The sequence below is a fragment of the Carcharodon carcharias genome, chromosome 9, assembly GCF_017639515.1.
Source record: "Carcharodon carcharias isolate sCarCar2 chromosome 9, sCarCar2.pri, whole genome shotgun sequence".
Taxonomy (NCBI): domain Eukaryota; kingdom Metazoa; phylum Chordata; class Chondrichthyes; order Lamniformes; family Lamnidae; genus Carcharodon; species Carcharodon carcharias.
Genome location: NC_054475.1, coordinates 71,012,900 through 71,157,078, shown reverse-complemented (window position 1 = coordinate 71,157,078; position 144,179 = coordinate 71,012,900). Strand labels below are relative to the sequence as shown.

At 47.1% G+C, this 144,179-nt stretch overlaps 1 protein-coding gene across 1 annotated transcript; it reads left to right on the top strand.

The window, feature by feature from the left end:
* Window positions 1-45,044: 45,044 nt before the first annotated feature.
* On the top strand, window positions 45,045-133,451 carry LOC121281886 (nitric oxide synthase, brain-like). The gene is made up of 12 exons (XM_041195009.1): window positions 45,045-45,149; window positions 79,134-79,308; window positions 86,205-86,343; window positions 107,662-107,740; window positions 118,284-118,477; window positions 119,429-119,598; window positions 120,427-120,637; window positions 125,181-125,268; window positions 125,440-125,561; window positions 126,414-126,562; window positions 129,755-129,949; window positions 131,874-133,451. Exons 2-12 carry the CDS (start codon window positions 79,240-79,242, stop codon window positions 131,997-131,999), a joined length of 1,542 nt encoding a protein of 513 aa, XP_041050943.1. The 5' UTR covers window positions 45,045-45,149; window positions 79,134-79,239; the 3' UTR covers window positions 132,000-133,451.
* Window positions 133,452-144,179: the final 10,728 nt, after the last annotated feature.

Genomic DNA, 144,179 nt, shown 5'->3' with positions numbered 1-144,179 from the left:
CTGTGTGCGTGTGATGGCTTTGTGCATGAGAAAGCTGTGTGTGTGTGAGAGAGCTGTGTGTGTGTGAGAGAGCTGTGTGTGTGTGAGAGAGCTTTGTGTGCGTGAGAGAGCTGTGTGTGTGTGAGAGAGCTGTGTGTGTGAGAGAGAGATAGCTGTGTGCATGAGATAGCTGTGTGTGTGAGATAGCTGTGTGTGTGTTTGAGAGACTGGGTGTGTGAGAGAGAGATAGCTGTGTGTGTGAGATAGCTGTGTGTGTGTGAAAGAGATAGCTGTGTGTGTGATATAGCTGTGCGTGTGTGTGATAGCTGTGCATGTGTGAGATAGCTGTGTGCGTGAGATAGCTGTGTGTGTGTGAGAGAGCTGTGAGTGTAACATAGCTGTGTGTGTGCGTGAGATAGCTTGTGTGTGAGATAGCCGTGGGCATGAGATAGCTGTGTGTGTGTGAGACAGTTGTGTGTGTGTGTGTGAGATAGCTGTGTATGTGAGAGATAGCTATGTGTGTGTGAGATAGCTTTGTGCGTGAGATAGCTGTGTGTACGTTTGAGATAGCTGTGTGCGAGAGAGTGAGATAGCTGTGTGCGTGAGATAGCAGTGTGTGTGAGATAGCTGTGTGCATGTGTGAGAGATAGCTGTGTGTGAGAGAGATTGCTGTGTGTGTGAGATAGCTGTGTGCGTGGGTGAGAAATAGCTGTGTGTGAGAGAGATAGCTGTGTGTGTGAGATAACTGTGTGTGTGAGAAAGAGCTGTGTGTGTAAGGTTGCTGTGTGGGTGTGTGAGATAACTGTGTGTGAGTTAGATAGCTGTGTGTGTGAGATAGCTGTGTGCTTGAGATAGCTGTGTGCGTGAGATAGGTGTGTGTGTGACAAAGGGTGGAGTGTGTAAGGTTGCTGTGTGTGTGAGATAACTGTGTGTGTGTGAGATAGCTGTGTGTGTGAGAGATAGCTGTGTGTGTGTGTGAGATAGCTGTGTGTGTGTGAGATAGCTATGTGTGTGTGAGATAGCTGTGTGCGTGAGATAGCTGTGTGTACGTTTGAGATATCTGTGTGTGAGAGAGCTGTGTGTGTATGTGAGAGAGCTGTGTTTGTGAGAGAGCTGTGTGTGTGTGTGAGATAGCTGTGTGTGTGTGTGAGAAGGCTGTGTGTGTGAGATAGCTGTGTGCGGGTGATTGCTTTGTGCATGAGAAAGCTGTGTTTGCGAGAGAGAGCTGTGTGTGCGTGAGAGAGCTGTGTGTGCATGAGAGAGCTGTGTGTGTGAGAGAGATAGATAGCTGTGAGAGAGAGATAGCTGTGTGCGTGAGATAGCTGTATGTGTGTGATAGCTGTGTGTTTGTGAGATAGCTGTGTGTGTGTGTGTTTGTGTGTGTGTGTGAGTTTGTGTGTGTGTGTGAGATAGCTGTGTGTGTGTGTGTGTGTGTGGGTGAGAGAGAGATATAGCTGTGTGAGTGAGATAGCTGTGTGTGTGTGTGTGTGTGTGTGTAAGAGAGATAGCTGTGTGTGTGAGATAGCTATGAGTGTGTGAGATAGCTATGTGTGTGTGTTTGTGAGATCGCTGTGTGTGAGAGAGTTGTGTATGTGTGAGATAGCTGTGTGTGTGAGAGATAGCTGTGTGTGTATGTGAGATAGCTGTGTGTGTGTGAGATAGCTATGTGTGTGTGAGATAGCTGTGTGCGTGAGATAGCTGTGTGTACGTTTGAGATAGCTGTGTGTGAGAGAGCTGTGTATGTGTGAGATAGCTGTGTGTGTATGTGAGAGAGCTGTGTGTGTGAGAGCTGTGTATGTGTGAGATAGCTGTGTGTGTGAGAGACAGCTGTGTGTGCGTGAGAGATATGTCTGTGTGAGATAGCTTTGTGTGTGTGTGAGAGACTGTGTGTGTAAGAGAGAGATAGCTGTGTGTGTGAGATAGCTGTGTGTATGAGATAGCTGTGTGTGTGTGAAAGAGATAGCTGTGTGTGTGATATAGCTGTGCATGTGTGTGATAGCTGTGCGTGTGTGAGATAGCTGTGTGCGTGAGATAGCTCTTTGTGTGTGAGAGAGCTGTGAGTGTAACATAGCTGCATGTGTGTGCGTGAGATAGCTGTGTGTGTGTGAGATAGCTGTGTGTGTGTGAGATAGTTATGTGTGTGTGAGATAGCTGTGTGCATGAGATAGCTGTGTGTGTGTGAGACAGCTGTGTGTGTTTGAGATAGCTGTGTGTGTGTGTGAGATAGCTGTGTGTGTGTGAGATAGCTATGTGTGTGTGAGATAGCTGTGTGCATGAGATAGCTGTGTGTACGTTTGAGATATCTGTGTGTGAGAGAGCTGTGTATGTGTGAGATAGCTGTGTGTGTATGTGAGATAGCTATGTGTGTGAGAGAGCTGTGTGTGTGTGTGAGAGAGAGATAGCTGTGTGTGTGTGAGATAGCTATGAGTGTGTGAGATAGCTGTGTGTGAGTGTTTGTGAGATCGCTGTGTGTGAGAGAGCTGTGTATGTGTGAGATAGCTGTGTGCGTGTGATGGCTTTGTGCATGAGAAAGCTGTGTGCGTGTGAGAGAGCTTTGTGTGTGTGAGAAAGCTGTGTGTGTGTGAGAGAGCTGTGTGTGTGAGAGAGCTGTGTGTGCGTGAGAGAGCTGTGTGTGCGTGAGATAGCTGTGTGTGCGTGAGAGAGCTGTGTGTGTGAGAGATAGATAGCTGTGTGCGTGTGATGGCTTTGTGCATGAGAAAGTTGTGTGCGTGTGAGAGAGCTGTGTGTGTGAGAGAGCTGTGTGTGCATGAGAGAGCTGTGTGTGCGTGAGAGAGCTGTGTGTGTGAGAGATAGATAGCTGTGTGCGTGAGATAGCTGTGTGAGTGAGATAGCTGTGTGTGTGAGTGAGAGAATGGGTGTGTGAGAGAGAGATAGCTGTGTGTGTGAGATAGCTGTGTGTGTGAGATAGCTGTGTGTGTGTATGATAGCTGTGCGTGTGTGAGATAGCTGTGTGCATGAGATAGCTGTGTGTGTGTGTGAGAGAGCTGTGTGTGTGTGTTTGTGTGTGTGTGTTACATAGCTGTGTGTGTGTGTGTGTGTGTGTGAGAGAGAGATAGCTGTGTGTGTGTGAGATAGCTATGAGTGCATGAGATAGCTGTGCGTGTGTGAAGTCTGTGTGTGTGAGATAGCTGTGTGCCGGCGATGGCTTTGTGCATGAGAAAGCTGTGTTTGTGAGAGAGAGCTGTGTGTGCGTGAGAGAGCTGTGTGTGTGAGAGATAGCTGTGTGTGTGTCTGAGATAGCTGTGTGCGTGAGATAGCTGTGTGTACATTTGAGATAGCTGTGTGTGTGTGTGAGATAGCTGTGTGTGTGTGTGAGAAGGCTGAGTGTGTGAGATAGCTGTGTGCGGGTGATGGCTTTGTGCATGAGAAAGCTGTGTGCGTGTGAGAGAGCTGTGTGTGTGTGAGAGAGCTGTGTGTGTGTGAGAGAGCTGTGTGTGTGAGAGAGCTGTGTGTCCGTGAGAGAGCTGTGTGTGCGTGAGAGAGCTGTGTGTGTGAGAGATAGTTAGCTGTGTGCGTGAGATAGCTGTGTGTGTGAGATAGCTGTGTGTGTGAGTGATAGACTGGGTGTGTGAGAGAGAGATAGCTGTGTGTGTGAGATAGCTGTGTGTGTGAGATAGCTGTGTGTGTGTGAAAGAGATAGCTATGTGTGTGATGTAGCTGTGTGTGTGTATGATAGCTGTGCGTGTGTGAGATAGCTGTGTGCATGAGATAGCTGTGTGTGTGTGTGAGAGAGCTGTGTGTGTGTGTTTGTGTGTGTGTGTTACATAGCTGTGTGTGTGTGAGAGAGAGAGATAGCTGTGTGTGTGTGAGATAGCTATGAGTGCATGAGATAGCTATGCGTGTGTGAAGTCTGTGTGTGTGAGATAGCTGTGTGCCGGTGATGTCTTTGTGCATGAGAAAGCTGTGTTTGTGAGAGAGAGCTGTGTGCGTGAGAGAGCTGTGTGTGTGAGAGAGAGATAGCTGTGTGTGTAAGGTAGCTGTGTGCATGAGATAGTTGTGTGTGTGTGTGTTTGTGTGTGTGTGAGATAGCTGTGTGTGTGTGAGAGAGATAGCTGTGTGTGTGTGAGATAGCTATGAGTGCGTGAGATAGCTATGTTTGTGAGATCGCTTTGTGTGAGAGAGCTGTGTATGTGTGAGATAGCTGTGTGCGTGTGATGGCTTTGTGCATGAGAAAGCTGTGTGTGTGTGAGAGCTCTGTGTGTGTGTGAGAGAGCTGTGTGTCTGTGAGAGAGCTGTGTGTGTGAGAGAGCTGTTTGTGCGTGAGAGAGCTGTGTGTGCGTGAGAGAGCTGTGTGTGTGAGAGAGAGATAGCTGTGTGCGTGATATAGCTGTGTGTGTGTGTGTGTGTGAGAGAGAGAGATAGCTGTGTGGGTGAGATAGCTGTGCGTGGGTGAGATAGCTGTGTGTGTGTGTTTTTGTGTGTGCGTGTGTGTGTGTGTGTGTTTGTGTGTGTGTGTGAGATAGCTGTGTGTGTGTGTGAGAGAGATAGCTGTGAGTGCATGTGATAGCTGTGTGTGAGTGTTTTTGAGATCGCTGTGTGTGAGAGAGCTGTGTATGTGTGAGATAGCTGTGTGTGTGTGTGAGAGAGATAGCTGTGAGTGCATGTGATAGCTGTGTGTGAGTGTTTTTGAGATCGCTGTGTGTGAGAGAGCTGTGTATGTGTGAGATAGCTGTGTGCGTGTGATGGCTTTGTGCATGAGAAAGCTGTGTGTGTGTGTGAGAGAGCTGTGTGTGTGTGAGAGAGCTGTGTGTGTGAGAGAGAGCTGTGTGTGCGTGAGAGAGCTATGTGTGTGAGAGAGAGATAGCTGTGTGTGTGAGATAGCTGTGTGTGTGTGTGAGAGACTGGGTGTGTGAGAGAGAGATAGCTGTGTGTGTGAGATAACTGTGTGTGTGCTAAAGAGATAGCTGTGTGTGTGATATAGCTGTGCGTGTGTGTGATAGCTGTGCGTGTGTGAGCTAGCTGTGTTAGTGTGTGTATGAGATAGCTATGTGTGTGAGATAGCTGTGCGCATGAGATAGCTGTGTGTGTGTGAGACAGCTGTGTGTGTGTGTGTGTGTGTGTGTTTGTGTGTGTGTGAGATAGCTGTGTGTGTGTGTGTGTGTGTGTGAGAGAGAGATAGCTGTGTGTGTGTGAGATAGCTATGAGTGCATGAGATAGCTGTGTGTGAGTGTTTGTGAGATCGCTGTGTGTGAGAGAGCTGTTTATGTGTGAGATAGCTGTGTGCGTGTGATGGCTTTGGGCATGAGATAGCTCTGTGCATGTGTGAGAGATAGCTGTGTGTGAGAGAGATAGCTGTGTGTGAGATAGCTGTGTGCGTTAGATAGCTGTGTGTGTGAGAAAGAGCTGTGTGTGTAAGGTTGCTGTGTGTGTGTGAGATAACTGTGTGTGTGTGAGATAGCTGTGTGTGTGAGAGATAGCTGTGTGTGTGTGTCTAAGATAGCGGTGTTTGTGTGAGATAGCTATGTGTGTGTGAGATAGCTGTGTGCATGAGATAGCTGTGTGTGCATTTGAGATAGCTGTGTGTGAGAGAGCTGTGTATGTGTGAGATAGCTGTGTGTGTATGTGAGATAGCTGTGTGTGTGAGAGAGCTGTGTGTGTGTTTGAGATAGCGGTGTTTGTGTGAGATAGCTATGTGTGTGTGAGATAGCTGTGTGTGTGAGATAGCTGTGTGTACATTTGAGATAGCTGTGTGTGAGAGAGCTGTGTATGTGTGAGATAGCTGTGTGTGTGAGAGAGCTGTGTGTGTGTGTGAGGTAGCTGTGTGTATGTGTGAGAAGTCTTTGTGCATGAGAAAGCTGTGTGTGCGAGAGAGAGCTGTGTGTGCGTGAGAGAGCTGTGTGTGCATGAGAGAGTTGTGTGTGTGAGAGAGAGATAGCTGTGTGCGTGAGATAGCTGTGTGGGTGAGATATCTGTGTCTGTGTGAGATAGCTGTGTGTGTGTGTGTTTCTGTGTGTGTGTGTGTGTTTGTGTGTGTGTGTGAGATAGCTGTGTGAGTGTGTGTGTGTGAGAGAGATAGCTGTGTGTGTGTGAGATAGCTATGAGTGCATGAGATAGCTGTGTGTGAGTGTTTTTGAGATCGCTGTGTGTGAGAGAGCTGTGTATGTGTGAGAGAGCAGTGTGCGTGTGATGGCTTTGTGCATGAGAAAGCTGTGTGTGTGTGAGAGAGCTGTTTGTGTGTGAGAGAGCTGTGTGTGTGTGAGAGAGCTGTGTGTGTGTGAGAGAGCTGTGTGTGCGTGAGAGAGCTGTGTGTGTGAGAGAGAGATAGCTGTGTGTGTGAGATAGCTGTGTGTGTGAGATAGCTGTGTTAGTGTGTGTATGAGATAGCTATGTGTGTGAGATAGCTGTGTGTGTGTGAGACAGCTGTGTGTGTGTGTGTGTTTGTGTGTGTGTGTGAGATAGCTGTGTGTGTGTGTGTGTGTGATAGAGAGATAGCTGTGTATGTGTGAGATAGCTATGAGTGCATGAGATAGCTGTGTGTGAGTGTTTGTGAGATCGCTGTGTGTGAGAGAGCTGTGTATGTGTGAGATAGCTGTGTGCGTGTGATGTCTTTGTGCATGAGAAAGCTGTGTGGGTGTGAGAGAGCTGTGTGTGTGAGAGAGCTGTGTGTGTGTGAGAGAGCTGTGTGTGCGTGAGAGAGCTGTGTGTTTGAGAGAGAGATAGCTGTGTGCGTGAGATAGCTGTGTGTGTGAGATAGCTGTGTGTGTGTGTGAGAGACTGGGTGTGTGAGACAGAGATAGCTGTGTGTGTGATAGCTGTGTGTGTGTGAAAGAGATAGCTGTGTGTGTGATATAGTTGTGCGTGTGTGTGATAGCTGTGCGTGTGTGATATAGCTGTGTGCGTGAGATAGCTGTGTGTGTGTGAGAGAGCTGTGAGTGTAACATAGCTGTGTGTGTGAGTTAGCTGTGTTAGTGTGTGTATGAGATAGCTGTGTGCATGACATAGCTGTGTGTGTGTGAGAGAGCTGTGTGTGTGTGAGATATCTATGTGTGTGTGAGATAGCTTTGTGCGTGAGATAGCTGTGTGTACGTTTGAGATAGCTGTGTGTGAGAGAGAGAGAGAGCTGTGTGCGTGAGATAGCTGTGTGTGTGAGATAGCTGTGTGTGTGTGTGGGAGACTGGGTGTGTGAGAGAGAGATAGCTGTGTATGTGAGATATCTGTGTGTGTGTGTGAGATAGCTATGTGTGTGTGAGATAGCTTTGTGCGTGAGATAGCTGTGTGTGTGTGAGAGAGAGATAGCTGTGTGTGTGAGATAGCTGTGTGTGTGTGTGAGAGACTGGGTGTGTGTGTGAGAGACTGGGTGTGTGAGAGAGAGATAGCTGTGTGTGTGTGAAAGAGATAGCTGTGTGTGTGATAGCTGTGCGTGTGTGAGATAGCTGTGTTAGTGTGTGTATGAGATAGCTATGTGTGTGAGATAGCTGTGTGCATGAGATAGCTGTGTGTGTGTGAGACAGCTGTGTGTGTGTGTGTGTGTGTGTGTTTGTGTGTTTGTGTGTGTGTGTGAGATAGCTGTGTGTGTGTGTGCGTGTGTGTGTGTGTGAGAGAGATAGCTGTGTGTGTGTGAGATAGCTATTAGTGCATGAGATAGCTGTGTGTGAGTGTTTGTGAGATCGCTGTGTGTGAGAGAGCTGTGTATGTGTGAGATAGCTGTGTGCGTGTGATGGCTTTGGGCATGAGATAGCTCTGTGCGTGTGTGAGAGATAGCTGTGTCTGAGAGAGATAGCTGTGTGTGTGAGATAGCTGTGTGCGTGAGATAGCTGTGTGTGTGTGAGAAAGAGCTGTGTGTGTAAGGTTGCTGTGTGTGTGTGAGATAACTGTGTGTGTGTGAGAGAGCTGTGTGTGTGAGAGATAGCTGTGTGTGTGTCTGAGATAGCGGTGTTTGTGTGAGATAGCTATGTGTGTGTGAGATAGCTGTGTGTGTGAGATAGCTGTGTGTGCATTTGAGATAGCTGTGTGTGAGAGAGCTGTGTATGTGTGAGATAGCTGTGTGTGTATGTGAGGTAGCTGTGTGTGTGAGAGAGCTGTGTGTGTGTCTGAGATAGCGGTGTTTGTGTGAGATAGCTATGTGTGTGTGAGATAGCTGTGTGCGTCAGATAGCTGTGTGTACATTTGAGATAGCTGTGTGTGAGAGAGCTGTGTATGTGTGAGATAGCTGTGTGTGTGAGATAGCTGTGTGTGTGTGAGATAGCTGTGTGTGTGTGTGAGAAGGCTGAGTGGGTGAGATAGCTGTGTGCGGGTGATGGCTTTGTGCATGAGAAAGCTGTGTGTGCAAGAGAGAGCTGTGTGTGCGTGAGAGAGCTGTGCGTGCACGAGAGAGTTGTGTGTGTGAGGGAGAGATAGCTGTGTGCGTGAGATAGCTGTGTGGGTGAGATATCTGTGTCTGTGTGAGATAGCTGTGTGTGTGTGTGTTTGCGTGTGTGTGTGTGTGTGTGTGTTTGTGTGTGTGTGAGATAGCTGTGTGTGTGTGTGTGCGTGTGTGAGAGAGATAGCTGTGTGTGTGTGTGAGATAGCTATGAGTGCATGAGATAGCTGTGTGTGAGTGTTTTTGAGATCGCTGTGTGTGAGAGAGCTGTGTATGTGTGAGAGAGCTGTGTGCGTGTGATGGCTTTGTGCATGAGAAAGCTGTGTGTGTGAGAGAGCTGTTTGTGTGTGAGAGAGCTGTGTGTGTGTGAGAGAGCTGTGTGTGTGTGAGAGAGCTGTGTGTGCGTGAGAGCTGTGTGTGTGAGAGAGAGATAGCTGTGTGTGTGAGATAACTGTGTGTGTGAGATAGCTGTGTTAGTGTGTGTATGAGATAGCTATGTGTGTGAGATAGCTGTGTGTGTGAGACAGCTGTGTGTGTGTGTTTGTGTGTTTGTGTGAGATAGCTGTGTGTGTGTGTGTGTGTGAGAGAGAGATAGCTGTGTGTGTGTGAGATAGCTATGAGTGCATGAGATAGCTGTGTGTGAGTGTTTGTGAGATCGCTGTGTGTGAGAGAGCTGTGTATGTGTGAGATAGCTGTGTGCGTGTGATGGCTTTGTGCATGAGAAAGCTGTGTGTGTGTGAGAGAGCTGTGTGTGTGAGAGAGCTGTGTGTGTGTGAGAGAGCTGTGTGTGCGTGAGAGAGCTGTGTGTTTGAGAGAGAGATAGCTGTGTGCGTGAGATAGCTGTGTGTGTGAGATAGCTGTGTGTGTGTGTGAGAGACTGGGTGTGTGAGACAGAGATAGCTGTGTGTTTGAGATAGCTGTGTGTGTGTGAAAGAGATAGCTGTGTGTGTGATATAGTTGTGCGTGTGTGTGATAGTTGTGCGTGTGTGATATAGCTGTGTGCGTGAGATAGCTGTGTGTGTGTGAGAGAGCTGTGAGTGTAACATAGCTGTGTGTGTGAGATAGCTGTGTTAGTGTGTGTATGAGATAGCTGTGTGCATGACATAGCTGTGTGTGTGTGAGACAGCTGTGTGTGTGTGAGATATCTATGTGTGTGTGAGATAGCTTTGTGCGTGAGATAGCTGTGTGTACGTTTGAGATAGCTGTGTGTGAGAGAGAGAGATAGTTGTGTTTGTGAGATAGCTGTGTGTGTGTGTGGGAGACTGGGTGTGTGAGAGAGAGATAGCTGTGTGTGTGAGAGAGCGGTGTGTGTTTGTGAGAGACTGGGTGTGTGTGTGAGAGACTGGGTGTGTGAGAGAGAGATAGCTGTGTGTGTGTGAAAGAGATAGCTGTGTGTGTGATAGCTATGCGTGTGTGAGATAGCTGTGTTAGTGTGTGTATGAGATAGCTATGTGTGTGAGATAGCTGTGTGCATGAGATAGCTGTGTGTGTCTGAGACAGCTGTGTGTGTGTGTGTGTGTGTGTGTTTGTGTGTGTGTGTGAGATAGCTGTGTGTGTGTGTGTGTGTGTGAGAGAGAGAGATAGCTGTGTGTGTGTGAGATAGCTATGAATGCATGAGATAGCTGTGTGTGAGTGTTTGTGAGCTCGCTGTGTGTGAGAGAGCCGTGTATGTGTGAGATAGCTGTGTGCGTGTGATGGCTTTGTGCATGAGAAAGCTGTGTGTGTGTGAGAGAGCTGTGTGTGTGTGAGAGAGCTGTGTGTGTGTGAGAGAGCTGTGTGTGCGTGAGAGAGCTGTGTGTGTGAGAGAGAGATAGCTGTGTGCGTGAGATAGCTGTGTGTGTGAGATAGCTGTGTGTGTGTGTGAGTGACTGGGTGTGTGAGAGAGAGATAGCTGTGTGTGTGAGATAGCTGTGTGTGTGTGAAAGAGATAGCTTTGTGCGTGAGATAGCTGTGTGTGTGTGAGAGAGCTGTGAGTGTAACATAGCTGTGTGTGTGCGTGAGATAGCTGTGTGTGTGAGATAGCTGTGTTAGTGTGTGTATGAGATAGCTATGTGTGTGAGATAGCCGTGGGCATGAGATAGCTGTGTGTGTGTGTGAGATAGCTGTGTATGTGAGAGATAGCTATGTGTGTGTGAGATAGCTTTGTGCGTGAGATAGCTGTGTGTATGTTTGAGATAGCTGTGTGCGAGAGAGAGAGATAGCTGTGTGCGTGAGATAGCAGTGTGTGTGAGATAGCTGTGTGCATGTGTGAGAGATAGCTGGTGTGAGAGAGATTGCTGTGTGTGTGAGATAGCTGTGTGCTTGAGATAGCTGTGTGCGTGAGATAGGTGTGTGTGTGACAAAGGGTGGAGTGTGTAAGGTTGCTGTGTGTGTGAGATAACTGTGTGTGTGTGAGATAGCTGTGTGTGTGAGAGATAGCTGTGTGTGTGTGTGAGATAGCTGTGTGTGTGTGAGATAGCTATGTGTGTGTGAGATAGCTGTGTGCGTGAGATAGCTGTGTGTACGTTTGAGATAGCTGTGTGTGAGAGAGCTGTGTATGTGTGAGATAGCTGTGTGTGTATGTGAGAGAGCTGTGTGTGTGAGAGAGCTGTGTGTGTGTGTGAGATAGCTGTGTGCGTGTGTGAGAAGGCTGAGTGTGTGAGATAGCTGTGTGCGGGTGATGGCTTTGTGCATGAGAAAGCTGTGTTTGCGAGAGAGAGCTGTGTGTGCGTGAGAGAGCTGTGTGTGCATGAGAGAGCTGTGTGTGTGAGAGAGATAGATAGCTGTGACAGAGAGATAGCTGTGTGCGTGAGATAGCTGTGTGTGTGATAGCTGTGTGTTTGTGAGATAGCTGTGTGTGTGTGTGTGTTTGTGTGTGTGTGTGAGTTTGTGTGTGTGTGTGAGATAGCTGTGTGTGTGTGTGTGTGTGGGTGAGAGAGAGAGATAGCTGTGTGGGTGAGATAGCTGTGTGTGTGTGTGTGTGTGTGTGTGTGTGTGTTTGTGTGTGTGTATGAGATTGCTGTGTGTGTGTGTGAGAGAGATAGCTGTGTGTGTGAGATAGCTATGAGTGTGTTAGATAGCTATGTGTGTGTGTTTGTGAGATCTCTGTTTGTGAGAGAGCTGTGTATGTGTGAGATAGCTGTGTGTGTGAGAGATAGCTGTGTGTGTGTGAGATAGCTATGTGTGTGTGAGATAGCTGTGTGCGTGAGATAGCTGTGTGTACGTTTGAGATAGCTGTGTGTGAGAGAGCTGTGTAGGTGTGAGATAGCTGTGTGTGTATGTGAGAGAGCTGTGTGTGTGAGAGCTGTGTATGTGTGAGATAGCTGTGTGTGTGAGAGATAGCTGTGTGTGTGTGTGAGATAGCTGTGTGTGTGTGAGAGAGCTGTGTGTGCGTGAGAGAGCTGTGTGTGTGTGAGAGAGCTGTGTGTGCGTGAGAGAGCTGTGTGTGTGAGATAGCTTTGTGTGTGTGTGTGAGAGACTGTGTGTGTAAGAGAGAGATAGCTGTGTGTATGAGATAGCTGTGTGTGTGTGAAAGAGATATCTGTGTGTGTGATATAGCTGTGCATGTGTGTGATAGCTGTGCGTGTGTGAGATAGCTGTGTGCGTGAGATAGCTCTTTGTGTTTGAGAGAGCTGTGAGTGTAACATAGCTGTGTGTGTGTGCGTGAGATAGCTGTGTGTGTTTGTGAGATAGCTGTGTGTGTGTGAGATAGCTATGTGTGTGTGAGATAGCTGTGTGCATGAGATAGCTGTGTGTGTGTGAGACAGCTGTGTGTGTTTGAGATAGCTGTGTGTGTGTGTGAGATAGCTGTGTGTGTGTGAGATAGCTATGTGTGTGTGAGATAGCTGTGTGCGTGAGATAGCTGTGTGTACGTTTGAGATAGCTGTGTGTGAGAGAGCTGTGTATGTGTGAGATAGCTGTGTGTGTGAGAGATAGCTGTGTGTGTGTGTGAGATAGCTGTGTGTGTGTGAGATAGCTATGTGTGTGTGAGATAGCTGTGTGCGTGAGATAGCTGTGTGTACGTTTGAGATAGCTGTGTGTGAGAGAGCTGTGTATGTGTGAGATAGCTGTGTGTGTATGTGAGAGAGCTGTGTGTGTGAGAGCTGTGTATGTGTGAGATAGCTGTGTGTGTGAGAGATAGCTGTGTGTGTGTGTGAGATAGCTGTGTGTGTGTGAGATAGCTATGTGTGTGTGAGATAGCTGTGTGCGTGAGATAGCTGTGTGTACGTTTGAGATAGCTGTGTGTGAGAGAGCTGTGTATGTGTGAGATAGCTGTGTGTGTGAGAGATAGCTTTGTGTGTGTGTGAGATAGCTGTGTGTGTGTGAGATAGCTATGTGTGTGTGAGATAGCTGTGTGTGTGAGATAGCTGTGTGTACGTTTGAGATAGCTGTGTGTGAGAGAGCTGTGTGTGTGAGAGATAGAAGCTGTGTGCGTGAGATAGCTGTGTGTGTGACATAGCTGTGTGTGTGAGTGAGAGACTGGGTGTGTGAGAGAGATAGCTGTGTGTGTGATATATAGCTGTGTGTGTGTATGATAGCTGTGCGTGTGTGAGATAGCTGTGTGCATGAGAGAGCTGTGTGTGTGTGTGAGAGAGCTGTGTGTGTGTGTTTGTGTGTGTGTGTTACATAGCTGTGTGTGTGTGTGTGAGAGAGATAGCTGTGTGTGTGTGAGACAGCTGTGTGTGTGTGTGTTTGTGTGTGTGTGTACATGTGTTTGTGTGTGTGTGAGAGATAGCTGTGTGTGTGTGTGTGAGAGAGATATAAAGCTGTGTGGGTGAGATAGCTGTGTGTGGGTGAGATAGCTGTGTGTGTGTGTGTTTTTGTGTGTGTGTGTCATAGCTGTGTGTGTGTGTGTGTGTGTGTGTGTGAGAGAGTTAGCTGTGTGTGTGTGAGATAGCTATGAGTGCGTTAGATAGCTGTGTGTGTGTGTGAGAAGTCTGTGTGTGTGAGATAGCTGTGTGCCGGTGATGGCTTTGTGCATGAAAAAGCTGTGTGTGTGAGAGAGAGCTGTGTGTGCGTGAGAGAGCTATGTGTGTGAGAGAGAGATAGCTGTGTGCGTGAGATAGCTGTGTGCGTGAGATAGCTGTGTGTGTGTGAGATAGCTGTGTGTGTCTGTGTTTGTGTGTGTGTGTGTGAGATAGCTGTGTGTGTGTGTGTGTGTATGAGAGAGAGAGATAGCTGTGTGGGTGAGATAGCTGTGTGTGGGTGAGACAGCTGTGTGTGTGTGTTTGTTTGTGTGTGTGAGATAGCTGTGTGTGTGGGAGAGACATAGCTGTGTGTGTGTGAGATAGCTACGAGTGCGTGAGATAGCTGTGTGTGAGTGTTTGTGAGATCGCTGTGTGTGAGAGAGCTGTGTATGTGTGAGATAGCTGTGTGCGTGTGATGGCTTTGTGCATGAGAAAGCTGTGTGTGTGCAGGAGAGCTGTGTGTTTGTGAGTGAGCTGTGTGTGTGTGAGAGAGCTGTGTGTGCGAGAGAGCTGTGTGTGTGAGAGATAGATAGCTGTGTGCGTGAGATAGCTGTGTGTGTGAGAAAGCTGTGTGTGTGAGTGAGAGACTGGGTGTGTGAGAGAGAGATAGCTGTGTGTGTGAGATAGCTGTGTGTGTGAGATAGCTGTGTGTGTGTGATAGCTGTGTGCGTGTGTGAGAGATAGCGGTGTGTGAGAGAAATAGCTGTGTGTGTGAGATAGCTGTGTGCGTGCATGAGAGATAGCTGTGTGTGAGAGAGATAGCTGTGTGTGTGAGATAGCTGTGTGCGTGAGATAGCTGTGTGTGTGAGAAAGAGCTGTGTGTGTAACGTTGCTGTGTGGGTGTGTGAGATAACTGTGTGTGAGTTAGATAGCTGTGTGTGTGAGATAGATGTGTGCTTGAGATAGCTGTGTGCGTGAGATAGGTGTGTGTGTGACAAAGGGCGGTTTGTGTAAGGTTGCTGTGTGTGTGAGATAACTGTGTGTGTGTGAGATAGCTGTGTGTGTGAGAGATAGCTGTGTGTGTGTGTAAGATAGCTGTATGTGTGTGAGATAGCTATGTGTGTGTGAGATAGCTGTGTGCGTGAGGTAGCTGTGTGTACGTTTGAGATAGCTGTGTGTGAGAGAGCTGTGTAAGTGTGAGATAGCTGTGTGTGTATGTGAGATAGCTGTGTGCGTGTGTGAGAAGGCTGTGTGTGTGAGATAGCTGTGTGCGGGTGATGGCTTTGTGCATGAGAAAGCTGTGTGTGCGAGAGAGAGCTGTGTGTGCATGAGAGAGCTGTGTGTGCATGAGAGAGCTGTGTGTGTGAGAGAGAGATAGCTGTGAGAGAGAGATAGCTGTGTGCGTGAGATAGCTGTGTGGGTGTGATAGCTGTGTGTTTGTGGGATAGCTGTGTGTGTGTGTGTTTGTGTGTGTGTGTGAGTTTGTGTGTGTGTGTGAGATAGCTGTGTGCATGAGATAACTGTGTGTGTGTGAGACAGCTGTGTGTGTGTGAGATAGCTGCGTGTGTGTGATATAGCTGTGCGTGTGTGTGATAGCTGTGCGTGTGTGAGATAGCTGTGTTAGTGTGTGTATGAGATAGCTATGTGTGTGAGATAGCTGTGTGGGTGAGATAGCTGTGTGTGTGTGAGACAGCTGTGTGTGTGTGTGTTTGTGTGTGTGTGTGAGATAGCTGTGTGTGTGTGTGTGTGAGTGTGTGTGAGAGAGATAGCTGTGTGTGTGTGAGATAGCTATGAGTGCATGAGATAGCTGTGTGTGAGTGTTTGTGAGATCGCTGTGTGTGAGAGAGCTGTGTATGTGTGAGATAGCTGTGTGCGTGAGATAGCTGTGTGTGTGAGAAAGAGCTGTGTGTGTAAGGTTGCTGTGTGTGTGTGAGATAACTGTGTGTGTGTGAGATAGCTGTGTGTGGGAGAGATAGCTGTGTGTGTGTGTGAGATAGCTGTGTGTGTCTGAGATAGCGGTGTTTGTGTGAGATAGCTATGTGTGTGTGAGATAGCTGTGTGCGTGAGATAGCTGTGTGTACATTTGAGATAGCTGTGTGTGAGAGAGCTGTGTATGTGTGAGATAGCTGTGTGTGTATGTGAGATAGCTGTGTGTGTGAGAGAGCTGTGTGTGTGTCTGAGATAGCGGTGTTTGTATGAGATAGCTATGTGTGTGTGAGATAGCTGTGTGTGTGTGTGTGTGAGAGAGATAGCTGTGTGTGTGTGAGATAGCTATGAGTGCATGAGATAGCTGTGTGTGAGTGTTTTTGAGATCGCTGTGTGTGAGAGAGCTGTGTGCGTGTGATGGCTTTGTGCATGAGAAAGCTGTGTGTGCGAGAGAGAGCTGTGTGTGCGTGAGAGAGCTGTGTGTGCACGAGAGAGTTGTGTGTGTGAGAGAGAGATAGCTGTGTGCGTGAGATAGCTGTGTGGGTGAGATATCTGTGTCTGTGTGAGATAGCTGTGTGTGTGTGTGTGTTTGCGTGTGTGTGCTTGTGTGTGTTTGTGTGTGTGAGATACCTGTGTGTGTGTGTGTGTGAGAGAGATAGCTGTGTGTGTGTGAGATAGCTATGAGTGCATGAGATAGCTGTGTGTGAGTGTTTTTGAGATCGCTGTGTGTGAGAGAGCTGTGTATGTGTGAGAGAGCTGTGTGCGTGTGATGGCTTTGTGCATGAGAAAGCTGTGTGTGTGAGAGAGCTGTGTGTGTGTGAGAGAGCTGTGTGTGTGTGAGAGAGCTGTGTGTGTGTGAGAGAGCTGTGTGTGCATGAGAGAGCTGTGTGTGTGAGAGAGAGATAGCTGTGTGTGTCAGATAGCTGTGTGTGTGAGATAGCTGTGTTAGTGTGTGTATGAGATAGCTATGTGTGTGAGATAGCTGTGTGTGTGTGAGACAGCTGTGTGTGTGTGTGTGTTTGTGTGTGTGTGAGATAGCTGTGTGTGTGTGTGTGTGTGTGTGTGAGAGAGAGATAGCTGTGTGTGTGTGAGGTAGCTATGAGTGCATGAGATAGCTGTGTGTGAGTGTTTGTGAGATCGCTGTGTGTGAGAGAGCTGTGCATGTGTAAGATAGCTGTGTGCGTGTGATGGCTTTGTGCATGAGAAAGCTGTGTGTGTGTGAGAGAGCTGTGTGAGTGTGAGAGAGCTGTGTGTGTGTGAGAGAGCTGTGTGTGCGTGAGAGAGCTGTGTGTTTGAGAGAGAGATACCTGTGTGCGTGAGATAGCTGTGTGTGTGAGATAGCTGTGTGTGTGTGTGAGAGACTGGGTGTGTGAGAGAGAGATAGCTGTGTGTGTGAGATAGCTGTGTGTGTGTGAAAGAGATAGCTGTGTGTGTGATATAGTTGTGCGTGTGTCTGATAGCTGTACGTGTTTGAGATAGCTGTGTGCGTGAGATAGCTGTGTGTGTGTGAGAGAGCTGTGAGTGTAACATAGCTGTGTGTGTGAGATAGCTGTGTTAGTGTGTGTATGAGATAGCTGTGTGCATGACATAGCTGTGTGTGTGTGAGACAGCTGTGTGTGTGTGAGATATCTATGTGTGTGTGAGATAGCTTTGTGCGTGAGATAGCTGTGTGTACGTTTGAGATAGCTGTGTGTGAGAGAGAGAGATAGCTGTGTGCGTGAGATAGCTGTGTGTGTGTGTGGGAGACTGGGTGTGTGAGAGAGCTGTGTGTGTGTGAGAGAGCTGTGTGTGCGTGAGAGAGCTGTGTGTTTGAGAGAGAGATAGCTGTGTGCGTGAGATAGCTGTGTGTGTGAGATAGCTGTGTGTGTGTGTGAGAGACTGGGTGTGTGAGAGAGAGATAGCTGTGTGTGTGAGATAGCTGTGTGTGTGTGAAAGAGATAGCTGTGTGTGTGATATAGTTGTGCGTGTGTGTGATAGCTGTACGTGTTTCAGATAGCTGTGTGCGTGAGATAGCTGTGTGTGTGTGAGAGAGCTGTGAGTGTAACATAGCTGTGTGTGTGAGATAGCTGTGTTAGTGTGTGTATGAGATAGCTGTGTGCATGACATAGCTGTGTGTGTGTGAGACAGCTGTGTGTGTGTGAGATATCTATGTGTGTGTGAGAGAGCTTTGTGCGTGAGATAGCTGTGTGTACGTTTGAGATAGCTGTGTGTGAGAGAGAGAGATAACTGTGTGCGTGAGATAGCTGTGTGTGTGAGATAGCTGTGTGTGTGTGTGGGAGACTGGGTGTGTGAGAGAGAGATAGCTGTGTGTGTGAGATAGCTGTGTGTGTGTGTGAGATAGCTATGTGTGTGTGAGATAGCTTTGTGCGTGAGATAGCTGTGTGTGTGTGAGAGAGAGATAGCTGTGTGTGTGAGATAGCTGTGTGTGTGAGATAGCTGTGTGTGTGTGTGAGAGACTGGGTGTGTGTGTGAGAGACTGGGTGTGTGAGAGAGAGATAGCTGTGTGTATGTGAAAGAGATAGCTGTGTGTGTGATAGCTGTGCGTGTGTGAGATAGCTGTGTTAGTGTGTGTATGAGATAGCTATGTGTGTGAGATAGCTGTGTGCATGAGATAGCTGTGTGTGTGTGAGACAGCTGTGTGTGTGTGTGTGTGTTTGTGTGTGTGTGTGAGATAGCTGTGTGTGTGTGTGTGTGTGTGTGTGTGTGTGTGTGTGTGAGAGAGATAGCTGTGTGTGTGTGAGATAGCTATGAATGCATGAGATAGCTGTGTGTGAGTGTTTGTGAGATCGCTGTGTGTGAGAGAGCCATGTATGTGTGAGATAGCTGTGTGCGTGTGATGGCTTTGTGCATGAGATAGCTGTGTGTGTGAGATAGCTGTGTGTGTGTTTGAGAGACTGGGTGTGTGAGAGAGAGATAGCTGTGTGTGTGAGATAGCTGTGTGTGTGTGAAAGAGATAGCTGTCTGTGTGATATAGCTGTGCGTGTGTGTGATAGCTGTGCATGTGTGAGATAGCTGTGTGCGTGAGATAGCTGTGTGTGTGTGAGAGAGCTGTGAGTGTAACATAGCTGTGTGTGTGCGTGAGATAGCTTGTGTGTGAGATAGCCGTGGGCATGAGATAGCTGTGTGTGTGTGAGACAGTTGTGTGTGTGTGTGTGAGATAGCTGTGTGTGTGTGTGAGATAGCTGTGTATGTGAGAGATAGCTATGTGTGTGTGAGATAGCTTTGTGCGTGAGATAGCTGTGTGTACGTTTGAGATAGCTGTGTGCGAGAGAGTGAGATAGCTGTGTGCGTGAGATAGCAGTGTGTGTGAGATAGCTGTGTGCATGTGTGAGAGATAGCTGTGTGTGAGAGAGATTGCTGTGTGTGTGAGATAGCTGTGTGCGTGGGTGAGAAATAGCTGTGTGTGAGAGAGATAGCTGTGTGTGTGAGATAACTGTGTGTGTGAGAAAGAGCTGTGTGTGTAAGGTTGCTGTGTGGGTGTGTGAGATAACTGTGTGTGAGTTAGATAGCTGTGTGTGTGAGATAGCTGTGTGCTTGAGATAGCTGTGTGCGTGAGATAGGTGTGTGTGTGACAAAGGGTGGAGTGTGTAAGGTTGCTGTGTGTGTGAGATAACTGTGTGTGTGTGAGATAGCTGTGTGTGTGAGAGATAGCTGTGTGTGTGTGTGAGATAGCTGTGTGTGTGTGAGATAGCTATGTGTGTGTGAGATAGCTGTGTGCGTGAGATAGCTGTGTGTACGTTTGAGATAGCTGTGTGTGAGAGAGCTGTGTATGTGTGAGAGAGCTGTGTGTGTATGTGAGAGAGCTGTGTTTGTGAGAGAGCTGTGTGTGTGTGTGAGATAGCTGTGTGCGTGTGTGAGAAGGCTGTGTGTGTGAGATAGCTGTGTGCGGGTGATTGCTTTGTGCATGAGAAAGCTGTGTTTGCGAGAGAGAGCTGTGTGTGCGTGAGAGAGCTGTGTGTGCATGAGAGAGCTGTGTGTGTGAGAGAGATAGATAGCTGTGAGAGAGAGATAGCTGTGTGCGTGAGATAGCTGTGTGTGTGTGATAGCTGTGTGTTTGTGAGATAGCTGTGTGTGTGTGTGTTTGTGTGTGTGTGTGAGTTTGTGTGTGTGTGTGAGATAGCTGTGTGTGTGTGTGTGTGTGTGTGTGTGTGTGTGAGAGAGAGATATAGCTGTGTGAGTGAGATAGCTGTGTGTGTGTGTGTGTGTGTGTGTGTGTGTGTGTGTGTGTGTTTGTGTGTGTGTGTGAGATTGCTGTGTGTGTGTGTGTGTGTGTAAGAGAGATAGCTGTGTGTGTGAGATAGCTATGAGTGTGTGAGATAGCTATGTGTGTGTGTTTGTGAGATCGCTGTGTGTGAGAGAGTTGTGTATGTGTGAGATAGCTGTGTGTGTGAGAGATAGCTGTGTGTGTATGTGAGATAGCTGTGTGTGTGTGAGATAGCTATGTGTGTGTGAGATAGCTGTGTGCGTGAGATAGCTGTGTGTACGTTTGAGATAGCTGTGTGTGAGAGAGCTGTGTATGTGTGAGATAGCTGTGTGTGTATGTGAGAGAGCTGTGTGTGTGAGAGCTGTGTATGTGTGAGATAGCTGTGTGTGTGAGAGACAGCTGTGTGTGCGTGAGAGATCTGTCTGTGTGAGATAGCTTTGTGTGTGTGTGAGAGACTGTGTGTGTAAGAGAGAGATAGCTGTGTGTGTGAGATAGCTGTGTGTATAAGATAGCTGTGTGTGTGTGAAAGAGATAGCTGTGTGTGTGATATAGCTGTGCATGTGTGTGATAGCTGTGCGTGTGTGAGATAGCTGTGTGCGTGAGATAGCTCTTTGTGTGTGAGAGAGCTGTGAGTGTAACATAGCTGCATGTGTGTGCGTGAGATAGCTGTGTGTGTGTGAGATAGCTGTGTGTGTGTGAGATAGCTATGTGTGTGTGAGATAGCTGTGTGCATGAGATAGCTGTGTGTGTGTGAGACAGCTGTGTGTGTTTGAGATAGCTGTGTGTGTGTGTGAGATAGCTGTGTGTGTGTGAGATAGCTATGTGTGTGTGAGATAGCTGTGTGCATGAGATAGCTGTGTGTACGTTTGAGATATCTGTGTGTGAGAGAGCTGTGTATGTGTGAGATAGCTGTGTGTGTATGTGAGATAGCTATGTGTGTGAGAGAGCTGTGTGTGTGTGTGAGATAGCTGTGCGTATGTGTGTGAATTCTGTGTGTGAGATAGCTCATTGTGTGTGAGAGAGCTGTGAGTGTAACATAGCTGTGTGTGTGCGTGAGATAGCTCTGTGTGGGTGAGTTAGCTGTGTGTGTGTGTTTGTGTGTGTGTGTGAGAGAGATAGCTGTGTGTGTGTGAGATAGCTGTGTGTGAGTGTTTGTGAGATCGCTGTGTGTGAGAGAGCTGTGTATGTGTGAGATAGCTGTGTGCGTGTGATGGCTTTGTGCATGAGAAAGCTGTGTGCGTGTGAGAGAGCTTTGTGTGTGTGAGAGAGCTGTGTGTGTGTGAGAGAGCTGTGTGTGTGAGAGAGCTGTGTGTGCGTGAGAGAGCTGTGTGTGCGTGAGAGAGCTGTGTGTGTGAGAGATAGATAGCTGTGTGCGTGTGATGGCTTTGTGCATGAGAAAGTTGTGTGCGTGTGAGAGAGCTGTGTGTGTGAGAGAGCTGTGTGTGCATGAGAGAGCTGTGTGTGCGTGAGAGAGCTGTGTGTGTGAGAGATAGATAGCTGTGTGCGTGAGATAGCTGTGTGAGTGAGATAGCTGTGTGTGTGAGTGAGAGAATGGGTGTGTGAGAGAGAGATAGCTGTGTGTGTGAGATAGCTGTGTGTGTGAGATAGCTGTGTGTGTGTATGATAGCTGTGCGTGTGTGAGATAGCTGTGTGCATGAGATAGCTGTGTGTGTGTGAGAGAGAGCTGTGTGTGTGTGTTTGTGTGTGTGTGTTACATAGCTGTGTGTGTGTGTGTGTGTGAGAGAGAGAGATAGCTGTGTGTGTGTGAGATAGCTATGAGTGCATGAGATAGCTGTGTGTGTGTGAAGTCTGTGTGTGTGAGATAGCTGTATGCCGGTGATGGCTTTGTGCATGAGAAAGCTGTGTTTGTGAGAGAGAGCTGTGTGTGCGTGAGAGAGCTGTGTGTGTGAGAGAGAGATAGCTGTGTGTGTAAGGTAGCTGTGTGCATGAGATAGCTGTGTGTGTGTGTGTTTGTGTGTGTGTGAGATAGCTGTGTGCGTGTGAGAGAGATAGCTGTGTGTGTGTGAGATAGCTATGAGTGCGTGAGATAGCTATGTGTGTGTGTTTGTGAGATCGCTTTGTGTGAGAGAGCTGTGTATGTGTGAGATAGCTGTGTGCGTGTGATGGCTTTGTGCATGAGAAAGCTGTGTGTGTGTGAGAGCTCTGTGTGTGCGTGAGAGAGCTGTGTGTGCGTGAGAGAGCTGTGTGTGTGAGAGAGAGATAGCTGTGTGCGTGAGATAGCTGTGTGTGTGTGTGTGTGAGAGAGAGAGAGATAGCTGTGTGGGTGAGATAGCTGTGCGTGGGTGAGATAGCTGTGTGTGTGTGTTTTTGTGTGTTTGTGTGTGTGTGTGTGTGTTTGTGTGTGTGTCTGAGATAGCTTTGTGTGTGTGTGTGTGTGTGAGAGAGATAGCTGTGAGTGCATGAGATAGCTGTGTGTGAGTGTTTTTGAGATCGCTGTGTGTGAGAGAGCTGTGTATGTGTGAGATAGCTGTGTGCGTGTGATGGCTTTGTGCATGAGAAAGCTGTGTGTGTGTGAGAGAGCTGTGTGTGTGTGAGAGAGCTGTGTGTGTGTGAGAGAGCTTTGTGTGCGTGAGAGAGCTATGTGTGAGAGAGAGATAGCTGTGTGTGTGAGATAGCTGTGTGTGTGTTTGAGAGACTGGGTGTGTGAGAGAGAGATAGCTGTGTGTGTGAGATAACTGTGTGTGTGTGAAAGAGATAGCTGTGTGTGTGAGATAGCTGTGTGTGTGTGAGACAGCTGTGTGTGTGTGTGTGTGTGTTTGTGTGTGTGTGTGAGATAGCTGTGTGTGTGTGTGTGTGTGTGTGTGAGAGAGATAGCTGTGTGTGTGTGTGAGATAGCTGTGAGTGCATGAGATAGCTGTGTGTGAGTGTTTGTGAGATCGCTGTGTGTGAGAGAGCTGTGTATGTGTGAGATAGCTGTGTGCGTGTGATGGCTTTGGGCATGAGATAGCTCTGTGCGTGTGTGAGAGATAGCTGTGTGTGAGAGATAGCTGTGTGCGTGAGATAGCTGTGTGCGTGAGATAGTTGTGTGTGTGAGAAAGAGCTGTGTGTGTAAGGTTGCTGTGTGTGTGTGAGATAGCTGTGTGTGTGAGAGATAGCTGTGTGTGTGTCTGAGATAGCGGTGTTTGTGTGAGATAGCTATGTGTGTGTGAGATAGCTGTGTGCGTGAGATAGCTGTGTGTACATTTGAGATAGCTGTGTGTGAGAGAGCTGTGTATGTGTGAGATAGCTGTGTGTGTATGTGAGATAGCTGTGTGTGTGAGAGAGCTGTGTGTGTGTGTGAGATAGCTGTGTGTGTGTGTGAGAAGGCTGAGTGTGTGAGATAGCTGTGTGCGGGTGATGGCTTTGTGCATGAGAAAGCTGTGTGCGTGTGAGAGAGCTGTGTGTGTGTGAGAGAGCTGTGTGTGTGTGAGAGAGCTGTGTGTGTGAGAGAGCTGTGTGTCCATGAGAGAGCTGTGTGTGCGTGAGAGAGCTGTGTGTGTGAGAGATAGTTAGCTGTGTGCGTGAGATAGCTGTGTGTGTGAGATAGCTGTGTGTGTGAGTGATAGACTGGGTGTGTGAGAGAGAGATAGCTGTGTGTGTGAGATAGCTGTGTGTGTGAGATAGCTGTGTGTGTGTGAAAGAGATAGCTATGTGTGTGATATAGCTGTGTGTGTGTATGATAGCTGTGCGTGTGTGAGATAGCTGTGTGCATGAGATAGCTGTGTGTGTGTGTAAGAGAGCTTTGTGTGTGTGTTTGTGTGTGTGTGTTACATATCTGTGTGTGTGTGAGAGAGAGAGATAGCTGTGTGTGTGTGAGATAGCTATGAGTGCATGAGATAGCTGTGCGTGTGTGAAGTCTGTGTGTGTGAGATAGCTGTGTGCCGGTGATGGCTTTGTGCATGAGAAAGCTGTGTTTGTGAGAGAGAACTGTGTGCGTGAGAGAGCTGTGTGTGTGAGAGAGAGATAGCTGTGTGTGTAAGGTAGCTGTGTGCATGAGCTAGCTGTGTGTGTGTGTGTTTGTGTGTGTGTGAGATAGCTGTGTGTGTGTGAGAGAGATAGCTGTGTGTGTGTGAGATAGCTATGAGTGCGTGAGATAGCTGTGTGTGTGTGTGTGTGTGTGTGTGTGAGAGAGAGATAGCTGTGTGTGTGTGAGGTAGCTATGAATGCATGAGATAGCTATGTGTGTGTGTTTGTGAGATCGCTTTGTGTGAGAGAGCTGTGTATGTGTGAGATAGCTGTGTGCGTGTGATGGCTTTGTGCATGAGAAAGCTGTGTGTGTGTGAGAGCTCTGTGTGTGTGTGAGAGAGCTGTGTGTGTGTGAGAGAGCTGTGTGTGTGAGAGAGCTGTTTGTGCGTGAGAGAGCTGTGTGTGCGTGAGAGAGCTGTGTGTGTGAGAGAGAGATAGCTGTGTGCGTGATATAGCTGTGTGTGTGTGTGTGTGAGAGAGAGAGATAGCTGTGTGGGTGAGATAGCTGTGCGTGGGTGAGATAGCTGTGTGTGTGTGTTTTTGTGTGTGCGTGTGTGTGTGTGTTTGTGTGTGTGTGTGAGATAGCTGTGTGTGTGTGTGAGAGAGATAGCTGTGAGTGCATGTGATAGCTGTGTGTGAGTGTTTTTGAGATCGCTGTGTGTGAGAGAGCTGTGTATGTGTGAGATAGCTGTGTGTGTGTGTGAGAGAGATAGCTGTGAGTGCATGTGATAGCTGTGTGTGAGTGTTTTTGAGATCGCTGTGTGTGAGAGAGCTGTGTATGTGTGAGATAGCTGTGTGCGTGTGATGGCTTTGTGCATGAGAAAGCTGTGTGTGTGTGAGAGAGCTGTGTGTGTGTGAGAGAGCTGTGTGTGTGAGAGAGAGCTGTGTGTGCGTGAGAGAGCTATGTGTGTGAGAGAGAGATAGCTGTGTGTGTGAGATAGCTGTGTGTGTGTGTGAGAGACTGGGTGTGTGAGAGAGAGATAGCTGTGTGTGTGAGATAACTGTGTGTGTGTGAAAGAGATAGCTGTGTGTGTGATATAGCTGCGCGTGTGTGTGATAGCTGTGCGTGTGTGAGCTAGCTGTGTTAGTGTGTGTATGAGATAGCTATGTGTGTGAGATAGCTGTGCGCATGAGATAGCTGTGTGTGTGTGAGACAGCTGTGTGTGTGTGTGTGTGTGTGTGTTTGTGTGTGTGTGTGAGATAGCTGTGTGTGTGTGTGTGTTTGTGTGTGTGTGAGAGAGAGATAGCTGTGTGTGTGTGAGATAGCTATGAGTGCATGAGATAGCTGTGTGTGAGTGTTTGTGAGATCGCTGTGTGTGAGAGAGCTGTTTATGTGTGAGATAGCTGTGTGCGTGTGATGGCTTTGGGCATCAGATAGCTCTGTGTGTGTGTGAGAGATAGCTGTGTGTGAGAGAGATAGCTGTGTGTGAGATAGCTGTGTGCGTTAGATAGCTGTGTGTGTGAGAAAGAGCTGTGTGTGTAAGGTTGCTGTGTGTGTGTGAGATAACTGTGTGTGTGTGAGATAGCTGTGTGTGTGAGAGATAGCTGTGTGTGTGTGTCTGAGATAGTGGTGTTTGTGTGAGATAGCTATGTGTGTGTGAGATAGCTGTGTGCATGAGATAGCTGTGTGTGCATTTGAGATTGCTGTGTGTGAGAGAGCTGTGTATGTGTGAGATAGCTGTGTGTGTATGTGAGATAGCTGTGTGTGTGAGAGCTGTGTGTGTGTCTGAGATAGCGGTGTTTGTGTGAGATAGCTATGTGTGTGTGAGATAGCTGTGTGTGTGAGATAGCTGTGTGTACATTTGAGATAGCTGTGTGTGAGAGAGCTGTGTATGTGTGAGATAGCTGTGTGTGTGAGAGAGCTGTGTGTGTGTGTGAGATAGCTGTGTGTGTGTGTGAGAAGTCTTTGTGCATGAGAAAGCTGTGTGTGCGAGAGAGAGCTGTGTGTGCGTGAGATAGCTGTGTGTGCATGAGAGAGTTGTGTGTGTGAGAGAGAGATAGCTGTGTGCGTGAGATAGCTGTGTGGGTGAGATATCTGTGTCTGTGTGAGATAGCTGTGTGTGTGTGTGTTTCTGTGTGTGTGTGTGTGTTTGTGTGTGTGTGTGAGATAGCTGTGTGAGTGTGTGTGTGTGAGAGAGATAGCTGTGTGTGTGTGAGATAGCTATGAGTGCATGAGATAGCTGTGTGTGAGTGTTTTTCAGATCGCTGTGTGTGAGAGAGCTGTGTATGTGTGAGAGAGCTGTGTGCGTGTGAGAGAGCTGTGTGTGTGTGAGAGAGCTGTGTGTGCGTGAGAGAGCTGTGTGTGTGAGAGAGAGATAGCTGTGTGTGTGAGATAGCTGTGTGTGTGAGATAGCTGTGTTAGTGTGTGTATGAGATAGCTATGTGTGTGAGATAGCTGTGTGTGTGTGAGACAGCTGTGTGTGTGTGTGTGTTTGTGTGTGTGTGTGAGATAGCTGTGTGTGTGTGTGTGATAGAGAGATAGCTGTGTATGTGTGAGATAGCTATGAGTGCATGAGATAGCTGTGTGTGAGTGTTTGTGAGATCGCTGTGTGTGAGAGAGCTGTGTATGTGTGAGATAGCTGTGTGCGTGTGATGTCTTTGTGCATGAGAAAGCTGTGTGGGTGTGAGAGAGCTGTGTGTGTGAGAGAGCTGTGTGTGCGTGAGAGAGCTGTGTGTGCGTGAGAGAGCTGTGTGTTTGAGAGAGAGATAGCTGTGTGCGTGAGATAGCTGTGTGTGTGAGATAGCTGTGTGTGTGTGTGAGAGACTGGGTGTGTGAGACAGAGATAGCTGTGTGTGTGAGATAGCTGTGTGCGTGTGAAAGAGATAGCTGTGTGTGTGATATAGTTGTGCGTGTGTGTGATAGCTGTGCGTGTGTGATATAGCTGTGTGCGTGAGATAGCTGTGTGTGTGTGAGAGAGCTGTGAGTGTAACATAGCTGTGTGTGTGAGTTAGCTGTGTTAGTGTGTGTATGAGATAGCTGTGTGCATGACATAGCTGTGTGTGTGTGAGAGAGCTGTGTGTGTGTGAGATATCTATGTGTGTGTGAGATAGCTTTGTGCGTGAGATAGCTGTGTGTACGTTTGAGATAGCTGTGTGTGAGAGAGAGAGAGAGCTGTGTGCGTGAGATAGCTGTGTGTGTGAGATAGCTGTGTGTGTGTGTGGGAGACTGGGTGTGTGAGAGAGAGATAGCTGTGTATGTGAGATATCTGTGTGTGTGTGTGAGATAGCTATGTGTGTGTGAGATAGCTTTGTGCGTGAGATAGCTGTGTGTGTGTGAGAGAGAGATAGCTGTGTGTGTGAGATAGCTGTGTGTGTATGTGAGAGACTGGGTGTGTGTGTGAGAGACTGGGTGTGTGAGAGAGAGATAGCTGTGTGTGTGTGAAAGAGATAGCTGTGTGTGTGATAGCTGTGCGTGTGTGAGATAGCTGTGTTAGTGTGTGTATGAGATAGCTATGTGTGTGAGATAGCTGTGTGCATGAGATAGCTGTGTGTGTGTGAGACAGCTGTGTGTGTGTGTGTGTGTGTGTGTTTGTGTGTTTGTGTGTGTGTGTGAGATAGCTGTGTGTGTGTGTGCGTGTGTGTGTGTGTGAGAGAGATAGCTGTGTGTGTGTGAGATAGCTATTAGTGCATGAGATAGCTGTGTGTGAGTGTTTGTGAGATCGCTGTGTGTGAGAGAGCTGTGTATGTGTGAGATAGCTGTGTGCGTGTGATGGCTTTGGGCATGAGATAGCTCTGTGCGTGTGTGAGAGATAGCTGTGTGTGAGAGAGATAGCTGTGTGTGTGAGATAGCTGTGTGCGTGAGATAGCTGTGTGTGTGAGAAAGAGCTGTGTGTGTAAGGTTGCTGTGTGTGTGTGAGATAACTGTGTGTGTGTGAGATAGCTGTGTGTGTGAGAGATAGCTGTGTGTGTGTCTGAGATAGCGGTGTTTGTGTGAGATAGCTATGTGTGTGTGAGATAGCTGTGTGCGTGAGATAGCTGTGTGTGCATTTGAGATAGCTGTGTGTGAGAGAGCTGTGTATGTGAGAGATAGCTGTGTGTGTATGTGAGGTAGCTGTGTGTGTGAGAGAGCTGTGTGTGTGTCTGAGATAGCGGTGTTTGTGTGAGATAGCTATGTGTGTGTGAGATAGCGGTGTGCGTCAGATAGCTGTGTGTACATTTGAGATAGCTGTGTGTGAGAGAGCTGTGTATGTGTGAGATAGCTGTGTGTGTGAGAGAGCTGTGTGTGTGTGTGAGATAGCTGTGTGTGTGTGTGAGAAGGCTGAGTGGGTGAGATAGCTGTGTGCGGGTGATGGCCTTGTGCATGAGAAAGCTGTGTGTGCAAGAGAGAGCTGTGTGTGCGTGAGAGAGCTGTGCGTGCACGAGAGAGTTGTGTGTGTGAGAGAGAGATAGCTGTGTGCGTGAGACAGCTGTGTGGGTGAGATATCTGTGTCTGTGTGAGATATCTGTGTGTGTGTGTGTTTGCGTGTGTGTGTGTGTGTGTGTGTGTTTGTGTGTGTGTGAGATAGCTGTGTGTGTGTGTGCGTGTGTGAGAGAGATAGCTGTGTGTGTGTGAGATAGCTATGAGTGCATGAGATAGCTGTGTGTGAGTGTTTTTGAGATCGCTGTGTGTGAGAGAGCTGTGTATGTGTGAGAGAGCTGTGTGCGTGTGATGGCTTTGTGCATGAGAAAGCTGTGTGTGTGAGAGAGCTGTTTGTGTGTGAGAGAGCTGTGTGTGTGTGAGAGAGCTGTGTGTGTGTGAGAGAGCTGTGTGTGCGTGAGAGCTGTGTGTGTGAGAGAGAGATAGCTGTGTGTGTGAGATAGCTGTGTGTGTGAGATAGCTGTGTTAGTGTGTGTATGAGATAGCTATGTGTGTGAGATAGCTGTGTGTGTGAGACAGCTGTGTGTGTGTGTGTGTTTGTGTGTGTGTGTGTGTGAGATAGCTGTGTGTGTGTGTGTGTGAGAGAGAGATAGCTGTGTGTGTGTGAGATAGCTATGAGTGCATGAGATAGCTGTGTGTGAGTGTTTGTGAGATCGCTGTGTGTGAGAGAGCTGTGTATGTGTGAGATAGCTGTGTGCGTGTGATGGCTTTGTGCATGAGAAAGCTGTGTGTGTGTGAGAGAGCTGTGTGTGTGAGAGAGCTGTGTGTGTGTGAGAGAGCTGTGTGTGCGTGAGAGAGCTGTGTGTTTGAGAGAGAGATAGCTGTGTGCGTGAGATAGCTGTGTGTGTGAGATAGCTGTGTGTGTGTGTGAGAGACTGGGTGTGTGAGACAGAGATAGCTGTGTGTTTGAGATAGCTGTGTGTGTGTGAAAGAGATAACTGTGTGTGTGATATAGTTGTGCGTGTGTGTGATAGTTGTGCGTGTGTGATATAGCTGTGTGCGTGAGATAGCTGTGTGTGTGTGAGAGAGCTGTGAGTGTAACATAGCTGTGTGTGTGAGATAGCTGTGTTAGTGTGTGTATGAGATAGCTGTGTGCATGACATAGCTGTGTGTGTGTGAGACAGCTGTGTGTGTGTGAGATATCTATGTGTGAGTGAGATAGCTTTGTGCGTGAGATAGCTGTGTGTACGTTTGAGATAGCTGTGTGTGAGAGAGAGAGAAAGCTGTGTGTGTGAGATAGCTGTGTGTGTGTGTGGGAGACTGGGTGTGTGAGAGAGAGATAGCTGTGTGTGTGAGATAGCTGTGTGTGTGTGTGAGATAGCTATGTGTGTGTGAGATAGCTTTGTGCGTGAGATAGCTGTGTGTGTGTGAGAGAGAGATAGCTGTGTGTGTGAGATAGCTGTGTGTGTGAGATAGCGGTGTGTGTGTGTGAGAGACTGGGTGTGTGTGTGAGAGACTGGGTGTGTGAGAGAGAGATAGCTGTGTGTGTGTGAAAGAGATAGCTGTGTGTGTGATAGCTATGCGTGTGTGAGATAGCTGTGTTAGTGTGTGTATGAGATAGCTATGTGTGTGAGATAGCTGTGTGCAGGAGATAGCTGTGTGTGTCTGAGACAGCTGTGTGTGTGTGTGTGTGTGTGTTTGTGTGTGTGTGTGAGATAGCTGTGTGTGTGTGTGAGAGAGAGAGAGATAGCTGTGTGTGTGTGAGATATTATGAATGCATGAGATAGCTCTGTGTGAGTGTTTGTGAGCTCGCTGTGTGTGAAAGAGCCGTGTATGTGTGAGATAGCTGTGTGCGTGTGATGGCTTTGTGCATGAGAAAGCTGTGTGTGTGTGAGAGAGCTGTGTGTGTCTGAGAGAGCTGTGTGTGTGTGAGAGAGCTGTGTGTGCGTGAGAGAGCTGTGTGTGTGAGAGAGAGATAGCTGTGTGCGTGAGATAGCTGTGTGTGTGAGATAGCTGTGTGTGTGTATGAGTGACTGGGTGTGTGAGAGAGAGATAGCTGTGTGTGTGAGATAGCTATGTGTGTGTGAAAGAGATAGCTGTGTGCGTGAGATAGCTGTGTGTGTGTGAGAGAGCTGTGAGTGTAACATAGCTGTGTGTGTGCGTGAGATAGCTGTGTGTGTGAGATAGCTGTGTTAGTGTGTGTATGAGATAGCTATGTGTGTGAGATAGCTGTGTGTGTGTGAGACAGCTGTGTGTGTGTGTGTGTTTGTGTGTGTGTGAGATAGCTGTGTGTGTGTGTGTGTGTGTGTGTGTGTGAGAGAGAGATAGCTGTGTGTGTGTGAGGTAGCTATGAGTGCATGAGATAGCTGTGTGTGAGTGTTTGTGAGATGGCTGTGTGTGAGAGAGCTGTGCATGTGTGAGATAGCTGTGTGCGTGTGATGGCTTTGTGCTTGAGAAATCTGTGTGTGTGTGAGAGAGCTGTGTGAGTGTGAGAGAGCTGTGTGTGTGTGAGAGAGCTGTGTGTGCGTGAGAGAGCTGTGTGTTTGAGAGAGAGATACCTGTGTGCGTGAGATAGCTGTGTGTGTGTGAGGCAGTTGTGTGTGTGCGTGTGAGATAGCTGTGTGTGTGTGTGAGATAGCTGTGTATGTGAGAGATAGCTATGTGTGTGTGAGATAGCTTTGTGCGTGAGATAGCTGTGTGTATGTTTGAGATAGCTGTGTGCGAGAGAGAGAGATAGCTGTGTGCGTGAGATAGCAGTGTGTGTGAGATAGCTGTGTGCATGTGTGAGAGATAGCTGTGTGTGAGAGAGATTGCTGTATGTGTGAGATAACTGTGTGTGTGAGAAAGAGCTGTGTGTGTAAGGTTGCTGTGTGGGTGTGTGAGATAACTGTGTGTGAGTTAGATAGCTGTGTGTGTGAGATAGCTGTGTGCTTGAGATAGCTGTGTGCGTGAGATAGGTGTGTGTGTGACAAAGGGTGGAGTGTGTAAGGTTGCTGTGTGTGTGAGATAACTGTGTGTGTGTGAGATAGCTGTGTGTGTGAGAGATAGCTGTGTGTGTGTGTGAGATAGCTGTGTGTGTGTGAGATAGCTATGTGTGTGTGAGATAGCTGTGTGCGTGAGATAGCTGTGTGTACGTTTGAGATAGCTGTGTGTGAGAGAGCTGTGTATGTGTGAGATAGCTGTGTGTGTATGTGAGAGAGCTGTGTGTGTGAGAGAGCTGTGTGTGTGTGTGAGATAGCTGTGTGCGTGTGTGAGAAGGCTGAGTGTGTGAGATAGCTGTGTGCGGGTGATGGCTTTGTGCATGAGAAAGCTGTGTTTGCGAGAGAGAGCTGTGTGTGCGTGAGAGAGCTGTGTGTGCATGAGAGAGCTGTGTGTGTGAGAGAGATAGATAGCTGTGACAGAGAGATAGCTGTGTGTGTGAGATAGCTGTGTGTGTGATAGCTGTGTGTTTGTGAGATAGCTGTGTGTGTGTGTGTGTTTGTGTGTGTGTGTGTGAGTTTGTGTGTGTGTGTGAGATAGCTGTGTGTGTGTGTGTGGGTGAGAGAGAGAGATAGCTGTGTGGGTGAGATAGCTGTGTGTGTGTGTGTGTGTGTGTGTGTGTGTGTGTTTGTGTGTGTGTGTGAGATTGCTGTGTGTGTGTGTGAGAGAGATAGCTGTGTGTGTGAGATAGCTATGAGTGTGTGAGATAGCTATGTGTGTGTGTTTGTGAGATCTCTGTGTGTGAGAGAGCTGTGTATGTGTGAGATAGCTGTGTGTGTGAGAGATAGCTGTGTGTGTGTGTGTGAGATAGCTGTGTGTGTGTGAGATAGCTATGTGTGTGTGAGATAGCTGTGTGCGTGAGATAGCTGTGTGTACGTTTGAGATAGCTGTGTGTGAGAGAGCTGTGTATGTGTGAGATAGCTGTGTGTGTATGTGAGAGAGCTGTGTGTGTGAGAGCTGTGTATGTGTGAGATAGCTGTGTGTGTGAGAGATAGCTGTGTGTGTGTGTGAGATAGCTGTGTGTGTGTGAGAGAGCTGTGTGTGCGTGAGAGAGCTGTGTGTGTGTGAGAGAGCTGTGTGTGCGTGAGAGAGCTGTGTGTGTGAGATAGCTTTGTGTGTGTGTGTGAGAGACTGTGTGTGTAAGAGAGAGATAGCTGTGTGTGTGAGATAGCTGTGTGTATGAGATAGCTGTGTGTGTGTGAAAGAGATATCTGTGTGTGTGATATAGCTGTGCATGTGTGTGATAGCTGTGCGTGTGTGAGATAGCTGTGTGCGTGAGATAGCTCTTTGTGTTTGAGAGAGCTGTGAGTGTAACATAGCTGTGTGTGTGTGCGTGAGATAGCTGTGTGTGTGTGTGAGATAGCTGTGTGTGTGTGAGATAGCTATGTGTGTGTGAGATAGCTGTGTGCATGAGATAGCTGTGTGTGTGTGAGACAGCTGTGTGTGTTTGAGATAGCTGTGTGTGTGTGTGAGATAGCTGTGTGTGTGTGAGATAGCTATGTGTGTGTGAGATAGCTGTGTGCGTGAGATAGCTGTGTGTACGTTTGAGATAGCTGTGTGTGAGAGAGCTGTGTATGTGTGAGATAGCTGTGTGTGTGTGAGATAGCTATGTGTGTGTGAGATAGCTGTGTGCGTGAGATAGCTGTGTATACGTTTGAGATAGCTGTGTGTGAGAGAGCTGTGTATGTGTGAGATAGCTGTGTGTGTGAGAGATAGCTTTGTGTGTGTGTGAGATAGCTGTGTGTGTGTGAGATAGCTATGTGTGTGTGAGATAGCTGTGTGTGTGAGATAGCTGTGTGTACGTTTGAGATAGCTGTGTGTGAGAGAGCTGTGTGTGTGAGAGGTAGAAGCTGTGTGCGTGAGATAGCTGTGTGAGTGACATAGCTGTGTGTGTGAGTGAGAGACTGGGTGTGTGAGAGAGATAGCTGTGTGTGTGATATATAGCTGTGTGTGTGTATGATAGCTGTGCGTGTGTGAGATAGCTGTGTGCATGAGAGAGCTGTGTGTGTGTGTGAGAGAGCTGTGTGTGTGTGTTTGTGTGTGTGTGTTACATAGCTGTGTGTGTGTGTGTGTGTGTGTGTGTGTGTGAGAGAGATAGCTGTGTGTGTGTGAGACAGCTGTGTGTGTGTGTGTTTGTGTGTGTGTGTATATGTGTTTGTGTGTGTGTGAGAGATAGCTGTGTGTGTGTGTGTGAGAGAGATATAAAGCTGTGTGGGTGAGATAGTTGTGTGTGGGTGAGATAGCTGTGTGTGTGTGTGTTTTTGTGTGTGTGTGTCATAGCTGTGTGTGTGTGTGTGTGTGAGAGAGAGTTAGCTGTGTGTGTGTGAGATAGCTATGAGTGCGTTAGATAGCTGTGTGTGTGTGTGAGAAGTCTGTGTGTGTGAGATAGCTGTGTGCCGGTGATGGCTTTTTGCATGAAAAAGCTGTGTGTATGAGAGAGCTATGTGTGTGAGAGAGAGATAGCTGTGTGCGTGAGATAGCTGTGTGCGTGAGATAGCTGTGTGTGTGTGAGATAGCTGTGTGTGTCTGTGTTTGTGTGTGTGTGTGTGAGATAGCTGTGTGTGTGTGTGTGTATGAGAGAGAGAGATAGCTGTGTGGGTGAGATAGCTGTGTGTGGGTGAGACAGCTGTGTGTGTGTGTTTGTTTGTGTGTGTGAGATAGCTGTGTGTGGGAGAGACATAGCTGTGTGTGTGTGAGATAGCTACGAGTGCGTGAGATAGCTGTGTGTGAGTGTTTGTGAGATCGCTGTGTGTGAGAGAGCTGTGTATGTGTGAGATAGCTGTGTGCGTGTGATGGCTTTGTGCATGAGAAAGCTGTGTGTGTGCAAGAGAACTGTGTGTTTGTGAGTGAGCTGTGTGTGTGAGAGAGAGCTGTGTGTGCGAGAGAGCTGTGTGTGTGAGAGATAGATAGCTGTGTGCGTGAGATAGCTGTGTGTGTGAGAAAGCTGTGTGTGTGAGTGAGAGACTGGGTGTGTGAGAGAGAGATAGCTGTGTGTGTGAGATAGCTGTGTGTGTGAGATAGCTGTGTGTGTGTGATAGCTGTGTGCGTGTGTGAGAGATAGCGGTGTGTGAGAGAAATAGCTGTGTGTGTGAGATAGCTGTGTGCGTGCATGAGAGATAGCTGTGTGTGAGAGAGATAGCTGTGTGTGTGAGATAGCTGTGTGCGTGAGATAGCTGTGTGTGTGAGAAAGAGCTGTGTGTGTAACGTTGCTGTGTGGGTGTGTGAGATAACTGTGTGTGAGTTAGATAGCTGTGTGTGTGAGATAGATGTGTGCTTGAGATAGCTGTGTGCGTGAGATAGGTGTGTGTGTGACAAAGGGCGGTTTGTGTAAGGTTGCTGTGTGTGTGAGATAACTGTATGTGTGTGAGATATCTATGTGTGTGTGAGATAGCTGTGTGCGTGAGGTAGCTGTGTGTACGTTTGAGATAGCTGTGTGTGAGAGAGCTGTGTAAGTGTGAGATAGCTGTGTGTGTATGTGAGATAGCTGTGTGCGTGTGTGAGAAGGCTGTGTGTGTGAGATAGCTGTGTGCGGGTGATGGCTTTGTGCATGAGAAAGCTGTGTGTGCGAGAGAGAGCTGTGTGTGCATGAGAGAGCTGTGTGTGCATGAGAGAGCTGTGTGTGTGAGAGAGAGATAGCTGTGAGAGAGAGATAGCTGTGTGCGAGAGATAGCTGTGTGTTTGTGAGATAGCTGTGTGTGTGTGTGTTTGTGTGTGTGTGTGAGTTTGTGTGTGTGTGTGAGATAGCTGTGTGCATGAGATAACTGTGTGTGTGTGAGACAGCTGTGTGTGTGTGTGAGATAGCTGCGTGTGTGTGATATAGCTGTGCGTGTGTGTGATAGCTGTGCGTGTGTGAGATAGCTGTGTGTTTGTGAAAGAGATAGCTGTGTGTGTGATATAGCTGTGCGTGTGTGTGATAGCTGTGCGTCTGTGAGATAGCTCTGTGGGTGAGATAGCTGTGTGTGGGTGAGATAGCTGTGTGTGTGTGTGTGTTTGTGTGTGTGTGTGACATAGCTGTGTGTGTGTGTGTGTGTGTGAGAGAGAGATAGCTGTGTGTGTGTGAGATAGCTATGAGTGCGTGAGATAGCTGTGTGTGTGTGTGTGAGAAGTCTGTGTGTGTGAGCTAGCTGTGTGCTGGTGATGGCTTTGTGCATGAGAAAGCTATGTGTGTGATAGAGAGCTGTGTGTGCGTGAGAGAGCTTTGTGTGTGGGAGAGAGATAGCTGTGTGCGTGAGATAGCTGTGTGCGTGAGATAGCTGTGTGTGTGTGAGATAGCTGTGTGTGTCTGTGTTTGTGTGTGTGTGTGTGTGTGTTTGTGTGTGTGTGTGTGAGATAGCTGTGGTGTGTGTGTGTGAGAGAGAGATAGCTGTGTGGTTGAGATAGCTGTGTGTGGGTGAGATAGCTGTGTGTGTGTGTATTTGTGTGTGTGTGTGAGATAGCTGTGTGTGTGTGTGTGTGAGAGAGATAGCTGTGTGGGTGTGAGATAGCTATGAGTGCGTGAGATAGCTGTGTGTGTGTGTGTTTGTGAGATCGCTGTGTGTGAGAGAGCTGTGTATGTGTGAGATAGCTGTGTGCGTGTGATGGCTTTGTGCATGAGAATGCTGTGTGTGTGTGAGAGAGCTGTGTGTGTGTGAGAGAGCTGTGTGTGTGTGTGTGAGAGAGCGGCGTGTGTGAGAGAGCTGTGTGTGTGTGAGAGAGCTGTGCGTGCGTGAGAGAGCTGTGCATGTGAGAGAGAGATAGTTGTGTGCGTGAGATAGCTGTGTGTGTGAGTTAGCTGTGTGTGTGAGACAGCTGTGTGTGTGAAAGAGATAGCTGTGTGGGTGATATAGCTGTGCGTGTGTGTGATAGCTGTGCGTGTGTGAGATAGCTGTGTGCGTGAGATAGCTGTGTGTGTGTGAGAGAGCTGTGAGTGTGTGTGTTTGTTTGTGTGTGTGAGATAGCTGTGTGTGTGTGAGAGAGATAGCTGTGTGTGTGTGAGATAGCTACGAGTGCGTGAGATAGCTGTGTGTGAGTGTTTGTGAGATTGCTGTGTGTGAGAGAGCTGTGTATGTGTGAGATAGCTGTGTGCGTGTGACGGCTTTGTGCATGAGAAAGCTGTGTGTGTGTGAGAGAGCTGTGTGTGTGTAAGTGAGCTGTGTGTGTGTGTGAGAGAGCTGTGTGTGTGAGAGAGCTGTGTGTGCGTGAGAGACCTGTGTGTGCATGAGAGAGCTGTGTGTGTGAGAGATAGATAGCTGTGTGCGTGAGATAGCTGTGTGTGTGAGATAGCTGTGTGTGTGAGTGAGAGACTGGGTGTGTGAGAGAGAGATAGCGGTGTGTGAGAGAGATAGCTGTGTGTGTGAGATAGCTGTGTGTGTGCGTGAGAGATAGCAGTGTGTGAGAGAGATAGCTGTGTGTGTGAGATAGCTGTGTGCGTGAGATAGCTGTGTGTGTGAGTTAGAGCTGTATGTGTAAGGTTTCTGTGTGGGTGTGTGAGATAACTGTCTGTGAGTTAGATAGCTGTGTGTGTGAGATAGATGTGTGCTTGAGATAGCTGTGTGTGTGAGATAGGTGTGTGTGTGACAAAGTGCGGTGTGTGTAAGGTTGCTGTGAGTGTGAGATAACTGTGTGTGTGTGAGATAGCTGTGTGTGTGAGAGATAGCTGTGTGTGTGTGTGAGATAGCTGTATGTGTGTGAGATAGCTATGTGTGTGTGAGATAGCTGTGTGTGAGTGTTTGTGAGATTGCTGTGTGTGAGAGAGCTGTGTATGTGTGAGATAGCTGTGTGCGTGTGACGGCTTTGTGCATGAGAAAGCTGTGTGTGTGTGAGAGAGCTGTGTGTGTGTAAGTGAGCTGTGTGTGTGTGTGAGAGCTGTGTGTGTGAGAGAGCTGTGTGTGCGTGAGAGACCTGTGTGTGCATGAGAGAGCTGTGTGTGTGAGAGATAGATAGCTGTGTGCGTGAGATAGCTGTGTGTGTGAGATAGCTGTGTGTGTGAGTGAGAGACTGGGTGTGTGAGAGAGGGATAGCGGTGTGTGAGAGAGATAGCTGTGTGTGTGAGATAGCTGTGTGCGTGCGTGAGAGATAGCAGTGTGTGAGAGATATAGCTGTGTGTGTGAGATAGCTGTGTGCGTGAGATAGCTGTGTGTGTGAGTTAGAGCTGTGTGTGTAAGGTTTCTGTGTGGGTGTGTGAGATAACTGTCTGTGAGCTAGATACCTGTGTGTGTGAGATAGATGTGTGCTTGAGATAGCTGTGTGCGTGAGATAGGTGTGTGTGTGACAAAGGGCGGTGTGTGTAAGGTTGCTATGAGTGTGAGATAACTGTGTGTGTGTGTGAGATAGCTGTGTGTGTGAGAGATAGCTGTGTGTGTGTGTGAGATAGCTGTATGTGTGTGAGATAGCTATGTGTGTGTGAGATAGCTGTGTGCGTGAGGTAGCTGTGTGTGCGTTTGAGATAGCTGTGTGTGAGAGAGCTGTGTAAGTGTGAGATAGCTGTGTGTGTATGTGAGATAGCTGTGTGCGTGTGTGAGAAGGCTGTGTGTGTGAGATAGCTGTGTGCAGGTGATGGCTTTGTGCATGAGAAAGCTGTGTGTGCGAGAGAGAGCTGTGTGTGCATGAGAGAGCTGTGTGTGCATGAGAGAGCTGTGTGTGCATGAGAGAGCTGTGTGTGTGAGAGAGAGATAGCTGTGAGAGAGAGATAGCTGTGTGCGTGAGATAGCTGTGTGGGTGTGATAGCTGTGTGTTTGTGAGATAGCTGTGTGTGTGTGTGTTTGTGTGTGTGTGAGTTTGTGTGTGTGTGTGAGATATCTGTGTGTGTGTGTGTGGGTGAGAGAGAGAGATAGCTGTGTGGGTGAGATAGCTGTGCGTGTGTGTGTGTGTGTTTGTGTGTGTGTGTGAGAAAGCTGTGTGTGTGTGTGTGTGTGTGTGTGAGAGAGAGAGATAGCTGTGTGTGTGAGATAGCTATGAGTGCGTGAGATAGCTATGTGTGTGTGTTTGTGAGATCTCTGTGTGTGAGAGAGCTGTGTATGTGTGAGATAGCTTTTTGCGTGTGATGGCTTTGTGCATGAGAAAGCTGTGTGTGTGTGAGAGAGCTGTGTGTGTGTGTGAGAGAGCTGTGTGTGTGTGTGAGAGAGCTGTGTGTGTGAGATAGCAGTGTGTGTGTGTGAGAGACTGGGTGTGTGAGAGAGAGAAGGCTGTGTGTGTGAGATAGCTGTGCGTGTGAGATAGCTGTGTGTTTGTGAAAGAGATAGCTGTGTGTGTGATATAGCTGTGCGTGTGTGTGATAGCTGTGCGTCTGTGAGATAGCTGTGTGGGTGAGATAGCTGTGTGTGGGTGAGATAGCTGTGTGTGTGTGTGTTTGTGTGTGTGTGTGACATAGCTGTGTGTGTGTGTGTGTGAGAGAGAGATAGCTGTGTGTGTGTGAGATAGCTATGAGTGCGTGAGATAGCTGTTTGTGTGTGTGAGAAGTCTGTGTGTGTGAGATAGCTGTGTGCCGGTGATGGCTTTGTGCATGAGAAAGCTATGTGTGTGATAGAGAGCTGTGTGTGCGTGAGAGAGCTTTGTGTGTGGGAGAGAGATAGCTGTGTGCGTGAGATAGCTGTGTGCGTGAGATAGCTGTGTGTGTGTGAGATAGCTGTGTGTGTCTGTGTTTGTGTGTGTGTGTGTGTGTGTTTGTGTATGTGTGTGTGTGTGAGATAGCTTCGGTGTGTGTGTGTGAGAGAGAGATAGCTGTGTGGTTGAGATAGCTGTGTGTGGGTGAGATAGCTGTGTGTGTGTGTATTTGTGTGTGTGTGTGAGATAGCTGTGTGTGTGTGTGATAGCTGTGTGTGTGTGAGATAACTGTGTGCGTGAGATAGCTGTGTGTGTGAGAGAGAGCTGTGAGAGTAACATAGCTGTGTGTGTGTGTGAGATAGCTGTGTGTGTATGAGGTAGCTATGTGTGTGTGAGATAGCTGTGTGCATCAGATAACTGTGTGTGTGTGAGACAGCTGTGTGTGTGTGTGAGATAGCTGCGTGTGTGTGAGATAGCTGTGTGTGTGTTTGCAAGAAAGCTGTGTGTGATAGAGCTGTGTATGTGTGAGATAGCTGTGTGCGTGTGTGAGATAGCAGTGTGTGTGAGATAGCTGTGTGTGTGAGATAGCTGTGTGTGTGATATAGCTGTGCTTGTGAGATAGCTGTGTGCGTGTGTGAGAGATAGCTGTGTGTGAGAGAGATAGCTGTGTGAGAGAGATAGCTGTGTGCGTGAGATAGCTGTGTGTGTGAGAAAGAGCTGTGTGTGTAAGGTTGCTGTGTGTGTGTGTGTGAGATAACTGTGTGTGAGAGAGATAGCTGTGTTTGTGAGATAGCTGTGTGCGTGAGATAGCTGTGTGCGTGAGATAGGTGTGTGTGTGACAAAGTGCTGTGTGTGTAAGGTTGCGGTGTGTGTGAGATAACTGTGTGTGTGTGTGAGATATCTGTGTGTGTGAGAGATAGCTGTGTGTGTGTGTGAGATAGCTGTGTGTGTGTGAGATAGCTATGTGTGTGTGAGATAGCTGTGTGCGTGAGATAGCTGTTTGTACATTTGAGATAGCTGTGTGTGAGAGAGCTGTGTATGTGTGAGATAGCTGTGTGTGTATGTGAGATAGCTGTGTGTGTGAGAGAGCCGCGTGTGTGTGTGAGATAGCTGTGTGTGTGTGAGAAGGCTGTGTGTGTGAGATAGCTGTGTGCATGAGATAGCTGTGTGTGTGTGAGACAGCTGTGTGTGTGTGTGTGAGATAGCTGTGTGTGTGTGAGAGATAGCTGTTTGTGTGTGAGATAGCTATGTGTGTGTGAGATAGCTGTGTGCGTGAGATAGCTGTGTGTACGTTTGAGATAGCTGTGTGTGAGAGAGCTGTGTATGTGTGAGATAGCTGTGTGTGTATGTGAGATAGCTGTGTGTGTGAGAGAGCTGTGTGTGTGTGTGAGATAGCTGTGTGTGTGTGTGAGAAGTCTGTGTGTGTGAGATAGCTGTGTGTGGGTGATGGCTTTGTGCATGAGAAAGCTGTGTGTGTGAGAGAGAGATAGCTGTTTGCATGAGATAGCTGTGTGCGTGAGATAGCTGTGTGTGTGTGAGATAGCTGTGTGTGTGCGTGTTTGTATGTGGGTGTGTGTGTTTGTGTGTGCGTGAGAGATAGCTGTGTGTGTGTGTGAGAGAGAGAGATAGCTGTGTGGGTGAGATAGCTGTGTGTGGGTGAGATAGCTGTGTGTATGTGTGTTTGTGTGTGTGTGTGAGATAGCTGTGTGTGTGTGTGAGAGAGATAGCTGTGTGGGTGTGAGATAGCTATGAGTGCGTGAGATAGCTGTGTGTGTTTGTGAGAAGTCTTTGTGTGTGAGATAGCTGTGTGCAGGTGATGGCTTTGTGCATGAGAAAGCTGTATGTGTGAGAGAGAGCTTTGTGTGCGTGAGAGAGCTGTGTGTGTGAGAGAGAGATAGCTGTGTGCGTGAGATAGCTGTGTGCGTGAGATAGCTGTGTGTTTGTGAGATAGCTGTGTGTGTGTGTGTTTGTGTGTGTGTGTGTTTGTGTGTGTGTGTGTGTGTGAGATAGCTGTGTGTGTATGAGGTAGCTATGTGTGTGTGAGATAGCTGTGTGCATTAGATAACTGTGTGTGTGTGAGACAGCTGTGTGTGTGTGTGAGATAGCTGCGTGTGTATGAGGTAGCTATGTGTGTGTGAGATAGCTGTGTGCATGAGATAACTGTGTGTGTGTGAGACAGCTGTGTGTGTGTGTGAGATAGCTGCGTGTGTGTGAGATAGCTGTGTGTGTGTTTGCAAGATAGCTGTGTGTGATAGAGCTGTGTATGTGTGAGATAGCTGTGTGCGTGTGTGAGGTAGCAGTGTGTGTGAGATAGCAGTGTGTGTGAGATAGCTGTGTGTGTGATATAGCTGTGCTTGTGAGATAGCTGTGTGCGTGTGTGAGAGATAGCTGTGTGTGAGAGAGATAGCTGTGTGAGAGAGATAGCTGTGTGTGCGAGATAGCTGTGTGTGTGAGAAAGAGCTGTGTGTGTAAGGTTGCTGTGTGTGTGTGTGAGATAACTGTGTGTGAGGGAGATAGCTGTGTTTGTGAGATAGCTGTGTGCGTGAGATAGCTGTGTGCGTGAGATAGGTGTGTGTGTGACAAAGAGCTGTGTGTGTAAGGTTGTGGTGTGTGTGAGATAACTGTGTGTATGTGAGATATCTGTGTGTGTGAGAGATAGCTGTGTGTGTGTGTGAGATAGCTGTGTGTGTGAGAGATAGCTATGTGTGTGTGAGATAGCTGTGTGCGTGAGATAGCTGTTTGTACATTTGAGATAGCTGTGTGTGAGAGCTGTGTATGTGTGAGATAGCTGTGTGTGTATGTGAGATAGCTGTGTGTGTGAGAGCCGTGTGTGTGTGTGAGATAGCTGTGTGTGTGTGAGATAGCTATGTGTGTGTGAGATAGCTGTGTGCGTGAGATAGCTGTTTGTACATTTGAGATAGCTGTGTGTGAGAGAGCTGTGTATGTGTGAGATACCTGTGTGTGTATGTGAGATAGCTGTGTGTGTGAGAGCCGTGTGTGTGTGTGAGATAGCTGTGTGCGTGAGATAGGTGTGTGTGTGACAAAGAGCTGTGTGTGTAAGGTTGTGGTGTGTGTGAGATAACTGTGTGTGTGTGAGATATCTGTGTGTGTGAGAGATAGCTGTGTGTGTGTGTGAGATAGCTGTGTGTGTGTGAGATAGCTATGTGTGTGTGAGATAGCTGTGTGCGTGAGATAGCTGTTTGTACGTTTGAGATAGCTGTGTGTGAGAGAGCTGTGTATGTGTGAGATAGCTGTGTGTGTATGTGAGATAGCTGTGTGTGTGAGAGCCGTGTGTGTGTGTGAGATAGCTGTGTGTGTGTGAGAAGGCTGTGTGTGTGAGATAGCTGTGTGCATGAGATAGCTGTGTGTGTGTGAGACAGCTGTGTGTGTGTGTGAGATAGCTGTCTGTGTGTGTGAGATAGCTGTTTGTGTGTGAGATAGCTGTGTGTGAGAGAGCTGTGTATGTGTGAGATAGCTGTGTGTGTATGTGAGATAGCTGTGTGTGTGAGAGAGCTGTGTGTGTGTGTGAGATAGCTGTGTGTGTGTGTGAGAAGTCTGTGTGTGTGAGATAGCTGTGTGCGGGTGATGGCATTGTACATGAGAAAGCTGTGTGTGTGAGAGAGAGATAGCTGTGTGCATGAGAGAGCTGTGTGTGTGAGAGAGAGATAGCTGTGTGTGTGAGATAGCTGTGTGCATGAGATAGCTGTGTGTTTGTGAGATAGCTGTGTGTGTGTGAGATAGCTGTGTGTGTGAGATAGCTGTGTGTGAGAGATAGCTGTGTTTGTTAGATAGCTGTGTGTGTGTGAGATAGCTGTGAGTGTGTGTTTGAGAAGGTTGTGTGCGTGAGAAAGCTGTGTGCCTGAGAAAGCTCTGTGTTTGTGAGATAGCTGTTTGTGTGTGTGTGAGATAGCTGTGTGTGTGTGTGTGTGTGTGTGAGATAGCAGTGTGTGTGTGTGAGATAGCTGTGTGTGTTAGGTAGCTGTGTGTGTGTGTGAGATAGCTGTGTGTGTGTTTGAGAAGGCTGTGTGCGTGAGAAAGCTATGTGCCTGAGAAAGCTGTGTGTTTGTGAGATAGCTGTGTGTGCGTGAGATAGCTGTGTGCGTGAGAGAGCTGTGTGTGTGAGAGAGAGATAGCTGTGTGTGTGAGATAGCTGTGTGTGTGTGTGTGAAAGAGATAGCTGTGTGTGTGATAGCTGTGTGTGTGTGTGATAGCTGTGTGTGTGTGAGATAGCTGTGTGTGCGTGAGATAGCTGTGTGTGTGTGAGAGAGCTGTGAGTGTATGAGGTAGCTATGTGTGTGTGAGATAGCTGTGTGCATGAGATAACTGTGTGTGTGTGAGACAGCTGTGTGTGTGTGTGAGATAGCTGTGTGTCTGTGAGATAGCTGTGTGTGTGTGTGTGTGTGTGTGAGATAGCTGTGTGTGAGAGAGCTGTGTATGTGTGAGATAGCTGTGTGCGTGTGTGAGCTAGCAGTGTGCGTGTGTGAGATAGCTGTGTGTGTTAGGTAGCTGTGTGTGTGTGTGAGATAGCTGTGAGTATGTGTTTGAGAAGGCTGTGTGCGTGAGAAAGCTGTGTGCCTGAGAAAGCTGTGTGTTTGTGAGATAGCTGTGTGTGCGTGAGATAGCTGTGTGCGTGAGAGAGCTGTGTGTGTGAGAGAGAGATAGCTGTGTGTGTGAGATAGCTGTGTGTGTGTGTGAAAGAGATAGCTGTGTGTGTGATAGCTGTGTGTGTGTGTGATAGCTGTGTGTGTGTGAGATAGCTGTGTGTGCATGAGATAGCTGTGAGTGTATGAGGTAGCTATATGTGTGTGAGATAGCTGTGTGCATGAGATAACTGTGTGTGTGTGAGACAGCTGTGTGTGTGTGTGAGATAGCTGTGTGTCTGTGAGATAGCTGTGTGTGTGTGTGTGTGTGTGAGATAGCTGTGTGTGAGAGAGCTGTGTATGTGTGAGATAGCTGTGTGCGTGTGTGAGCTAGCAGTGTGCGTGTGTGAGATAGCTGTGTGTGTTAGGTAGCTGTGTGTGTGTGTGAGATAGCTGTGAGTGTGTGTTTGAGAAGGCTGTGTGCATGAGAAAGCTGTGTGCCTGAGAAAGCTGTGTGTTTGTGAGATAGCTGTGTGTGTTAGGTAGCTGTGTGTGTGTGTGAGATAGCTGTGAGTGTGTGTTTGAGAAGGCTGTGTGCATGAGAAAGCTGTGTGCCTGAGAAAGCTGTGTGTTTGTGAGATAGCTGTGTGTGTGTGAGATAGCTGTGTGTGTTAGGTAGCTGTGTGTGTGTGTGAGATAGCTGTGTGTGTGTGTGTGTGTGAGATAGCTCAGTGTGTGTGTGTGTGAGATAGCTGTGTGTGTGTGTGTGTGTGTGTGTGATAGCTGTGTGTGTGTCAGATAGCTGTGTGTGTGCGTGAGATAGCTGTGAGTGTGTGTTTGAGAAGGCTGTGTGCGTGAGAAAGCTGTGTGCCTGAGAAAGCTGTGTGTTTGTGAGATAACTGTGGGTGTATGTGTGAGATAGCTGTGTGTGTGCGATAGCTGTGTGTGTGTGCGATAGCTGTGTGTGTGTGTGAGAGATAGCTGTGTGTGTGTGTGTGAGAAAGCTGTGTGTGTGCATGAGAGATAGCTGTGTGCAGGTGATGGCTATATGCATGAGAAAGCTGTGTGTGTGAGATAGATGCCTGCGTGTGTGAGATAGCTGTGTGTGTGTGTGTGTGTGTGTGTGTATGAGATAGCTATGTCTGTGTGAGATTGCTGTGTGCATGAGATAGCTGTGTGTGTGTGAGATAGCTGTGTGTGTGTGTGAGATAGCTGTGTCTGTGAGATAGCTGTGTGTGTGTGCGAGATAGCTGTGTGTGAGAGAGCTGTGTGTGAGAGAACTGTGTATGTGTGAGATAGCTGTGTGCGTGTGTGAGATAGCAGTGTGTGTGTGTGAGATAGCTGTGTGTTTTAGGAAGCTGTGTGTGTGTGTGAGATAGCTGTGAGTGTGTGTTTGAGAAGGCTGTGTGCGTGAGGAAGCTGTGTGCCTGAGAAAGCTGTGTGTGTGTGTCTGTGTGTGTGTGAGAGAGAGAGAGATAGCTGTGTCGGTGAGATAGCTCTGTGTGTGAGAAAGCTGTGTGTGTGTGTGAGATAGCTCAGTGTGTCTGTGTGTGTGTGTGAGAGATAGCTTTGTGTTTGTGATGGTTGTGGGCACAAATTCCTGATACGTATTTTTGTTGATGTGTGAGATGGCTGAGTGTGATGGTTCTGTGTTTGATAGCTGTGCCTGTGAGATAGCTGCGTCTGAGAGATAGCTGTGTCTGTGAGATAGCAGTGTGTGAGAGATAGTTGTGTGTGTGTGTATGTGTGTGAGATAGCTGTGTGTGTGTGTGAGATAGCTGTGTGTGTGTGTGTGTGAGATAGCTCAGTGTGTGTGTGTGTGAGATAGCTGTGTGTGTGTGTGTGTGTGTGATAGCTGTGTGTGTGTGTGTCAGATAGCTGTGTGTGTGTGAGATAGCTGTCTGTGTATGAGACAACTGTGTGTGTATGTGTGAGATAGCTGTGTGTGAGCGATAGCTGTGTGTGTGTGCGATAGCTGTGTGTGTGTGAGAGATAGCTATGTGTGTGTGTGAGAAAGCTGTGTGTGTGCATGAGAGATAGCTGTGTGCAGGTGATGGCTATATGCATGAGAAAGCTGTGTGTGTGAGATAGATGCCTGCGTTTGTGAGATAGCTGTGTGTGTGTGAGATGGTTGAGTGTGAGATGGTTGTGATTGTGTGATGGTTCTGTGTTTGGGGGATAGCTGTGTGTGTGTGATGGTGATGTGTGAGATGGCTGAGTGTGATGGTTGTGTGTTTGATAGCTGTGCCTGTGAGATAGCTGCGTCTGAGAGATAGCTGTGTCTGTGAGATAGCAGTGTGTGTGAGATAGCTTTGTGTTTGTGATGGTTGTGGGCACAAATTCCTGATACGTATTTTTGAATATATACAATTTATTTCAGGAGTTATAAAGCACGATTTAACAGTTTAGCTGATGAGGATTTTGAACCGTGCGGCGGGATTGACACCGAGGAGAATTGTTTTGAGACCACAGGACCACTTGCCAGTGTGCGGTAAGAAGATTATCAATAAGCTCCAATAGAGGGGAATATAAACCTACTCGGATCGAGGAGATTGTAAATCTACTTGGATCGAGGAGACTGTAAAGCTACTCAGATCGAGTGGAACAAAAACCGATACGGATCAATGGGATTGTAAACCTACTCGGAATGAGGGGAATATAAACCTAATCGGATCGAGGGGAATATAAACCTACTCAGATCGAGGGGATTGTAAACCTACTCAGGTTGAGGGGAACATAAACCTACTCAGATCGAAGGGAATATAAACCTATTCAGATCGAGGGGATTGTAAATCTACTCAGATCAAGGGGATTGTAAACCTACTCAGGTTGAGGGGAATGTAAACCTACTCAGATCGAGGGGAAAAAATCCTACTCGGATCGAGGGGATTGTAAAACTATTCAGATCAAGGGGTATGCAAACCTACTCAGATCGAAGGGAATATAAACCTACTCCGATCAAGGGGAATGTGAACCTACACGGATCGAGGGGAATGAAAACCTACTCGGATCGAGGGGAATATAAACGTACTCAGATCGAGGGGATTGTAAACCTACGCGGATCGATGGAAATAAAAACCTACTCAGATCGAGGGGAATATAAACCAACTCATTGTGAGGTGAAGGTAACCCTACTCGGATGGAGGGGAATGTATACCTTCTCGGATCAAGGGGAATGAAAACCTACTCAGATCGAGGGGAAGGTAAACCTACTCGGATCGAGGGGATTGTAAACCTGCTCGGATCGAGGGGAATGTAAATCTACTCGGATCAAGGGAATTGCAAACCTACTCAGATCAATGGGATTGTAAACCTACACAGATCGAGGGGATTGTAAACCTACTCAGATCAATGGAAATATAAACCTAATCAGATTGAGGGGAATAGAAACCTACTCGGATAAAGGGGAATATAAACCTACTCAGGTTGAGGGGAATATAAAATTACTCGGATCGAGGCGTTGTAAACCTACCCAGATTGAGGGGATTGTAAACCTACTCAGATCAAACGGATAGTAAACCTACTCAGATCGAGGGGAATATAAACCTGCTCAGGTTGAGGGGAATATAAACCTGCTCAGGTTGAGGGGAATGTAAAGCTACTCGGAATGAGGGGAATATAAACCTATTCATCTTGAGGGGAATATAAACCTACTTGGATCGGGGGGATTGTAAACCTACGCGTATCGACAGACTGTAAACCTGCTCAGGTCGAGGGGAATATAAACCTGCTCGGATTGAGGAGATTGTAAACCTATATGGATTGAGGGGAATATAAATCTATTCGGATCGAGGGAATTGTAATCCTACTCGGATTGAGGGGAATATAAACCTATTCAGATTGAGGGGAATGCAAACCTACTCGGATCGAGGGGATCGTAAACCAATCCGATCGAGGGTAATATAAACCTACTCAGTGTGAGGGGAATTAAAACCTACTCGGATCGAGGTGTTTGTCAACCTACTCGGATCTAGAGGTTTGTCAACGTACTCGGATTAAGGGGAATGTAAACCTACTCAGATCGATGGGAGGGTAAACCTGCTCAGATCGAGGTGAATATAAACCTGATCAGGTTGAGGGGAATATAAAACCACTCGGATCAAGGGGTTTGTAAACATACTCGGATCGAGGGGAATATAAACCAACATGGATTGAGGGGATTTTAAACTTATTCGGATCGAGGGATTGTAAAGCTAGATGGATCGAGGGGATTGAACACCTCCTTGGAATGAGGGATTGTAAATCTACTCAGGTCGAGGGGAATATAAATCTACTCAGATGGAGGAGAATATAAATCTACTCGGATCGAGGGGAATGTAAACCTACTTGGATTGAGGGGATTGTAAATCTACTCAAATCAAGGGGAATTTATATCCATTCATATCGAGGGGAATATATACCTGCTCAGTTTGAGTGGAATGTAAACCTACTCGGATCGAGGGGAATATAAATCTACTCGGATCGAGGGGAATGTAAAACTACTTGGATCGAGATGACTATAAACCTACTTGGATCGAGGGGATTGTGAACCTACTTGGATCGAGGGGAATGTAATCCTACTCAGATCGAGGGGATTGTAAACCTACTCGGATCGAAGGGTATATAAACCAACTCTGATCAAGGGGAATATAAACCTACTGAGATCGAGGGGAATATAAATGTACTCGCATCGAGGGGATTGTAAACCTACTCAGATCGAGGGGAATATGAACCTACTCGGATTGAGGGGAATGAAAACCTACTCGGATCGAGGGGAATATAAACCTACTCGGATCGATGGGAATATAAACCTACTTGGATCGAGATGACTATAAACCTACTTGGATCGAGGTGATTGTAAACCTACTTGGATCAAGGGGAATGTAATCCTATTCAGATTGAGGGGATTGTAAACCTACTCGGATCGAAGGGTATATAAACCAACTCTGATCGAGGGGAATATAAACCTATTCAGATCGAGGGGAATATAAATCTACTCGGATCGAGGGGAATATAAACCTACTCAGATCGAGGGGAATATAAACTTACTTGGATCGAGATGACTATAAACCTACTTGGATCGAGGGGATTGTAAACCTACTTGGATCGAGGCGAATGTAATCCTACTCAGATCGAGGGATTGTAAACCAACTCGGATCGAAGGGTATATAAACTAACTGTGATCAAGGGGAATATAAACGTACTCGCATCGAGAAGATTGTAAACCTACTCAGATCGAGGGGAATATGAACCTACTCGGATTGAGGGGAATGAAAACCTACTCGGATCGAGGGGAATATAAACCTACACGGATCGATGGGAATATAAACCTACTTGGATCGAGATGACTATAAACCTACTTGGATCGAGGGGATTGTAAACCTACTTGGATCAAGGGGAATGTAATCCTATTCAGATCGAGGGGATTGTAAACCTACTCGGATCAAAGGGTATATAAACCAACTGTGATGGAGGGGAATATAAACCTACTCAGATCGAGGGGAATATAAATATACTCGCATTGAGGGGATTGTAAAACTACTCGGATCGAGAGGAATATGAACCTGCTCGGATTGAGGAGAATGAAAACCTACTCGGATCAAGGGGAATATAAACCTACTTGGATCGATGGGAATATAAACCTAATCGGATCGATGGGAATGTAAAGCCAACCAGGTCGAGGGGAATGTAATCCTACTCGGATCGAGGGGAATAAAAACCTAATCAGATCGAGGGGAATAAAAACCTACTTGGATCGAGGGGAATGGAAAAGTACTCGGATCGAGGGGATTGTAAATCTACTCGGATCGAGGGGAATATAAACCTACTCGTATCGAGGGAAATATTAAACTACTCGGATCGAGGGGAATATAAAACTACTCGGATCGCGGGGATAGTAAACCTACTTGGATCGAGGGGACTATAAACCTACTCGGATCGGGGGGATTGTAAACCTACTAAGGTCGAGGGGAATACAAAGCTACTAAGATTGAGGGGATTGTAAACCTACTCAGATCGAGGGCAATATAAACCTACTCAGATCGAGGGGATTGTAAACCTACTCGGATCGATGGGAATGTAAACCTACTCAGATTGAGGGGGATATAAACCTACTCGGATTCAGGGAAACGTAAATCTCCTGGGATCAAGGGGAATATATAGCTACTTGGATCGATGGGATTGTAAACGTACTCGGATTGAGTGTAATATAACCAATCGGATTGAGGGTTTGTAAACCTACTCGGATCGAGGGTATTGTAAACCTACTTCTATTGAGGGGAATGTAATCCTACTTGGATCGAGGGGGTTGTAAACCTACTCAGATCGAAGGGTATATAAACCAACTCTGGTCAAGGGGAATATAAACCTACTCAGATCGAGGGGAATATAAACATACTCACATCGAGGGGATTGTAAACCTACTCGGATCGAGGGGAATATCAACATACTCGGATCGAGGGGAATGAAAACCTACATGGATCGAGGGGAATATAAAGCTACTCGGATCGATGGGAATATAAACCTACTCAGATCGATGGGAATGTAAAGCCAATCAGGTCAATGGAATGTAAACCTACTCAGATCGAGGGGATTGTAAACCTACTAAGGTCGAGGGGAATACAAAGCTACTCAGTTTCAGGGGATTGTAAACCTACTCAGATCGAGGGCAAAATAAACCTACTCAGATCGAGGGGATTGTAAACCTACTCGGATCGATGAGAATATAAAACTCTTGGGATCAAGGGGAATATATAGCTACTTGGATTGAGGGGATTGTAAACGTACTCGGATTGAGTGTAATATAACCTAATCGGATTGAGGGTTTGTAAACCTACTCGGATCAAGGGGATTGTAAACCTACTTGGATTGAGGGGATTGAAAACCTACTCAGATCGAGGAGAATGTAAATCTACTCACATCAAGGAGAGTATAATTCTACTCGGATCGAGGGGACTGTAAACCCACTCAGATCAAGGGAATTTTATACCTACTGAGATCGAGGGGAATGCAAACCTACTCGGATCAAGGGGATTATGAAACTACTCAGATCGAGGGGAATATAAACCTACTTGGATCGAGATGACTATAAACCTACTTGGATCGAGGGGAATGTAAAGCTACTCAGATCGAAGGGTATATAAACCAACTCTGATCGAGGGGAATATTAACCTACTCGGATTGAGGGGAATAAAAACCTACTCAGATCGAGGGGAATGTAAATTTAGTCGGATCAAGGGGAGTATTATTCTACTCGGATCGAAGTTCTGTAAACCCACTCGGATTGAGGGAATTTTATACCTACTGAGATCGAGGGGAATGCAAACGTACACAGATCAAGGGGATTATGAAACTACTCAGATCAAGGGGAATATAAACCTACTTGGATCGAGATGAGTATAAACCTACTTGGATCGAGGGGATTGTAAACCTACTCGGATCGAGGGGAATATAAACCTACTTGGATCGAGGGGAATGTAGTCCTACTCGGATCGAGGGGGTTGTAAACCTACTCAGATCGAAGGGTACATAAACCAACTCTGATCGAGGGGAACATAAACAGACTCAGATCGAGGGGAATATAAACATACTCACATCGAGGGGATTGTAAACCTACTCAGATCGAGGGGAATATAAAGCTACTCGGATCGATGTGAATATAAACCTACTCGGATCGATGGGAATGTAAAGCCAATCAGGTCGAGGCGAATGTAAACCTACTCGCATCAAGGGGAATAGAAGCCTACTTCGATTGAGGGGAATGTAAATATACTCGGATCGAGGGGATTGTAAATCTACTCGGATCGACGGGAATATAAACCTACTCAGATTGAGGGGATTGTAAACCTACTCGGATCGAGGGGAATATAAACCTACTCAGATCGAGGGGATTGTAAACCTACTTCGATCAAGGGGAATGTAATCCTACTCGGATCGATGAGATTGGAAACCTGCTCGGATCGTAGGGTATATAAACCAACTCTGATCAAGGGCAATATAAACCTACTCAGATCGAGGGGTATGAATACCTACTCGGATCGAGGGGAATATAAACCTACTCGGATCGATGGGAATGTAAAGCCAATCAGGTCAAGGAGAATATAAACCTACTCAGATCGATGGGGAATGAAAATCTACTTGGATCGAGGGGAATGTAAATCTGCTTGGAACGAGGGGAACATAAAGCTACTCAGACAGAGGGGATTGTATACCTATTCGGATCAAAAGGATTGTAAATCTACTTGCATCAAGGGAATGTAAACTGACTGGGATCGAGGGGATTGTAAACCCACTCCGATGGAGGGTCTTGTAAACCTACTTGGATCGAGGGGATTGTAAACCTACTCATATCAAAGGGAATGTAAACGCGCTCGGATCAAGGGGATTATAAACCTACTCAGATCGAGGGGATTGTAAACCTACTCATACAGAGGGGATTGTATAACTATTCAGATCAAGAGGATTGTAAATCTACTTGCATTGAGGGAATGTAAACCGACTGGGATCGAGGGGAATGTAAACCTACTCGGATCGAGGGGATTGTAAACCTACTCGAATCGAGGGGATTCTAAACCTACTCGGATCGAGGCGAATATAAACCTACTTGGATCGAGGGGAATATAAACGTACTCAGATCCAGGGGAATATAAACCTACTCAGATCGAGGGGATTGTAAACCTACTTCGATCGAGGGGAATGTAATCCTACTTGGATCAAGAGGATTGTAAATCTACTTGCATCGAGGGAATGTAAACCGACTGGGAGCAAGGGGATTGTGAACCTACTCGGATTGAGGGTCTTGTAAACCTACTCGGACCGAGGGGATTGTAAACCTACTTGGATCAAGGGGATTGTAAAGAAACTCAGATCGAGGGGCTTTTAAACCTACTCAGATCGAGGGTATTGTAAACCAACTTGGATCGTGGGGAACATAAACCTACTTGGATCGAGGGGAATATAAACCTACTTGGATCGAGGAGAATATAAATCTACTTGGATCAAGATGAATATAAATCTACTCGGATCGAGGGGCTTGTTAACCGACTCGGATCGAGGGAATGTAAACCTTCTCAGACCAAGGGGAATATAAAGCTACTCGGATCGAGGGGATTGTAACCCTACTCGGATCAATAGGTTTGAAAATCTATTCAGGTCCAGGGGAATATAAACCTACTCGGGTCGAGGGGATTGTAAACCTACTCGGATCAAGGGGATTTAAAACCTATTCAGGTCGAGGGGAATATAAACCTACTCGGATCTAGGGGATTGTAAACCTACTCGGAACAAGGGGAATATAAACCTACTTGGATCAAGGGGAATATAAACCTACTCGGATCGAGGGGTGTATAAACCTACATGGACTGAGGGGAATATGAACCTACTCGGATGAAGGGGAATATAAACCTACTTGGACCGAGGGAAATATAAAACTTCTCGGATTCAGGGGATTGAAACCTATTCAGGTCGAGGGGAATATGAACCTACTCGGATCAAGGGGAATATAAGCCTACATGGACCGAGGGGTAAATAAAACTTCACGGATTGAGGGGATTGTAAACCCACTCAGATTGAGGGGATTGTAAACCTACTCAGATATAGGGTATATAAACCTATGTGGACCGAGGGGAATATAAAACTCGGATTGAGGGGATTGTAAACCTACTCGGATTGAGGTGATTGTAAACCTACTCAGATCGAGGGGATTTAAAACCTACTCAGGTCGAGGGGAATATAAACCTACTCGGATCGAAGGGAATATAAAACTACTTGGATTGGGGGGATTGTAAACCTACTCTGTTCAAGGGGATTGTAAACCTACTCAGGTCGAGGGGAGTATAAACCTACTCGGATCGAGGGGATTGTAAACCAACTCGGTTTGAGGGGACTGTAAACCCACTCGGATCGAGGGAATTTTATACCTACTGAGATCGAGGGGAATGCAGACCTACACGGATCAAGGGGATTATGAAACTACTCAGATCAAGGGGAATATAAACCTACTCGGATCGAGATGACTATAAAGCTGCTTAGATCGAGGGGAATATAAAGCTACTTGGATCAATGGGAATGTAAAGCCGATCAGGTCGAGGGGAATGTAAACCTACTCAGATCGAGGGGAATAAAAATCTACTTGGATCGAGGGGAATGTAAATGTACTCAGATCAACGGGATTGTAAATCTACTCAGGCAGAGGGGATTGTATACCTACTCGGATCAAGAGGATTGTAAATCTACTTGCATCGAGGGAATGTAAACCGACTTGGATCGAGGTGAATGTAAACCTACTCAGATCGAGGGGATTGTAAACCTACTCGGATTGAGGGTCTTGTAAAGCTACTCAGATCGATGGGATTGTAAAACTACTCAGGTCGAGGGGAATAAAAACCTACTCAGATCGAAGGGATTGTAAACCTACTAGGATCGAGGGGAATATAAAACTACTTGGATCGAGGGGAATACAAACCTACTTGGATCGAGATGAATATAAGTCTACTTGGATCGAGATGAATATAAATCTACTCGGATCGAGAGGCTTGTTAACCTACTCAGATCGAGGGAATGTAAACCTTCTCAGATCGAGGGGAATATAAACCTACTCGGATCGAGGGGATTGTAAACCTACTCAGATCGAGGGGATTTAAAATCTATTCAGGTCGAGGAGAATGTAAACCTACTCGGATTGAGGGGAATATAAACCTACTCGGACGAGGGGATTGTAAACCTACTTGGATCGAGGGGATTGAAAACCTATTCAGGTTGAGGGGAATATAAACCTACTCAGATAGACGGGATTGCAAACCTACTCGGATCGAGGGGAATATAAACCTACTCGGATCGAGTGGTGCATAAAACTACGTGGACCGAGGGGAATATGAACCTAGTCGGATCAAGGGGAATATAAACCTACTCAGATCGAGAAGAATGTAAATCTATTCGGATCAAGGGGAGTATAATTCTACTCAGATTGAAGGGACTGTAAACCCACTCGAATCGAGGGAATTTTATACCCACTGAGATCGAGGGGAATGCAAACCTACACGGATCAAGGGGATTATGAAACTACTCAGATCGAGGGGAATATAAACCTACTTGGATCGAGATGACTATAAACCTACTTGGATCGAGGGGATTGTAAGCCTACTTGGATTGAGGGGAATGTAATCCGACTCGGATCGAGGGGATTGTAAACCTACTTGGATCGAAGTGTATATAAACCAACTCTGATCGAGGGGAATATAAACCTACTCAGATCGAGGGGAATATAAATGTACTCACATCGAGGGATTGTAAACCTACTCGGATCGAGGGGAATATGAACATACATGGATCAAGGGGAATGAATACCTACTCAGGTCGAGGGGATTATAAACCTACTCCGATCGATGGAAATGTGATGCCAATCAGGTCATGGAGAATATAAACCTTCTCGGATCGAGGGGAACAAAAACCTACTCAGATCAAGGTGAATATAAACCTACTCGGATCGAGGGGAATATAAACGCACTCAGATCAAGGGGAATATAAATCTACTCAGATCGAGGGGATTGTAAACCTACTCAGACAGAGGGGATTGTATACCTATTCGGATGAAGAGGATTGTAAATCTACTTGCATCGAGGGAATGTAAACCGACTGGGATCGAGGGGATTGTAAACCTACTCAGATTGAGGGTCTTGTAAACCTACTCGGATCGAGGGGATTGTAAACCTCCTCATATCGAGGGGATTGTAAACCCACTCAGATCAAGGGGATTGTAAAGCTACTCAGTTCGAGGGGATTGTAAACCTACTCTGATCGAGAGGATTGTAAACCTACTTGGATTGAGGGGAATATAAACCTACTTGTATCGAGGGGAATATAAACCTACTTGGATCGAAATGAATATAAATCTACTTGGATCGAGATGAATATAAGTCTACTCGGATCAAGGGGCTTGTTAACCTACTCGGATCGAGGGGATGTAAACCTTCTCAGATCGAGGGGAATATAAACCTACTCGGATCGAGGGGATTGTAAACCTACTCGGATCGAGGGGATTGTAAACCTACTCGGATCGAGGGGATTTAAAATCTATTCAGGTCGAGAGGAATATAAACCTACTCAGATTGAGGGGAATATAAACTTACGCGGACGAGGGGATTGTAAACCTACTCGGATCGAGGGGATTGAAAACATATTCAGGTTGAGGGGAATATAAACCTACTCGGATCGAGGGGATTGTAAACCTACTTGGATTGAGGGTCTTGTAAACCTACTCGGAACGAGGGGATTGTAAACACACACATATCGAGGGGAATGTAAACCCACTCGGATCAAGAGGACTGTAAAGCTACTCAGATCGAGGGGATTGTAAAACTACTCAGGTCGAGGGGAATATAAGCCTACTCGGATCGAGGGGATTGTAAACCTACTTGGATCGAGGGGAATATAAACCTACTTGGATTGAAATGAATATAAATCTACTTGGATCGAGATGAATATAAGTCTACTCGGATCAAGGGGATTGTAAACCTACTCAGATCAAGGGGATTGTAAACCTACTCGGATCGAGGGGATTTAAAATCTATTCAGGTCAAGGGGAATATAAACCTACTCGGATCGAGGGGAATATAAACCTACTCGGATGAGGGGGTTGTAAACCTACTCGGATCGAGGGGATTGAAAACATATTCAGGTTGAGGGGAATATAAACCTACTTGGATCGAGGGGATTGTAAACCTACTTGGATCGAGGGGATTGTAAACCTACTTGGATTGAGGGTCTTGTAAACCTACTCGGATCGAGGGGATTGTAAACCCACACATATCGAGGGGAATGTAAACCCACTCGGATCAAGGGGATTGTAAAGCTACTCAGCTCGAGGGGAGTGTAAAACTACTCAGGTCGAGGGGAATATAAACCTACTCGGATTGAGGGGAATGAATCTACTCGGGTCAAGGGGAATGAAAAGCTACGCGGATCGAGGGGAATATAAACCTACTCGGATCAAGTGGATTGTAAACCTACTCGGATCGAGGGGAATGTAAACCTACTCAGATCGAGGGGAATGTATTCTTATTCGGATCAAGGGCAATATAATTCTACTTGAATCGAGGGGAATATAAACTTACTCTGATCGAAAGGATTGTAAACCTACTTGGATTGAGGGTCTTGTAAACCTACTCGGATTGAGGGGATTGTAAACCCATACATATTGAGGGGAATGTAAACCCACTCAGATCAAGGGGATTGTAAAGCTACTCAGATCGAGGGGATTGTAAAACTACTCAGGTCGAGGGGAATATAAGCCTACTCGGATCGAGGGGATTGTAAACCTACTTGGATCAAGGCGAATATAAACCTACTTGTATCGAGGGGAATATAAACCCACTTGGATCAAAATGAATATAAATCTACTTGGATCGAGATGAATATAAGTCTACTCGGATCGAGGGGCTTGTTAACCTACTCGGATCGAGGGAATGTAAACATTCCCAGATCGAGGGGAATATAAACCTACTCGGATTGAGGGGATTGTAAACCTACTCGGATCGAGGGGATTGAAAACCTATTCAGGTCGAGGGGAATATAAACCTACTCGGATCAAGGGGAGTATAAACCTACGTGGTCCGAGGGGAATATAAACCTTCTCGGATTGAGGGGATTGTAAATCTACTCAGGTCGAGGGGAATATAAACCTACTCGGATCAAGGGGAATATAAACCTACTCAGATTGAGTGGTTGTAAACCTACTCTGATCGAGGGGATTGTAAACCTACTCAGGTCGAGTGGAATATAAACCAACTCAGATCGAGGGGAATATAAACCTACTCGGATCGAGGGAAATAAAAACCTACTTGGATCAAGGGGAAACTAAGTGTACTCGGATCGAGAGGATTATAAATCTACTCGTATCGTGGGGATTATAAACCTACTCGTATCAAGGGTAATATTAAACTACTCGGATCAAGGGGGATATACACCTACTCGGATCGCGGGGATAGTAAACCTACTCAGATCGAGGGGAATATGTACCTACTCTGATCGAGGGGTATATAAACCTACTCAGATCGATGGGATTGTAAACCTACCACGATCAAGGGGAATACAAAGCTACTCGGATTAAGGGGATTGTAAACCTACTCGAATCGAGGGCAATATAAACCTACTCAGATTGAGGGGATTGTAAACCTACTCGGATCGATGGGAATGTAAACCTACTCAGGTTGAGGGGAATATAAACATACTCAGATTGAGGGGAATGTAAACCTCCTAGGATCAAAGGGAATATATAGCTACTTGGATCGAGGGGATTGTGAACGTACTCGGATTGAGGGTAATATAACCTACTCAGATCGAGGGGATTGTACACCTACTCATATCAGGAGGAATGTAAACATACTCGGATCGAGGGGATTGTAAACCTACTCTGATCGAGGGGAATGTAAACCTACTCAGGTCAAGGGGAATATAAACCTACTCGGATCGAGGGTAATATAAACCTACTTGGATCGAGGGGAATATAAACCTTCTTGGATTACGGGGAGTATAAACCAGCTCGGATTGAGGGGAATATAAATCTACTTGGATCGAGATGAATATAAATCTGCTCAGATCGAGGGGCTTGTTAACCTACTCGGATCAAGGGAATGTATACCTTCTCAGATCGAGGGGAACATAAACCTACTCGGATTGAGGGGATTGTAAAGCTACACGGATTGAGTGGATTATAAATCTACTTGGATCGAGATGAATATAAATCTACTTGGATCGAGATGAATATAAATATACTCGGATCGAGGGGCTTGTTAACCTACTCGGATCGAGGGAATGTAAACATTCTCAGAACGAGATGAATATAAACCTACTCGGATCGAGGGAATTGTAAAGCCACCCGGATCGAGGGAATGTAAACCTACTCAGGACAAGGGGAATATAAACCTACTCGGATCGAGGGGAATGTAAATCTCCTTGGAACGAGGGGAACATAAAGCTACTCAGATCGAGGGGATTGTAAACCTACTCAGATCGAGGGTAATATAACCTACTCAGATTGAGAGGAATATAAACCTACTCGGATCAAGGGGATTGTATACCTACTCAGATTGATGGGAATATAAACCTACTCAGGTCGAGGGGAATATAAACCTACTCGGATTGAGGGGATTGTAAACCTACTCGGATCGAGGGGAATATAAACCTACTCAGATCGAGGGGATTGTAAACCTACTTCGATCAAGGGGAATGTAATCCTACTCGGATCGATGAGATTGGAAACCTGCTCGGATCGTAGGGTATATAAACCAACTCTGATCAAGGGCAATATAAACCTACTCAGATCGAGGGGTATGAATACCTACTCGGATCGAGGGGAATATAAACCTACTCGGATCGATGGGAATGTAAAGCCAATCAGGTCAAGGAGAATATAAACCTACTCAGATCGATGGGGAATGAAAATCTACTTGGATCGAGGGGAATGTAAATCTGCTTGGAACGAGGGGAACATAAAGCTACTCAGACAGAGGGGATTGTATACCTATTCGGATCAAAAGGATTGTAAATCTACTTGCATCAAGGGAATGTAAACTGACTGGGATCGAGGGGATTGTAAACCCACTCCGATGGAGGGTCTTGTAAACCTACTTGGATCGAGGGGATTGTAAACCTACTCATATCAAAGGGAATGTAAACGCGCTCGGATCAAGGGGATTATAAACCTACTCAGATCGAGGGGATTGTAAACCTACTCATACAGAGGGGATTGTATAACTATTCAGATCAAGAGGATTGTAAATCTACTTGCATTGAGGGAATGTAAACCGACTGGGATCGAGGGGAATGTAAACCTACTCGGATCGAGGGGATTGTAAACCTACTCGAATCGAGGGGATTCTAAACCTACTCGGATCGAGGCGAATATAAACCTACTTGGATCGAGGGGAATATAAACGTACTCAGATCCAGGGGAATATAAACCTACTCAGATCGAGGGGATTGTAAACCTACTTCGATCGAGGGGAATGTAATCCTACTTGGATCAAGAGGATTGTAAATCTACTTGCATCGAGGGAATGTAAACCGACTGGGAGCAAGGGGATTGTGAACCTACTCGGATTGAGGGTCTTGTAAACCTACTCGGACCGAGGGGATTGTAAACCTACTTGGATCAAGGGGATTGTAAAGAAACTCAGATCGAGGGGCTTTTAAACCTACTCAGATCGAGGGTATTGTAAACCAACTTGGATCGTGGGGAACATAAACCTACTTGGATCGAGGGGAATATAAACCTACTTGGATCGAGGAGAATATAAATCTACTTGGATCAAGATGAATATAAATCTACTCGGATCGAGGGGCTTGTTAACCGACTCGGATCGAGGGAATGTAAACCTTCTCAGACCAAGGGGAATATAAAGCTACTCGGATCGAGGGGATTGTAACCCTACTCGGATCAATAGGTTTGAAAATCTATTCAGGTCCAGGGGAATATAAACCTACTCGGGTCGAGGGGATTGTAAACCTACTCGGATCAAGGGGATTTAAAACCTATTCAGGTCGAGGGGAATATAAACCTACTCGGATCTAGGGGATTGTAAACCTACTCGGAACAAGGGGAATATAAACCTACTTGGATCAAGGGGAATATAAACCTACTCGGATCGAGGGGTGTATAAACCTACATGGACTGAGGGGAATATGAACCTACTCGGATGAAGGGGAATATAAACCTACTTGGACCGAGGGAAATATAAAACTTCTCGGATTCAGGGGATTGAAACCTATTCAGGTCGAGGGGAATATGAACCTACTCGGATCAAGGGGAATATAAGCCTACATGGACCGAGGGGTAAATAAAACTTCACGGATTGAGGGGATTGTAAACCCACTCAGATTGAGGGGATTGTAAACCTACTCAGATATAGGGTATATAAACCTATGTGGACCGAGGGGAATATAAAACTCGGATTGAGGGGATTGTAAACCTACTCGGATTGAGGTGATTGTAAACCTACTCAGATCGAGGGGATTTAAAACCTACTCAGGTCGAGGGGAATATAAACCTACTCGGATCGAAGGGAATATAAAACTACTTGGATTGGGGGGATTGTAAACCTACTCTGTTCAAGGGGATTGTAAACCTACTCAGGTCGAGGGGAGTATAAACCTACTCGGATCGAGGGGATTGTAAACCAACTCGGTTTGAGGGGACTGTAAACCCACTCGGATCGAGGGAATTTTATACCTACTGAGATCGAGGGGAATGCAGACCTACACGGATCAAGGGGATTATGAAACTACTCAGATCAAGGGGAATATAAACCTACTCGGATCGAGATGACTATAAAGCTGCTTAGATCGAGGGGAATATAAAGCTACTTGGATCAATGGGAATGTAAAGCCGATCAGGTCGAGGGGAATGTAAACCTACTCAGATCGAGGGGAATAAAAATCTACTTGGATCGAGGGGAATGTAAATGTACTCAGATCAACGGGATTGTAAATCTACTCAGGCAGAGGGGATTGTATACCTACTCGGATCAAGAGGATTGTAAATCTACTTGCATCGAGGGAATGTAAACCGACTTGGATCGAGGTGAATGTAAACCTACTCAGATCGAGGGGATTGTAAACCTACTCGGATTGAGGGTCTTGTAAAGCTACTCAGATCGATGGGATTGTAAAACTACTCAGGTCGAGGGGAATAAAAACCTACTCAGATCGAAGGGATTGTAAACCTACTAGGATCGAGGGGAATATAAAACTACTTGGATCGAGGGGAATACAAACCTACTTGGATCGAGATGAATATAAGTCTACTTGGATCGAGATGAATATAAATCTACTCGGATCGAGAGGCTTGTTAACCTACTCAGATCGAGGGAATGTAAACCTTCTCAGATCGAGGGGAATATAAACCTACTCGGATCGAGGGGATTGTAAACCTACTCAGATCGAGGGGATTTAAAATCTATTCAGGTCGAGGAGAATGTAAACCTACTCGGATTGAGGGGAATATAAACCTACTCGGACGAGGGGATTGTAAACCTACTTGGATCGAGGGGATTGAAAACCTATTCAGGTTGAGGGGAATATAAACCTACTCAGATAGACGGGATTGCAAACCTACTCGGATCGAGGGGAATATAAACCTACTCGGATCGAGTGGTGCATAAAACTACGTGGACCGAGGGGAATATGAACCTAGTCGGATCAAGGGGAATATAAACCTACTCAGATCGAGAAGAATGTAAATCTATTCGGATCAAGGGGAGTATAATTCTACTCAGATTGAAGGGACTGTAAACCCACTCGAATCGAGGGAATTTTATACCCACTGAGATCGAGGGGAATGCAAACCTACACGGATCAAGGGGATTATGAAACTACTCAGATCGAGGGGAATATAAACCTACTTGGATCGAGATGACTATAAACCTACTTGGATCGAGGGGATTGTAAGCCTACTTGGATTGAGGGGAATGTAATCCGACTCGGATCGAGGGGATTGTAAACCTACTTGGATCGAAGTGTATATAAACCAACTCTGATCGAGGGGAATATAAACCTACTCAGATCGAGGGGAATATAAATGTACTCACATCGAGGGATTGTAAACCTACTCGGATCGAGGGGAATATGAACATACATGGATCAAGGGGAATGAATACCTACTCAGGTCGAGGGGATTATAAACCTACTCCGATCGATGGAAATGTGATGCCAATCAGGTCATGGAGAATATAAACCTTCTCGGATCGAGGGGAACAAAAACCTACTCAGATCAAGGTGAATATAAACCTACTCGGATCGAGGGGAATATAAACGCACTCAGATCAAGGGGAATATAAATCTACTCAGATCGAGGGGATTGTAAACCTACTCAGACAGAGGGGATTGTATACCTATTCGGATGAAGAGGATTGTAAATCTACTTGCATCGAGGGAATGTAAACCGACTGGGATCGAGGGGATTGTAAACCTACTCAGATTGAGGGTCTTGTAAACCTACTCGGATCGAGGGGATTGTAAACCTCCTCATATCGAGGGGATTGTAAACCCACTCAGATCAAGGGGATTGTAAAGCTACTCAGTTCGAGGGGATTGTAAACCTACTCTGATCGAGAGGATTGTAAACCTACTTGGATTGAGGGGAATATAAACCTACTTGTATCGAGGGGAATATAAACCTACTTGGATCGAAATGAATATAAATCTACTTGGATCGAGATGAATATAAGTCTACTCGGATCAAGGGGCTTGTTAACCTACTCGGATCGAGGGGATGTAAACCTTCTCAGATCGAGGGGAATATAAACCTACTCGGATCGAGGGGATTGTAAACCTACTCGGATCGAGGGGATTGTAAACCTACTCGGATCGAGGGGATTTAAAATCTATTCAGGTCGAGAGGAATATAAACCTACTCAGATTGAGGGGAATATAAACTTACGCGGACGAGGGGATTGTAAACCTACTCGGATCGAGGGGATTGAAAACATATTCAGGTTGAGGGGAATATAAACCTACTCGGATCGAGGGGATTGTAAACCTACTTGGATTGAGGGTCTTGTAAACCTACTCGGAACGAGGGGATTGTAAACACACACATATCGAGGGGAATGTAAACCCACTCGGATCAAGAGGACTGTAAAGCTACTCAGATCGAGGGGATTGTAAAACTACTCAGGTCGAGGGGAATATAAGCCTACTCGGATCGAGGGGATTGTAAACCTACTTGGATCGAGGGGAATATAAACCTACTTGGATTGAAATGAATATAAATCTACTTGGATCGAGATGAATATAAGTCTACTCGGATCAAGGGGATTGTAAACCTACTCAGATCAAGGGGATTGTAAACCTACTCGGATCGAGGGGATTTAAAATCTATTCAGGTCAAGGGGAATATAAACCTACTCGGATCGAGGGGAATATAAACCTACTCGGATGAGGGGGTTGTAAACCTACTCGGATCGAGGGGATTGAAAACATATTCAGGTTGAGGGGAATATAAACCTACTTGGATCGAGGGGATTGTAAACCTACTTGGATCGAGGGGATTGTAAACCTACTTGGATTGAGGGTCTTGTAAACCTACTCGGATCGAGGGGATTGTAAACCCACACATATCGAGGGGAATGTAAACCCACTCGGATCAAGGGGATTGTAAAGCTACTCAGCTCGAGGGGAGTGTAAAACTACTCAGGTCGAGGGGAATATAAACCTACTCGGATTGAGGGGAATGAATCTACTCGGGTCAAGGGGAATGAAAAGCTACGCGGATCGAGGGGAATATAAACCTACTCGGATCAAGTGGATTGTAAACCTACTCGGATCGAGGGGAATGTAAACCTACTCAGATCGAGGGGAATGTATTCTTATTCGGATCAAGGGCAATATAATTCTACTTGAATCGAGGGGAATATAAACTTACTCTGATCGAAAGGATTGTAAACCTACTTGGATTGAGGGTCTTGTAAACCTACTCGGATTGAGGGGATTGTAAACCCATACATATTGAGGGGAATGTAAACCCACTCAGATCAAGGGGATTGTAAAGCTACTCAGATCGAGGGGATTGTAAAACTACTCAGGTCGAGGGGAATATAAGCCTACTCGGATCGAGGGGATTGTAAACCTACTTGGATCAAGGCGAATATAAACCTACTTGTATCGAGGGGAATATAAACCCACTTGGATCAAAATGAATATAAATCTACTTGGATCGAGATGAATATAAGTCTACTTGGATCGAGGGGCTTGTTAACCTACTCGGATCGAGGGAATGTAAACATTCCCAGATCGAGGGGAATATAAACCTACTCGGATTGAGGGGATTGTAAACCTACTCGGATCGAGGGGATTGAAAACCTATTCAGGTCGAGGGGAATATAAACCTACTCGGATCAAGGGGAGTATAAACCTACGTGGTCCGAGGGGAATATAAACCTTCTCGGATTGAGGGGATTGTAAATCTACTCAGGTCGAGGGGAATATAAACCTACTCGGATCAAGGGGAATATAAACCTACTCAGATTGAGTGGTTGTAAACCTACTCTGATCGAGGGGATTGTAAACCTACTCAGGTCGAGTGGAATATAAACCAACTCAGATCGAGGGGAATATAAACCTACTCGGATCGAGGGAAATAAAAACCTACTTGGATCAAGGGGAAACTAAGTGTACTCGGATCGAGAGGATTATAAATCTACTCGTATCGTGGGGATTATAAACCTACTCGTATCAAGGGTAATATTAAACTACTCGGATCAAGGGGGATATACACCTACTCGGATCGCGGGGATAGTAAACCTACTCAGATCGAGGGGAATATGTACCTACTCTGATCGAGGGGTATATAAACCTACTCAGATCGATGGGATTGTAAACCTACCACGATCAAGGGGAATACAAAGCTACTCGGATTAAGGGGATTGTAAACCTACTCGAATCGAGGGCAATATAAACCTACTCAGATTGAGGGGATTGTAAACCTACTCGGATCGATGGGAATGTAAACCTACTCAGGTTGAGGGGAATATAAACATACTCAGATTGAGGGGAATGTAAACCTCCTAGGATCAAAGGGAATATATAGCTACTTGGATCGAGGGGATTGTGAACGTACTCGGATTGAGGGTAATATAACCTACTCAGATCGAGGGGATTGTACACCTACTCATATCAGGAGGAATGTAAACATACTCGGATCGAGGGGATTGTAAACCTACTCTGATCGAGGGGAATGTAAACCTACTCAGGTCAAGGGGAATATAAACCTACTCGGATCGAGGGTAATATAAACCTACTTGGATCGAGGGGAATATAAACCTTCTTGGATTACGGGGAGTATAAACCAGCTCGGATTGAGGGGAATATAAATCTACTTGGATCGAGATGAATATAAATCTGCTCAGATCGAGGGGCTTGTTAACCTACTCGGATCAAGGGAATGTATACCTTCTCAGATCGAGGGGAACATAAACCTACTCGGATTGAGGGGATTGTAAAGCTACTCGGATTGAGTGGATTATAAATCTACTTGGATCGAGATGAATATAAATCTACTTGGATCGAGATGAATATAAATATACTCGGATCGAGGGGCTTGTTAACCTACTCGGATCGAGGGAATGTAAACATTCTCAGAACGAGATGAATATAAACCTTCTCGGATCGAGGGAATTGTAAAGCCACCCGGATCGAGGGAATGTAAACCTACTCAGGACAAGGGGAATATAAACCTACTCGGATCGAGGGGAATGTAAATCTCCTTGGAACGAGGGGAACATAAAGCTACTCAGATCGAGGGGATTGTAAACCTACTCAGATCGAGGGTAATATAACCTACTCAGATTGAGAGGAATATAAACCTACTCGGATCAAGGGGATTGTATACCTACTCAGATTGATGGGAATATAAACCTACTCAGGTCGAGGGGAATATAAACCTACTCGGATTGAGGGGATGGTAACCATACTCGGATCGATGGGAATGTAAACCTACTCAGGTCGAGGGGAATATATAACTACTCGGATCGAGTGGATTGTAAACCTACTTGGATTGAGGGGAATATAAACCTACTTGTATCGAGGGGAATATAAACCTACTTGGATCGAGATGAATATAAGTCTACTCGGATCGAGGGGCTTGTTAACCTACTCGGATCGAGGGAATGTAAACCTTCTCAGATCTAGGGGAATATAAACCTACTCGGATTGAGGGGATTGTAAACCTACTCGGATCGAGGGGATTGAAATCCTATTCAGGTCGAGGGGAATATAAACCTACTCGGATCAAGGGGAGTATAAACCTACGTGGACCGAGGGGAACATAAACCTTCTCAGATTGAGGGGATTGTAAACCTACTCTGATTGAGGGGATTGTAAACCTACTCAGGGCCAGGGGAATATAAACCAATTCAGATCGAGGGGAATATAAACCTACTTGGATCGAGGGGAATATAAACCTACTTGGATCGAGGGGAACATAAACCTACTCGGATTGAGGGGATTGTAAACCTACTCAGACTGAGGGGATTGAAAACCTCCTTGGATCGAGGGGAATATAAACCTAGTTGAATCAAAGGGAACATAAACCCACTCTGATCGTGGTGATTGTAAACCTACTCGGATCGAGGGGAATGTAAACCTCTTTGGATCGAGGGGAATACAAAGCTACTTGGATCGAGAGGATTGTAAACCAACTCGGATTGAGGGTAATATAAACCTACTCAGATCGATGGGAATGTAAACCTACTCAGGTCGAGGGGAACATAAACCTACTCGGATTGAGGGCAACATAAACCTCCTGGAATCAAAGGGTTCATAAAGCTACTTGGATCGAGGGGATTGTAAACGTACACGGATTGAGGATAATATAACATACTCGGATCGAGGGGAATATAAAACTATTCAGACGGAGGGGATTGTAAACGTACTCGGATCGATGGGAATGAAAAGCTACTCGGATCAAGGGGAATGTAAACCTACTCAGATCGAGGGGATTGTAAAACTACTCGGATCGAGGGGAGTATAAACCTCCGTGGACCGAGGGGAATATAAATCTACTCGGATCAAGGGGAGTATAAACCTATGTGGACCAAGGGGAATATAAATCTACTCGGATTGAGGGGATTGTAAACCTACTCAGGTCGAGGGGAATATAAACCAACTCAGATCGAGGGGAGTATAAACCTACTTGGATCGAGAGGAATATAAACCTACTTGGATCGAGGAGAACATAAACCTATTCAGATTGAGAGGATTGTAAACCTACTCAGATCGAGGGGATTGAAAACTTTCTCGGATCGAGGGGAATATAAAACTATTCGAATTTAAGGGAATATAAACCTACTCTGATCGAGGGGAATATGAAACTGCTTGGATCGAGGGGAATGAAAAGCTACTCGGATCAAGGGGATTATGAAACTACTCAGATCGAGGGGAACATAAACCTACTTGGATCGAGATGACTATAAACCTACTTGGATCGAGGGGATTGTAAACCTCCTTGGATCGAGGGAAATGTAATCCTACTCGGATCGAGGGTATTGTAAACCTACTCGGATTGAAAGATATATAAACCAACTCTGATCAAGGGGAATATAAACCTACTCAGATCAAGGGGAATATAAGTGTACTCGCATCGAGGGGATTGTAAACCTACTCGGATCGAGGGGAATATGAACCTACTTGGATTGAGGGGAATGAATACATACTCGGGTCGAGGGGAATATAAACCTACTCGGATCAAGGGGAATGAAAACCTACTTGGATCGAGGAGAATGTAAACGTACTCTGATTGAGGGGAATGTAAACCTACTTGGATCGAGGGGAATAAAAACGTACTCATATCGAGGGGAATGTAAATCTACTCAGATCAAGGGGAGTATAAACCTACTTGGATCGAGGGGATTGAAAACCTCCTCGGATTGAGGGGTATTTAACCTATTCAGATCGAAGGGAATATAAACCTACTCTGATGGAGGGGAATGAATCTACTCGGGTCGAGGGGAATGAAAAGCTACGTGGATCGAGGGGAATATAAACTTACTCGGATCAAGTGGATTGTAAACCTACTCGGATCGAGGGGAATGTAAGCCTACAGAGTGTGAGGGGAATGTAAACCTACTCGGATCGAGGGGAATGTATTCTTATTCGGATCAAGGGCAATATAATTCTACTTGGATCGAGGGGAATATAAACCTACTCGGATTGAGGGGATTGTAAACCTACTTGGATTGAGGGGAATATTATCGTACTCGGATCGAGGGGAATATAAAAATACTCGGATCGAGGGTAATATAAACCTTCTCAGATCAAGGGGATTGTAAACCTATGCGGATCGCTGGGAATGTAAACCTACTCAGGTCGAGGGTAATATAAACCTACTCGGATTGAGGGGAACGTAAACCTCCTGGGAACAAGGGAAATATAAAGCTACTTGGATCGAGGAGATTGTAAATGTACTCGGATTGAGGGTAATATAACCTACTCAGATCGAGGGGAATTTAAACCTACTCGGACCGAGGGGATTGTAAACCTACTCGGATCGATGGGAATATAAACCTACAGAGTGTGAGGGGAATGTAAACCTACTCGGATCGAGGGGAATGTATTCTTATTCGGATCAAAGGGGATATAATTCTACTTGGATCGAGGGGAATATAAACCTACTCGGATTAAGGGGATTGTAAACCTACTCGGATCGAGCGGATTGAAAACCACCTTGGATCGAAGGGAATATAAACCTACTCTGATCGAGGGGAATATGAACATACTCGGATTGAGGGGAACGAAAATCTACTCTGATCGAGGGGAATAAACCTACTCGGATCGAGTGGATTGTAAACCTACTCAGATCAAGGGTAATATAAACGTTCTCAGATCAAGGGGATTGTAAACCTATGCGGATTGATGGGAATGTAAACCTACTCAGGTCGAGGGGAATATGAACCTACTCATTAAGGGGAACGTAAACCTCCTGGGATCAAGGGGAATATGGATCGAGGGGATTGTAAACGTACTCGGATTGAGTGTAATATAACCTACTCGGATCGAGGGGAATATAAACCTACTCGGATCGATGGGAACATAACCTACTCAGTGTGAGGGGAATGTAAATCTACTCAGATCGAGGGGAATGTATACTTATTCGGATCAAGGGGAATATAATTCTACTTGGATCGAGGGGAACCTACTCGGATTGAGGAGATTGTAAACCTACTCAGATCGAGGGGATTGAAAACCACCTCGGATCGAGGGGAATATAAACCTATTCGGATCGAAGAGAATATGAACCTACTTGGATCGAGGGGAATGAAACCCTACTCGGATCGAGGGGAATATAAACCTACTCAGATCGAGGGGATTGTAAACCTACTCAGATCGAGGGGAACGTAAACCTACTCGGATTGAGGGGATTGTAAATCTTCTCGGATCGAGGGGATTGTAAACCTACTCGGGTTGAGGGGATTGTAAACTTACTCAAATCGAGGGGAATATAAACATACTCAGATTAAGGGGAATATAAACCTACTCAGATCGAGGGGATTGTGAACCTACTCAGATCGAGGGGAACGTAAACCTACTCGGATTGAGGGGATTGTAAATCTTCTCGGATCGAGGGGATTGTAAACCTACTCGGGTTGAGGGGATTGTAAACTTACTCAAATCGAGGGGAATATAAACATACTCGGATTAAGGGGAATATAAACCTACTCAGATCGAGGGGATTGTAAACCTGCTCGAATTGAGGGGATTGTAGACCTGCTTGGATCGAGGGGATTGTAAACCTATTCGGATCAAGAGGATTGTAAACCTACTTGCATCGAAGGGAATGTAAACCAACTGGGATCTAGAGGAATGTAAACCTACTCGCATCGAGAGTATAGTAAACCTACTCGGATTGAGGGGAATATAAACCTGCTCAGGTTGACGGGAATGTAAAACTACTCGGATTGAGGGGAATAGAAACCTATTCAGATTGTGGGGAATATAAACCTACTTGGATTGAGGGGATTGTAAACCTAGTCGGATCCAGGGTGTTGTAAACCTACTCAGATTGAGAGGAACATAAACCTCATCGTATCGATGGACTGTAAACCTACTCAGATCGAGGAAAATATAAACGAGATTATAAACGTACATGGATCGAGGGGAAAATAAACCTATTCAGATTGAGGGGAATGTAAACCTACTCAGATCTAGGGGGATGTAAACCTACTCAGATCGAGGGGAATGTAAACCTACTCGGATTGAGGGGATTGTAAATCTTCTCGGATCGAGGGAATCGTAAACCTACTTGGATCGAGAGGTTTGTAAACCTACTCGGATCTAGGGTATTGTAAACCTACTTGGATCGGAAGGATTGTATACCTACGCGGATCAAGGGAATTTTAAACCTACTCTGATCGAGGGGAATGTAAACCTACTCGGATCGATGGGAATATAAACTTACTCAGATTGAGAGGAATATACACCTACTTGAATCAAGGGGATTGTAAAACTTCTCGGATCGAGGGCATGGTAAACCTACTCAGATCTAGAGGAATATAAACCTACTCGGATCGAGGGGATTATAAACCGACTCGGATTGAGGGGAGTATAAACCTACTCGGATCGAGGGGATTGTAAACCTACTCGGATCGAGGGGAATGTAAACCTACTCGGATTGAGAGGAATATAAACCTACTCGGATCGAGGGGAATGTAAACCTACTCATATTCAGGGCAATATAAACCTACTCAGGTCGAGGGAAATATAAACCTACTCAGATCGAGGGGATTGTAAAACTACTCAGGTCGAGGGGAATATAAACCTACTTGAATCCAGGGGATTGTAAACCTACTCGGATTGAGGGGAATATAAACTTATTTGGTTCGAGGGGATTGTAAACCTACTCAGATCAAGTGAAACGTAAACCGACTCGGATAGAGGGGATTGTAAACCTACTCGGATTGAGGGGATTGTAAACCTACTTTGATCGAAGGGAGCGTAAACCTACTCAAATCGACTGGTTTGTCAACCTACTCGAATTGAGTGAATTGTACACCTAATCGGATCGAGGGGATTGTATACCTACTTATATGATGGGATTATGAACCTACGCAGATCGAGGGGAATATAAACCTACTGAGACCATTAGTTCTGATGAAGAGTCATATGGACTCAAAATGTTAACTCCTCTTCTCTCACCACAGATGCTGTCAGACTTGCTAAGTTTTTCCAGCTATTTTTGTTTTTGTTTCAGGTTTCCAGCATCCACAGTATTTTGCTTTTATGTATGGTTAATAAACCTTCACAGATCGAGAGGAATAGAAACCTACTCAGGTCAAGGGGCATATGAACCTGCTCAGATGAAGGGGAATATTAACCTACACAGGTTTATAATAGGTTAACAAAGTGTGCTTTTGTGGTGATGGGTTTGGATTGTGGAGCGATTTGGTTGGTAGCAGGCTGTAATGTAGCTGCTTTGTGATTTGAAGTGAGGACATGGTTTGAGACGGGGAGGGGGTATATGTGGAAGGATTTGGGTTGAGTCGGGTTTTTGGGATCCAGGCGCGATTTGCAATGGGGAAGAGTTTGGAGTGAAGTGGTGTTTGGGTTGAGGTGGAGTATGATATGGGGTGGGGTTTGGGTTGGAGGCGGAGTTTGATATGGGGCGGTGTTTGGGTTGGAGGCGGAGTTTGATATGCGGCTGTTTTTGGGTTGGAGGCGGGGTTTGATATGGGGTGGATTTTGGGTCGGAGGCAGGGTTGTGTTGGAGGTGGGGCTTGATGTGTGGCAGGGTTTGGGTTGGAGGCGGGGCTTGATATGGGGCAGGGTTTGGATTGCAAGTGGGGTTTGGGCTGGTGACGTGGTTTGAATATGGGTTGGAGGTGGGGTTTGATTTGGGGTGGGCTTTGATTTGGAGTGGGGTTAGGGCTGGAGGCAGGGTTTGATATAGTGTGGGCTTTGGGTTGGAGGCGGAGTTTGATATCGACATAGGTTTGGTTGGAAGCGGGGTTTGATATGGGGCAGATTTTGATATGGGGCAGATTTTAATATGGGGCCAGGTTTGGGTTGGAGGCAGGGTTTAGGTTGGAGGCGTGGCTTGATATGGGGTGTGGTTTGAGTTGGAGGTGTGGTTTGATATGGGGTGGGGTTTGAGTTGGAGGCGGGGTTTGATATGGGATGGGGTTTGAGTTAGAGGCGGGGTTTGATATGGGGTGAGGTTTTGGTTGGAGGCGGGGTTTGATATGGGGTGGGTCTTTGGTTAGAGGCAGCGTTTGTGTTATAGGCAGGGTTTGGGTTGGAGGCTGTGTTTGAAATGGGGTGGGGTTTGGGTTGAAAGCGGAGTTTGGGTTGGAGGCAGGGTTTGAAATGGGGTGGGGATTGGGTTGGAGGCGGAGTTTTATATGGAGTGGGGTTTGTGCTGAGTCGGGGTTTGGGATGGGGAAGGGTTTTTCCGCTCGTGGGATGTGGGCGTTGATGGCTGGGCCAGCATTTATTGCCCATCCCTAGTTGCCTTTGGGAAGGTGGCGGTGATCTGCCTTCTTGAACTGCTGCAGTCCCTTTGGTGTAGGTACACTCACAGTGCTGTCCAGGAGATTGACCCAGTGACAGTGAAGGAACGGTGATAAATTTCCAAGTTAGGATGGTGAGTGGCTTTGGAGAGGAAATTCCAGTGGTGGTGTTCCCATGTATCTGCTGCCCTTGTCCTTCTAGATGGTAGTGGCCGTGGGTTTGGAAGGTGCTGCCTAAGGAGCCTTGGTGAATTCCTGCAGTGCATCTTGTAAATGGTACACACTGCTGCCACTGTGCATTGGTGGTGGAGGGATTGAATGTTTGTGGATGGGGTGCCAATCAAGTGAGCTACTTTGTTCTGGGTGGTGTCAAGCTTCTTGAGTGTTTTAGGAGCTGCGCTCATCCAGGCAAGTGGGGAACATTCCATCACGCTCCTGACTTGTGTCTTGTAGATGATGGACAGGATTTGGGGATTGAGCAATTGAGTTACTTGTCACAGCATTCCTAGCCCCTGACCTGCTCTTGTAGCCACAGTATTTATATGGCTCATCCAGTTCAATTTCTGGTCAATGGTAACCCCCAGGATGTTGACAGTGGGGGATACGGTGATGGTAATATCAAGGGGCGATGGGTGGATTCTCTCTTGTTGGTCAATGCCTGGCACTCATGTGGTATGAATGTTACTTGCCACTTGTCAGCCCAAGCCTGGATATTGTTCAAGTCTTGCTGCCTTTGGACATGGATTGTTTCAGAATTTGCGGATTCACGAGTGGTGCTGAACATTGTGCAATCATCAGCAAACATCCCCACTTCTGACCTTATGATGGAATGAAGGTCATTGATGAAGCAGCTGAAGATGAACGGGCCTAGGATATTACCCTGAGAAACTCCTGCAGGGATGTCCTGGAGCTGAGATAACTGACCTCCAACAACCACAACCACCTTCCTTTGTGTTTAGTATGACTCCAACCAGCAGAGAGTTTTCCTCCTCATTCCCATTTACTCCAGTTTTGCTAGGGCTTCTTGATGCCACACTCAGTCAAATGTGGCCTTGATGTCAAGGGCAGTCACTCTCCCCTCACTTTGGGAGTTCAGCTCTTTTGATCATGTTTGACCCAAGGCTATAATGACATCAAGAGCTGGGTGGCCTTGGTGGAGCCCAAACTGGACATCAGTGAGCAGGTTATTGTGAAGCAAGTGTTACTTGATAGCACTGTTGATGACCCATTCCATTACTTTACTGATGATGAAGAGTAGTCTGATGGGGCGGTAATTGACCTGTTGGGTTTGTCCTGCTTTTTGTATACAGGACATACCTGGCCAATTTTCCACAGAGCCGTGTGGATGCCAGTGTTGTAGCTGTACTGGAACAGCTTGGCTTGGGGCGTGGCAAGTTCTGGAGCAGAAGTTTTCAGCACTATAGCCGGAATATTGTCGGGGCCCATAGCCTTTGCAGTACCCAGTACCTTCAGCCATTTCTCGATATCACATGGAGTGAATTGAATTGGCTGAAGACTGGCCCCTGTGATGCTGGGGACCTCCAAAAGAGGCCGAGATGGATCATCCACTGGGCAGCTTTGGCTGAAGATTCAGCTTTAACTTTTGCACTGATATGTTGGTCTCCCCCATCATTGAGGATGGGGATATTTGTGGAGCCTCCACCTCCAATGAGTTGTTTAGTTGTTCACCACCATTCACGACTGGATGTGGCAGGACTGCAGAGCTTAGATCTGCTCCATACATTGTGGGATCGCTTAGCTCTATCACTTGCTGCTTATGCTGTTTGGCACACAAGTAGTCCTGTGTTATAGCTTCACCAGGTTGACACCTCATTTTTAGGTATGCCAGGTGCTGCTCCTAGCATGGCCTCCTGCACTCTTCATTGAATCAGGATTGATCCCATGGCTTGATGGTAATGGTAGAATTGGGGATATGCTGGGCCACGAGGTTACAGATTGCGTTTGATGCTGATGGCCCACAGCGCCTCATGGATGGCCAGTCTTGAGTTGCTATATCTGTTTGCAACTAATTCCGTTTAGCATAGTGATAGTGCCACACATCACGATGGAGGGTGTCCTCAATGTGAAGGCGGGACTTCGTCTCCCCAAGGATTGTGCGGTGGTCACTCCTCCCGATACTGTCGTGGACAGATGTGGTAAGAATGAGGTCAAGTATGTTTTTCCCTCGTGTTGATTCCCTCACCACCTGCCGTGGACCCAATCTGGCAGCTATATATTTTAGGACACGGCCAGCTCGGTCAGTAGTGGTGTTACCACGCCACTCTTGGTGATGGAGATTGAAGTTCCCCACCCAGAGTACGTTCTGTGCCCCTGCCACCCTCAGTGGTGTTCAACATGGAGGGCGGTATGTGATAATCAGCAGGAGGTTTCCTTGCCCATGTTTGACCTGCTATGGAGCTTCATGGGGTCCGGAGTCAATGCAGAGGACTGCCAGGGCAACTCCCTCCTGACTGTATACCACTGTGCTGCCACCTCTGGGTGGGACAGGACATACCCAGGGATGGTGATGGTGATGTCTGGGACATTGTCTGTAAGGTATGATTAAGTGAGGATGACTATGTTAGCTGTTGCTTGACTAGTCTGAGACTGCTCTCTCAATTTTGGCACAAGCCCCCAGATGTTAGTAAGGAGGACTTTGCAGGGTCGACAGGGCTGAGATTGCTGTTGTCATTTCCGGTGCCTCGGTCGAAGCCAGGTGGTCCATCTGGTTTCATTCCTTTTTTGTGACTTTGTAGCGGTTTGATACAATTGAGTGGTGAAGCAGAGCGATGTTACGGAGGTGCTACACAGCTGGACAACACTGGAGAGGCATTGGAGGAACCTTAGAAGAAATAGGAGCAGGAGGTGGTCATTCGGCCCCTCAAGCCTGCTCCATCCTGGCTGACCTGAATGTGCCTTTAACTCCACTTTCCTTTCTGCCCCCCATAACCCTTGACTGCCTTGATAATCAATTATCTCTAACTCAGGCTTGAATATATTCATGATCCAGCCTCCATTGCTCTCTGGGGAAGAGAATTTAACAGACTAACAACGCTCTGAGAGAAGAAATTTCTCCTCATCTTTGTCTTAAATGGGAAACCCCTTCTTTTGAAACTGTGCCCCCTTCTTTCTTGATTTCCCCACAAGAGATCCTCTCACATCTACCCTTGTCAAGCCCCCTCAGATATTTATATGTTTCAATAAGGTAACGTCTCATTCCTTCAAAATCCAATATGTTCAGAGGCCCAACCTTCTCATCGTTTCCTCATAAGACTTCATGCTCAAAACCCTTCATCCCAGGAATCTGCCTAATGAACTTACTTTGAATGTTTTTCAGTGCAAGTATATCCCTCCATAAGTAAGGAGACCAAAGCTGTACACAGTACACCGCGTGCAGTCTCAGCAGTTATAACAAGACTTCCCTACTTTTATATTCCATTCCCCTTACAATAAAGGCCAACATTCCATTTGCCTTCTTCACAACTTGCTGTACTTCATGTTAACTTTTTGCAGTTCATGTACAAGAACACCTATTTGATGTAGGTGGTGAGTGCCAGACCTTGATCACCTGTGCTATGTCCTTTTCGGAAACCATCTTGGTCGGTACTAAGGATGGCCTGTACCTCTGGACAAATGCATTACAGGACAAGACACTCAAAGATCTTAAAGCACACAGGAAGTAACGAAATTGGTCAATAGCTGACCGCCAGTCTGAGACATTTTTTGGGTTTTGAATGACGTTGGTTTTTGCCATACCTTCAGGAGTGAGTTTGAGCTGATCATTCCTATCACTTAACCTATCTACATCTCTTTGCGGACTCTTTGCATCTTCCTCACAAATTTCTTTCCTACCGATCTTTGTGTTGTCAGCAAACTTGCTACAATACACTGGGTCCTAAGTTATTAATATAAATTGTAAATAATTGTGGCCCCAACACTTATCCTTGTGGCACTCCACAGTTTGCCACTCTGGAAATAACCCATTTCGCCCAAATCGCTGCTCCTGTTAGTTAGCCAATCCTCTATCCTTGCTAAAATGTCATCCCCAATACCATGAGTTCTTAGCTTGTGTAGTAATGTTTTGTCTGGCACCTTGTCAAATTCCTTTTTGGAACTCCAAATACACACCTACTGGTTCTCCCTTATCTGCCCCACGTGTCACATCCTCAAAGGGCTCTAATAAAACTGTCAAACATAGTTTCTCTTCCACAAAATCATGTTGACTCTTCTTGATTGTATTATGATTTTTGAAATGTCCTGTTACTACTTCCTTGCTAATGGATTCCAGAATTTTCCCTGATTCCCCAGATGTCTAAATGGCTGTAGTTCCTGATTTCCATCTTCTCCTTTCTTGAATAGTGGTGTTGCATTTGCAGTTTTCCAATCCACACAGATCTTTCCAAAAACTAGGGAATTATGGAAGATTATAACCAATGCATCCACTCTCTCGACAGCCACTTCTTTTAAGACCCTAGGATGCAGGCCATTAGGTCCAGGCAACTTGTCACTGCTTAGCCTTAATAATTTTTTCTCCAGTGATGGTGAATGTTTTAAATTCCTCCTCTTTTGCCTTTGATTTTCTACAATTACTGGGCTGTTTTTTTGTGTCTTTTACTGTAAAGGCAGATACAAAATACTTGTTCAGAACCATTGTTCCCCAATACTAATTCAGTCTTATCCTATGAGGGACCAATTTGATTTGTACAATCTAAATGAAGATTAAAATCATTCATGATTATTGCAGTTTCTTTATTGCAAGCCCATATTATTTCTTGGTTTATATTCTGTCCAGTGTAGCTACTGTTAGGGGAGGCCTATAAACGACTACCACTAGTGATTTCTTACATGTGATCATCTTTCAAAATTCTATAGATTCTGGAACAGTGCCTGTGGATTAGAAGGTAGCAAATGTCACTCCACAATTTAGGAAGGGAGGAAGAGAGATAACAGGGAACTACAGACTAACAAAAGGGTGTAATAACTGGGCACTATAATAATGGTGGGATTGGGCAGAGTCAACATGGATTTATGAAAAGGAAATCATGTTTACCAAACCTGTTGGAGTCTTTTGAGGATGTTACTAGCAGAATAGATAAGAGAGAGTCAATGCTGTATTTGGATTTTCAGAACGCTTTCATTAAGATCCCACACAGGAGGATAGTAAGCAAAATTAGAGCACATGGGATTGGCGGTAATATATTGGGTGATGATTGGTTAACGGACAGAAAACAGAGCGGGAATAAATGCAGGTTGGCAGATGGTGACTTGTGGTGTACCACAAGGATCAGTGCTTGGGCCCCAGCTATTCACAATCTATATCAATGATTTAGATATGGGGTTCAAATGTAATATTCCCAAATTTGTTGATGACATAAAACTTGGTGGGAATATGAGTTATGTTGAGGATGCAAAGAGGCTTCAAGAAGATTTAGACAGACCAAGTGAATGGGCAAGATCATGGCAGATGGAATATAATCGGGAAGTGTTGACGTCCAAAGAGACCTGGATGTTCTTGTTCATAATTCACTGAAAGCTAACATACAGGTTCAGCAAGCAATGAGGAAGGCAAACAATATGTTAGTAATTATTACAAGTTGATTTGAGTACAGGAGTAAGGAAGTCTTGCTGCTGTTGTATAGAGACTTGGTGAGACCACACCTGGAACACTGTGTACAGTTTTGGTCTTCTTATCTAAGGAAGAATATGGTTGGCATAGAGGGAGTACAATGGAAGTTCACCAGACTAATTCCTGGGATGGTGGGACTGTCCTATGAGGAAGGATCGAGAAGACTGGGTCTGTATTCTCTAGAGTTTAGAAGAATGAGAGGTGATCTCATTGAAGTGTACAAAATTCTTACAGGGCTTGACAGAGTAGATAGAGGAAGGATGTTTCTCTGGTCATGGAGTGTAGAACCAGGGGACACAGTCTCAGAATAAGAGGTATGCTATTTAGGACAAAGATGAGGAGTTCAGTCAGAGAGTGTAGCTACTGTTAGGGGAGGCCTATAAACGACTACCACTAGTGACTTAGGTGAGTCTTAGGAATTCTCTACCCCAGAGAGTTGTGGAGGCTCAGTAATTAACAATGATCAAAGCACAGGGCGAGAGATTTCTAAATACCAATGACATTAATGGATATGGGGATATTGTGGGAAGGTGGCGTTGAGGTAGAAGGTCAGCCATGATCTAGTTAAACAGTAGTGCACATTCGAGGGCCTGAATGGCCTGTTCCTTCTCCTATGTTCCTATCTTATCCTCTTGTTTATTAACAGAGCCACCCCACCTCCTTCTCCTCTCTTCCTGTCTTCCAAAATGTCAAATACCCTGGCATATCCATGTCCCAGATGTGGTCACTTTACAACCGTATCTGTGTAATGGCTATCATATCACTCCCATTGATTTCTTTTTGTGCTATCAATTCATCCATCTTGTTATGAATGCTGGGTGCATTCAGACAAGCAGCCTTTAATTCTGTCTTTTGACCATTTTTACCTACTCTGACCCTATTTGTTGGTGCAGTCTAATGTTTGTACACTCTGTCCCTTCCTGTCACACTCTGTATATCATTCCCCGCATCGCTACCCTGCACTCCTGTCTGTCCCTTCTTGTTAACTTCCTAAATTTCCCCTCACATGAATCGTCCTCCACTCTCACTATTTAGTTTGAAGCCGTACACCCCGAGGAGAAGGATGGTGTGGTCAACCTTGTCCAAGGGTTGTAGACAGGTATGGAAGGATGAGGAGATATGGTTGCAATTGGTACATATTTTGCCATTTGTAGCTTTGATAAGAACTGTTTGGTACTGTGGCAGGGGCAGAAATGTGATTGGAGGGATGCAACCATGGAGTTTCAGAAAGATTGGAAGAGATTTGTATGGTGACAAAATGTTCAAGGACTTTGGAGAGGAAAGGGAGGTTGGAGATTGCAAGGACAGCGGGGTCAAGATTTGGTTCTTTGAGGAGATGGAATTAAAAAAGAGAAGAACAACACCTGAAGAGAGAACATTATGGGAGATGGTGGTGTAATGGTAATGTCACTGCACCAGTAATCCAAAGATCCAGGGCAATGTTGAGGGGACGTGGGTTCAAATCCCACTGTAGCAGCTGGTGGAATTTAAATTTGGTTAACAAAATTGGAATATTAAAAACTAGTCTCAGTAATGATGACCATGAAACCATTGTTAATTGTTGTAAAAACCCATCTGGTCCTTTAGGGAAGGAAATCTGCTGTCCTTACCTGATCTAGCCTACATATGACTCCAGACCCACGGCAATATGGTTGACTCTTAACTGCTCTCTGAAGTGGCCTAGCAAGCCACTCAGTTTGAGGGCAATTAGGGATGGGCAACAAATACTGATTTTGCTAGTGATGCCCATATCCCAGGAAAGAAAAAAAAATCAGCTAACATGGGAACTAATACCCTCTCTATCCCTGTCTCACTCTTTAAATTACAGGCGCACCTGTACCTCGGACAGAAAGTTACAGTCTGATTTTGATTCCTGCAGGTTTGCAGTTTTCGGTCTGGGTTCACGTGCATACCCACACTTCATTGCTTTTGCCCGTGCCATTGACACAAGACTGGAGGAGCTGGGAGCAGAAAGAATCCTACCAATGGGAGAAGGGGACGAACTGTGTGGACAGGAGGATCTCTTCTGTGTTTGGTCCAAGAACATTTTCAAGGTCTTATGGGATGACTGAGGGCTGTTCTTATTCTTATCTATTAGACAGTCCATTCTGTCTGACTGTCACATCTCATGTTAGCTGTGTTCCTGTGCACAATTTTTCCTATGTCACACCTTCTCTCTGTCCTTTCCTGTTTTAGTATTTCTCTCCTGAAACAGAGAGAAATCTCAGTGATAACATTTTGATCATATTTGTGGGAGAATGATGATTTGGAAAGAGAGGTGAGAGGGTGGATGCTCCAAAGAGAGGAAGTGCCAGAGGATTAGGAGCTCATGCCAAGGTGTGATCTTGTGAGAAGTGTCACACCACCGCTGTGATGGTCTTGACGGGGCTTGAATGATGGAAGCTGTAGCCAGGTGGGAAGTTTCATTGTCATCAGCACTTAGCTAGGTTTCTGGAAGGCCATGATGCAGTCATCCGCAATAAGATCATGGACAGCAAGGGCTTTGTTCACAAGTGAATGGAGTAACAGAACAATGGGAGAGAGAGATTATGGTAAAACAAATAAGAGGCTGCATGATGCATGCCAAGTGAAATCTTCAAGTAAGACCCAAGCCAAATGCAATAGGTGAAAGGGGGAGTGAAGAGGGAATACGACTGACAAAGAGACAATCTGACAATAGGATGGCAGAAAAAATAAAACGGAACCCAAAAATCTTCTACCGCCATGTGAGATGCAGGTAGTAAAAGGCAGGATGGGCCCTAAGAGGAAAAAAGCTGAAATATGATTAGAGGTGCAGGGCAAAGCTAAAATACTTTGTGAGTACTGATGTGTTTACTAAGGAAGATGATGCTGACAAGATGTTGGCGGAAGTGAAGATCGTAGAGGTTAAGTGGTTACAGCTCAGAAGGAGGCCATTTAGAACCATAGAAAAGTAACAGCACAGAAGAAGGCCACTCGGCCCATCTTATCCATGCCAGCCTAAGGACACCCAGATGCCCTTTCTAACCCCACCTTCCTGCATCCAGCCCTGCAGCTTACAGCACTTAAGGTGCAGATCCAGGTACTTTTTAAAACGGTTTAAAGTTTCTGCCTCCACCACCAACTTGGGCAGTGAATTCCAGACACCCACTACCCTCTGCGTAAAACAATTCTCCCTCTTGTCCCCCTACACCTACTGCCACTTATCTTGAATCTATGTCCCCTGGTTCTAGAATTCTCCATCAAGGGAAACAATTTTATCCTGTCCACTCTATCTATTCCCCTCAGAATTTTGTAAACCTCAATCAAGTCACCTCTCAGCCTTCTTTGTTCTAAGGAAAATAACCCCAACCTAAACGTCAACTCTTTTCTTCTCCGCCGATGCTGCCAGACCTGCTGAGTTTTTCCTGGTAATTCTGTTTTTGTTTTGGATTTCCAGCATCCGCAGTTTTTTTGTTTTTAACCCCAACCTATCCCATCTCTCCTCATTTTTCTAACCCTAGCAACATTCTTGTAAACCTCCTCTGCATTCTCTCCAGACCTATTACATCCTTCCTGTAATGTGGTGACCAGAACCGCACACAATACTCCAGTTGTGGCCTCAACAGTGTTTTATACAATTCCAACATTATATCCTTACTTTTATATTCTATACCTCTGCTAATGAAGGAGAGCATTCCATATGCCTTCTTTACAACCTTGTCTACTTGAACTGCTGCCTTCAGGGATCTGTATACTTGTGCACCACGATCTCTCACTTCATATACCCCTCTTAGTATATTCTCATTTATTTTGTAAACCCTGTAACTGTTTGACCTCCCTAAATGTATGACCTTACACTTCTCTATGTTAAAATCCATCTGCCACTTTACCGCCCACTCTACCAGCCCATCTATATCATTTTGGAGATTATGTCTATCCTCTACACTATCCACTCTTTGCCAATCTTTGTGTCATCTACAAATTTCCCAATCGTGCCTCCCACGTTCACGTCCAAATCGTTAATATATAACACAAACAGCAAGGGTCCCAACACCGAACCCTGTGGAACACCACTTGAAACAACTTTCCATTTGCAAGGGCATCCATCGATCATTACCCTTTGTTTCTTATTACAGAGCCAACCTTTTATCCAGTTTGCCACGTTACCCTGAATCCCATGGGCTTTTACTTTCCTGACCAATCTGCCATGTGGGACCATGTCAAATGCCTTGCTAAAATCTATGTACACAACATCCACTGCACTACCTTCATCAACCCTTCTTGTTAGTTCCTCAAAGAATTTGGCCCATTGTGTCCCATCACTGGCTCTCTGAAGGACCAACTCACCTAGCGCTACTCTCTCCCCTTTTCCCTGTAACCCTGCGCACTCTTCCTTTTAAGGAAATCCAACTCCCTCTTAAAAAACTGGATTGAATCTACCTCCACCACACTCTCAGGCAGTGCATTCCAGATCCTAACCACTCTATTTACCCTGTCTCCACCACACTCTCAGGCAGTGCATTCCAGATCCTAACCACTCGATTTATCCTGTCTCCACCACACTCTCAGGCAGTGGATTCCAGACCCTAACTATTCAATTCACCCCGTCTCCACCACACTCTCAGGCAGTGGATTCCAGATCCTAACCACTCGATTTACCCTGTCTCCACCACACTCTCAGGCAGTGGATTCCAGACCCTAACCACTCAATTCACCCTGTCTCCACCACACTCTCAGGCAGTGGATTCCAGATCCTAACCACTCGCTGTGTAAAAAGGTTTCTCCTCATGTCTCCAATTACCTTAGATCTGCATCTCCTGGTTCTTGATCCTTCCACCAATGGGGACAGTTTCTCCCTATCCACTCTGTCCAGACCCCTCACAATTTTGAACACCTCTCTCAGATCTCTCAACCTTCACCTCTTTCCAAAAGTGCAGTGCCCAGAACTGAACTCAATACTCCAACTGAGGTTGAACCAGTGTTTTATACAGGTTGACATAACCTCCTCACTTTTGTACTCTATGCCCCTATTAAAGACTTAGAATACTCTATGGTTTATTAACTACTCTTTCAACCTGTCCAGCCACCTTCAATGATTTATCACATATACACCCAAGTCCCTCTACTCCTGCACCCCATTAGAATTTATTTTATATTGCCCCTCCATGTTCTTCCGACCAAAATTAATCAGTTCACATTTCTCTGCATGAAATTTCACCTACCGCTTGTCCACCCATTCCAACAACTTCTCTATATCCTTTTGAAGTTTTACAATGTCCTCCTCGCACAATACTTCCACATTTTGCTTAATCTGCAAATTTTGAAATTGTGCCATGTACAAAAATCTCTAGATCATTAATATATATTGGGAAGGGCAAGGGTCCTAACACCGATCCCTGGAGAACTTTCTCTAGTCCGAGTATCATTAACCAGTACTTTTTGTTTCCTCTCACTCAACCAATTTCAAATTTATTCCATGGATTTAAATTTGCTCACAATCTGTTGTGCAAGATATTATGAAATGCCTTTTGGAAGTCCATGTACACCACATCAAAACATCGCCCTCATCAACCCTCTCTGTTATCTCATCAAAAAACTCCAGCAAGTTAGTTAGAGAATCTTGCCCTTAATAAATCCATGCTGACTTTCCTTAATTAACATGCATTTACCCAAGTGACATTTGTTTTTTCAAATGATCCTTTCTAAAAGCTTCCCCCACCCAGCACTGAGGTTAAGCTGCCCGGCCTGCAGTTTCTGGGCTTATCAATTTCAAACCTATCAAACGTCTGAGTTACCTCCTCTCTCACCATGATCTGGGCAGCATCTCCTTTCTTGGTTAAGACAGATGCAAAGTATTTGTTACATACCTCAGCCAAAGCCCTTGCTTTCATGTGTAAATCCCTCTTTTAGTCCTTAATTGGTTCCACTCCCACCTTTTATTATTTATATGCCTAAGATTCCATGTTACGTTTGCACCAGTTAGTTTCTTTGCATACTCTGTCTTTGCTTCACTTAATTGCTTATTCAATTTTCTTCTGAACTTTCTATATTCAGCCTGCTTCTCAACTGTATTATCTACTGAACACCTGTCATAAGCACCCTTTCTCTTCTTCATTTTAACCTTTATCTCTTTTATCATCCAGGGAGCTCTGGATTTGTTTGCCCAACTTTTCCCTTTCGAGGGAATATACCTTGACTGTGCCTGAATTCTCTCTTGTTAAAGTTACAGTTTTGCCAGCCAAACTTAAATTCCAGCTTACCTGGGTCAGCTTCATTCTTGCCCCATTGAAGCTTTCCAAATTATTCTTACTCTGGATTGCTCCTTGTCCTTTTCCATTGCCAACCTAAACCTTGTGATACAACGATCACCGTCCTCTAAATGATACTTGATCCACTTATTCCCAAGAACCAGGTCTTGCAGTGCCTCCTTCCTCATTGGACTGGAAACATACTGCTGCAGAAAATTCTCCTAAGCATACTCAATGAACTCTTGTCCCTCTCTGCCCCTTACACTACTATAATCCCATTCTATATTTAGATAATTAACATTCCCCATAATGGACTGTGATAACAAGTTGCTCTAGAATTCTTACACCTCTCCGTAAATTCCTTGAAAATTTGTTCTTCTACATTCTTCCCACTGGTTGATGGCCTATAGACTGAGCAATATAATTGCACCTCTTTTGTTCCTCAGCTCTCGTCAAATCAGTTCTGTCCTTGATCCCACTCTCCAGTACTGTGATATTCTCCTCAATCACCCCTCTGCCTTTTCTCCCTTTCCTATCTTTCCTGAACACTTTGTACCTGGAAACATTTAACACCCTGTAATGTCCTCCTTTGAGTCACTTGCACTTGTTAGGATTTGGTCGACTGTATTCACCACTCACAATGTGGTCTCCTCTACATTGTGGAGACTAAACGGAGAGTGGGTGGCCACTTTGCAGAACACCTTTGCTCAGTCCATAAGCATGACCCTGACCTTCCTGCCGCTTGCCATTTCAATTCACCACCTTGCCCTCATAATCACGTTTCTGTCCTTAGCCTGCTGCAATGTGCCAGTGAAGCCCAACACAAGCTGGAGGGACAGCAGTTCATCTTCCAATAAGGCACTTTAAGGCCTTCTGGACTTAATATTGAGTCCAACAACTTCAGACCATGAACTCTCTTTTCCATTTTGAGTTTTTCTAACCCCCTTCCCCAAGTGCCAGTCTGTATCATGTTCTCATGTTTTGCTTTCAGAAAGTACTGACCCTTGCTCTGCAATTAACACATTCTGTTTTCAGAGTTGACTGTTATGCCATTATTAACACCCACTTTAGTCTTTAATACTATCATTACCACTCTCTTTGTCTTGCATCTTAGTAATTTAATCTCGCCTGATCGCCAACCTATCCCTGACTGTCTCTTTTGCTCCACCCCTCTCTTCAACAGTATAAAACCCATGACATCTGAAAAAGAGTCGTATGGATTCAAAACGTTAACTCTGTTTCTCTCTCCAGAGATGCTGTCAGTCTTGCTGAGTTTTTCCAGCATTTCCTGTTTTTATGGGAGATAATGAAAGGGCTTGCCATAATCTTCCAATCATTCCCAGATACAGGGGAGGTGCTGGAGATTTGGACAGTGTCTCCTGTTTCCCATCTTCTCTGGGAAAACCTGACCCAAATAGTTTATACAAGAAGCAATGACAAACCTTGATAAAACATTAGTCTCAACATCAATTTCTGGGTGCTGCACCTGAGGAAGAAAGTGAAGGTTTCAGAGAGGGTGCAGAAAAAATTCTTGTGAATGGTTCCAGGAATGAGCCACCTTTGTTACATGGTTAGATTGGAGAAGCTGGGACTGTTCTCCTTGGAGAAGAGAAGGTTGAAAGGAGATTTGATAGAGCTATTCAAAATCAGAGTAGACAGGGAGAAACTGTACCCATTGGTGGAAGGATCAAGGACAGAAAATTTTGATTTATGATTGGTAAAAGAAGCAATGGCGACATAAGGAACACATTTTTTCAAACAATGAGTGGTTAGGATCTGGAATGCACTGCACAAGAGTGTGGTGGAGGCAGCTGCGATCGTGACTTTCAAAAGGGAATTGTATAAGCAGCTAAAGAGATAATATATTTTGGGCGATGGCATGAGGCGGGGCAGTGGCACTTGCAGAGTCGCACTTACAGAGACCTGGCCCAGACACAAAGATTTAAATGGACTCCTACTGTGCTGAAACCATTATAGAATTATTTTCTCAGCTCTGTGACAATTACTCTCCTTGCTTCTCTCTCTCTTTCAGACATCTGTCTGACTCTCTCCGAAGTTTCTTTCTTCTTCTATCCCAGTCTCCTCAGTTGATGAGTTTCTCTTCCCCCTCTCACCCTGAAGTTTCTGTCTCTCTTCATTTTCTGTCCACACATTCTGGTTATCTCCTGTGGTTCCCCTTCTCTCATTTACCTCAATTAATCTTTTTCATTTCCATCGGTGAACTTCTTTGGGAAATTTAATTACATTAATCTGATGTAAAAATGTAACTAGCACTGGTCTCGCTCCCTAATCCACAGTTTCTATCTCCTCCTCACTTAAAGATACAGTATCAATGCAGCTTCCTTCAGTGTCTGTGTCACTCTGCTTCTCTGTTTCCATCTCTCTTTGCCTCTCTGTCACCTTGATCCTGTATCTTTCCGAATCTCTGAAACCATCTGTCTGTCTCCTGCTGCGTTGGTGTATCCCTGTCACTGTCTCCTGCTACTTTTCTGTTTCTTTCTCGCTCTCTCTCCCCACCACCCCCCCCCCCACCCCCCCAACCCCCACCGACTCTCTATCTCTGTTACTCTTTGTCTATCTGTCTCCCAGTCTCTATCTCTATCTCAATGTGCCTGTCTCCCTCTGTCCCACAGCCACACTATCTTCCTACGCATATCTAATGTCAATCACTAATTATATCTGTTTCTTTATCTATCAGTGATCACTCACCAGCTAATGTCAAGTTGTTATTTTGCACACAGGCAGCCTGTGAAGTTTTCTGTATCGATGATGATCATGGTGGTCAGGATGATAAGAACTCAATTTTCCACAACGACAGCACCTGGAAACCAAACAAATATAGATTTTCTATAGTGGCTGAGGTGACAGAACTAGCAGCAGGTAAAACCAGAATGGATACTGAGTGTGTATAAAAGGATTGAGTGGACCAACACAGCCTGTGTGTCTGGAAAACAGGACTGAGTTTCCCGGCACTGATTGTGTGTTTATAACGGGACTGAGTGTCCCAGCACTGACCCTGGTTGTAACATGAGTGAGTGTCCAAGCACTGACTGTGCGTGTATTGCAGGAATGAGTGTCCCAGTACTGACTCTGGTTGTAACAGGAGTGAGTGTCCAAGCACTGACTGTGTATATAACAGGACTGAGTGTCCCAGCACTGAGTGTGTGTATAAAAGGACTGAGTGTCCCAGCACTGACTCTGTGTGTATTGCAGGAATGAGTGGCCCAGTGCTGACAGCGTGTGTATAGCTGGACTGAGTTTCCCAGCATTGACTGCGTGTGTATTGCTGGACTGAGTGTCCCAGCGCTGAATGTGTGTGTTTAATAGGACTGAGTGTCCCAGTGCTGACTGTGTGTGTTTAACAGGACTGAGTGTCCCAACACAGCCTGTGTCCATGTAACAGGACTGAGAGTCCCAGCACTGCCTGTGTGTCTGTAACAGGACTGACTGTCCCAGCACCAACTGTTTGTCTGTAACAGGATTGAGTGTCCCAGAACTGACTATGTCTGTAACAGGACTGAGAGTCCCAGCACTGCCTGAGTGTGTGTATAAAGGGACTGAGTGTCCCAGCACTAACTGAGTGCATGTAGCAGGACTGAGTGTCCCAGCTCAGACTCAGTACATGAGAGGACTGAGTCTCCCAGGACTGACTGTGAGTGTATTGCTGGACTGAGTGTCCCAACGCTGACTGGGTGTGTTTAACAGGACTGCGTGTCCCAGCACTGCCTGTGTCCGTGTAAAAGGACTGAGAGTCCCAGCACTGACTGTGTGTCTGTGACAGGTCTGAGTGTCCCAGCATTGACTGTGTCTGAATAACAGGTCTGGGTGTCCCAGCATTGATTCTTTGTATAACAGGGCCGAGTCTCCCAGCAGCGACTGTGTGTGTAAGTCACGACTGAGTGACCCAGGACTGACTGTCTGTGTACACCAGGACTGAATGTCCCTGCACTGACTGCATCCATGTAATAAGAGTCAGTTTCCCTGCACTGACTGTGTGTGAAACAGGACTGAGATTCCCTGTGTTTAGACAGTGTAAGCATATCAGGATTTATTCTCACAGCACAGGCGCACATCCTGTGTAATTGCTCCGTGTGACCCAACACTGACTATGTGTGTATTACAGGACCAGGTGTCCAAGCACTGACTGTGTGTCTGTAACAGGACTGGGTGTCCCATCACTAATAGTGTTTGTGCAACAGGACTGTGAGTGTCCCAGCACTGACTATGTCTGTAAAGAACTGAGTATCCCAGCACTGACTGTTTGTGTATAACAGGACTGAGTGTGCCAGCACTGACGGTGTCTGTTTAACAGGACTGAGTCCCAGCGCAGACTGTGTGTGCATTACAGGTCTGAGTGTCTTAGCATTGACTGTGTGTGTATATCAGGCCTGAGCGTCCCAGCATTGACTCTTTGTAAATCAGGGCTGAGTGTCCCAGCAGCGTCTGTGTGTGTAAATCATGACTCAGTGACCCAGGACTAACTGTCTGTGTACACCAGGACTGAGTGTCCCAGCACTGACTGCGTCCGTGTATCAAGACTCAGTTTCCCTGCACTGACTGCGTGTGTTTAACAGGACTGAGTGACCCAGCACTGAATGTTTTTCTATACCTGGACTGATTGTCTTAGCACTGAGTGTCCCAGCACTGACTGTGTGTGTACAACAGGACCGAATGTGCCAGGACTGACTGTGTGTCTGTGATAGGGCTGAGAGTGTCCCAGCACAGCCTGTGTGTGTGTAACAGGACTGAGTGTCCCAGCACTGGCTATGTATGTGTGACAGTTCTAAGTGTCCCAGCATTAACTGTGTGTGTGTTACAGGTCTCAATGTGCCAGCGTTGACTCTTTGTATAACAGGGCTGAGTGTATCAGCAGCGACCGTATGTGCAAATCACGACTGAGTGACCCAGGACTGACTGTATGTGTACACCAAGACTGAATGTCCCAGCACTAACTGCATCCATGTAATAAGACTCAGTTTCCCTGCACTGACTGTGTGTGTGAAACAGGACTGAGATTCCCAGTATTTAGACAGTGTGAGCGTATCAGGATTTATTCTGACAGCGCAGGCGCACAGACTGTGTAATTGCTCCGAGTGACCCAACACTGAATGTGTGTGAGTAACAGGACTGGATGTCCTAGCACTCAGTATGTATATAACAGGACCAAGTGTACCAGGACTGACTGTGTGTGTATAACAGGTCCAAGTGCGCCAAGACAGACTGTGTGTCTGTAACAGGACTGAGAGTCCCAGCACTGACTGTAAACGTGCAACAGGACTGTGAGTGTCCCAGCACGGCCTATATCTGTGTAACAGGACTGAGTGTCCCAACACTGGCTATGTACATGTAACAGGTCTGAGTGTCCCAGCATTGACTGTGTGTGTATTACAGGTCTCTGTGCCAGCATTGACTCTTTGTATAACAGGTTCGACTGTCCCAGCAGCTACTGTGTGTGTAAATCATGACTGAGTGACCCAGGACTGACTGTCTGTATACACCAGGACTGAGTGCCCCAGCACTGACAGCGTCTGTGTAACAAGCTCAGTTTCCTTGCACGGACTGTGTGTGAGAAACAGTACTGAGATTCCCAGTATTTAGAAAGTGTGTGCATGTCAGGATTTATTCTCACAGCACAGGCGCACAGCCTGTGTCATTGCTCCGAGTGACCCACCACTAACTATGTGTTTGTTATATGACTGAGTGTCGGAGCACTGACTGTGTGCATGTAACAGGACTGAGTGCCCAGCACTGACTGTGTCTGTTTAACAGGACTGACTCTCAGCGCAGACTGTGTGTGCATTACAGGTCTGAGTGTCCCAGCATTGACTGTGTGTGTATATCAGGTCTGAGCGTCCCAGCATTGACTCTTTGAATAACAGGGCCGAGTGTCCCAGTGGCGACTGTGTGTGCAAATCATGACTCAGTGACCCAGGACTGACTGTCTGTGTACACCAGGACTGCGAGTCCCAGCACTGAATGCGTCCGTGTATCAAGACTCAGTTTCCCTGTACTGACTGCGTGTGTTTAACAGGACTGTGGGACCCAGCACTGAATGTGTGTCTATAACAGGACTGAGTGTCTTGGCACAGAGTGTCCCAGCACTGACTGTGTGTGTACAACAGGACCGAGTGTGCCAGGACTGATGGTGTGTCTGTAACAGGGCTGAGAGGGTCCCAGCACGGCCTGTGTGCATGTAATAGGACTGAGTGTCCCAGCACTGGCTATGTATGTGTAACAGTTCTAAGTGTCCCAGCATTGACTGTGTGTGTGTTACAAGTCTCAGTGTGCCAGCATTGACTCCTTGTATAACAGGGCCGAGTGTACCAGCAGCGACTGTGTGTGCAAATCACGACTGAGTGACCCAGGACTGGACTGTATGTGTACACCTGGACTAAGTGTCCCAGCACTCACTGCGTCCGTGTAACAAGCTCAGTTTCCTTGAACGGATTGTGTGAGTGTGAAACAGTACTGAGATTCCCAGTATTTAGACAGTGTGTGTGTGTGTCAGTATCTATTCTCACAGCACAGGGGCACAGCATGTGTCATTGCTCCGAGTGACCCACCACTGACTATGTGTATGTTACATGACCAAGTGTCGAAGCACTGACTATGTGTGTAAAACAGGACTGAGTGTCCCAGCACTGACTCTGTGTGTATTGCTGGACTGAGTGTCCCAGCGCTGACTGTGTGTGTTTAACAGGACTGAGTGCCCCAACACAGCCTGTGTCCATGTAACAGTACTGAGAGTCCCAGCACTGCCTGTGTGTCTCTAACAGGACTAACTGTCCCAGCACCAGCTATTGTCTGTAACAGGATTGAGTGTCCCAGAACTGACTGTGTCTGTAACAGAACTGAGAGTCCCAGCACTGCCTGAGTGTGTGTATAAAGGGACTGAGTGTCCCAGCACTAACTGTGTGCATGTAGCAGGACTGAGTGTCCCAGCTCAGACTCAGTACATGAGAGGACTGAGTCTCCCAGGACTGACTGTGAGTGTATTGCTGGACTGAGTGTCCCAACGCTGACTGGGTGTATTTAACAGGACTGCGTGTCCCAGCACTGCCTGTGTCCATGTAAAAGGACTGAGAGTCCCAGCACTGACTGTGTGTCTGTGACAGGTCTGAGTATCCCAGCATTGACTGTGTCTGAATAACAGGTCTGGGTGTCCCAGCATTGACTCTTTGTATAACAGGGCCGAGTCTCCCAGCAGCGACTGTGTGTGTAAGTCACGACTGAGTGACCCAGGACTGACTGTATGTGTACACCAGGACTGAGTGTCCCAGCACTGACAGTGTCCGTGTAACAAGCTCAGTTTCCTTGCACGGATTGTGTATGTGAAACAGTACTGAGATTCCCAGTATTTAGACAGTATGTGCATGTCAGTATTTATTCTCACAGCACAGGCGCACATCCTGTGTAATTGTTCCGAGTGACCCACCACTGACTAAGTGTGTGTTAAATGACCAAGTGTCGAAGCACTGACTGTGTGCATATAACAGGACTGAGTGTCCCTCCACTGACTATGTGTGTGTTACATGACCGAGTGTCGAAGCACTGACTGTGTGTGTATAACAGGACTGAGTGTCCCAGCACTTTTCTCTGTGTGTATTGCTGGACTGAGTGTCTCAGCGCTGACTGTGTGTGTTTAATAGGACTGAGTGTCCCAGTGCTGACTGTGTGTGTTTAACAGGACTGAGTGTCCCAACACATCCTGTGTTCATGAAACAGGACTGAGGGTCCCAGCACTGCCTGTGTGTCTGTAACAGGACTAACTGTCCCAGCACCAATTGTTTTTCTGTAACAGAACTGAGTGTCCCAGCACTGACTGTGTGTCTGTAACAGGATTGAGTGTCCCAGTACTGACTGTGTCTGTAATAAGACTGAGAGTCCCAGCACTGCCTGTGTGTGTGTATAAAAAGACTGAGTGTCCCAGCACTAACTGTGTGCATGTAGCAGGACTGAGTGTCCCAGCTCTGACTCAGTGCATGAGAGGACTGAGTCTCCCAGGACTGACTGTGAGTGTATTGCTGGACTGAGTGTCCCAACGCTGACTGTGTGTGTTTAACAGGACTCTTGTGTCCCAGCACTGCCTGTGTCCGTGTAAAAGGACTGAGAGTCCCAACACTGACTGTGTATCTATGACAGGTCTGAGTGTCCCAGCATTGACTGTGTCTGAATAACAGGTCTGGGTGTCCCAGCATTGACTCTTTGTATAACAGGGCCGAGTCTCCCAGCAGCGACTGTGTGTGTAAGTCACGACTGAGTGACACAGGACTGTCTGTGTACACCAGGACTGAATGTGCCAGCATTGACTGCATCCATGTAATAAGAGTCAGTTTCCCTGCACTGACTGTGTGTGTGAAACAGGACTGAGATTCCCAGAGTTTAGACAGTGTGAGCATATCAGGATTTATTCTCACAGCACAGGCGCACATCCTGTGTAATTGCTCCGAGCGACCCAACACTGATTCTGTGTGAGTACCAGGACTGGGCGTCACAGCACTGAGTGTGTGTGTATCACAGGACTGAGTGTCCAGGTACTGACTGTGTGTGTATAACAGGACTGAGTGTCACAGCACTGAGTGTCCCAGCACTGACTGTGTGTGTATAACAGACCGAGTCTGCAGGAATGACCGTGTGTGTATAACAGGTCCGAGTGTGCCAAGACTGACTCTGCGTGTCTGTAACAGGACTGAGAGTCCCAGAACTGCTTGTGTCCGCGTAACAGGACTGAGAGTCCCAGCACTGCCTGTGTGTCTGTAACAGGACTGACTGTCCCAGCACCAACTGTTTGTCTGTAACAGAGCTGAGTGCCCCAGCACTGACTGTGTCTGTAACAGGATTGAGTGTCCCAGCACTGACTGTGTCTGTAACAGGACTGAGGGTCCCAGCACTGCCTGTGTGTGTGTATAAAAGGACTGAGTGTCCCAGCACTAACTGTGTGCATGTAGCAGGACTGAGTATCCCAGCTCTGACTCAGTACACAAGAGGACTGAGTCTCCCAGGACTGACTGTGAGTGTATTGCTGACTGAATGTCCCAACGCTGACTGTGTGTGTTTAACAGGACTGCGTGTCCCAGCACTGCCTGTGTCCGTTTAAAAGGACTGAGAGTCCCAGCACTGACTGTGTGTCTGTGACACATCTGAGTGTCCCAGCATTGACTGTGTCTGAATAATAGGTCTGAGTGTCCCAGCATTGACTCTTTGTATAACAGGGCTGAGTCTCCCAGCAGCGACTGTGTGTGTAAGTCACGACTGAGTGACCCAGGACTGACTGTCTGTGTACACCAGGACTGAATGTCCCTGCACTGACTACATCCGTGTAATAAGAGTCAGTTTCCCTGCACTGACTGTGTGTGTGAAACAGGACTGAGGGTCCCAGCACTGACTGTGTGTGTATAACAGGTTCGAGTGTGCCAAGACTGACTGGTTGTTTGTAACAGGATTGAGAGTCCCAGCACTGCCTGTGTCCGTGTAACAGGACTGAGTGTCCCAACACATCCTGTGTCCATGTAACATGACTGAGAGTCCCAGCACTGCCTGTGTGTCTTTAACAGGACTGATTGTCCCAGCACCAACTGTTTGTCTGTAACAGAGCTGAGTGTCCCAGCACTGACTGTGTGTCTGTAACAGGATTGAGTGTCCCAGCACTGCCTGTGTGTGTGTATAAAACAACTGAGTGTCCAAGCACTAACTGTGTGCATGTAGCAGGACTGATTGTCCCAGCTCTGATTCAGTACATGAGAGGACTGAGTATCCCAGGACTGACTGTGAGTGTATTGCTGGACTGAGTGTCCCAACGCTGACTGGGTGTGTTTAACAGCACTGCGTGTCCCAGCACTGTCTGTGTCCATTTTAAAAGGACCGAGAGTCCCAGCACTGACTGTGTGTCTGTGACAGGTCTGAGTGTCCCAGCATTGACTCTTTGTATAACAGGTCCGAGTGTCCCAGCAGCCACTGTGTGTGTAAATCACGACTGAGTGACCCAGGACTGACTGTATGCGTACACCAGGACTGAGTGTCCCAGCACTGACCGCATCCGTGTATCAAGCTCAGTTTCCTTGCACGGATTGTGTGTGTGTAACAGTACTGAGATTCCCAGGATTTAGAAAGTGAGTGCATGTCAGGATTTATTCTCACAGCAGCGACAGTGTGTGTAAGTCACGACTGAGTGACCCAGGACTGACTGTCTGTGTACACCAGGACTGAATGTGCCAGCACTGACTGGATCCTTGTAATAAGACTCAGTTTCCCTGCACTGACTGTGTGTGTGAAACAGGATAGACTGAGCCCGCTTCTATCTCCTACCCAAAATCCACAAACAGAACTGCCCCGGTAGACCGATCGTCTCAGCTTGCTCCTGCCCCACAGAACTCATTTCTCGTTATCTTGACTCCCTTCTCTCTCACCTTGTCCAGTCCCTTCCCACCTACATCCGTGATTCCTCTGACACCTTATGTCACATCAACAATTTCCAGTTCCCTGGCCCCAACCGCTTCCTCTTCACCATGGACGTCCAATCCCTCTACACCTCCATCCCCCACCAGGATGGTCTGAGGGCCCTTAGCTTCTTCCTCGAACAGAGGCCCGAACAATCCCCATCCACCACTACTCTCCTCCGTCTGGCTGAACTTGTTCTCACGCTGAACAATTTCTCCTTCAACTCCTCTCACTTCCTCCAAATAAAAGGTGTGGCTATGGGTACCCACATGGGCCCCAGCTATGCCTGTCTCTTTATGGGGTATGTGGAACATTCCTTGTTGCAGTCCTACTCCGGCCCCCTTCCACAACTCTTTCTCCGGTACATCGATGATTACTTCGGTGCCGCTTCATGCTCTCGTCAGGACTTGGAAAAATTTATTAAGTTTGCTTCCAATCTCCACCCCTCCATCATTTTCACGTGGTCCATCTCTGACACTTCCCTTCCCTTCCTTGACCTCTCTGTCTCAATATCTGGTGATAGACTGTCCACCAATATCCATTACAAACCCACCGACTCCCACAGCTATCTCGACTACAGCTCCTCACACCCCGCTTCCTGTAAGGACTCCATCCCATTCTCTCAGTTCCTTCGCCTCCGTTGCATCTGTTCCGATGATGCTACCTTCAAAAACAGTTCCTCTGACATGTCCTCCTTCTTCCTTAACCGAGGTTTTCCACCCACGGTCGTTGACAGGGCCCTCAACCGTATCCGGCCCATCTCCCGCGCATGCGCCCTCACGCCTTCTCCTCCCTCCCAGAAACATGATAGGGTCCCCCTTGTCCTCACTTATCACCCTACCAGCCTCCGCATTCAAAGGATCATCCTCCGCCATTTCCACCAACTCCAGCATGATGCCACCACCAAACACATCTTCCCTTCACCCCCACTATCGGCATTCCGTAGGGATCGCTCCCTCCGGGACACACTGGTCCACTCCTCCATCACCCCCTACTCCTCAACCCCCTCCTATGGCACCACCCCATGCCCACGCAAAAGATGCAACACCTGCCCCTTCACTTCCTCTCTCCTCACCGTCCAAGGACCCAAACACTCCTTTCAAGTGAAGCAGCATTTCACTTGCATTTCCCCCAACTTAGTCTACTGCATTCGTTGCTCTCAATGTGGTCTCCTCTACATTGGAGAGACCAAACGTAAACTGGGTGACCGCTTTGCAGAACACCTGAGGTCTGTCCACAAGAATGACCCAAACCTCCCTGTCGCTTGCCATTTTAACACTCCACCCTGCTCTCTTGTCCACATTTCTGTCCTTGGCTTGCTGCATCGTTCCAGTGAAGCCCAACGCAAACTGGAGGAACAACACCTCATCTTCCGACTAGGCACTTTACAGCCATCCGGACTGAATATTGAATTCAACAACTTTAGGTCGTGAGCTGCCTCCCCCATCCCCACCCCCTTTCTGTTTCCCCCTTCCTTTTCTTTTTTTTCCAATAAATTATATAGATTTTCCTTTTCCCACCTATTTCCATTATAAAAAAAAATGGTTTTTTTTTACATCTTTTATGCTCTCCCTACCCCCACTAGAGCTATACCTTGAGTGCCCTACCATCCATTCTTAATTAGCACATTCGTTTAGATAATATCACCAACTTTAACTTTAACACCTATGTGTTCTTTTGTACTATTGTTGTTGACATCTTTTGATGATCTGCTTCTGTCACTGCTTGTTTGTCCCTACAACCACACCCCCACTCCACCTCTCTCTCTCTCTCTCTCTCTCCACCCCCCACATACACACCTTAAACCAGCTTATATTTCAACTCTTTCTTGGACTCGAACTCAAGTTCTGTCGAAGGGTCATGAGGACTCAAAACGTCAACTCTTTTCTTCTCCGCCGATGCTGCCAGACCTGCTGAGTTTTTCCAGGTAATTCTGTTTTTGTTTTTGTTTTTAGGATAGACTGAATACCCAGCACAGACTGAGTGATAGTAACAGGACTGAGTGTCCCAGCACTGAGTGTCCCATTACAGACTGAATTTGTAACAGGACTGAGCATCCCAGCATGGCCTGTATCTGTGTAACTGGACTGAGTGTCCCAGCACTGGCTATGTATGTGTAACAGGTCTGAGTGTCCCAGCATTGACTGTGTGTGTATTACAGGTCTCAGTGTGCCAGCATTGACTCTTTGTATAACAGATTCGAGTGTCCCAGCAGCCACTCTGTGTGTAAATCACAACTGAGTGAACCAGGACTGACTGTCTGTATACACCAGGACTGAGTGCCCCAGCACTGACAGCGTCCATGTAACAAGCTCAGTTTCCTTGCACGGACTGTGTGTGTGAAACAGTACTGAGATTCCCAGGATTTAGAAAGTGAGTGTATGTCAGGATTTATTCTCACAGCAGCACAGGCGCACAGCCTGTGTCATTACTCCAAGTGACCCAGCACTGACTATGTGTTTGTTACATGATTGAGTGTCGAAGCACTGACTGTGTGTGTATAACAGGACTTAGTGTCCCAACGCTGACTGTGTGTGTTTAACAGGACTGAGTGTCCCAACACAGCCTGTGTCCACGTAACAGGACTGAGAGTCCCAGCACTGCCTATGTGTATAACAGGACTGACTGTACCAGCACCAACTGTTTGTCTGTAACAGAGCTGAGTGTCCCAGCTCTGACTGTGTGTCTGTAACAGAACTGACAGTCCCAGCCCTGCCTGTGTGTGTGTGTATAAAAGGACTGAGTGACCCAGCTCTGACTCAATACACAAGAGGACTGAGTGTCCCAGGACTGACTGAGAGTGTATTGCTGGACTGAGTGTTCCAGCACTGACTGTGCGTCTTTAACAGGATTGGAGTCCCAGCACTGACTGTGTGTTTGTAACAGGACTGAGAGTCCCAGCACTGCGCGTGTGTGTGTATAAAAGGACTGAGTGTCCCAGCACTAACTGTTTGTATGTAGCAGGACCGAGTGTCCCAGCTCACTCAGTACACAAGAGGACTGAGTGTCCCAGGACTGGCTGTGAGTGCATTGCTGGACTGAGTGATGAAGCGCTGACTGTGTGTATAACAGGATTGAGTGTCCCAGCACTGACTATGCGTCTATAACAGGACTTGGAGTCCCAGCACTGACTGTGTGTCTGTAACAGGACTGGGTGTCCCAGCACTGACTGTGTGTGGGCAACAGGACTGTCAGTGTCCCAGCACTGAATGTGTCTATCAGAGGACTGAGTGTCCCAGCATTGACTGTGTGTGTATAACAGGACTGAGTGTCCCAGCACTGACTGTGTGTGTATAAAAGGACTGAGTGTCCCAGCAATGACTATGTGCGTGTAGCAGGAATGAGTGTCCCAGCTCTGACTGAGTACACAACAGGACTGAATGCCCAGGACTCACCGTGTATCTATAACAGGACTGAGTGTCCTAGGACTGATTATGTGTGTGTTCCAAGACTGAGTGTCACAGCACTCACCGTGTTTGTTTAAAGGACTGAGTCCCAGTGCAGACTGTGTGTGCATTACAGGTCTGAGTGTCCCAGCACTGACTGTGTGCGTAACAGGACTGAGTGTCTCAAAACTGACTTTGTGTCTGTAACAGGACTGAGTGTCCCAGCACTGAGCTTGTGAATGTGTGTAACAGGGCTGAGAGTCCCAGTACAACCTGTGTCCGTGTAACAGGGCTGAGAGACCAAGCAATGTTTTTGTGTGTATAACAGGACTGAGTGTGCCAGCACTGAGTGTGTGTGTATCACTGGGCTGAGTGTCCCAGCACTGTCTTTGTGTGTCTAGCAGGACTGAGTGTCCCAGTGCTGACAGTTTGTGTATTGCTGGACTGAGTGTCCCCGTGTTGACTGTATGTGTTTAAAAGGACTGAGTATCCCAGCTCAGCCTGTGTCCATGTAACAGTACTGAATGTCCCAGCACTGAGTGTGTGTGTAAAAAAAAACTGGGTATCCCATCACTGACTGTGTGCGTGTAGCAGGACTGACTGTACGTGCATAACAAGATTGAGTGCCCCAGCACTGACAGTGTGTGTCTAACTGGACTGACTGTCCCAGCACTGACTGTGTTTGTGAAACAGGACTGAGTGTCCAAGCACTGATTTTGTGCGTGTAGCAACACTGAATGTCCCAGGACTGACTGTGCATGCATAACAGGACTGAATGCCCCAGCACTTACTGTGAGTGTCTAACAGGACTGAGTGTCCCAGCGCTGACTGTGTGTGTTTAACAGGACTGAGTGCCCCAGCACAGCCTGTGTCCATGTAACAGTACTGAGAGTCCCAGCACTGCTTGTGTGTCTCTAACAGGACTAACTGTCCCAGCACCAGCTATTGTCTGTAACAGGATTGAGTGTCCCAGAACTGACTGTGTCTGTAACAGAACTGAGAGTCCCAGCAATGCCTGTGTGTGTATAACAGGACTGAGTGTGCCAGCACTGAGTGTGTGTGTATCACTGGGCTGAGTGTCCCAGCACTGACTGTCTGTCTGTAACACGACAGAGAGTCCCAGCACTGACTGTGTGTTGAAGAGGGCTGAGTGTCCCAGTACAGACTCTGATTGTAACAGGACTCAGTGTCCAAGCACTAACATTGTGCGTGGAGCAGGGATGAATGTCCCAGGACTGACTGTATCAATGTAACAGAACTGAGAGTCACAGCAATGCCTGTGTGTGTATAACAGGACTGAGTGTGCCAGCACTGAGTGTGTGTGTGTATCACTGGGCTAAGTCTCCCAGCACGGACTGTCTGTCTATACACACTTACAAGCTCAGTACTGGGACACTCAGTCCTGTTACAGACACACAGTCAGTATTGGGACAATCAGTGCTGTTGTGTGCACAGTCCGAGTTGAGACACTCAGTCCTGCTATACGCCCACAGTCAGTGCAGGGACACTCAGTCCTGCTACACACACACAGTCATTGCTAGGGCACTCAGTCCTGTTTCACGGACAGATTCGTTGCAGGGACACTCAGTCCTGACTGAGTGCCCCAGAACTGGGTCTGTTTGTTTAACAGAACTGAGTGTCCCTGAACTGACACTGTACATGTAACAGGGCTGAGCGCCCCAGCAATGGCTGTGTGTGTATAACAGGACTGAGTGCCCCAAGACTAACTGTGTTTGTAAAACAGGACTGAGTGTCCCAGCACTGACTCTGATTGTAACAGGAGTGAGTGTCCAAGCACTGACTGTGTGTGTGTAACAGGACTGAGATTCCAAGCACTGACTATGTGTGTTGAACAGAGCTGACTGTCCCAGGACTGACTGTGTGTTGAACAGTTCTGAGTGTCCCAGCAATGACTTTGATTGTTACAGGAGTGAGTGTCCAAGCACTGACTGTGTGTGTTTAACAGGAGTAAGTGCCCCAGCACTGAGTGTGTGTATAAAAGGACTGGGTGTCCCAGCACTGACTGTGTGTGTGTAGCAGGAATGAGTGTCCCAGCTCTGACTGAGTACACAACAGGACTGATTGCCCAGGACTCACCATGTATCTATAACAGGACTGAGTGTCAGAGGACTGACTATGTGTGTGTTGCAGGATTGAGTGTCCCAGCGCTGAATGTGTGTGTTTAACAGGACTGAGTGTCCTAGCACTGACTGTGCATGTTTAACAGGAATGAATGTCCCAACACAGCCTGTGTCCATGTAACAGGACTGAGAGTCCAAGCATTGACTGTGTCTGTCACAGGACTGAGTGTCCCAGCACTGACTGTTTGTCTGTCACAGGACTGACTGGCCCAGCACTGACAGTGTGTCTGTAACAGGGCTGAATGTCTCAGCACTGATTGTTTGCGTAAAGTAACAGGACTGAGAGTCCCAGCACGACCAGTGTCCATGTAACAGGGCTGAGAACCAAGCTGTGTCATTGAGTGTATAACAGGACTGAGTGTCCCAGCACTGAGTCTGTGTGTATCACAGGGCTGAGCGTCCCAGCACTGCCTGTCTTTCTGTAACAGGACTGAGAGTCCCAGCACTGACTGTGTTTGTAAAACAGGACTGTCTCAGCACTGATTGTTTGTGTAAAGTAACAGGGCTGAGAACCAAGCAGTGTCTTTGAGTGTATAACAGGATTGAGTGCCCCAGCAATGACTGTGTGCGTGTAGCAGGACTGAGTGTCCCAACTCTGACTGTGCACACAACAGCACTGATTGTCCCAACACTGACTTTGTGTCTGTAACAGGACCGAGTGTCCCAGCACTGAGCTTGTGAATCTCTGTAACAGGGCTGAGAGTTCCAGCACAGCCTGTGTCCATTTAACAGGGCTGAGAGACCAAGCACTGTTTTTGTGTGTATAACAGGACTGAGTGTGCCAGCACTGAGTGTGTGTGTATCACAGGGCTGAGTGTCCCAGCACTCTCTTTGTGTGTATAACAGGACTGAGTGTCCCAGCACTGATTCTGTTTGTATCACAGGGCTGAGCGTCCCAGCACTGACTGTCTTTCTGTAACAGGACTGAGAGTCCCAGCACTGACTGTGTGTGTTAAACAGGACTGCGTATCCCAGCACTGACTGTGTGTGCATAACAGGACTGAGTGTCCCAGAACTGACTGTGTGTCTGTCGCAGGTATGAGTGTCCCAGCACTGACTGTGTGTCTGTTACAGGACTGAGTGTCTCAGCACTGATTGTTTGTGTAAAAAAGGACTGAGTGCCCAGCACTGAGTTTGTCTGTGTAACAGGACTGAGTGACCCAGAACTAGGTGTGTTTGTTTAACAGGACTGAGTGTCCCTGCAACGAATCTGTCCGTGAAACAGGACTGAGTGCCCCATCAATAACTGTGTGCGTGTAGCCGGACTGAGTGTCCCAGCACTGAGCTTGTGAATTTGTGTAACAGGGCTGAGAGTCCCAGCACAGCCAGTGTCCGTTTAACAGGGCTGAGAACCAAGCACTGTCTTTGTGTGTATAACAGGACTGAGTGTGCCAGCACTGAGTGTGTGTGTATCACTGGGCTGAGTGTCCCAGCACTGTCTTTGTGTGTCTTGCAGGACTGAGTGTCCCAGCGCTGAGAGTTTGTGTATTGCTGGACTGAGTATCCACGAGCTGACTTTGTGTGTTTAACAGGACTGAGTGTCCCAGCTCAGTCTGTGTCCATGTTACAGTACTGAATGTCCCAGCACTGAGTGTGTGTGTAAAAAAAAACTGAGCATCCCATCACTGACTGTGTGCGTGTAGCAAGACTCAGTCCCAGGACTGAGCTTGTGAATGTGTGTAACAGGACTGAATGCCCCAGCACTGACTGTGTTTGTAAAACAGGACTGAGTGTCCAAGCACTGACTTTGTCCATGTAGCAAGACTGAATGTCCCAGGACTGACTGTGCATGCATAACAGGACTGAATGCCCCAGCACTGACTGTGTGTTAGACTGACTGTCCGTGAAACAGGACTGAGTGCCCCAGCAATGACTGTGTGCGTGTAGCAGGACTGAGTGTCCCAGCACAGACTGTGTGTCTATAACAGGACTGAGTGTGCCAGCACTGAGTGTGTGTGTATCACTGGGCTGAGTGTCCCAGCACTTACTGTCTGTCTGTAACACAACAGAGAGTCCCAGCACTGACTGGGTGTTGAAGAGGGCTGAGTGTCACAGCACAGACTGTGTGTGTTGAACAGTCTGAGTATCCCAGCACTGACTCTGATTGTAACAGGACTGAGTGTCCAAGCACTGACATTGTGCGTGTAGCAGGGCTGAATGTCCCAGGACTGACTGTGTCAGTGTAACAGAACTGAGAGTCACAGCAATGCCTGTGTGTGCATTACAGGACTGAGTGTGCCAGCACTGTGTGTGTGTATCACTGGGCTGAGTCTCCCAGCACTGACTGTCTGTCTGTAACAGGAATGAGAGTCCCAGCACTGACTGTCTGTCTATACACACTCACAAGCTCAGTGCTGGGACACTCAGTCCTGTTACAGACACACAGTCAGTATTGGGACAATCAGTCAGAGTGTGCACAGTCAGAGTTGGAACACTCAGTCCTGCTATGTGCCCACAGTCAATGCAGGGACACTCAGTCCTGCTACATGCACGCAGTCATTGCTGGGGCACTCAGTCCTGTTTCACGGACAGATTTGTTGCAGGGACACTCAGTCCTGACTGAGTGTCCCAGAAATGTTTGTTTAACGGAACTGAGTGTCCCTGAATTGACACTGTACATGTAACAGGACTGAGCGCCCCAGCAATGACTGTGTGTGTATAACAGGACTGAGTCTTGGGAGACTAACTGTGTTTGTAAAACAAGACAGGGTGTCCCAGCACTGACACTGATTGTAACAGAAGTGAGTGCCCAAGCACTGACTGTGTGTGTTGAACAGAGCTGACTGTCCCAGTATTGACGGTGTGTTGAACAGTTATGATTGTCCCAGCAATGACTCTGATTGTAACAGGTGTGAGTGTCCAAGCATTGACTGTGTGTGTTTAACAGGAGTAAGTTCCCCAGCACTGACTGTGTGCATATTGCAGGACTGAGTGTCCTAGCGCTGACTATGTGTGTATTGTTGAACTGAGTGTCCCAACACAGACTGTGTGTAAGAGGACTGAGTGTCCCACCATTGGCTGTGCATGTATAACAGGATTGATTGTCCCAACAGTGACTGTCTGCCTGTAACAGGACTGAGAGTCCCAGCACTGACTGTGGGTGTTGAACAGTGCTGAGAGTCCCAGCATTGATAGTGTGTGTTGAACATGGCTGAGAGTCCCAGCACTGATTGTGTGTGTGTGTGTGTAACAGGGTTGAGTCTCCCAGTTCTGACTGTGTGTGTTGAACAGGCTGAGTGTCCCAGCACTGACTGTATGTGTATTATAGGACTGACAGTCCCAGCACTGTCTTTGTGTGTTTAACAGGACTGAGTGTCCCAAGTCAGCCTATGCCAGTGTAACAGGACTGAGTGTCCCAGCACTGAGTATGTGTGTAAAACAGGACTGAGTGTCCCAGCACTGAGTACGTGTGTAAAACAGGACTGAGTGTCCCAGCACTGACTGTGTGTGTGCATAACATGACTGAGTCTCCGAGCACTGACTGTGTGTGTCTAACAGGACTTCATCCCAGCACTGACTTTGTGTGTAAAACAGGACTGAGTATCCCAGCACTGACTGTGTGTCTAACAGGACTGAGTGTCCCAGCACTGACTGTGTCTAACAGGACTGAGTGTCGCAGCACTGATTGTGTGTCTAACAGGACTGAGTGTCGCAGCACTGACTGTGTGTCTAACAGGACTGAGTGCCCCAGAACTGACTGTGTGGGTATCACAGGGCTGAGTGTCCCAGCGCTGACTGTGTTGGGATCACAGGGCTGAGTGTCCCAACACTGACTCTGTGTTTAACAGGACTTAGTACCCCAGCACTGAGTGTGTATGTGTATAACAGGACTGAGTGTCCCAGCACTGACTGTGTGTCCAACAGGACTGACTGTCCCAGCACTGACTGTATGTGTATCACAGGGCTGAGTGTCCCAGCACTGACTGTGTGTGTAACAGGACTTAGTGCCCCAGCACTCAGAGTGTGTGTGTGTATAACAGGACTGAGTGTCCTAGAACTGAGTGTGTTTGCTTAACAGGACTGAGTGTCCCTGAACTGACTCTGTACATGTAACAGGACTGAGTGCCCCAGCAATGACTGTGTGTGTATAACAGGATGGAGTGCCCCAGGAATGACTGTGTCCTTGTAACAGAACTGAGTGTACCAGCACTAACTGTGTGTGTAACAGTACCGAGTGCCCCAGAACTGAATGTGTTTGAGTGTAACAGGACTGAGCGTCCCAGAACTGGATGTGTTTGTTTAGCAGGACTGAGCGTCCTTGCACTGACTGTGTGTGTAACAGGGCTGAGTGCCCCAGCACTGAGTGTATTTGAGTGTAACAGGACATAGTGTTCCCGAACTGGATGTGTTTGTTTAACAGGACTAAGTATCCCTACACTGACTCTATCTGTGTAACAGAACAGAGTGTAGCAGCAGTGAATATGTGTGTATAACAGGACTGAGTGTCCCAGGATTGACTGTGTGCATGTAGTAGGACTGAGTGTCCAAGAGCTGATTGTGTGCGTTCAACCAGACTGAGTGCCCCAACTCAGCCTGTGTCCGTGTAACAGGACTGAGTGCCCCAGCACTGAGTGTGTGTGTGTGTATAACAGGACTCAGTGTCCCAGAACTGGGTGTGTTTGTTTAACAGGACTGAGTGTCCCTGCACTGAGCTTGTGAGTGTGTGTAACAGGACTGAGTGTCCCAGCACAGCCAGTGTCTGTGTAACAGGGCTGAGAGTCCAAGCACTGTCTTTGTGTCTATAATAGGACTGAGTGTGCCAGCACTGACTGTGTTTGTTCAACATGGCTGAGAGTTCCAGCACTGACTGTGTTTCTATAACAGGACTGAGAGTGCCAGCACTGAGTGTGTGCATATAACAGGACTGAGTGTCCCTGCTCTGACTGTGTACATAAAAGGACTGAGTGGTCCAGGGCTGAGTATGTGTGTGTATAAAAGGGCTGAGTGTCCCAGCACTGACTGTGTGTGTATAAAAGGACGGAGTGTCCAAACATGGATTGTCTTTGCATAACAGGACTGAGGGTCCCTGAACTGACTTTGTACATGTAACAGGACTGAGTGTCCCAGCAATGACTGTGTGTGTATAACAGGACTGAGTGCCCCAGGGCTGACTGTGTCCGTGTAACAGAACTGAGTGTCCCAGCACTGACTGTGTGTGTAACAGGACTGAGTGCCCCAGCACTGAGTGTGTATGTATAACAGGACTGAGTATCCCTGCACTGACTCTGTCCATGTAACAGGACTGACTGCCCCAGCAATGACTGTGTCCGTACAACAGGACTGAGTGTCCCAGCACTGAGATTGTGAGTGTTTGTAATAGGGCTGAGAGTCCCAGCACAGCCTGGGTCCAAGAAACAGGGCTGTGTGTCCCAGAACTGTCTTTGTGTGTCTAACAGGATTGAATGTCCCAGCACTGACTGTGTGTGTAGCATAGGGCTGAGTGTCCCAGCACTGACTGTCTGTTGGTAGCAGGACTGAGTATCCAGCGCTGACTGTGTTTGTTGAACATGGCTGAGAGTTCCAGCACTGACTGTGTTTTGAGAACAGGACTGAGTGTCCCAGCACTGAGCTTGTGAATGTGTGTAACAGGGCTGAGAGTCCCAGCACAGCCTGTGTCAGTGGAACAGGGCTGAGAGTCCAAGCATCGTCTTTGTGTCTATAACGGGACTGAGTGTGTGCTTATAACAGGACTGAGTGTCCCAGCACTGACTGTGTGTGTCTAACAGGACTTACTGTTCCAGCACTGACCGTGTGTGTAAAACAGGACTTAGTGTCCCAGCACTGACTGTGTGGGTATTACAGAACTGAGGGTCTCAGCACTGACTGTGTGTGTATTGCTGAACTGAGAGATCCAGCATGGACTGTGAGTGTGTAAGAGGACTGAGTGTCCCACCATTGGTGGTGCATGTTTAACAGGAATGAGTGTCCCAGCACTGAGTGTGTGTGTGTGTGTGTGTGTGTGTGTGTAACAGCATTGAGTGTCCCAGAACTGAGGGAGTGTATAAAAGGATTGAGTGCCCCTGCACTGACTGTGTGTCTGGAAAAGGACTGATTGTCCCAGCACTGAGTGTATCCAAGTAACAGGACTGACTGTGTGTGAATAACAGGTCTGGGTGTCCCCACATTGAATGTTTGTGTATAACAGGTCTGAGTGGCCCAGCAATGACTCTTTGTATAACAGGGCCGAGTGTCCCAGTGGCGACTGTGTGTGTAAGTCACGAATGAGTGACCCAGGACTGACTATGTCTGTGTAACAAGACTCAGTTTCTCTGCACTGACTGTGTTTGAGAAACAGGATTGAGATTCCCAGTATTTACAGAGTGTGTGCATATCAGGATTTATTCTCACAGCACAGGCGCACAGCCTGTGTAATTGCTCCGAGTGATGCACCACTGACTATTGTGTGTAACATGACTAAGTGTCAAAGCACTGACTGTGTGCTTATTGAACAGGACTGAGTGTCCCAGCACTGACTCTTCGTATAACAGGGCCAAGTGTCCCAGCAACGACTGTTTGTGTAAATCACGACTGAGTGTCCCAGCACTGACTGCATCCGTGTAACAAGACTCAGTATCCCTGCACTGACTGTGTGTGAGAAACAGGATTGAGATTCCCATTATTGAGACAGTGTATGCATATCAGGATTTATTCTCACAGCACAGACACACAGCCTGTGTAATTGCTCCGAGTGACCCACCACTGACTATGTGTGTGTTACATGACTGAGTGTCAAAGCACTGACTGTGTGCATATAACAGGACTTCTCGTCCCAGCACTGACTGTGCATGTATTGCAGGACTGAGTGTCCCAGCGCTGACTGTGTTTGTATTGCTGGACTGAGTGTTCCAGCATGGACTGTGTGTGTATAACAGACTGAGTGTCCCAGCACTGAGTGTGTGTGCAATAGGGCTGAGAGTCCCAGCGCCGTCTTTATGTGTATAACAGGACTGAGTGTCCAAGCACCGACTATGTGTTTATTGCAGGATTGAGTGTTCCAGCACTGAGTATGTTTGTTTAACAGGACTGAGAGTCCCAGGACTGACCATGTGTGTATAACAGGACTGGGTGTCCTCGCACTGATTGTGGGTGTATCACAGGGCTGTGTATCCCAGCACTGAGTATGTGTGTGTAACAGGACTGAGTATCCCAGCACTGAGTGTGTTTGTATACCAGGGCTGAGTGTCCCAGCTCTGACTGTGTACACAACAGAACTGATTGTCCCAGCACTGACTGTATGCGTGTAACAGGACTGATTGTCTTAGCACTGATCGTGTGCTTGTAGCAGGTCTGAGTGTCCCAGGACTGACTGTGTGTGCATAACAGGACTGAGTGTCCCAGCACTGACTGTGTACACAACAGGACTGAGTGTCCCAGCACTGACTGTGTACACAACAGGACTGAGTGCCCCAGCACTGACTGTGTGTCTAACAGGACTGGCCGTGTGTGTATACAGGACTGAGTGTCCTCACACTGACTGTGTGTATCACAGGGCTGTGTGTCCCAGCAATGACTGTGTGTATAACAGGACTGAGTGTCCCAGCACTGACTGTGTGTATAACAGGACTGAGTGCCCCAGGACTGACTGTGTCCATGTAATGGGACTCAGTTTCCCAGCACTGACTGTGTGTATATAACAGGACTGGGTGTCCAGGCACTGACTGTGTGTGTATAACAGGACTGAGTGTCCCACCTCTGACTGTGTACACAACAGGACTGATTGTCCCTGCACTGACTGTGTGTAAATGAGATCATGGAGTTGTAGAATGGTTGCTCAGTAGACAGAGGCCAATGTCACCCTCCACAGGAGCAAATCGTTCCTTTCCACTCCTCTGACTTTTCCCTATGTCGCTCAGATTTCCTTGAGGTAATGACACAATTGTCTTTTAAAACCACTTTCTCCCATCTTATTCAGCTCTCATACTCTCTCCACCTCGTTCGCTTTTCATCCCTTTCTCCTTCTCTTTTTTGCTTTCTCTCTCACATTCTTTCCCAATATCTCTTGCTCCCTCTACCTAACTTTCCCTTCCCCTTTTCAAATTCCCATTTCTCCTTCCTTCTTTCTGTCCCATTCTCTCCGCTGTGTGAATCAGACAGTCTCACGTTCCACCAGCTCCTATCACTTCCACTCTCTTTCTTCCCTCTCTCTCTCACGCGTGTTCTGTTGGTCCTGCACTGTCACCGCCCACTGCGATGCCAATCAGCTGCTGTGTTTTGTGTTCCCTCTTTTTGAGCAGCTCTCTGTCACTTGCACAAGCGGAAAGTGGTTGAGACACGAATTATCTCCAGGCAGAATCTCCTGCATGAGAGCTCTGGGTAAGTCAAGTGTTTTCAAATTCTCGGCCTCTCTGTAGGGCAATGTCAGGAGCAATCCATCAGGTTAATCAACTGTACCAGTCCCACAATTTAGTTTCCTGTCCCGTGTCCAAGGTCTGGGCTTCCCGAGGCCATTAATCCAGGATCTCTCTTGGCAACAAGAGCTCACAGATGTAAAGCCTCCTCCTGATCATGCCCGAGTATCTCTGGTGTCTACTCATTCGCACTTCAGAGCCCGCACAGCATGAACACACGCTCAGACACCAGTACAGAGCCCGCACAGCATGAACATACACTCAGACACCAGTACAGAGCTGGCACAGCATGAATGTACACTCAGACACCAGTACTAAGCCCGCATAAAATGAACATACAATCAGACACCAGTACAGAGCTGGCACAGCATGAACACACACTCTGACACAAGTACATAGCCCGCAAAGCATGAACATACACTCAGGTACCAGTACAGAGCTGGCACAGCATGAACACAGACTCAGACACCAGGGAGGAGCAATACCAGCAATCTTCTCTCTGAAATTTCAGCATCTGGAGGGGGGTGCAGGGGTGCGTAGAGGGGGTATGATCAGGCAGGCTGAGGGGGAGGGGGGCTATTCAGCTGGTGGGGAGGGAGAGGGATCAGCTGTGAAAATATGTTGCTGGGCAAGCAGCAGTGCAACTCAAACCTGACACAGGCCCAGGGTTGGTGGAGGTGATGTGTTAGGATTCCAAACTTCAGTTTGGAGGTGGCACTATGAGGGAACTCACACACTGCAGGATAATGCAGCAACTCACAAACTGCAGGATAATGCAGCGAAACACACGCTGCGGGATAATGCAGCAACTCAGACACTGTGGGATAATGCAGCAACTCACACACTGCAGGATAATGCAGCAACTCACACACTGCGGGATAATGGAGCGACACACACACTGCGGCATAATGCAGCAACTCACACACTGCGGGATAATGCAGCAACTCAAAAACTGCAGGATAATGCAGCGACACACACATTGCGGGATAATGCAGCAACTCACAAAATGTGGGATAATGCAGCGACACACATACTGCGGTATAATGCAGTGACACACACACTGCAGGATAATGCAGCGACACACAAACTGCGAGATAATCCAGCAACACACACACTGCGGGATAATGCAGCAAATAACACACTGCGGGATAATCCAGCGACTCACACACTGCGGGATTATCCAGCAACACACACACTGCGGGATAATGCAGCAAGTAACACACTGCGGGATAATCCAGCGACTCACACACTGCGGGATAATCCAGCAACACACACACTGCACGATAATGCAGCAAGTAACACACTGCGGGATAATCCAGCAACTCACACACTGCGGGATAATCCAGCAACACACACACTGCGGGATAATGCAGCAAGTAACACACTGCGGGATGATCCAGCAACTCACACACTGCGGGATAATGAAGCAAGGAACACACTGCGGGTTAATGCAGCAACACACACACAGCAGGACAATGCAGGAACTCACACACTGCAGGATAATGCAGCAACTCACACACTGCAGGATAATGCAGCATGTAACACAACGTGGGATAATGCAGCAAGTAACACCCTGTGGGATAATGCTGCTACTCACACACTGAGGGATAATGCAGCAACTCAAACACTGCGGGATAATGCAGCAACTCACACACTGCGGGATAATGCAGCAACTCACACATTGCGGGATAATGCAGCAAGTAACACACTGCAGGAAGATGCAGGGACACACACACTGCGGGACAATGCAGCAACTCACACACTGCGGGATAATGCAGCAACTCACACACTGCGGGATAATGCAGCAAGTAACAAACTGCAGGAAGATGCAGCGACACACATACAGCGGGATAATGCAGCGACACACACTGCGGGATAATGCAGTGACACACACACTGTGGGATAATGCAGCGACACACACACTGCGGGATAATGCAGCAAGTAGCACACTGCGGGATAATGCAGCAACTCACACATTGCGGGACAATGCAGCAACTCACACAATGCGGGATAATGCAGCAACTCACACACTGCGGGATAATGCTGCAACTCACACGCTGCCGGATAATGCAGCAACTCACACACTGCGGGATAATGCAGCAACTCACACACTGTGGGATAATGCAGCAACTCACACACTGCAGGATAATGCAGCGACACACATACTGTGGGATAATGCAACGACACACACACTGTGGGATAATGCAGTGACACATACAGTGTGGGATAATGCAGCAACACACACACTGCGGGATAATACAGTGACACACACTGCGGGATAATGCAGCAAGTAGCACACTGCGGGATAATGCAGCAACTCACACATTGCGGGACAATGCAGCAACTCACACAATGCGGGATAATGTAGCAAGTCACACACTGCGGGATAATGCATCAACTAACAAACAGCGGGATAATGCAACAATGCACACACTGCGGGATAATGCAGCAACTCTCACACTGCAGGACAATGCAGCATCTCACACACTGCAGGACAATGCAGCAACTCACACTTGCGGGATAATGCAACAACTCACAAAATGTGGGTTCATGCAGCAACACACATACTGCGGTATAATGCAGCGACACACACTGCGGGATAATGCAGCGACACACACATTGGGATAATGCAGCGACAGACACACTGCGCGATAATGCAGCAACACACACACTGCGGGATAATGCAGCAACTCACACACTGCGGAATAATGCAACAATGCACACACTGCGGGATAATGCAGCAACTCTCACACTGCAAGACAATGCAGCAACTCACACACTGCAGGACAATGCAGCAACTCACACACTGCGGGATAATCCAGCAACACACACTGCAGGATAATGCAGCAAGTAACACACTGCGGGATAATCCAACAACTCACACAGTGCGGGATAAGGCAGCAACTCACACACTGCGGGATAATGCAGCAAGTAAAACACTGCGGGATAATCCAGCAACTCACACACTGCAGGATAATGCAGCAAGGAACACACTGCGGGATAATGCAGCAAGTAACACGCTGCGGCATAATGCAGCAACTCACACACTGCGGGACAATGCAGCAACTCACACACTGCGGGATAATGCAACAACTCACACACTGCGGGATAATGCAGCAACTCACAAAATGTGGGATAATGCAGCGACACACATACTGCGGTATATTGCAGCGTCATACACTGCAGGATAATGCAGCGACACATACACTGTGGGATAAAGCAGCGACACAAACACTGTGGGATAATGCAGCGAAACACACACTGCAGGATAATGCAGCAAGTAGCACACTGCGGGATAATGCAGAAACTCACACACTGCGGGATAATGCAGCAACTCACACACTGTGGGATAATGCAGCAACTCACACACTGCAGGATAATGCAGCGACACACACACTGTGGGATAATGCAACGACACACACACTGTGGGATAATGCAGTGACACATACAGTGTGGGATAATGCAGCAACACACACACTGCGGGATAATACAGTGACACACACTGCGGGATAATGCAGCAAGTAGCACACTGCGGGATAATGCAGCAACTCACACATTGCGGGACAATGCAGCAACTCACACAATGCGGGATAATGTAGCAAGTCACACACCGCGGGATAATGCATCAACTAACAAACAGCGGGATAATGCAACAACGCACACACTGCGGGATAATGCAGCAACTCTCACACTGCAGGACAATGCAGCAACTCACACACTGCAGGACAATGCAGCAACTCACACTTGCGGGATAATGCAACAACTCACAAAATGTGGGTTCATGCAGCAACACACATACTGCGGTATAATGCAGCGACACACACTGCGGGATAATGCAGCGACACACACATTGGGATAATGCAGCGACAGACACACTGCGCGATAATGCAGCAACACACACACTGCGGGATAATGCAGCAACTCACACACTGTGGGATAATGCAGCAACTCACACACTGTGGGATAATGCAGCAACTCACACACTGCGGGATAATGCAGCAACTCACACACAGCAGGACAATGCAGGAACTCACACACTGCGGGATAATGCAGCAACTCACACACTGTGGGATAATGCTGCAACTCACATGCTGCCGGATAATGCAGAAACTCACACACTGCAGGATAAAGCAGCGACACACACACTGCGCGATAATGCAGCAACTCACACACTGTGGGATAATGCAGCAACTCACACACTGCGGGATAATGCAGCAACTCACACACAGCAGGACAATGCAGGAACTCACACACTGCAGGATAATGCAGCATGTAACACACTGTGGGATAATGCAGCAAGTAACACCCTGCGGGATAATGCAGCTACTTACACACTGAGGGATAATGCAGCAACTCACACACTGCGGGATAATGCAGCAACTCACACACTGCGGGATAATGCAGCAACTCACACACTGCGCAATAATGCAACAACGCACACACTGCGGGATAATGCAGCAACTCTCACACTGCGGGACAAAGCAGCAACTCACACACTGCAGGATAATCCAGCAACACACACACTGCGGGATAATGAAGCAAGTAACACGCTGCGGGATAATGCAGCAACTCACACACTGCGGGACAATGCAGCAACTCACACACTGCGAGATAAAGCAGCGACACACACACTGCGGGATAATGCAGCAACTCACACACTGTGGGATAATGCAGCAACTCACACACTGCGGGATAATGCAGCAACTCACACACAGCAAGACAATGCAGAAGCTCACACACTGCGGGATAATGCAGCAACTCACACACTGCAGGACAATGCAGCAACTCACACACTGCAGGATAATGCAGCATGTAACACACTGTGGGATAATGCAGCAAGTAACACCCTGCGGGATAATGCAGCTACTCACACACTGAGGGATAATGCAGCAACTCACACACTGCGGGATAATGCAGCAAGTAACACACTGCGGGATAATGCAGCAACTCACACACTGCGGGATAATGCAGCAACTCACACACTGCGGGATAATGCAACAACGCACACACTGCGGGATAATGCAGCAACTCTCACACTGCGGGACAAAGCAGCAACTCACACACTGCAGGATAATCCAGCAACACACACACTGCGGGATAATGAAGCAAGTAACACGCTGCGGGATAATGCAGCAACTCACGCACTGCGGGACAATGCAGCAACTCACACACTGCGGGATAAAGCAGCAAGTAACACACTGCGGGATAATGCAGCAAGTAACACACTGCGGGATAATGCAGCAAGTAACACGCTGCGGGATAATGCAGCAACTCACACACTGAGGGATAATGCAGCAACTCACACACAGCAGAACAATGCAGGAACTCACATGCTGCGGGATAATGCAGCAACTCACACACTGCGGGATAATGCAGAAACTCACACACTGCGGGATAAAGCAGCGACACACACACTGTGGGATAATGCAGCAAATCACAAAATGTGGGATAGTGCAGCGACACACATACTGTGGTATAATGCAGCGACACACACTGCAGGATAATGCAGCGACACACACACTGTGGGATAATGCAGCGACACACACACTGTGGGATAATGCAGCGACACACACACTGCGGGATAATGCAGCAAGCAGCACACTGCGGGATAATGCAGCAACTCACACACTGTGGGACACTGCAGCAATTCACACAATGCGGGATAATGCAGCAACTCACACACTGCGGGATAATGCATCAACTAACAAACTGCGGGATAATGCAACAACGCACACACTGCGGGATAATGCAGCAACTCACACACTGCAGGACAATGCATCAACTCAAACACTGCGGGATAATGCAGCAACACACACACTGCGGGATAATGCATCAAGTAACACACTCCGGAATAATGCAGCAACTCACACACTGTGGGATAATGCAGCAAGTAACACACTGCGGGATAATGCAGCAAGTAACACACTGCGGGATAATGCAGCAAGTAACACATTGCGGGAAAATGCAGCAACTCACACACTGAAGGATAATGCAGCAACTCACACAGCAGGACAATGCAGGAACTCACACGCTGCGGGATAATGCAGCAACTCACACACTGCGGATAATGCAGAAACTCACACACTACGGGATAAAGCAGCGACACACACACTACGGGATAATGCAGGAACTCACACACTGCGGGATAAAGCAGCGACACACACGCTGCCGGATAATGCAGAAACTCACACACTGCGGGATAAAGCAGCGACACACACACTGCGGGATAATGCAGCAACTCACACACTGCGGGATAATGCAGCAACTCACACACAGCAGGACAATGCAGGAACTCACACACTGCAGGATAATGCAGCAACTCACACACTGCAGGATAATGCAGCAGGTAACACACTGTGGGATAATGCAGCAAGTAACACCCTGCGGGATAATGCAGCTACTCACACACTGAGGGATAATGCAGCAACTCACACACTGCGGGATAATGCAGCAACTCACACACTGCGGGATAATGCAGCAACTCACACACTGCGGGATAATGCAGGAACTCACACACTGCGGGATAAAGCAGCGACACACACGCTGCCGGATAATGCAGAAACTCACACACTGCGGGATAAAGCAGCGACACACACACTGCGGGATAATGCAGCAACTCACACACTGCGGGATAATGCAGCAACTCACACACAGCAGGACAATGCAGGAACTCACACACTGCAGGATAATGCAGCAACTCACACACTGCAGGATAATGCAGCAGGTAACACACTGTGGGATAATGCAGCAAGTAACACCCTGCGGGATAATGCAGCAACTCACACACTGAGGGATAATGCAGCAACTCACACACTGCGGGATAATGCAGCAACTCACACACTGCGGGATAATGCAGCAACTCACACACTGCGGGATAATGCAACAACGCACACACTGCGGGATAATGCAGCAACTCTCACACTGAGGGACAAAGCAGCAACTCACACACTGGGGGATAATCCAGCAACACACACACTGCAGGATAATGAAGTAAGTAACACACTGCGGGATAATGCAGCAAGTAACACACTGCGGGATAATGCAGCAAGTAACATGCTGCGGGATAATGCAGCAACTCACACACTGAAGGATGATGCAGCAACTCACACACAGCAGGAGAATGCTGGAACTCACACGCTGCGGGATAATGCAGCAACTCACACACTGCAGGATAATGCAGCAACTCACACACTGCGGGATAAAGCAGTGACACACACACTGCGGGATAATGCAGCAACTCACACACTGTGGGATAATGCAGCAACTCACACACTGCGGGATAATGCAGCAACTCACACACAGCAGGACAATGCAGGAACTCACACACTGCGGGATAATGCAGCAACTCACACACTGTGGGATAATGCTGCAACTCACATGCTGCCGGATAATGCAGAAACTCACACACTGCAGGATAAAGCAGCGACACACACACTGCGCGATAATGCAGCAACTCACACACTGTGGGATAATGCAGCAACTCACACACTGCGGGATAATGCAGCAACTCACACACAGCAGGACAATGCAGGAACTCACACACTGCAGGATAATGCAGCATGTAACACACTGTGGGATAATGCAGCAAGTAACACCCTGCGGGATAATGCAGCTACTTACACACTGAGGGATAATGCAGCAACTTACACACTGCGGGATAATGCAGCAACTCACACACTGCGGGATAATGCAGCAACTCACACACTGCGCGATAATGCAACAACGCACACACTGCGGGATAATGCAGCAACTCTCACACTGCGGGACAAAGCAGCAACTCACACACTGCAGGATAATCCAGCAACACACACACTGCGGGATAATGAAGCAAGTAACACGCTGCGGGATAATGCAGCAACTCACACACTGCGGGACAATGCAGCAACTCACACACTGCGGGATAAAGCAGCGACACACACACTGCGGGATAATGCAGCAACTCACACACTGTGGGATAATGCAGCAACTCACACACTGTGGGATAATGCAGCAACTCACACACAGCAAGACAATGCAGAAGCTCACACACTGCGGGATAATGCAGCAACTCACACACTGCAGGACAATGCAGCAACTCACACACTGCGGGATAATGCAGCAACACACACACTGCGCGATAATGCTTCAAGTAACACACTCCGGTATAATGCAGCAAGTAACACACTGCGGGATAATGCAGCAACTCACACACTGCAGGATAATGCAGCAAGTAACACACTGCGGGATAATGCAGCAAGTAACACACTGCAGGATAATGCAACAACTCACACATTGCTGGATAATGCAGCAACTCACACACTGCAGGATAATGCAGCAAGTAACATACTGCGGGATATTGCAACAACTCACACACTGTGGGATAGTGCAGCAACTCACACACTGCGGGATAATGCAGCAATTCGCACACAATCAGATAATGCAGCAACTCACACACTGCGGGATAATGCAACAACTCACACACTGCGGGATAATGCAGCAAGTAACACCCTGCGGGATAATGCAACAACTCACACATTTCCAGATAATGCAGCAACTCACACACTGCAGGATAATGCAGCAAGTAACATACTGCAGGATATTGCAACAACTCACACACTGCGGGATAATGCAGCAACTCACACACTGCGGCATAATGCAGCATGTAACACACTGCCGGATAATGCAGCAACTCACACCTTGTTGGATAATGCAGCAACTCACACACTGCAGGATGATGCAGCAACTCACACACTGCAGGATAATGCAGCAACTCACACACAGGAATAATGCAGCAACTCACACACTGCGGGATAATGCAGCATGTAACACCCTGCGGGTTAATGCAGCAACCCACACACTGCAGGATAATGCAGCAGCTTACACACTGTAGGATAATGCAGCAACTCACACACTGCGGGATAATGCAGCAGCTGACACACTGCGGGATAATGCAGCATGTAACACACAGTGGGATAATGCAACAACGCACATACTTCGGGATAATGCAGCAACTGACACACTGCAGGATAATGCAGCAACTCACACACTGCGGGATAATGCAGCAACTGACACAAAGCGGGATAATGCAGCAACTGACACAAAGCGGGATAATGCAACAACTCTCACACTGCGATAATGCAGCATGTAACACACAGTGGGATAATGCAACAACTCACACACTGCGGGCTAATGCAGCAACTGACACAAAGCGGGATAATGCAACAACTCTCACACTGCGATAATGCAGCATGTAACACACAGTGGGATAATGCAACTCACACACTGAGGGATAACGCAGCAACTCACACATGTGGGATAATGCAGCAACTCACACACTGCGGGATCTCTAACTTCATCCCATCAGTTCCATGAGACTCCATCTTGGGAGTTTTCTGCTGCGAGGTATCTGATCAAATGAATGGCCTCAATTTCTATAGCACCACTCACAGCCTCAGGACACCCCAAAGCAACTCCAGCCAAAGTTTTACTTCAAGTATATTCTTTGCTGTATTATGGGCACTACAAGTAGCCAATTCACGCATAGCAATTTCCCACACAGAGCAATGAGATACTGAACAGATAAACTGTTTTTCATGAAAGTTATTTAGGGATAAATGTGAGCTGGAATGCCATGGAGAGCTCCTGCTCCTCTTCAAAATAGTGCACTGGGGTCTTTACAGGCATCTGAGAAACAGACTGAGGCCTCTCCAATTTAAATGATGGCACCTCCAGCACTGCTGCGCTCCCTCAATGCTGACCCTCCAACAGTACAGCACACCCTCAATAATGACCCTCCACAGTTCAACACTCCCTCAATACTGACCCTCTGACCGTGCAGCACTCACTCAGTACTGACCCTCCGACAGTGCAGCGCTCCCTCAATACTGACCCTCCACAATGCAGCGCTGCTGCAATACTGACCCTCCGACCGTGCAGCACTCACTCAATACTAACCCTCTGACAGTGCAGGACTTCCTCAGCGCTGATTTTCCAACAGTGCTGCACTCCCTCAGTACTAACTCTCTGACTGTGCAGCGCTCCCTCAGCACTGACCCTCTAACTGTGCAGCAAACCCTCAGCGCTGACCCTCTGACTGTGCAACACACCCTCAGTGCTGACCCTCTGACTGTACAGCACACCCTCAGTGCTGACCCTCTGACTGTGCAGCACACCTTCAGTGCTGACCCTCTGACTGTGCAGTAATCCCTTATAGTGTTTACTTGGTGACTGCAGTTTCCCAAATGAAGACCTTGATCTACATGGTCCACCTTTTGGTGTAAGCTAGCCTTTCCCCATACTCTTGCTGAAAATATAATGCCTCTGCCAATCATGCTCCCAGACCAAGCATCTTCATGATCAATCCACGGGATCCTTCCTTCTCTTGACTGATGAGGAACTTGAAGATGGATGATCAGCTCTTTTGAAGAGCTAGCACATACATAATGGGCTACTTGGCCCCCTTCTGTGCTGTAAGATGCTCAGATCTATTTGCACCTTGCCTTTTTTAAATGTTTGTATTTTGCCTGCAGTCGATCAACCATCCTGGTTTGTCTTCAAATTGGAGACACACAGGAGCTGAACTATGTTCCTGGAGATCATGTGGGGATCCACCCAACCAATCAGGAGGAGCTGGTTGAGAAGGTGATGGAGCGGATGGAGGAGTTGCCAGCTTTTAATGACGTCATCCGTGTGGAGACATTACTGGAAACGCAAACCGAACAAGGTGAGACTATCAAGTTAGTTCTTTCTTCACCACCTTAACATCATCCGCAAGTTCCCCACCAAGCCACTGACTGGTGAGTCAGTGAAATATATCACCGCTCTTTAACTGTCGCTGGGCCAAAATCTTGGAACTCCCTCTCTAACAGCACTGTGGTGGTAGCTACACCACATGGACTGCAGCGGTTCAAGAAGGCAGCTCACCACCACCTTCTCAAGGGCAATTAGTGATGGGCAACAACATCACCAAGCTAGCGATGCCCACATCCTATGAAAAAATTTTTTAAATCCTGTTGCCTCTCCCACCTCAACCTGCTGAAACCCTCCATTTGTTTCCTTGGGACTCGACTATTCCAACACAACCCTGGCTGCGCTCCAACATTCACACTCTGTAAACTTCAGATCATCTAAAACTCTGTTCCCCATGCTTTCCTTGTACCAAGTCCCAATCCGCTATCTCTCTCTGTACTCACTGATTTACATTGGCTTCCAGTCCACCACTGTAAAATGCCCATCTGTTTTTAAATTCCTCCATGGCCTTGCCCCTCCCTTTCTCTGTAATCTCCTCCAGCCCCATAACTCTCCAAGTAATCTGTGCTCTAATTCTTGCCTCTCGAGCATCCCTGATTGTAATTGCCCCATCATTAGCAAACATGCCCTTAACTGGCGAGTTCCTAAGCTCCAGAAAAGCCTTTTAAAATCTCTCTGCCTCTATACGTCTCTCTACCCTTGATGATGCTTTTGAAAACCAATCTCTTTGGACAAGAATTTGACCATCTGCTCTAACATCGTCTTTGGTGGCTCAATGTCAAATATTGTTTGTAAGCTCCAGAGGAACACTTTAGGATATTTTGATGTGGAAATGCCAATACATAAATTCAAGTTAGTGTTGTTGCTCTATCTGAATCAAACACTGAACAGTGATGGGCAGTAAAGAGCTTCTGTTTGTCTTCAGGACCCCAGCGTAAGTGGGTGTCGGAGAAGCGGCTCCCACCCTGCACAGTGTTCCAGGCACTCTCACATTTCCTCGACATCACAACACCACCGTCCCCTGAACTGTTAGAGTCCTTTGCAGAACTCGCAACAGATCCCAAAGAGAAGAAAGAGCTGGAAGAATTGACTCAGGTAAAAGAGCGAGGAGACAAGAGAGGAGACGGGTCACTCCCTGTCAGGCCAGAGTGAGGGAATGGGTCACTACCCATCGGGGACAGAGCGGGGGGTGCAGGTCACTCCCCATCGGGGACAGAGAGAGGGGACGGGTCACTCCCCATCGGGGACAGAGAGAGGGGACGGGTCACTCCCCATCGAGGATAGAGTGGAGGGGCGGGTCACTCCCCATCGGGGACAGAGAGAGGGGACGGGTCACTCCCCATCGGGGACAGAGAGAGGGGACGGGTCACTCTCCATCGGGGACAGAGAGAGGGGACGGGTCACTCCCCGTCGGGGACAGAGAGATGGGACGGGTCACTCTCCATTGGGGACAGAGAGAGAGGACAGGTCACTCTCCATCGGGAACAGAGAGAGGGGACGGGTCACTCCCTGTCGGGGACAGAGAGAGGGGACGTGTCACTCTCCATCGGGGACAGAATGAGGGGGCGGTCCCCGTTGGGGACAGAGAGAGGGGGCGGATCACTGCCCGTCGGGGACAGAGAGAGGAGAGGGTCACTCACCATCGGGGACAGAGAGAGGGGATGGGTCATTCTCCATCGGGGACAGAGTGAGGGGGCGGGTCACTCCCCGTTGGGGACAGAGAGAGGGGACAGGTCACTCCATCGGGACAGAGTGAGGGGATGGGTTACTCCCCGTTGGGACAGAGTGAGGGGACAGGTCACTCCATTGGGACAGAGTGAGGGACAGGTCACTCCTTCTCTGAGGGGACTTGATGCTGTCTATCAGTTGTTTGCTGCCTGTCTCCTCCTTGCTGCTTCTATTTAATCTCTGTTTCTGATTCAGGGGACACACAAGTATGAAGATTGGAAATGGGAATGTGTTCCTACTATCGCAGATGTCCTTGAGGAGTTCCAGTCTGTCAGAGTGCCAGCAAGTCTGCTCCTCACCCAACTCCCTCTGCTTCAGCCTCGATATTACTCCATCAGCTCATCACCTGATGTCTATCCATCTGAAATTCATTTAACTGTTGCAGTTCTCAAATATCGAACCAGACGTATGCAGCCTTCATTAAACTTGGCCATTGACTCCCCCCCAGCGCATGAGTCTCCTCTAGTACTGACTTGCCCCAGGACTTGGTCTCAATGGGCATTAACTCTCCCTAGAGTATAAGGCCCCTATGGGCACTGACTCTCCCCAGGGTAGGGGTCCCCACAGGCGATGACTCTCCCCAGGGTAGGGGTCCCCACGGGCATTGTCTCTCCCCAGGGTAGGGGTCCCCATGGGCACTGTCTCTCCCCAGGGTAAGGGTCCTCATGGGCACTGACTCTCCCCAGGGTAAGGGTCCCCATGGGCACTGTGTCTCCCCAGGGAAGGGGTCCCCACAAGGACTGCTGCAGAATGTTGAGGTCCAGGTTTTGGAGCCCGAGCGGTGGCTGGAGTCATTGTGGTGCACCCGTGAGGCTGAGAGCTACATGGAGAGCTGGTCACAGCACAGCTTAGGAGCTGGAGGCAGAACAGAAATGGCTGACTGTCAGACAACTAGGCAGGTAGTGCAGGGGCCCCATGGAATCCCGCTCATCAAACAGTTTTCCAATTTGAATACTTGTGAGGGCATTGGTTCTGCGGAGGAGCACAGTCAGAGCCAAGTTTGTGGCTCTGCTGTACAGGAGGGGAGAAAGACGAGGGGAAGAGCAGTAGTAATAAGGGTTTTGTTACTCAGTGGAACAGACAGGTGTTTCTTTGGCCGTTGAAATGACTCCAGGATGGTATGTTGTCTCCCAGGATCAGCAGCTGCAGGACATTCTTCTGGGGGAGGATGATCATGTTGGTTGTGGTCCACGTTGGTACCAATGACTTAGGAAAGGGGATGAGGTCCTGAAAGTAAACTTTAGGGAGCTAGGAAAGATACTGAAAAGCAGGACCTCTAAAGTAGTAATTTCAGGATTACTCCCAGTCCCACATGCAAGCGAGTATAGAATAAAGAAGAATTGAGCAATTAAACACATGACTGGAAAGCTGGTGTAGGAGGGAGGGCATCAGATTTCTGAGGCATTGGGATCGGTTCTGGGGAAGGTGGGACCTGTACAAGAAGGACCATCTATACCTGAACAGGACTGAGCCAAATACACTCGCAGGGAGATTTGCTCATGCTGTTAGGAGGGGTTTAACCTAGCTTGGCAGGGGTTTGGGAACCTGAGGGCAAATTCAGAGCAGGGAACAGGAGATGGAGAATTAATGAGTGACTCTGAAAGACAGAATCAGCACAGGTTATAGGTGTACAGCACAGGAATTTGGCAGTGTTAAAAGGTATATATGTAAATGCAAGGAGCATAATTAATAAAGCCAATGAGCTGAGGGCAAAGATATATACATGGCAGCATAACATCATCGCTATAATGGAAACTTGGCTTAAGGAGGGGCAAAAATAGCAGCTCAGCATCCCTGGATACAGGGTTTTCAGACAGGATAAGGAGGGGGATAAAAATAGATGAGGTGCAGTATTATTGGTTAAAGAATCAATTACAGCTGTGAGAAGGGATGTACTAATTGAAGCATCAAATGAGGCCATGTGGGTTTAGCTCAAATGAAAAAAAGGGACAGTCACACAGCTAGGAGTGTAGTATAGACCCCCAAATAGTGGAAGGCAGTTAGAAGAGCAAATATGTAGACAGATTTCCAAGTGTAAAAACAATGGGGCTGTTGGGGACTTCAACTACCCTAATGTCAATTGGGATACGAACAGTGTGAAGGGCAAAGTGGGTGCAAAATTCTTGAACTGCATTCAAGAGAACTTTTTTAGCCAGTACATAACAAACCCAACGAAAGGGGGCACAATTCTAGATTTAGTCTTAAAAATTGAAGCTGTGAAAGTGGATGAAGTAGCAGTGGGGGCCATTCTAGAGACAGTGACCATAACACAGATAGATTTAGCACCATTATGGAAAAGGACAAAGATAGAACAGGAGTAAAAGTTCTGAAACAAAAACAAAAATTTCTGGAAAAACTCAGCAGGTCTGACAGCATCTGCGGAGAGGAACACAGTTAACATTTCGAGTCCATAGGACTCTTCATCAGAACTAAAGAAAAATAGAAATGCGGTGAAATATAAACTGGCTGGGGGGGGCGCGGTGGTGGGACAGGTGGAGCTGGATAGAGGGCCAGTGATAGGTGGAGGCAAAAGAGAGATTACCAAAGATGTCTTAGAAAACAGGGTGTTGACGGTGGTGATATTAGCTAAAAGATGTGCTAATGGTGACACTAAGGGTAGAAAGCAGGACGAGCAAGGACGGATGACCCTAGTGGGGGTGGGGTGGGGGAAAGGGATCAAAATAGGCCAGAGTTGGAGATGAAACAATGAATAGAAATACAATGTTAAAAGAATAATAGAATAGGTGGGAAAAGAAAAGAAAATATATATATATAATATATAATAATTATTAGAAAAAAGGGGGATTGGAAAGGGGGTGGGGTTGGAGGAGAGAGTTCATGATCTAAAGTTGTTGAACTCAATATTAAGTCTGGAAGGCTGTAAAATGCCTAGTCGGCAGATGAGATGCTGTTCCTCCAGATTGCGTTGAGCTTCACTGAAACATTGCAGCAGGCCAAGGACGGACATGTGGGCTTGAGAGCAGGAGTAAAAGTTCTAAATTGGGGGAAGACAAATTTTACAAAGCTGGGAAGTGAACTGGTGAGAGTGGGCTGGGTACATCTATTAGAAGGGAAAACCGTCAAATCAATGGAAGGCATTCAAAGACGAGATTCTCCAGGCATGGTGTAGACATGCCCCCACTAAGAAAAAGAGTGGCACTGCCAAATCTAGAGCCCCCTGGTTACTTAGAAGTATCCAGGCCAAGATAAAGCAGAAAATGAAAGCTTATAACTGTAGAAAGCCTAGAGGAATATAGAAAATACAGGGGTGAAGTAAAAAAAAACTAAGAAAGCAAAGAGAGGATACAAAAAACTATTGGCAGGTAAAAATCAAAGAAAATCTTAAGATTTTTTACCAGCACATTAAGAGCAAGAGAATAACTAAGGAAAGGGTCGGGCCTATCATGGTCACTTGTGGGTTGATGCAGAAGATGTGGGCAGGGCTCTCAATGAATACTTTGTCTCTGTCTTCACTAAGGAGAGGGATGATGCAGACATTCTAGTTAAGGAGGAGGAGTGTGAAATATTAGATACAATAAACATAGTGAGAGAGGAAGTACTGGAGGGACTGGCATCCTTGAAGCTGGACAAATCACCAGGTCCGGATGGATTGTATCGCAGGCTGTTGAAGGAAGCCAGGGAGGAAATGGTGGATGTTCTGAGGATCATTTTCCAATCCTCACTAGATACAGGCGAGGTCCCAGAGGATTGGAGGTCTGCGGTAGCATTATTTAAAAAGGGTGCGAGGCATAGGCCAAAAAATTATAGGCCCGTCAGTCTGACTTCAGTGGTGGGCAAATTATTGGAATCAATTCTGAGAGACAGGATAAACTGCCACTTAGAAAGACTCACCAGCCACTCACATTTTCAATATCTACTATGCAACAAAACTTTATCACAATATTTTAATACCTGAAAAATCTCAGAAAAGCACCAAGATAGAGCGGTATATTACGTATGTGGACAAAAGGACAAGATTGAAATCAATAGAAAGACTCTTGAGAATCATGTGCACTGTGAGCCCATTACACACTGCTGGCAGTTTCACCCCACAGATCCCATTCACTGCAAACCTCCAGTAGCAACAAAATAAACGGAACTCCAGCCATGATTCTACCCTCTGTTCACAAAATAATGATGAAAGGCCATCTAGCCCAGCTCATCTTTCAATGTGTCGGGTTATGGTCAGAAGGCAGGGGAATGGCACTAGATGAATTGCTGATTTGGAGAGCTGGTGGAAACACAATGGGCCGAATGGCCTCCTTCTGCACTGTCAAATTCTGTAATAGTGCAATGAGAAGCAGCAATCAGTAGAGTCATCAGACTTGCTGATCAAGAAAACACAGCTACAATTGTGAATCATTCAGTCTTTGTCCTCTGGCCTGTTAAAAGTTGTATTGCACAGACTCACCTGAGGACTCCAATGCTTCTCACTGACAATGAAGACCCACATTGTTCAATCATTCCACTTTGTTACTCAGGATTAATTTGATCTTTCTACCCTGAGATTACAAATAAAGTAGAATCCAATGTATGAAATAATTGCATTGAATGATATCATGTACCCAGGCAGGAGAAAGTCTGGTGGACTTCTACTTCTACAGAATGGAAAAGACCTTGTGCAGTTCAAGTAGTCTTCACAGCACAGGTCATCCCAAAGCACTTTGGAGCCAATGACTTCCTGTTGAAATGTGGTCACAGCAGTGAAACTGACGGTTCTGATTTATTTTTATAGTGAGTTGGCCATGAAGCTGCCTGAAGGTCTTTCCTGCTCTCAGCAACCGTACAGTTCAGATAAACTGTCAGCTGCTGAAAGCGGTGGCCTATAGACTGTGTAATGTAATTGCACCTACACCATCCTCCTCACAGTTCACAATACTTCCAAGCACTGACTCTCTCCAGGGTACAGGCCCACATGTGTTAACTGTATTTTTTTGAAATCTTTTCAGGTGACCAGGGTCCAGTGCGACATGGAGTGTGCTCCTCCTGGCTGAATCACATCAGTCCTGGTGACACTGTTCCATGTTTCATCAGAAGGTAGGAGTTCAAACAGAAAAGAACATATAACATCCCTGCCCATTCCCCACCCCTTACACTTGAAGCTGGAACATTGACACTCTGGTGTCATTGTGGAGGGAGAGGTGGTCACAGCTGCCACTCTGAACTGCTACACCTACATTTATAGATGTGACTCTGTATTGTTTCTAGAGCTCCACTGTTCCACCTGCCATCTGATATTTCTGTCCCGTGTATGCTTGTGGGCCCTGGGACTGGGATTGCTCCTTACCGAAGTTTCTGGCAACAGAGATTGTATGAGATTGAAAACCAAGGTTTGTGCATACCATCTCACCAAACCACTGAGAGGCATGGTCCCTCTCAGGTCACCATCGCTGTCCCTCATCCCCCCTCTCCCTCAGTTCCTTCCAAACCTTCGACTATCCTTCAATCTCTGAACTCTCCCTCATTTCCCTTACCCTCAGTTCCCTCTCCCCCTCTCTCTTCTTTCCACACATACCATTTTTTCCTCCTCTCTCAGCCCCGTCACTTTCTCTCTGAAATCCACCTGCACAAGCACTCTCTCTCTGATATCCATGCTCACTCATTCACCCTTTCTGTTTTCCCTCTCTCCCCGCCACACACTATCATACACATTCTCTCTCTATGAATGCTGCACAATCTCTCATGCACAACACTAACTTTCTTCCATCCCCCACTCTCTCTCTCTCCCTTTGATGCCTCTTTCTGATCATCTCCCTCTCCATCTCATTTCCCCCATGATCTCACTCCGATCCGTCTCTCTGATCCCTCTCTCTTTCTTTGTCTCTCTCTCCCCCTCTCTCTCTGATCCCTTTCGCGCTCTTTCTCTCTATCTCTGATCCCTCTCTCTCTCTGATCCCTCCTTTTCAATTCCTCCCCCTCTCTCTGAGCCCTCCCCCTCTCTCAGCCCTCCCCCTCTCTCTGAGCCCTCCCCTTCTCTCTGATTCCTCTCTCCCTCTCTCTGATCCCTCTCTCTGAACCCTCTCTCCCTCTCTCTGAACCCTCCCCCCCTCTGAACCTTCCTCCCTCTCTCTGAACCCTCTCTCCCTCTCTCTGAACCCTCTCTCCCTCTATCTGAACCCTCTCTCCCTCTCTCTGTGACCCCTCTCACTATTGTTCTTTGACCCATTCCTCCCTGAAAGCAGGATGGAAGCCATGTGCAATGATACTGATCTTTGGATGCCGTCACTCTCAAATGGATCATCTTTACAAAGAAGAAGTGATGGTGGCGAAGGAGAAGGGAGTTTTCAAAGAAATTTACACTGCATACTCAAGAGATCCAGGTTGGAAGAAGGTAAACAGGGAATCAGATAGAGGGTGTGAGAACAGCAGGAGAGTGGAACAGAGCTTGTGAAAGAGAGAAAGAGAGGGGGACAGAGTGTGTGATAGAGATGGAGAGAGAGAGAGAGAGAGAGGAGAGAGAGAGACAGAGCATGTGGTAGAGAAAGGGGGAGAGTGGGACAGAGCATGTGATAGAGAGAAAGAAAGAGAGAGTATGTGATAGAGAGAGAGAGTGAGTGGGCCAGAGAGTGTGATAGAGAGAGAGAGGAAGAGAGTGGGGCAGACCATGTGATAAAGAAAGAGAGAGAGAGAGACAGATAGACAGAGAGCTTGTTTATTTTTATATTCATTCATGGAATGTGGGCTTCGCTGGCATTTATTGCCCATCCCTAGTTGTCCTTGGGAAGGTGGTGTTGAGCTGCCTTCTTGAACCGTGACAGTCCATGTGATGTAGGTACACCCACAGTGCTGTTAGGGAGGGAGTTCCAGGATTTTGATCCAGCAACAATGAAGGAACGGCCCATATATTTCCAAGTCAGGATGGTGAGTGACTTGGAGGGGAACTTCCAGGTCATGGTGTTCCCATCTATCTGCTGCCCTTGTCCTTCTAGATGGCAGTGTTCATGAGTTTGGAAGGTGCTGTTGATCATCTTTACAAAGAAGAAGTGATGGTGGCGAAGGAGAAGGGAGTTTTCAAAGAAATTTACACTGCATACTCAAGAGATCCAGGTTGGAAGAAGGTAAACAGGGAATCAGATAGAGGGTGTGAGAACAGCAGGAGAGTGGAACAGAGCTTGTGAAAGAGAGAAAGAGAGGGGGACAGAGTGAGTGATAGAGATGGAGGGAGAGAGAGAGAGAGAGGAGAGAGAGGAAGGTGCTGTTGTTTGGTGAGTTCCTGCAGTGCGTCTTGTAGATGGTACACACTGCTGCGACTGTGCATCGGTGGTGGAGAGAGTGAATATTTGTGGATGGGTGCCAATCAAGCAGGCTGCTTTGTCCTGGACGATGTCAAGCTTCTTCATTGTGGGAGCTGCACATCCAGGTAAATGGGGAGTATTCCATCACACTCCCGACTTGTGCCTTGTAGATGGTGGACAGGCTTTGGGGAGTCAGGGGGTGAGTTACTCGTCACAGCATCCCTAGCCTCTGACCTGCTTTTGTAGCCACAGTATTTATATGGCTCGTCCAGTTCCATTTCTGGTCAATGGTAACCTCCTGGATGTTGATATTGGGGGATTCAGTGATAGTAATGCCATTGAACATCAAGGGGCAATGGTTAGATTCTCTCTTGTTTGAAATGGTCATTGTCTGACAATTGTGTGGCGTGAATGTTACTTGCCACTTATCAGCCCAAGCCTGGATACTGTCCAGGTCTTGCTGTATTTGGACATGAACTGCTTCAGTTTCTGAGGAGTCGTGAATGGTGCTGAACATTGTGCAATCATCAGTGAACACTTTCACTTCTGACCTTGTAATGGAAGGAAGGTCATTGATGAAGCAACTGAAGATGGTTGGGTTGAGGACACTATCCTGAGGAACTCCTGCATTGATGTCCTGGAGCTGAAATGACTGACCCCCAAGAACCACAACTATCTTCCTTTGTGCTAGGTATGACTCCAACCAGCAGAAAGTTTCCCCCCTGATTCCCATTGACTCCAGTTTTGCTAGGGCTCCTTGATGCCACACTTGGTCAAATGCTGCCTTGACGTCAAGGGCAGATGGTCTCACCCCACCTCGGGAGTTCAGCTCTTTTGTCCATGTTTGAACTAAGGCTGTAATGAGGTCAGGAGCTGAGTAGCCCTAGCAGAACCCAAAGTGCTGCTTCACCGCATTGTTGATAAGCCCTTCCATCACTTTACTGATATTCGAGAGTAGACTGATGGGGTGGTAATTGGCTGGGTTGGATTTGTCCTGCTTTTTGTGTACAGGACACACCTGGGCAATTTTCCACATAGCCAGGTAAATGCCAGTGTTGTAGCTGCACAGGAACAGCTTGGCTAGAGGTGCGGCAAGTTCTGGAGCACAAAACTTCAGTACTATTGCCAGAATATTTTCAGAGCCCATTACCTTTGCAATATCCAGTGCCTTTAGCCATTTCTTGATGTTACGTGGAGTGAATAGAATTGGCTGAAAATTGGAATCTGTGATGCTGGGGACCTATGGAGGAGGCCGAGATGGATCATCCACTCGGCAATTCTGGCTGAAGATGTGCTGGGCTCTCCCATGATTGAGGATGGGGATATTTGTGGAGTCTTCTCCTCCATTGAGTTGTTTAGTTGTCCACCACCATTCATGACTGGATTCGGCAGGACTGCAGAGCTTAGATCTGATCCACTGGTTGTGGGATCGCTTAGCTCTGTCTATCACTTGCTGCTTATGCTGTTTGGCACACAAGGAGTCCTGTATTATAGCTTCACCAGGTTGATGCCTCATTTTTTGGTATGCCTGGTGCTGCTCCTGCCATGCCCTCCTGCACTCTTCATTGAACCAGGGTTGATCCCCTGGCTTGGTGGTAATGGTAGAATCAGGGATATGCTGGGCCATGAGGTTACAGATTGTGTCTGAGTACAATTCTGCTGCTGCTGATGGCCCACAGTGCCTCATGGGTGCCCAGTCTTGAGTTGCTAGATCTGTTTGAAATCTATCCCATTTAGCACCATGGTAGTACCACACAACACGATGGAGGGTATCCTCAATGTAAAGATAGGACTTCATCTCCACATAGACCGTGCGGTGGTCACTCCTACCGATACTGTCGTGGACAGAGGTATCTGCAGCAGGCAGGTTAGTGAGGATGAGGTCAAGTATGTTTTTCCCTCTTGTTAGTTCCCTCATCACCTGCCGCAGACTCAGCCTTTAGGACTTGGCCAGCTCAGTCAGTAATGGTGCTACCGAGCCAGTCTTGGTGATGGACATTGAAGTCCCCCACCCAGAGTACATTCTGCGCCCTTACCACCCTCAGTGCTTCCATCAAGTGGTGCTCAACATGGAGGAACACTGATTCATCAGCTGAGGGAGGACGGTACATGGTGATCAGCAGGAGGTTTCCTTGCCCACGTTTGACCTGATGCCATGGGACTTCTTGGGGTCTGGAGTCATATGATAGAGAAAAGAAGAGATTCTGGCACAGGGTTTCAGATTATGAACACTTCGCCTGTCTAATTTTTTTGGTTGATTTATTCTACTTGTTGTTTTCATCCCCTAGGTGTATGTACAGGAAATCATTCAAACTCAGCTACCTGTTGAGCTGTTCCACATCTTGAATTCAATGAAGGGACACCTGTATGTTTGTGGTGATGTTACGATGGCTCAAGAGGTTGCAAAAACTGTCCAAGAAATTATTGCTGCCCAGGGAGATATGAGTTTAAATGATGCAGCAACTTATATTGCAAAGCTGCAGGTAAGAGAGCTACTTATCTGCCAACTTATCAAGTGGCAATATTAAAGTGCTGTAGAGAATGATGAGAGGGAAACAGGTGATTTGATCAGACTGTAAACAGGTGACCAGTTTCAAACTAACAATCTTCAAGCGTGATTTGAGATTGAAAGGAGGTTTTGCATCACTGACTGGTGAATGTGGATCAGAATCAAATGAGGTGCTTTGTGCTGCCTTCTTAGAAGAGCAGCCACAGAAATATTTGCTGGGCAGCAAGATTAATCATAGAAGATAGAATCATGCCACACAGACAGAGACCATTCTGTCCTCGTGCCTGTGCTGGCCTTTTAAAACAGCAGCCATGCTTAATCACATATTGTCCTTAGTCTTGTTAATTCTGTCTAAAATTATTGATGGAATCAGCTTCTGGTGTCTCCCAGATCCTGACAACTCTGAGTGAAAAATAATTCCCCTCATCTCTCCTCTGGGTTTTTGTCACCAACTTTGAAATGATGACCTCTGGTTACTGAGCCACTCACCATAGTTTCTCTCTGTCTAATCTGTCAAAACTCACTATTTTCAGAACCTCGAGTCGGTCACCTCTTAACCTTCTCTGTTCCAAAGAGAACATTCCTAACCTCTCCACATAACTGCAATTTCTCAGGCCTGCTAACATTTGGGTAAAACTCCTCTGTAACCTTTCTAGGCCCCTTATATTTTTCCCGAAGTGTGCAGACCAGGACTGTCCACAATATTCCAGCTGAGGTCTAACCGGTGATTTATAAAGCTCTAACATAATCTATTTGCTTTTATATTCTGCCCATAAACTGAAGTGATCCATATCCTTTTTATTCCCATCTTATCAACTTGTCCTGTCACCTTTAATGATTTGTGTAAATGGACACCAAGATGTCTGTGTTCATCTACACTTTTCAAACAATTCCATTTAGAGTGTTCTGTCTTTCTATATTAATCTTCCCAAATCACATTTCCCACTTCTCCACATTAAACTTCACCTGGCATTCTTCTATCCATTTCACCACCCTGAAGCCTATAAACTATCCTCATCATTAACTGCCATTTTACTGAGTTTAGTTTTATCTGCAAGTTTTATACTGCTGCTCATAAAACCAAACTCTAGTTCATTTATAATAATCACAAAGGCTAACGGACTCAACACTGATCCTTGGGGGAACACGGCTACAAACATCTGTCTGGCAGCAACCTTAGCTACCTGTTAACAAGCCAATTCCTTATGGATCCCCTGACTTTTCTCTGAATTCCAATGCTTTCCATCTTCTTGCTAAGCTTGTTGACTGCATTCCAAAAGGGCCATTTCACAAAATTTCAGCAATGAATTCAACAAGGTTAGTCAGTCACAATTTTTCCTTCACAACTTGGTTGTCTTTGATTAACCCATGCCTTTCCAAATGAAAAATTATTTTGTCTCTCATAATGGTTTCCAATAACTTCCCCACTCAGGATCCATGGATAGGAAGAGGCTGTTTGGTCTCAGGAGTAGTGGAACCTGAGTCTTTGCAAAATAGGAGGCAGAGTGCCTATAAACACCAGGAAGTTAGAGTTAATGTAGAAGTTGAAGCATGATTAGAGTAAATGGCAGAGCCAAGGTGCCATATAGTCTCCTCTTCTTCCTATTTCTTGTGTTCTTCTATGGAGGTGGAGAAATATTTTGCTGTTTTTTTCTGTATTCTATTCAATGATTGGTGAAAATTTGAAGAGCTTTTTCTCAAGGTTAAATGGGTGGGTGGAGTCAATAATAGGAAGAAACGCACATGTGCTGTGGGAGAAGAGGTCTTGACATTTATTGTCTGGATCTATCTACTCTTTCCTTCTGTTCTACTGTGTGTTTTTGTCCTTTCCATTCACAATGCACCTGTCACAATCCTAATTAGTATTAGTGATCTGGTATTTTGTTCATTCCCTGTAGGATGAAAATCGCTACCATGAAGATATATTTGGAGTAACGTTACGAACCCGGGAGGTCACCACAAAAATCCGATCAACATCTTTGACATGTTGGCAGGGAACAAAGTCAATGATTGGCTCTGCTTAACTCATTGAGATAAGCAGTTTTTGCCTGAAAATCAAAACCTTTCGCAAAGGAATCAGACATTTTTGGACTGTCATTAAAGCAGTAGTTAAATACATCTGCAGAATTTTACAGCCAACACTTTCAGCATTTGGTATTGGGTGCATATGAGGGAATGTTACAACCTATTATATAGAATGATACAGGATTTCTGAATGTTAAAGCTTGTCTTTCCACTGGATATTGTCTGATAATTACTTGTCACTATATTTTCAAGTGTATCCCAGTGTATTTCAGAAATAAAACTTATACAATGTTCATTTCCCAAAACAAGATTTTCTGAGGGTTAAACTGCTTCAGTGTCCAAAATATGCAGTTCTCTTCCTCCCACCCCCCTCAGCATCTCTTGCACCTGTGTCCCTTAGTCCTTGTGCCATTTGCTAATGGACACACCTTTTCTTACACTGACTTACAAGTCATAATTTTGTACCGTTCTTTTGAATCTCCCCTCAATTTTCTTTGCTCCAAGGAAAATAATCAGTTTCTCCAACCTAAGCTTGTCACTAAAATCCCTCATCCCTGGAAGCATTCTGGTAAATCTTCTCCGCACTCACTCAAGGACACTTACACCCTTCTTAATGTGTGGTGACGAGAACTGGAGACAACATCAAAACAGTGGAACATCACAAATCAATGCTTACCTCACTGAGATAAGCATTTGTTGCCAGAAAATCAAAACTTTTCACAAATGAGTCAAAAATTGTTGGACCTAGCCACAGCTTTATAAACATACAACATAAATACCAGGACTGTCCTTACATCCTTTCTTGAATAAGGGAGTCACATTTGCCACTTTCCAATCACCCGGCACCTTCCCCGTATCTAATGAAGATTGGAAGATTATGAAAAGCACTTGTAATCCCTCTACCCCTACTTCCTTTAGCAACCTGGGATGTAAGCACACACTAAGTATATGCAGCCTTTCCAGTACCTCCTGCTTATCAATTTTCACCTCATCCATTACCTCTACCATCTCCACTTCCTTATTTTGTCTTTTTTGCAATGTTCCTGTTTGTACCTGAAACATCACCTCCTTACTTATCACCCATTCTTTTGTTACACTTTATCCAACCAGTCATCTAAAGCAGTACTTACAGCTAAACCAAATGCATTTAGTCGGAGGGCTTAATTACATTTCAGTGCAAGATCAGTATCATGAGGGTTTAGATCTTAATCAAATCCCAAGTTCCACGTCCCACGTTTATCCTTTTCCACCTGACAATTCATATTTTTCTGTTACGTATACAACTCCATATATGAGAAATGTTCATGATTTTCTCCATTATCAGTAACTATAGATTTAACAAGCTCTTATTCCACTCAGCAGTATAATTCTCCAACTCTAGCTTTCTGAAAAGGATGACATTTTCTGTTGAACTAACCTGCTTTCAATTGATTAAACTTCTCTGAAATCTCTGCCTCAGTCTGCAGTCTTTTAATTTGGTTTACTGGTAACTAACTGATCAGTGTATTAAGCCATAATTCAATATTTCAGTGGCCACTGTATTGAAATAGATTTTTACAGGCAAAAATTGCAGGTTATTATTAATACAAAGGAATGAGAAATCCCCGGCAGTTTAACAACATTAGCCGACCTTGGGATCATAGAATTCACCCTTTTGTGAGTGAGGCTTTGTTGGCTGCTGAAGCATTATGCCAGTTTGATATCATTCCAACACATGTTACCCATTGGATTTATGTATATCAAAAATATTATTCATAACACTCACACTCACTCTGATTCTCTCTCTCACAGACATCCAAAGGGGCACCCTCACTCTCACACCCTCAGATGCACAAAGGGACTCCCTCACTCTCTCTCACACACACAAACACACACAAAGGGACAAGCACATGCACAAATGGACACCCTCACTTAGACATTTCTGAAGCATTCTATTGTCTTGGGGCATTTACAGTAAACGGCTTCTGCAAAGGACACCATTAAAATTCACTTATTTATCAACCAAAACCTGTTTGTCCATTCAGACACTCTGCCCTACCTTCTTCAAAGGTAACTCACGTTCACAATGTAGAAATGTATGAATGCAAACAGCTTTTCACACATTTACACAATACAACTGCTAACACTTTTCAGGGTGAAACTTTCAATGACATTCATCAACTGACAGAATTCCAGCTCCAAATGGAAGCTTCAAGATATAGAAAGTGACACAGAAATGAAACCACAGGTTTCTCTGTTTCTGCACCTGCTATTGGAAAGCACATGGTTAGATACGGATTAAACTTCATTATAAATTGTCTCCATCAAACCCTCCCAGGGCATGTACAGCATGATTTTAACACAGAGTAAACCTCTATCAACACTGTCCCCATCAAACACTCTCAGGACAGGTACAGCACAGGGTTAGATACAGAGTAAATATCCCTCTGCACTGACCCCATCAGACATTCCCAGGGCAGGTACAACACAGCGTTACATACTGCGTGAAGCTACCTCTACACTGTCCCCATCAAACACACCTGAAAGAGCTAAAAGGAGAGGGAAATAGAGAGAGAGAGATGGTGACTAATATCCTCAAATGTTACTCTTTCTGCTGCAACAGACACATGAAGAATATTTGTAGTCTCCGTGACTGAAGTAGAGCACTAATGACATCCAACATGGTGGAAGAGAGTGATAGAAAAGAGATAGGGAGAGGAAGAGAGAAAAAGAGAGAGATGGAGAGAGGCAGAGTGACAGAGGGATCAGGAGAGATAGCAGTGCAGAGAGTAACAGTGAGGCAGTGAGGAAGAGAGATAAAGTCAGGTTGACAGCAAGTGTCAGGAGAGCCTGAGACACTTTCAAAGCAGGGGAAAGGGTTTAAAATGGAGGAATGTTTCTTCTCCATCTTTAAGTGGCAATCCACACTGACATGGAAAGGATGGGCTCATGGACAGAAAACAGAGTCAGAATAAAGAAGTCATTTTCAGCTTGGCAAGCTGGTGCTAGTGGAGTGCCGCAAGAATCACAGCTAAAGCTGCAGCTATTTACAGTAGATATCAATGACTGAGATGAAGGGAGCAAGTGGAATATTTCCTGGATAAAAGAAAAATACTGCGGATGCTGTAAATCTGAAACAAAAACAGAAAATTGCTGGAAAAACTCAGCAGGTCTGACGACATCTGTGGAGAGAGGAAAAACAGAGTTAACATTTAGAGTCTGTATGAAGAAGAGTCATAACTCGGTTTTTTCTCTCTCCACAGATGCTGTCAGACCTGCTGAGTTTTTCCAGCATTTTCTGTTTTTGTTTATGTTAATATTTCCAGGTTTGCTGACAATACGATGTTAGGTGGGAAAGAAAGACCAAAGAGGCTGCATTAAGGGATATGGACAGGTTCACTGAATGGGTAAGAAAGTGTAGGATGAAATATAATGTGAAAAAATGGGTTTCACTTTGGGAGGAAGAATAGAACAGCAGAATTTTTTTGAAATGGTGAGAAGCTATTAAACGTTGTTGTCCACAGGGACTTGGGCAGTTCTTGTGCACTAATCACAGAAAGTTAACAAGCTGGTGCAGCCAACAAGTGGGAAGGCAAATGGTGCATTGTTTTTTATTGCCAGGGACTTGGAGTACAAGAGTAAATCTTGCTCCGATGATACAGGGGTTTGAGGAGAAAGTGGCTAATGTGTAGGAACTTAAAATAGCTAACTGATGTTTCTGGATTTTTTTTTACAGATCCCCATAGGGAGGGAGAGACAGAGAGAAGACACGGACCAAGTGAGTGTGAAAAATAGACGCAGGTTGAGAGTGGGACTGAGAAACAGAGTGAAAGGAGGATATTGGTTATAGCACATGGGAAGAGGAGGATTCCATTTAACCTCTCAGCCCTGTTCCGACGCTCAATGAGACCATGGCTGCTCTATGATCTAACTCTACATTGCCTTAGACCTTGAGCTCACAAAAATCTATCAACCTCGCATTTAAACATTAACAAGTCACTTAGCCTCAATTACCGTTTGCAGAAGGTTGTTCCAAAATAATACCACTTCTGGTGTGGCAAAGCATTTCTTAATTTCATCACTAAAAGTCTAAAATTCTAAACACAGTCTAAAATCCAATGTCCCCAAGGCCTAGACTCCCCAACCAGCCGAAAAAGTTGCTCTTTATCAACCCTCTCCCTTTCTATTATTATCTTGAAACATTTGATCAAATCACTCCTTAACCTAAATTCCAACATTTCAGAGTAAAGCTTCGACTACACAGTTCATCACACATTCCCAACCCAATTACAGTGTGGGGTTTGATACAGAGTTAAAATCCCTCTGCTCTGTCCCAGCAATTTTTAATTGCAGATTTTTATTTTTATTATTAGGAAAAAAAGAACTCAAATTACACAGCATCCCAGTGTGGGATTTAAACTCTTGTTTATTTTAATCGTAAACTCAGGAATTCACAGTAAAATATGCAAAGGAAATAATGAATAAGAGCAGATGAATACTCTGTCTTTCTTTACAAAAGAGGGTAAATGATACAGAAGTTGTGGTTAGGGAGGAGCAGTGAGAAATATTGGATGTGATATGCAGGCTGAGAGGGGAAATATCAAGATATTTAGAATTCTGAAGAGTGGATGAAACAGCAGGAGTGAAGGATTTTAGCTCCATGGTGAGGTTGGAGAAATTGGGTTTGTTCCCCTTGAGGGAATATTTGCACGAGGTGTACAAGATTAGGACAGGTTGTGATGGTCAGGTCAGGATTCTCTCCCAACTCCAGTCCTCCGAAAACCCAGCTACCAAATAATTGAGGTTATAAAATGAGGAGGGGCCTACAGAGGGTCGACAGGGAGGATCCTTTTTCTCTGAGCAGAGATGTCAATAACCAGGGGGCATCAATTGAATGTGAAGATTCAAGTGGAGCTGAGGAGTAATATTTTCACCCAGAGGCTGCTGGGGATCTGGCACTCACTGTCCGAAAGGGTGGGAGAGGAAGGAACCCTTAGACTTTTCAAACACACTTTGATATGAACTTGAAGGATTTACTTCTCCACATGTGCACTATCCTATCAAACATTTCTGGTTCACGGATGGCGTGCGGTGCCAAGCCTGCAAGGGGGTAGGGCATGTGTAAAAGAACTTTCTCATCTCTAAGGCATGCAGGCTGCTGGAGCTGGCACCACTACTGCTCCCCCGCTCCAGCACCGTCCAGGCAGCCGGGGCTGGCACCGCCACTCCTCCCCCACTCCAGCACCGTCCAGACAGCTGGGGCTGGCACCGCCACTCCTCCCTTGCTCCAGCACCGTCCAGGCAGCCGGGGTTGGCACCGCCACCCCTCCCCCACTCCAGCACCGTCCAGACAGCTGGGGCTGGCACCACCGCTCCTCCACTGCTCCAGCACCGTCCAGGCAGCCGGGGCTGGCACCGCCACTCCTCCCCCGCTCCAGCACCGTCCAGGCAGCCGGGGCTGGCACCGCCACTCCTCCCCCGCTCCAGCACCGTCCAGGCAGCCGGGGCTGGCACCGCCACTCCTCCCCCGCTCCAGCACCGTCCAGGCAGCCGGGGCTGGCACCGCCACTCCTCCCCCGCTCCAGCACCGTCCAGGCAGCCGGGGCTGGCACCGCCACTCCTCCCCCGCTCCAGCACCGTCCAGGCAGCCGGGGCTGGCACCGCCACTCCTCCCCCGCTCCAACACCATCCCAGTAGCTGGGGCTGGCACCACCACTGCTCCAGCACCATCCGAGTAGCTGGGGCTGGCACCACTACTCCTCCACTGCTCCAGCACCATCCCAGTAGCTGGGGCTGGCACCGCCACTCCTCCCTCGCTCCAGCACCGTCCCAGTAGCTGGGGCTGGCACCACCACTCCTCCACTGCTCCAGCACCATCCCAGTAGCTGGGGCTGGCACCACCACTCCTCCACTGCTCCAGCACCATCCCAGTAGCTGGGGCTGGCACCGCCACTCCTCCACTGATCCAGCACCATCCTGGCAGCTGGGGATGACACCGCTGCTCCTTCACTGCTCCCCCTTCATCCCCACAAGGGGAGGTGCCACCGGAAGTCAACATCACCTCAGCTATCGGTGAGGCGGGGGGGTGTGGGTGGGGAGCAGCGGGGTGGGAGCGCAGAGAACCTACGTCGGAAGAAGGTGTGGAGGAAGAAATGGGATCTGGAGGTGCCCCCCACAACAAAGCCCTCCAAACCCACCCTGATCCCCAGACCCCAAAGGACACTGGTTCAGGGGAAAAACCTATACCAGGCCCCAGCGACGTGTCCACACCTGCTCCTCGGCCCATGTGCACCTCAGTGCCATGTGCTGGGCTCAGCGTCGCCCCTGCACGAGTTCCTGGGTCCGGCGACGGTTCGGCAAATGACCTTGAGCCAGTGGTGCTACTCAAAAGGGTAAACCTGCCAGAAGCCCGGGGGTGGTAAGTTGGGGGGTGCTGAAGGAGATGGTAGGCCTCACTGATGGGGGTGCACCCAGCACCAACCTGCAACGGAGGAGGCGCCACCTCTCGGAGGAGGATCCCATTGCTGATGAATTTGGAGGTGTCTCCCCTCCTGTTGGGAGAGGGGTGGTGACTCTCTCACACAAGTGCTCGTGCTGCCCTCTGGGGAAGGCTGAAAGCCCCAAAATGTCATCATGGTCCCCTGAGCAGGGCCCTCAGGGGCCAGTGAGGGTATCACCCTTATCGTGATGTAACACGCCAGCACATCTTATACCACCAAGTTGGCACCCCCTCAACTGCCCCAGTTGCTGTGTCAGAGGGTGGCAAGAGCAAGGAGGGCCTCCCCTCTCCGTCCCAGCCTGGGTGTCTCCTTCCTGGGTCCAGAGCTTTTTCCGGACTTGCTGGGCGTCCCAGTGCCAGGGAAGAAATGAGATTCTTAGCTGCCGCCACCCTATGGCCCAGCACTGCAAAAGGAGACCTCTGGCCTTGCTCCTGAGGGTGGGATTGAGGCAGAGGCAGAGCCCACTCCGGATCAGCCTCTGCACTCAATATGGGGGAGGGGTCGGAAGCCGGAGGTGATGAGCTGGACCTCTTTTGGGGTCAAACAATTAAACTAAATTAACAAAATGAGGGATAAATTAAACGCAGCCCCTAAGTTAGGGTCACTGCAAAACCAAAGACAAAATTTAAAGGAAACTTACAACATCAAACCAAAATGTGATTAATAGGGTCGATAAAGCACCCCAACCCCCGCAGGGCCCACCGGGCATGGAAAGGTGCCGGCAGACACCATGTGCTCCCTCTCCAGGGACACCCGGCCATGAAAGTAGCTGCGAAAGAGGGGTAGACAGTCAGGTGGGACAACCCCTCAATCGCTTGTTGCCTGGACCTGTTAATGTCTAACTTGGCCAAGCCCTGGAGTAGGTTCATGAGGAGGACCTGCTCCTTCCCGACCCCCCTCCGCACCGGGTGTCCGTAGATCAGGAGTGTGGGACTGAAGTGCAAACAAAACGGTAATAAAAAGTTTTGTAAATAACTGAAAAGGGAGTGCAGCCTACAGCACCCTATGTAAACATGGTCCATGGACTCCACAAGACTGCAAAAAGGGCAGGTATCCTGGGATTCCATGAACTGACACATTCTGTGGTTGTAAGGAAATGCTGCATGCAACACTCTCCAACCCAGGTCCATGATGGTAAGGGGGAGGATACCTCCGTAGAGGGCCCCCCAATGGGGACCTCCGCCACCGGATGGCAACAAGGCACGCCAGGGCGTGTCCAGGCAGCGGGCGAGGGCGAGGATGTGAAGGGTGTGCAGCCGCAGCAGCCCACGCTGTGCTAAATGACACGAAGGGCATTTCCCCGAGGTGGCTCATATTGCAGGGCCCCAGCACCCGAGGGAGGGTTCAGGGCTTGGGGCCAATGTGGAATTCCATCTGAACAGGGCAACCTTCAGATGGAAGACCACCGTGCACTTGGGCCACCTCGAGGCTCAGTATAACATCAGGGTTGAGCACGACCGTCCTAAGTTCTTGAATGGCATCGGCCGCAGGCCAGACGTCCATGGACATGCGACGCACCAACTCCTGTGGAAGCATCCAGCCCACTCCTCCGCCACCCAGCACATCCAAGATCCTGGTCACCCCGGCAGCCACAGCCCTCCTCTCCACCAGCCACTGAAAAGGACGGAGGTATGGATTCCTGAGAAGTGGCTCTTTGACGATCACCACTACTCCTGACGGGGGAGAGCTCCATCGCGAGGTGACCATGTTCCAGACTTTGATCAGGTCGTGGTAAAAGACAGGCAACACCTGCAAGGAGCCACCTCTGCTCTATAAACAGGAGCTGCACGTCATAATTCAGGCCATGCACCTGGTGGAAGAACTACGTTGCCAGGGCACACCATCTTGGAGGGGGCTCTACAAAAAGGTATCGCTGTAGGGTCTGAAGGTGGAAAGTCACTGCCTGGGTGCGTAGGCACACCAGCGCCTGACCGCCCTCCCTAAGCGGGAGACTCAGAACGTCAGCAGCGACCCAGTGCAGCCTTTTGTCCCAGAAGAAGTTGACGAGCATTCTCTGGATTTTTGTGACAAATTCCGGGAGAGGGGTCAAAGTGACCAGCCGATACCACAACATGGCAGCGATCAGCTGATTTATGACCAGAACTCGACCCCAGTAAGACAGCACTCGGAGCAGTCCTGTCCAGCACCGCAGGCGAGCGGTGACTTTCGTCTCCAGTTCCTGCCAGTTTGCCAGCCAGGATTCCCCAGGTAGAGGAGGCTGGTCCTGCTCCAGGTGAAAGGCCTGAACTCCTCGATTAGGGGAACAACCTGCCATGGACCGACCAGGAGTCCAGAACATTTACCCCAGTTGATCCTGGCAGAAGACGCAGCAGTGTAGACCTCCTGGCACTCACACATCCCCTGCAGGTCAGCCAGGTCACTAAACATAAGGAGCACGTCATCAGCATAAGCTGAAAGGACCACCCCGATGCTCAGCCCACACAGAACCAATCCCGACAACCTCCTCCACAAAAAGTGCAGGAAAGTCTCCACACAAATAGAATACAACGGGCCAGACAGGGAGCAGCCCTGACATACCCCTCTCCCAAAGCGAAGGGGCGTCAGGGACCCGTTAACCTTAACTAGACAGTCTGCGGCAGCGTACAGAAGTTGGATCTGGGTGACAAAATGTGTCCCAAACCCGGACGCTCATAGAGTTCCGAGTAAATATTCGTGATCCACCCTGTCGAACGTCTTCTCCTGATCAAGGGACAGGAATCGCTCGATAGACCAGCCCTCTGGGAATAATGGATAATGTCCTGCACCAGATGGATGTTATCAAGTATGGTTTGGTCCTGGATTGTATAGGACTGGTCAGGGTGGATCATGTGGTCCAGCTCAGTGCCAAGGCGAGAAGATATGGTCCTGGCAAAGATTTTATAGTCCGTTCTGAGGAGGGAGACTGGGCACCAGTTTTTTTAGGAGGTGGAGACCCCCTTCTTAGACAGCAGTTCAATAACCGCCCTGCGCCACAAGAGGGGCATCTCCCCACTTGCGATACTCTCCCCCAGGACCCCCATGTACTCGTTTCCTAGGATGTCCCAGAACGCCCTGAAGAACTCCACGATCAGCTTGGCTAGCCCCGGGGATTTGCCCCTTGACAGACCGTCAAGGGCGCTGGTCATCTCCCCCAGACTTATAGGGGAGTCAAGCTTTCCGGCACCCTCCGGGCTGACCTGCGGCAGGTCCTCCCACAAAACTCTGCGAGCATCCTCGCTGGACGGATCCAGAGAGAACAGGGCAGTGTAATAGTCTTGGCGATGGCCCTGATACCCTCAGATCCGAGACAAGGGATCCATCGTTGGCCAGCTGCTGACGGACCCCGTGCCTTTTTTCCAGCGAGTAGAAGAAGGGGGAGCCACGGTCCAGGTCCTTGAGGAACCAGATCCGTGACCTTAAGAATGCGCCCCAGAACCCGATGAGTTGCAGGTCCCGAAGCGTGCCCCTCTTCTCATCATACACCGACCTCAGGGCCGGGTCCGCATCAGGCTGACGGAGACCTGCCTCCAGGTCGACCACCTCCTTCTCCAACTCCTCGACCCTGGATTTGTGCCTCTTTGTTGCCCCCTTCATGTACTCCTGACAGAAAACTGGGATGTGAGTCTTGTCCAGGTCCCACCATAGCCTCAAGGAGGGGAAGCCTCCCCGCTCCCTTCTCCAGCCAGCCCAGAAACGACGAAATGAGTCCAGGAACCAATCATCCTCCAGCAATAGGTTGTTAAAGTGCCAGTACGGGGACCCCGTCCGAGCGCAGAACGAAGTGAGTTCCGCCCACACCAGATGGTGGTCCATGCACGGAACCTGCTGCACAGAAGCCGATGGAACGCAGGACATGTACACCTTCGAAATGTAAAGACGTTCCAGTCTGGACGCTCCGACTCCAGATGACACAAAGGTGAAAATGCTGGAATCAGGATGGAAATTTCACCAGACGTCCACCAAGTCGAAGGACCTGACCAGGTCCCACAACTTACTCACACCGAGCGAGCAGTGCTGGGTACCGTGATGGTCCCGGGCCTCGAGGTACAGTTGAAATCCCATGTGGGAGAATAAAATACATCTACAGGATAACAAAGGATTAAGTGGTTAAACCATAGTGGAATACTACAACAAAGTCTCCTTGCACCAGTAGCAGACAAACCTGCGCTGTCAGCTGTTGTGAAGGAAGAAAAACAAATATCATGAACAAACTACCAAGAGTCCTTGAAACAAAGTTAGGATGTCTGTTATCAAGCACATGAGACAGGGCCTAGTCATGCTATCTGTTGTCTGTCCACATTAGCCAGATGGGCTAATCAAGGTTTTGTGTAACAACTCAAGGTTTTTGCGTAATTATAAACTAAGACAGAACAATTGTATGCATGCCAAAGATAAAATTTCAATGTTATTAATTATGCACACTTTTACTATAACTATGTGCATACTCTGATGCTTCCTCCTCTGTTGTATGCTGCTGGGCCCTCCGTGATATCATGATTCAATACAGGCTTCCGAGACAAACCTCCTGGGTCTGAGAGTTCACTCCATTTTCCGCGACAAATTGGCGACGAGGATGGGATCCGACTGAAGTCCAGTAGCCTCTTAAGTTGAAGAGGTGATTGAAATCCTGGACCGTCAGATCTCTAAAAAAAGAACCCTTGTGGAAAAAGGGGAGGAATCACTCCCCAAGTTAGGGAGATTGCAAACTGCGTCCAAGCTGCGAGGGGGATTGAAGTGAATTAGCATCCCAGCTGAGAGGGGGACTGCGAGTAAAAAGGGTAGCTACTGACCAAAGAGACTTGAGTGACCCAAAGAATCGGAGGACTTGTAAATGAACTTTTAAACACCGGTGAGCGCATAGGGTAGGAAAAACGCCGCGCTGTTAATTGTGTTTCCTTTTCAGAAACATGGGAGGTCTCAGCAGCAGAGCAGGCTCTGCCACTCCCCCCGTTTCTCAAAGTACTAACAACAAACTGAAACTGAAGGTAAATCAGGAACTTGGAAGATGGATAAGAAAACGAAAAAAAAAGTAGTATTAGTATACCCAGGGGTTCGAGTCCCCTGGAGGTGAAAAGTAAGTAATTTCTGTGTTGACTTTTGTGTATATTATTAAGTAATATGACATCAAAGAAACCCCAGGTTCCCCCTTTGAAGGGAACTCCAAATGCTTATATGTATGTCCATTAAGGTCCTGAAATTGTCCAATATGTTTCTGATTGGGTTAAATGGACTCAAAGTAAAGGAGAGAGCTTCCCACCAGCTGGAACTTTTAATTGGGACATATTTGAGCGCTTATAATATGTTTTAAGGGATAATATGTTTTAAGGGATAGTCCACTACTGAATTTCTGTAACTTAAAAAAATGAATTGATCTAAGTTACAAGAGCTGTTTGTGCTGAAGAGAGAGAGAGAAAGGGTACCCCTAGGGGGTTAATGAGCAATTGACAAGCAGCAGCAGAGAAAATGTGAGCTTTCATTAGTTTGAAGGTCCCTATAGGTGGAGCCTTTATTTCCCCCCACTGCTACTCAAAGCTTCATTTAGAGTTAAGTTCAATATTATAGGAGTATCAATAAATACCTTTATCTATGTGTTTGTGTGCAATGAAGCATTTGTATGTGAGCTTTAATGTGTTTTCTTCCCTGAATTGTCTTGTGTGTGTAGTTGAGCACTTTAGAGTCGAAAGCCCCATATTAGAGTAAAGAAAAAGTTTATTCAAACAT

Bases quoted from the DNA above. Each gene is read 5' to 3' on its own strand.
- LOC121281886 (XM_041195009.1), top strand. From the start codon at position 79,240: ATGGGAGAAGGGGACGAACTGTGTGGACAGGAGGATCTCTTCTGTGTT. The intron at 125,562-126,413 runs GTTTGTGCATAC...CCCTGAAAGCAG, and splicing joins GTATGAGATTGAAAACCAAG to GATGGAAGCCATGTGCAATG. The intron at 126,563-129,754 runs GTAAACAGGGAA...TTCATCCCCTAG, and splicing joins GAGATCCAGGTTGGAAGAAG to GTGTATGTACAGGAAATCAT.